The sequence below is a fragment of the Mirounga angustirostris genome, unplaced genomic scaffold (genome assembly GCF_029215605.1).
Source record: "Mirounga angustirostris isolate CCGP_5_RB_7025 unplaced genomic scaffold, mMirAng1.0.hap1 SCAF_3, whole genome shotgun sequence".
NCBI classification, from domain to species: domain Eukaryota; kingdom Metazoa; phylum Chordata; class Mammalia; order Carnivora; family Phocidae; genus Mirounga; species Mirounga angustirostris.
Window position 1 is genome coordinate 55,193,581 of NW_026991711.1, and position 144,179 is coordinate 55,337,759.

Here is a 144,179-nt window from a genome sequence, read left to right on the forward strand (position 1 = left end):
TGCTATTTGTACTCTGAGAATGAAGGCTGAAGTCGCTGTGCATTTAGCCAGAAACCGTGAAGACCACCAGGAGGCTGCTTCTGGCCACTCTGACCTCCATGGAGGAAGGAAGGGGCCTCCGTAACTGTTGTTGACTCAGGGGCAAGGCACACACCTTGGATCACCCTGTTGTACGACGATGATTCCTTGTGCGGGGGTTGGTCATCAAAATCAGGGCTTCTCAATCCAGTGAGCTTTCCTGTCTGGAGCCCCACCCCACTTGAGAACCAGGTTGAAATAGACCCTCCCCTTTGCTGTTGGACTGCATCAGATCCCTCCAGGGTGTGGCACAGAAAAATGGCTGGCAAGCAGCTGAGGAATTTATCCTTGGAATGTGCTCGGTGCATTTCTGGAAGATGCTCACAGGCAGAGGTACAGCTGTGACCAAGTCCTGGAGGCTTTGGAAGGTCAGCCTGGAGAATTCCAGAGGGATTAAAATCTAAACAACTTGAAAGTTTCTCCTCCCTCCTCCCTTTCTTCTTCCTTCTCTTCCCTCCCTTCTTCAACAACTAAACCTTACTGTGCACATCCTGTGTTTGAGTCTAAGGCTTTCATATATATATATATATATATATATATATATATATATATATATCTTAATTTTCTAAATTCCTGATATATATATATGTATACACACATCTCATTTTATCCTCACCACACACCCTATGCAGCAAGTACTTTTATTATTTCATTTAGTGCCCATTTTCCTATCAGAACACTGAGGCACAGAGGTTCAAGTTGCCCATATTCATGTGTGGAAGAGATCCAGGGTACACCCTTTGGCGGTCGGGCTGTGGGCACAGAGGCAAGGACAGGCAAAAGCTGGCCCACACCCTGGACCACAGACCCTGGGGTAGGCCTGGCAGCTCTGAATGGTAGGGCTCAAGCAACAGTTGTGGGATCAAGAAAGAGACCCTAGGCCTGCGTTCTCCGGCAGGGAGCTGAGCCCTGGCTGCCTGGAATCAGGAGTGTCCCCCGGCAGCCCATTACCGATATGCAAGGGCTACCTCAGCGCGCCTCACCCAGACTTGGCGGGGTCGCCCTGGGCCGGAGTCGCAGTCGGGGTCCGGGGAGGGCGCGCGCTCTTCCCCGCGGCTGTCTCGAGTGGAAGGGCCGGCGGGCCCGGGCGCGCAAGCACCGGAGCCCGCGGATCAGCAGCCGCCACCTGGGGGCGCCCCTGAGCGCCAGCGCCACCGTCTCCGCCCGAGCCACTAACCCCAAGTACGCAGAATTGGGGCTTAGGAGCGCGCGAGGGAAGGGAAGCCGGCACCCAGCGCCGCAGAAACCGCCGCGTCCCTGGCCCCGAGGGCCACGGGAATTTTCTGTAGTAAGCTCACATCCCAGTAAGGAAGTCAAAATAAATAAATACGTAAAAAGCTTAAAAAATGTTTTTCTTGGGCGCCTGGGTGGCTCAGTTGGTTAAGCGACTGCCTTCCGCTCAGGTCATGATCCCAGGGTCCTGGGATCGAGCCCCGCATCGGGCTCCCTGCTCCGCGGGAAGCCTGCTTCTCCCTCTGACCTTCTCCTCTCTCATGCTGTTTCTCTCTCGCTCGCTCTCTAATAAATAAATTAATAAAATCTTAAACAACAAAAAAAATGTTTTTCTCCTCCTTCCCCTGCTTGGGGTTGTCGGTTGTAGTCAACAAAATGCCAGCCACACGTAATGAAATTTGCAGACGAAAACGTAAAAATACAGGCTATAGATGAGGCTGTCTGCATGTTATGCCATGCTGTAATCATGAAAGTTCTTTAATTCGAAAAAGAGCACATATGTTTTAGCTTTTTGTTGTTTTGTTTTTATTCACACACAGAAAGGTTCACATAGCAGGCTGTTAGTTTTAAAATACTGAGAGCTCCAAACCCTGTCTCCACCCATAGGAGTCCTCCACAGATCATCAAGACCTCCCCTCCCCACTGTCCCCTGCAAGGAGGGGACCTGCTCTGGTGTGTGTTGGGGGAGGAGGGCCCCATTTCAAACCTTGGGCCAGGGCTCATTTATCTTAGATTTAGCACGGGTGCATGTTAACAACTTTTGCAGGTTTTACACCTATAATCGATCGGGTCCCTGGCAGTGGAAATGCAAGCTGAGTGAGTACGTGTGCAGAATTAATAGGAAAAGAGGCGCACTGGAGTTGGGTTTTGAGCACTTGGTCAACCCCCACCCCCCACCCCAAGGCCTAACATGCCTTTAGTTCCTATCTTTCCCCTCCAGTTCCGCAGCTGTCACTCGGTTCCCAGGCTGCTGTCACGTCTATGCCAATATTCTTCATGTCAGAGGGCAGTTGTAAATCTCTTTTCCTCCACCCTTTTCTGTCTCACCCCCAGTCTGTGTTCATTCTTTAACAATTCTTTTTCAAAAAACAATCTTAAGGGGGCACCTGAGTGGCTCAGTGGGTTAAGCGTCTGCCTTTGGCTCAGGTCATGGTCTCAAAGCCCTGGGATCGAGCCCTGCATTGGGTCCTCTGCTTGGTAGCGAGTCTGCTTCTCCCTCTCCCTCTGCCTCTGTGATCTCTCTCTCTCTCCTTCTCTCTCAAATAAATAAAATCTTAAAAAAAAATCTTAAAGTCATGAATACCCTTCTATTTGCTCTGCCAATCCAACTCATAGGAGATAGCTACCATTAACAATTTGCTATACTTATCTTTTCAAACCTTTTTTTTTTCTTTGCATGTGTGTGATTTTTTAACTAAATGTGGGATTATATTTATATTGTTCAGCAGCTTTCTTTCTTTCTTTTTTTTTAGAGAGGGAGAGAGAGAGTGGGTGGGGAGGGGCAGAGGGAGAGAGAGAATCCTTAAGCAGGCTCCATGCCCAGGGTGGAGCCCAACAGGGGGCTCCATCTCACAACCCTGAGATCATGGCCTGAGCTGAAATCCAGAGTCTGACGCTTAATTGACTGAGCCACCCACCTGCCCAGGCACTTGCTTTCTTAATTCAACAATATGTGATCAATCTTCTTCCATGTCACTGCTTACATATCTACTTCATTCTCCCTTGCCCCAATTTTATCGAGGTGTAATGAATATGTTGCATGTGTATATGTATACTACACATGTTTAAACTGTACAGTTTGACCCGTTCTGACATATGTGTACAGTTATGAGACCACGCCCACAACAGAGATGAAACATTTAACAATAGGTAACAAGATAACGTTTGGTAAAACCAGGATATTTCCATCACTTTCAGAACCTTCCTCATGCCTCTAGATAATCCATAGGTTGCATAGAATCAGAATTGATAAAACATTTCATTCTTTTTAATGGTTACCAAATTCGGACCAGTATGGTAGATTCAAAATCCTGCCCGTTCTTTGCTACTCCTTCCATTGAGAGGCGGAGTCCATTTGCCTTCTAGACTCTGGCGTGCGCCTGACACAGAGTGCCGCAAAAGTGATCTGTGACTTCTGAGGTGAGGTCGGAAGCCTCTGGGAACAGTCTCTCCAAGCCCCAAGCCGCTGTAAGAAGTCCAAATACTCTTCATGCTGGAGATGGCCCTTGGAGAGACATGTGAGGATGTAGAGACGTGTAGCCAGTCCCCAGCGGTCCAGCCAGTGGCCATTCGAGTCACCCCAGCTATGGCTCCAGACATGGTGAACAGAGATAGGTCTTTTCTGATGTGCCCTGTAGACATTTCTGATGCAAGCAATTATGAAAGATAACAAAATGGTGGGTTTTTTTAGGGCACGATTTTTTTGGTTTGGTCTGCTAGGTAGCAATAGGTAACAGGAAAAAACTATTCCTTTATCGAAAAATATTTAGGTTGTGTCCATTTTTCCTCCATTACCAACTACCCTCTATATGTACTTTTTTTTCTCATATGTAAAAATTTCTCTAGGATAGATTCTCAGAGATAGAATTGCTAGATCAAAGAGCTATCTTGGGGCACCTGGGTGGCTCAATCGGGTTAAGTGTCCAATTCTTGGTTTCAGCTCAGGTCATGATCTCATGGGTCATGGGATCGAGCCTTGTGTTGGGCTCCATGTTCAGTGGGGAGTCTGCTTGGAGGTTCTCTCCCTCTGCCCCTGCCCCCACTCACAGGCAGCCGCGCTCGCGCGCATGCACTCTCTCTCAAATAAATAAATTAATAAAAAAAAAGAGCTCTCTTCTTTCTCTCTCTCTCCATTTCTCTAGCCTCTGTTTTGATAGGGGTTGGCAAATTTCCCTCTAGAAAGAGCATATAAAAGTGGCCTTTTCCCCTCACGCTCCCAAATGCCTTTGTCAACTTTCTTCACCATCTTGTATTTCATTTGCTTATATCTCTAAATGAAAGAGAATAACTCCTATGCTGTCTTACTCATAGGATTTCGGTCAAGAGATCAAAAGTGAAATCTGAATAACACAAAATGTCATCTATTGTGATGTGGGACCTTGATCATTTGGGTATGAAATTCCTCTGAATTTGTCCTTTTCCCAAGATAGCCGATGCAATCCTGTCTTCTTATTTTCTCTTGTACACACGTGTGTGCACGCACACACACGCACTATGAATACATATGTGTATCTTATATGTATATATGTATATATACATTCACTATTATCAATTTGAATGATTTATGGGAACGATTAGCCATTCTTGAATCAAATACATTGTAAGAATTATAAAACTGTAATTGTATTTGTCATGGCCTCTAGTGCTTCTGGGAATAAGCTAATAATCACCAGCTGAAAGCAGGAAATAACTTGACTTGTAATACAGAGTATAAAAGTTCATCCATTTTAGGAATTTTGTACTTTTTTTCGAGGGGGGACTAGACAATATTTGTCCATACAGAAAAGAGCACTATCGTCTGAAGTGGAAGAATTCAGTATATTGTATACCACATTTCTAGTATAGTTTGAGCGACCGCTGCATTGTTTACAAGTGTATATTTCTATGCTAGTGCTGGGCAAAATTAAAACACCCCATGCAAACTGCTGCTACTCTGTTTCCTTGCTCTTGTCTCCCTCCCACCCTTGCAGGGCCAGCTGGAGACTGCTGGGTCTTCCAGGCACTGCTTCCTCAGCTCTCTCAGTTCTTTGATTCAAGAATAGATCAAGCATTATCGTGTTGCATATCTATTTTCCTCTCCCCTCATTTGATCTCACAGCAGCTGATTAAACATTCAGCCTTGACCCAAATCTTTTCCATGGGTACCGTGACCTGCATTGCATCCCTTTATGTCGGTTTGAAGCCTCAGAAATTCCGCAGGTGAAATTAGAAACTGGCACCCACATTCAGAGGGTAATGAGAGACCGAAGACGGTGGCAGGCCACTCCAGGTCAGTAGGTGGCTGTCTCAATAAGCAAGGGAACTTACATGGGCCACCTGGGTGGCTCAGTTGTTAAGCGTCTGCCTTCAGCTCAGGTCCTGATCCCAGGGTCCTGGGATCGAGCGTTGCATCGGGCTCCCTGCTCGGCGGGAAGCCTGCTCTCCTTCCCCCACTCTCCCTGCTTGTGTTCCCTCTCTCACTGTGTCTCTCTCTGTCAAATAAATAAATAAAATAAAATAAAAAAAGAGAATGACTTTAAAAAAAAAAAAAAGAAAGGGAACTTACATATGAGGCTTGTCTTAGGCAGCCGGGAGACGAGTAGATCTCTGCACCTGCCTGATAGAATCTTAAAGTTTATATAGAGACCTTCACTGGGTTCAGTCATGTATTCAGTCCAAGTGGTCTCAAAAACATATTGCTCTCTCAAGGCTGCATCCTTGAAAACAGCTCCCACTGTGGGAGTGGTGGGCAGAAGTTACAGTCCAAGGACAGGGGAAGAGGTGAGGAGCCTTTGATGACCTAAGTCCAGCTCTCAGGTGAACTGGTGGTCATGTCTTCTTGATGATATCCTCCAACACTTTAGCATCACGAATCACCAGTTACTAAAAATATTTTAAGGAATTAAACATAATATTTAGAAGAAAGTAGAGTGATCATGGATTTAGGAAAATCTGCAATAGAAACACATTTGGGAGAAAAATATGCTTATATTTGGATGAATATAAAAGGATGATGTTTGGTGAAGAATTGACATCACAAAACTCAACAGAATTAATTTTATTTCTGAGATTTTTGGAACTAGAGATCAGTCTGGCAAGAAGAGAGTGTGTGTTAGGTACTTTGATGAGTAGATCCACATGTCTCTATGTATCTACAAGATGATTTTCTCTAGGAAATGGTGGTGGAGTGGTTTGATGGGGAAACAATGCTCTGAAGCTGGGTTGAATGATTAAAAAAAAAGAAAAGAGGGGCACCTGGGTGGCTCAGTTGGTTAAGCGTCTGCCTTCGGCTCAGGTCATGATCCCAGGGTCCTGGGATCAAGCCCCGCATCGGGCTCCCTGCTCAGCAGAGAGCTTGCTTCTCCCTTTCCCTCTGCCTGACACTCTGCCTACTAGTGCTCTCTATCTCTCTGTCAAATAAATAAATAAATAAATCCTTTAAAACAAAAAGAAAAGAAAAGAAAAGAAAAAAAAAACATAATTAGTAATCCCAATCACCTACATTTAGGTAATTTTAGACTTCAGAAAAGTTGCAAATGTAGTACAGAGTTCAGGTGTGCCCTTCATTCAGCTTCCCCCAATGTTACCATCTTACAAAATCATGTACAATAATCAAAACTGGGAAATTAACATTGGTACAATAGTGTAATCTAAACTGCAGACTTTATTCAAATATCTTTATTTTATTCTATAGTTTTCCCTTTTTCTGTTCCAGGATCTAATCTTGATTCCTACACTGCATCCAGCTGTCATGCCTCCCTCATCTCCTAATGTAACAGTTCCGTGGTTTTTCCGTGTCCTTTATGATTTTAACACTTTTGAAAAATACCGGTCACTTGCTTTACAGGATGTCCCTCAATTTGGGTTTGTCTGATGTTTTCTCATAATTAGAATGTAGTTTTGCATTTTTGGCAGGAATACCACAGAAGTGATACTGTGTCCTTCTCCTCAACTTATCATGTCAGGAGTTTCATGATGATGACGTTGACCTTTGTGGCTTGGTGAAGGTGATACTTGCCAGGTTTCTCCACTGTAAAATATCCGAGCCCCTCATTGCTATTAATAAATACCTTGGGGAGATCATTTGATACAGTGCAAATTTGTTTCTCCTCAAACTTTCACCCACTAATTTTAGAACCCATTCTTAGATTTTGTCTGTCAATTATTTCTATTTTCCTCATTCTATATTTATTGACAGGAATTCCTCTGTAGAATTATCCCTTCTCCCTCATTTACTTATCCAATCATTTATTTATGTCAGTATGGACTCACAGATATTTATTTATTCTATAAATTATAGAACTTTTATTTTACAAATTATCCAATACTATATTTGTTTTTAATTATTTGTCAAAACTACAACATGATTTAAAAGACAGAATAGTGTTTTTTTAAAGATTTATTTATTTGAGAGAGAGAGAGAGTGCATGAGAGCAGCGGGGAGGGGTAGAGGGAGAGGAGAGAGAGAATCCCAAGCCGACTCCAGGATGAGCATGGAGCCCTACCCCGGACCCTGAGATCATGACTGCAGCCGAATTCAAGAGTCCAGGGCTTTCCTGGGCTTAACCGACTGAGCCACCCAGGCACCCTTGGATTGAATAGTATTTCAATTACATGTCTGTGCCATGAATTCATCCAATTCTTCAGTGTTGGACATAGATTTTATTTATTTATTTGAGAGAGAGAGAGAGAGAGAACAAGCAGAGAGTGGCGGGCAGAGGGAGAGGGACAAGCAGGCTCCACCGAGCAGAGAGCCCGACATAGGGCTCGATCCCAGGACCCCGGGATCATGACCTGAGCAGAGGGCAGCTGCCTAAGGACTGAGCCACCCAGGCCCCCCGAGTTATTTGATACTATTAAAGATTTTTCATATACAGAAACCTTTGAGTTTTTATGTGTTTTCATAACTTGGTTTTCTAACAGCAGAATTATTTGGATGTTGGAAAAGTTTATACTGGTGGTTGTGATCTAGGCGGTGGAAACTGTCAGCATGTCCACACGGAAATCACACGGTCCACATACTCCACCCAGACCAGTCAGCTGTGAACTGAGGCTGGAGATCCTGGAGTTCAGGAGGACCTCTGCCGGCAGGGTCAGGTAACTCAATTGTCAATAACCTGAAGAACACGTAACAATAAAGTTATTGAAGTTGAGAAAGAGACTTCCGGTAGGGGCATTTCTATTTCCGTCAGGGCCTATATTCTTTGCCCGCTTCTTCTATATCCCAACCGGAAATATTTGTACCCCGTTTAGAGCCACGTCTATCCTTGCCTCGGTCCCGCCCACACACAGGGGAAGCATTTCCGGGGTCAGGTTATTCCGCTCCGCCCCGCCGCCGGTGCCTTGCTGGAAGCCCGGGCTCCCCCGGAAGTGACCCGGGCCTCTCTGTCGGGGTCCCCACCACCCCGCTGCTGCTGAGGCCCACAGGGGCAGCGGCAATGGCAGAGGCGGCGCTCCTGCTGCCGCCTGAGGCGGCGGCAGAGCGCGACGCTCGGGAAAAGCTGGCTCTCTGGGATCGGAGACCCGACACGACGGCGCCGCTGACCGACAGGCAGATGGACTCGGTGCTGGAGCTGAAGGCGGCGGCAGAGAACCTGCCCGTTCCGGCCGAGGTGAGGTGACCTGCTGGAACCGGGCAGGGGCGGCAAGGAGGCGGGGCTGGGATTCTTCTCCGGCGCGCCCGCAGACCCCGGCCTTGCAGACTGTAGCCCGGGGGCTCTCCTCCCTCCTCCCGTTTCGCGGTGGCTGCTCGGGTGGGAGAGGCCCCCTCACCTTCCCGGGCTGTCAGGCCTCGCGCTGCCGGCGATCGCCGACTCTGCTCTTGGGCGGGGGCGGCTGCGGGGGCGTCCAGTGGCTGGTGTTGGCTGGCACCCAGCCCTCCACCTGCGGCGTGGGACGGTTGGCTGGGAGCCTTGCCCTGCGCGTCTTGCCCCGGTGTCCCTGCTATCAGCCGAGGCGTATTCCTGCTGCCCACCATCTCCCAGGAGAGGGCACCGAACCCGAAGAGCTTTGCTTCAGGACAACCTCCTTCCTATTGGTATTCGTTTACCACCTTAATGAGTAACCCAGCTTCCTTTTTCCACGGGGCACTTGGAGAGACACAACTTGATCCTGAGGGACGGTTTCATTCATCGCACGTTGAGCAATAAGCTCTCCACCAAGTACAGGTTATGGGAGATCGATTTATCTGACCTGTAACAGAGCCATAAAAATGAATTTTCTTTGAAAGCTGGGTCAGTACATTAGGGAACGCTCGTTTTCGGTGTTAGTGTCAACGTTTTTCATCTTAATTAAAATATTATGTATATTACCGCTTGTGTGATTCAGTTCAAGCAGTTACAATACCAAGAAGTACATATTATGAATTGTCAGATGTTTGGCAGGCTTTTTTCTGGTTTTGAGAGCCAGGTTTAGGATTACTATTTTATTAATAATGATGGTTATTTTTTATGTTGGAAGCACTCCTTGTACACGATTTGGAATTGTGTCCAAAGGCACATTGTTTTTAGAGACAAAGTTTTTTTTTTTTCTACCCTCAAATATTAGAGGTTGAGAACTTTGACTTGAAAGTTCACTTTTTTTTTTTTAAAGATTTTGTTTATTTATTTGAGAGAGAGAATGAGAGACAGCATGAGAGGGAGGAGGGTCAGAGGGAGAAGCAGACTCCCCGCCGAGCAGGGAGCCCGATGCGGGACTCGATCCCGGGACTCCAGGATCATGACCTGAGCCGAAGGCAGTCGCTTAACCGACTGAGCCACCCAGGCGCCCTGGAAGTTCACTTTCACTGTTATGTGCTCCACCGTAAAGTACAGGTGTTCTTCATTGTGTTTCTCTGTCCACCTGTAGGATGCTCTGCTGAAATAAAGGAGGAAACGGGGAAATTTCTTTGGCTTGGCTATCAAAGTCTTTTATTCTCTGCATAATAGAAGTTGTTTGCTTTATAAACGTTCCAGTCTATTTATAATTGATTTGGCCTGTTACCGAAGCGGGATGCTTGGACATTACAGCGCCTGTGGGGAACATATCCACAAGAATAGTAACCCAACTTGCTTTTATTATCTTAGCTTATAAACTGTTACTGAGCATGAAGGAAAGGGGTTTGGAGGAAGTAAATGGAATCTTTCATTTTCACCCCATTTTTTTTTTCATATTTATGCAGTATAATGCCCACATTCACCTCATGCAGTCGTTTAACATATATTATGTGCCTACTCTGGGCTAGGAATTGAGGATAGAAGGATAAGAAAATCAAGATCCCTAGTCTCATGGAGCTGACATAATTGTGATCAAGAACTTGTAAAAAAGAACAAGGTGAGTTCAGACAGTGATCCATGATATAAGGAAAACAAGATAGTGTGACACAAAGGGACAAGGAAGGAAGCCTAAGAAAGTGACAGTCTAATGTGAAAACTCATGATGGAAAACAAGATGCCAGCCTTGCAAAGGCTAGAGAAATAACCTTCCAGATGGAGGAAAAAACAATGCAAAGTCATGGGTAGGAGATGAGCTTGACAAGTTCAGGGGTTCAGTGAGTGTGTTCTGGTACATGTAGCTTAGATCTTGGATTCCTACGAGAATGAAATGACCTTTATTTACCTGTCTGGGATCTTTCAGGGGAGTCATTGCTCTTTAGCTATCTACAGTCTTCATTTACCTTTACTAAAGTATTTATATGTCTGGTGGGAACATTGGAATTGAATTCTTTATCTGTTACCACTCTTAACACTGGTGCTGAAAAAGAATGCCTCAGTTTTTGTCTAGTGTATCTGTAAAGGATTTTCTGTAGTGTTTCACAATTTTCGCAAGATTAATTACTTCCTGAACAACTGGAACCGAGCAGGTTAGTCGAATAGCAAAAGGCCAGCTAACACTTCAGTAAATATCATAAAGCTGTAATAACTTCTGTAGAAAATAGCTTTCTCTTTTATGAAGGGGAACTGGTCTTATCTTGGAAAGAAGGTATATCCTTTTTTTTTTTTTTTTTTTTTGGTGTTAGATAAAAGAATTTGCAGTAGAGTATTAGGTAGACTGGTTTCTTGTAGCCAGGGCAAATTTTTTAGTAGTGAGGGCCTTTTTCTTTCTGCTGAACTTAGTAGTTCTTGATCAATGCTATAATAATTGATCCTGAAATTTACCTGAAATGTACTGTGACAGTATTTTCCTTAAGGCTGTGTGTTCTTAATATATTTAACTTCTTTGAGCCTGTTTTCTTCTTTATAAAATGGGGTTCATAATAGTACCTTATTCGTCTGATGGGGAGTTGTGAGAATTCAGTGAAATCGTGTATGTAAAGTGCACATAGCAAGTGACCTGGTAGTATTATATTATATGCTTTTTTCCCCCAAATGATTTTTTTTGGGGGGGGAAGGGGGGTACGCAGGGCCAGTAAATCTGGTTTGGGGCATATTCAGTTTGAAATAGCCAAGTTAGCAGTCGAATAACCCAGTGAGAATGAAGGAAAGTGCCTATTAACCTAGGCGAATCCATACCTGGGAGTATTTAGAACTAAGGAAGCTTAGAAGCTTACTTCCTGATAATTTTTTCTGCGGACGGTTTTGACCGGTAAAGAAAGGTTACGAGATAAGACTGTTTTAAATCCTTGAGGGTTGGGGCGCCTGAGTGGCTCAGTCGTTAAGCATCTGCCTTCGGCTCAGGTCATGATCCCAGGGTCCTGGGATCGAGCCCCGCATCGGGCTCCCTGCTTTGAGGGGGCCTGCTTCTCCCTCTCCCACTCCTCCTGCTTGTGTTCCTTCTCTGGCTGTGTTTCTGTCTGTCAAATAAATAAATAAAATCTTAAAAAAAAAAAAAATAAATCCTTGAGGGTTTTGCGAGTGGACCCCAGTGCGATTCTTGAGGGTGGGGTACACGAAGGGCTCCACGGTGGGTAGCAGGGACCCGGCTGGAAGTTTACCTTCTGGAGAGCAGGAGAGTGGGGAAGCCTCCAGGCCGCCTGGGGAGGCCTAGGGAGCTGGAGGACCTCGGCATGCCCTTGTCCTAGCAGCCAGCTCTCCAAACTGGGGCGCTCCTGCACCCTGGCCCCCGGCACACCAGCTGTGGAGAGTGTGGACACAGTGCGTCAGGCAGGGGACTCACCTGCTCTGGACGGGGACTGAAGCCCAGGCCCACTGGTCCGGCCCCAGCAGGGCTTCCAGGCCACAGACGCTGACCTCGGGCCATTGCGGCGGCTGGAGAACCAGGAGCAAGGCCCAGCTTGGAGGGCCCTGGCCAGGGCTGCTTACTTCTCCAGAAGAGGCGTCCTCCCGTTGTCTTACCTCGAACGTTCTCTCTTCTTGTCCTCCCCTCCCCCCAAATGATTAATAACTTGAGAGAATAGGTTAGAATTTTGTGATCCTGAGCTGATACAGGTGTCACTCAGACCAAAGGTAAGAAAAGAGGTTAAGTGCCTTGAGGAAGGTTCTGTGATTCCATCTATACCTCTTCAATGATTTGCTCCAATGAGAGAAAGTAACATCAGGTTTCCTTTAGGGAATGAATTGTTTAGATTATGAAAGTGATATTCTCTAACCCAGAACTGTGCAAGAAATAAAGTTTGGGAAAGAAAGGTGTATTTGTTTTTTTCCTGGGCCTGCTTAACTCGTCAGGTAAGGTTGATAGTTTATTGTAATTATTATTTAAGATGTTAACATACCATTTGCATAAACTACAGTAGCTCTCTAGGACTGCCAATTAGGAACCTAGATCTGTGCTCTTCTCTCTCTGGTGGTAAATGTCTGCTCCATCTGGAAGCCAGCACAGTGTGGGTGAGCCAGAGGACTCAGGAGTGAATGAGTGAATGAGAGCCAGTTTATTTATTTATTTTTTTAAAGTCATTTCTACACCCAATGTGGGACTCGAACTCATGACTCCCAGATGAAGAGTTGCGTGCTCTACTGACTGAGCCAGCAGTGAATGAGAGGTCAGAACAGGAAAGTTTGTGACACCACCGCACCTCTTCTTGATTTTCCTTTCTATTCCAGGTGCTTTGAGAAAAGAAGACAGCTGAGCAAATGTACCTAATGGGGGCATTTTCTCATACTCTTTTAAAAAGCAACTTGTTTTGTTTCTATAAAAAATTACTTCTTAGAAGTGGTCTGCATGACTTCTCTCTTGCTTGGTTTGAGAGTAAATGGTTTTGTATTAGTGAGAACAAGGGAACAGGACAGGAAGCCTCCTTCTATTTCTGGTATTTAAAAGTCCTTACGCAGGGCGCCTGGGTGGCTCAGTCGGCTCAGGTCATGATCTCAGGGTTCTGGGATCGAGTCCTACATGGGGCTCCCTGCTCAGTGGGGAACCCGCTTCTCCCTCTTCCTTCCACTCCCCCTGCTTGTGCTCGCTTGCTCTCTGTCAAATAAATAAATAAAATCTTTAAAAATAAGATAAAAGTCCTTATGCTTGAAAAGTAGTTAGTATTTATACGTAAAGTAATCAAATAGAATGCTTTCTCATATATTCAGATTATGTTTACTCACAACATGACTATAGACCATATCTGGAATATCTGCATTACCTTGTTAAGTATCTAGAGTTTTCATATGATTTGGTTTTCTAAAGTAAATTAGAAGATAAATATTTTTTGGTTCAAGATGACAGACTGACCACATGTGTATGACACCCTTGGTCCTTTTGACATGATAGTAATATTTGTGTGGCACCCCAGAAAGAAAGACAGTCTCAGTAAACTTGTAGTTTTGGTAAATTTATGGAAGTCAGGAAGTATGTACAACCGTTTTAAAAATCTAAAGACTTAATTACAGAATAAGGTATAAATATTATTAATTTTGAAGATCTAAAAAAAGAGATGGTATAAATGACAGGATTTGAGATTAAATGTAGAAGAAAATATTAGGGAGACTCATTCCTTCATTTTACTTAGTGGGGACCTCAGATTGATGAATTGAGTGAAGACTGCTGTAAATCTGTGTTTTAGAGTTATGGGGTAACCACCAAAAATATTGAAAATGGTTAAATTGGCTAAAAGTGGGAGTTGGGGGAAGGATTTTACTCTTCCATTATAATTCTTTTGATGATTTAGAATAAAATTATGTTCATGTGTTTTGAATAATTTCTAAAGGAAGATTGATAAAAATTGCAAATTCTCTCTTTCATTCCTTCTTAAGTTCTTCATTCTGCCCTCAAATTCCTTAGAAGAATTTCTCAATTATAAACACTGGTATTGGGATGCCTGGGTGGCTCAGTCTGTTAAGCGTCTGCCTTTGGCTCTGGTCGTGATCCCAGGGTCCTGGGATCGAGTCCCACATCGGGCTCCTTGCTCAGCAGGGAGCCTGCTTCTCCCTCTGTCTGCTGTTCCCGCTGCTTGTGCTCTCTGACAAATAAATAAATCTTTTAAACAAACAAACAAAACACTGGTATTGCCTTAGAGAAGAACAACTGGAAAGATGGAGGAGAAGAAGGAAGACTTGGTTTTTACTTAAATAATCATTCTGTACTCCTGGACTTCTAAAATAATGGGCCTGTTATAGTTTAATGACAGACAGTTATGAATTTAAAGTGAGAGAGTCGGGGCACCTGGATGGCTCAGTCGTTAAGCATCTGCCTTCGGCTCAGGTCATGATCCCAGGGTCCTGGGATCGAGCCTGCATCGGGCTCCCTGCTCAGTGGGAGGCCTGCTTCTCCCTCTCCTTCTCCCCCTGCTTGTGTTCCCTCTCTCGCTGACTCTCTCTGTCAAATAAATAAATTCTTTAAAAAAAAAAAATAAATAAATAAAGTAAGAGAGTGAAATCCATACTCTTTTGAGAGACAATTGAAAATGATGCATATTAAATGAAAAAGGCAAACTGTGTATAGCATACTATTAAAAGGTACACTTCCCTTGTCTGTATATAGGCTATTACAGGAAAGAATCACGAGAAACTCGTAACTAATAGCTTCTGAGGAAGGAACTGCATGGTTGGAGAATGGGTCCAGGGGAAGGGGACTTTTACTGAATGTCCTTTAAATTTTGTGCCATGTGAATTTATTATCTTTTCAAGTAACTATGTTTAAAAGACTGCTATGTATATTATAAATGATTCTGGAACAAGAGGAATTTTACTTTTTATCTGTAATTTGTGATATATTGTCAAGTGGTGTCAGAATTATGTGGTTTAAGACCTCATAAACTCTGATAGAATATGGTTATTGCATTTTCACTTCGCAAAACCATGTATGTGGTATTACAACCAGAGTTTTGACATTGATTTATATGACTTTTAAAGATACATTTAAGATCTTTTTTCTCAAAGGGATTGAATTAAGGATAGATATAGGTCTTGGTGGTATTGAAGGACTGAATTTTGCTAGGTCCTCTATGCGTTTTCAATATTTCAAATGATTGCCCTAGTGTTTACAATATATTTCTTTAATTAGTCACAGTCTGTTTTTAAATATTATACTACTTCATGTGTGAATAAGGATCTCACATTAGTATGCTCCCAATTCTTCCTCTCTCTCTTTTGTGCTATTGTTATGTATTTTACTTTTACATATGTTTTAAACCTATGATACATTGATACTATGTTTGCTTTTTACCTTTATCTTTCTGAGTGATTAAAAATTTTAAAAATAGTCATATTTACCTTTAATTTAACCATTTCTGGAGCGCTTTAGTTTTTTTTGTTGTTGTTGTTGTTTTAAGATTGAGGTTCCCATCTGGAACTTATGTTCTATCTGCTTTTGAAGAATTGCCTTTAACATTTCTTGTAGTACAAGTCTGCTAGAAATGCATTCTCTCAGCTTTGTTTAAACAGTCTCTCTTTCCCTTTCATTAAAAAAAAAAAAATTCTAGATCAAGAACTCTGGATTGACAGTTTTTTCCTTTTATCACTTAAAAGATTTGCATAATTTCTGATGAGAAGTCTGCTGTAATTCTTATCTTCATTCTTCTGCATGTAAAGTCTTTTCTCCTTCGTCTGCCAAGATTTTCTTTTTAACTTTGTTTTTCAGGAGTTTGAGTATCATGTGTCTAGATGTGCATTTGTGTGTGTGTGTGTTTATGTGTATATTCTGTTTGGGATTTGCTGAGCTCAGAACTGTAGTTTGGTGTCTTTTATTATTTTTGGAAAATTCTCAACTAAAATATTTTTTCTACCCTATTCTCTCTCCTTTTGGTATTCAAAGTATGCATATACTAGATGATTTGATACCATCCCATTCTTCCTGGATAGTGTGTTCAGTTTGTATTTTCTCACTCTGTTTCCCTGTGTGTGTTTACTGTTGGGTTATTATATTGACTATCTTCCAATTTCATGGATTCTTTAGCTGTGTTGAGTGTACTGATGAATCCATTGCAGCAGCCCTTTTCCAGCTTTCTTTTACCTTAGCCTAGTATCCCTGTGCTTTCTGGTATGTTCTTCAAATCTGAGCCTGATCCACATCTCCCTTCCCTTTTCCCTTTTAGGTATTGTGTAAACATTGATGATAGAATTATGTTTGAATTTTTTGTTTTTTAAGATTTTATTTATTTGTCAGAGAGAGAGAGCACGAGCGCACAAGCAGGGGGAGTGGCAGGCAGAGCAGGCAGAGGGAGAAGCAGGCTCCCCACTGAGCAAGGAGCTTGATGTGGGGCTCAATCCCAGGACCCTGAGATCACGACCCGAGCCAACGGCAGACACCCAACTGACTGAGCCACCCAGGTGTCCCATATGTTTGAATTTTGTCACAGTCTGTTCATATAGAACCAAATTTTATTCCTAGTGAGATATAATTTTATAAAAATAGCTTATGAACTGTTCTGTTCCCAAGAAGCACTCTAGATTCTGATTTATAGATTTACTTACTCTGTTGCTCATAAATAGGAATAATAAGAATAATATGGTAAATAGTAGTAGCTCAGATTTATTGAGTGTTTACTATCTGGCAGGCATTATGCTAAATACACACAGTATTGTCTCTGGGGGGTTACCTCCCCCTCTCCAAGGAGGACGCTTTTGTTGGTAATTGGGCTGGTTGCACAGAGCAGGAACAGTGTGACTGCACGGCCTCTCCGCCTCCAGACTCAAAACTGGAATTGAAATGAAACAAAGGCCCTTTTACTTTCTGAACCCTTGGTGGCAGCACGCAGTTGCTGGTGATACTTCAGACTCAAGATAGTTTCTCACCGGATTTGAGAAACTTCGTTTTTTACTGTGTCCTTTTATTACTGAGGTATTATGTCACCATTCGGGAAGAGTTTACATGAATAAGTGGTACCCTTAATAAGATGTATTTACACATACCCATGACCTCCTGGCTCTTGAGTCAGACTCATTTGTGGGGAGAAGGCAGACGAGGACCTTCTTGAGCATTTTGGTTGTTTTTTTTTTTTTTTTTTTGGTCTGCAGCTTCTCAGCAGTTTAGAAGCCTGTTTTGCCACACCTGTGTTTTCTTTTTTTCACAATGGCTTCATGATACAGATACTGGAATTCTTTTTTTCTTTCTTTTTTTTTAAAGATTTTATTTGAGAGAGAGAGCGTGAGCTGGGTGGGGGGAGGGCACAGAGGGAGAGGGAGAAGCAGACTCCACCACTGAGCAGGGAGCCCCATGTGGGGCTCAATCCCAGGATCCTGAGATCATGACCTGAGCCAGAGGCAGACACTTAACCGACTGAGCCACTCAGGCGCCCCAGATACTGTAATTCTTATTTTATAGAAAAGAAATTGGGGATTAGAAGTAGTAAGTAATTTGCCCATGGTCACACAGTGTATATGTGAGCAGGAGCAGGGTTCAAACCAGGCTGCGTTATAAGGTGCTTTACCTTACCAGAAGGGATGGCTCCACTTGAGCTCAGGTACAAAGGGTTGTATTTCTAAATTAGTGATGGTGCATTGTGCATCTAGCTTTTTTTTTTTTTTTTTAGCTTTGAAGATCAAATACTATCTTCAGATGAAAGTTTTATATCTAGGAAAACAGATGGGAGCAATTTCCTAAGGCCCTGGGTCAAGGTTTTGTATAGGTGGGCTTTAAATGTTACGCCCTGAGGAATAAAAACTGGAACTGAAATGAAGCAGGCCCTTTTACCTTACCCTGCATCCACACTCCATTTATTGTAGGTTTAAAAGTAGCATGTCTGTGTGACTATAGGTAAATTAACACCTGGACTATCTTTAGTAGTGGAGAACTAGAAACTATTGTAGGTCTGATGGCCTCAAAGTGAGGCCTTGTAGGTGGGGCTCTTCTGAAACTGATGGGAAACTCTGAAATTCTTTCTACTCAGTTGTAATTTCAAAATTTGTCACCAAGAAGGTGTGTGTGAAGTGTGCCAATGGTAGAAATGGCATAAGGAGATAATTGATAGTTATTGATAATTGATAACTATTGATAGTTAATTCTTGGGTGTCATTTATTTTCTGTTGGTGCTCATTAATCAGGCCAAGCTCTTTTGTTAGATCCTGGGAAAGGCAAGCTACTTTCCACAGCATACAGGTTTTTGCCTTTGGTGCCAGTGCACAAGAGGTTCAAGTAAGAAAATGTGTATTGATTAGCACAGATTCACGGCCAGTATTAGAAATGTAACTCAAAAATCTTACTTTACTAGTGGTGTGATATCACTATCACATTTATATTTTGAGACTAGCATTTAATAGAAAGAGCCTAGTTGTATTATTATATGGCATTTATTAACCTCAAATGATTTAATAGAAAACATTTCTTTCTCTTTCAAAACAGTGAGATGGAATAACTTGTTTAGAGAGTTTTCAAGTTATTTAAATATATTTGTGGCTCTTTTTTTTTGAAGCTTCCAATTGAAGACTTATGTAGCATAACATCCCAGTCGCTGCCCATTGCGCAGACTTCAGTAGTACCCGAATCTACAGAAGACATTCTCCTGAAGGGTTTCACTTCCTTAGAAATGGAAGAAGAAAGAATTGAAACTGCGCAGCAGGTGAATGGCAGTGTTGTTGCTAAGGGCGTTTGATTATTCTAAATATCTCAAGACAGGGCTAATAAAAATGCTCTAATTAAAAGTTCTGAACATTTGAAACTGTAGTTAACATCAGATCTTTCTAGAACAGTCTTGATTTTGTGTTAGCTATGGCTGTTTTGTTAAGTGTTGTAAATTAACCTGTTGCCCAATTATACTTGAAATACAGATAAAGATACGATATTCCAAGTGTGGATGTTGATAGCTAGTCGTTAGGGTTTTAATATTCCATGCACTTTTGACTTCCCCCGGTGTATACGTTAATGTGTCCCCCCTGCATGCGTGTGTGTGTGCACATACTCGCACATGTGCGCACACACCCCTCTGCTTGTTGCTATGTAATTTCTTTTTTAAGAACCTAAGTGTTCTCTTTAGGTGAATCCTTATAGTTATTTTTCAGTAGTTTACATGTGTAATCTTCCCTTGATTTTTATTTATTCCTAATTATAAACCTAAATGTATAGCAGTTCCTTCTGCCACTTCCCGTCTCTTCTTTCTGCCCTGTAAAAATCAAAGCCTAGGGATTTACCAAGTAAAACAAAAAGCAAGCATGCTGAATTGCATATGTAGTAAGTCAAGAGGCGGTGCTGCAGAGTGCAAAAGAGCTCCACCTCTTGAGATAGGCCACCCTGGATCTGAAAGTCACTTCCATCACTTACCATCCTTGTGAGTTTAGGCAAATTACTTACATCTTAGGCTTTTAGTTTTCTAATCTGTAAAACAAGGATGATTGTATACCCATCTCATGGGTTTTTTCTGAAAATTAGATAATGCATACCCTGTATGGCAGGCACACAGTGTCCGGTAAATGATGGCTAAGGGACTTGGCAAGCCTTGTATCTTGAGAGAATAAAGCATACCCTTGACTTCAAATCCCACTTGAGAATTATAGAAGATAATCTTACGCTGTGTCAATGACTTATTTGGACTATTTGGAAAAAAAAAAGTCATCTGGGCTAAATTTGTACCTATGTACCTCTCTTTAAATTTTTAAAAAAGCTAGTATATTGAGTTATAATTTATACACAATAAAATATACTCGTTTTAAGTATTTTGCTTGATGAGTTTTGACAAGTTTAACTACCACTATGATCAAGATATAAAACATTTCCATTATCCTTCATGCTGCTTTGTCAGTCTTCTCCACCGCTTTTTGGTAATATTTTTCATGACTTATGATGTAGGTGGCAGGGCCATAACTCAAACCCAGGTTTAGCTGATACAAAAATTCATGTTCTTAATCCACTCTGTTATATTATTTCAGTTTATATTTTTTCATTTCTTATTAGATAACATTAATATTAACATTTACCCAAAAACCCTAAGTTACCTATTCAAATTGAGCAAAGTAGCAAGTGGGCATTAGCCTCTTAGGAAGAAATATATATTTTTTACATATTGTATCTTTAATACTCCTCCTTGTTTGACTCTGGATATGACCAATGTTTTTAATATCCTTTGCTTTTCCTAGCATGTAGATATTGATTATGGAATTAAATTGTTATCGCCTGGTTAAAAGTAATTACTAATGTCTGATCCCCAAACAATAAGACTTAGTGTTTACCCTTTTTACTTGCTGTTTAGCATGTAGCCACTTTTCATTTTGTCTGTTTTAGTTTTGTTGACAATATAATACTCTTTATTTTTCCAGTTTTTCTCATGGTTTGCAAAGCTGCAAACTCAGATGGATCAGGATGAAGAAACTAAGTACAGGTATGTGGTTCTTGAGTTTGTTGGCTACCTTGATTTTTAAATCATACTCATCTGCAGCATTTTGTAATCTGTGTCTTCAAACAAAATTAAGGTACAAAGAAAGTTCCAACAGGAACATTTTCTTTAAAAAGAGCTAGAGAGAAATTGTGTGATTTTAAAAAAATAGTTATAATAGGTGAGGAGGTACAGACATGGTTTTTAGATAATTCTAGAAAGGTTTGGGTTCAAGTGGGAATTTTACAGGAACTGTAAGAGATATTTGTTGCTTTTCTTTAGAAGTAGAGACCCAAGAGATTTTAGGGATGCCCACCTAGACTGGGTGTAATTATGTTGTTCTGTTTGTTTATAGTGTTAGCATGGAAGAAATGATGGTGCATAGTTTCTAGCTGATTTGGGGACTGTGGGTTGAATAACTGCATTTATTTAACATTTATTAGGTGTTATTGCTAGGCAGTGTGTTAGGCTCTTTGATACATAATTCCACTTAATCTTTATAGCAGCTATGTGAGGAAAGGTATTATTTTTCCCATTTTACAAATGTGCAAACTGAGGCCTGAAAGTATTAAGTGACTTGCCTAATGTCATAGAGAGTTGGGCAGAGCTGGGACTTACACTCAGGTCTTCTAATTCCAAGTCCAGAATTCTTTCCATGACATTACACCATCATGGGATTTTTGGCATACGAGACCTAAGGGATTGGCCTGTTCCATACCTTGGGTGGCCCCAGTGTCCTAGGTTTTGCAAGTTGGGCGGGTGATTTCTTGCCTTACGTGTGAAAAGCCAGCTTGTGGCTTCAAGGCTGACTCCTTTTGTTGCTTATAGTTGCAGTGATTTCCTTCCAAATTACTCAAAAAGGTGTTAACGTAGTTTTTGAATATAATAAGCTTTAGTGAATGGTCAGACTTCTCTTCTGAAATTCAAGCATTTGGGGAAAAATGAGACTTTGTTGTTTATTGACTCTGCTTATTGGGGGAAAATAGTATTGCCAATCCCCTTTTGGTTCTGTTTTCTAGACAGATGAGGGATTACTTGTCTGGGTTTCAGGAGCAGTGTGATGCTATATTGAATGATGTCAACAGTGCTCTGCAGCATCTGGAATCATTGCAGAAACAGTATCTTTTTGTGTCCAATAAGACAGGAACCCTACATGAAGCCTGTGAACAGCTCCTAAAAGAACAGGTAATATGGAGTATGGGAAAGGGTTAGTGATTGTATTTAATATTTTATTTTTAAGTAGATGAATAGAATTTAATTGTAATTTCTCTACTTTCTCCAAGTATATATTGAACTCTGCTCTGTATGAGGCCTTGTGCTAAGCATGCAAATTGTTATATTGTCAGACTTTTTTATTTTAAATAAGCTTACACGAGTGAACTAGGCAAGGCAAGCTTTCCTATGTTTTGAGCTGTTACATCTCAGCCCAATTTCAGAGTGAAGAGCATACATTAGTTTGCTCTGTGCATGCTTTACTATTCACACTTCAGACAAGCACAGTGATTGTAGTAATGGTGGGGTTTATGAAAAGATGAACTGATCTAGATGGCAGTTAAATTTATGGTTTAAAGATAGAACATTTAAGTTACTTTATCTGAGTTTTCTCTGTGTATTTTGAGTTCTTTTAAAAGGCAGTTATTTATTGTTTTATAAAAGATCATATGTAAGTTTCTGTACTAATCATTGCTTATTAGTCCATAATTGCAGAAATCTTTGAGCATTAGTCTGAAATCTTATGTCTAACATAAACCTATCCGTCTGGTATAAATCTATTCATGTCATTTTGAGACTGGAGTGTTGATTCTTACGTTCTTACGCTAATTTTTTTTTCTTTTAAAAAACGCAAGTCGGAACTTGTTGATCTGGCTGAAAACATTCAACAAAAGCTTTCCTATTTTAATGAGTTGGAAACTATTAACACAGTAAGCATGGTTTTTTACTTTTTGTAAAGTTAATGACCTTATTTTATATTTCCCTTTCTGAATATAATTTTTAAATTTATAAATTGGCCTGAGTGATACTTGAACTTAATAGTTTGCTTGCTGATAGATATTCCTCTTTGTACCTGATGGAGATATCATTACCAGTTCAGATTTTTTCAAGTATGATTTAAGTAGTAGTTCTTAAGTTATATTATTGTTATTAAAATCTCTTTGTCAGTTACCACTTATAGTATCTTATTTGTAAGCTGTGAAGATTGTAAGAAGAAATATTAAATTTTAAATCTTGCTGTGGTTGTGCTATTATTAGTAATCAAAACATTTTTTGAATTAATCTCATGTTTAATTTGAAGTATAGTCCTTATAATGCATGCCTGTATCACAAAGTAATAGTCTTAATTAAAACTGCTGTGTAAATTATATTCCTCTGTCTTTCTGGCTCATAAATCATAATTACTACATATAAATTATTAAAATCGTTAAATTAATCATAATTATTATGGTTTACTACAGAGTTAGAAAACTAGGAGCTAGTTAACAATGGAATACAAGGAAATTGTTCATTGCCAAGCTATCAATTGTTTATTGCCAAGATAAATAATTGGCTGGTTTTTTTACATTTTAACATACATTACTTATATTTTTGTATATTTATATTATATTAAAGATGTATGTTATATAGTTTTATATATTCTAATGTGTAGTTTTATATATTAAGTGCTGAACGCTTATGTTATGTATTACTCATATTTATACTTACATTATTATTGTATATATTTTTATAAATGCTTACTTATATTTTACTTATATATGTTTTACTTTTGTAATATGACTGCTAAACATAGGTATGACTGCTAGTTAATCCTTTAACCTTTAGAAAATCACCAGTGTTTGAAAGTAGGAAATTTGTATATGTTATAAAGTACTAGAAAATGGGAAATCTAGGTAGTTGATGTGTTATTTTAGTATAACATTGTACAGTGGGGTAATATAAATATTTGTTAATTTATGAAGAGCCCCCTTAAAGCTCATTAGGAATAAACTGAATTAAATCAGTATTGTTTTTTTTTGTCCTTTCTTTATTATTACACGTGGGCTATATTTGAGGATATTTTGGTGATTCTTACAATGTAAAGATATTAGTATGACTGTGTTATAGCTTAATGGGAAATATGCTAAATCTAATACATAATTTTCAACTTTGCCTGTATATTTTTTGTGAATTAAGATTTTTTTTTTCCCTTAAAGAAATTGAATTCTCCTACGTTGTCTGTTAATAGTGAAGGATTCATACCTATGCTGGCCAAGTTAGATGATTGTATAACATATATCTCATCACATGTAAGTCATGGTATTTCTGTATGTTTGTAAGATATAGTAACATCCCGATTTTATCATTTCTTATGCTTTAAAGTAATTATTTCTTCTGAAGGGAAAAATATGTCTGTAATATAGTTGAAGAAAGACTGTAGTAAATTCTTAATCATTGTCAGTAGTGATGTAAAAAAGTACTTTCAGCTGCTGAGGCAACCCCTGGAGTCGAAAGAGGTCCTGGCTGACACAGTTTTATGCCGCCTAAAAGGATGAGTGATTTTTAGGCTGTTGACTTCCTAATGTTTTAGATATTTCTTTGACAAACAAAAAGTGTTACTTGGGAGGAAATAAAGGAACAGGCCCTTTGATTTAATCACCCTCTTTCTATCCCCCAAGGATTTATAGCTGTACAGGTTCCCCCCACTATCTGAAAGTAGAATGTTCCCATGAAACCTTTTGTAAGCCAAAATGGCATAGAGCGAAGAAGCAGTTACCATTTCAGAAAAGTGAAAATCCTCTTTGGATTTCTTTTGGTTAGTGAGAACAGGTACGATTATAAGTCTTTTGTAAAAGCCAAATGGCGTGAAGTAAGCTTTTGGTTGGGCGGGTGCGAGGGAGGGGCAGCCTGTATTCATCTTTGCCGAGCTTACGATCTGTATAAGACCATATAAAGGACAGGTTTGTTTTCATAGTTTACTCTGCCTATGTTTGTTTTCCCTTTGTAAATCTTTCCCTCTCCTTTACAGCCAAATTTTAAAGATTATCCTGTATATTTGCTGAAATTTAAGCAGTGTCTTTCTAAAGCTTTGCACCTTATGAAGACATACACTGTGAACACACTACAAAACCTCACAAATCAGTTACTAAAAAGGGTGAGTTAACTGGTGAAGTGTTTTTTCTTTTCTTTTTTTATTCATTTATCTTCCATAATCTAAGTGTGAGATGACTACTTAGTAACTCTAAAAACTTTTTTTACCTTTTGTTAAATAAGATTATGCATCAGTTTTATTTATAATAGAAAAAAAAATGGCTGTATTATATCTGTCCATCAGAATCTTATTTTCAAAGACTATTTAATAGTGTGAGAAGTACTCAGTACTATATGGTAAGTACTAAGATTCAAACTGTTTGTCACTTAAAACATTTTCTTATCTAATTCATGAAAATATTGGAAGGAAATACACCAAAATGATAAAAGTGGTTCTGTGTTAGTGGTGGGATTACATATGATGGATACTTTGAATTTTTTTCTTTATGTATGATAGATAATTTTCTGTGTTTAGCAAATGTATTTTTATTGAGTGCCTTCTCAATGCTTGGCATTGTACTGGGAACCGTACAGTAGCGATAAGGAGCCAGTAAGGTCCCTGGGCTCATGGGGCTTATGTTCAGGAGAAGTAATCATCGAAGAAAGAAACAAAAAAACTGATCAGTTACAGATGGAGCAAGCAAGCTAGGTGGAAATTGAGCAGAGTGTTATGTTAGAAAAGTAAGAATACAGCTAGCTAAGATAGTCATTGAACACATTTCTTTCATAAAATAAAATCATAAAGATTATACATTTTATTTTGTGAGCTCACTTTCTAAAGAACATGGAATATCTTCTTAAATTTTCAGTTTGGTTCAAAGCCACTGATTTTGGGGTTGCAGTTTAGTGTTCACATTGCTCTTAGCTGATATGAAGGCCAGACTATATAATTTTTCTATTTTGTAAAATTTTTATTTTATTTTATTTTTTTATTTTTTATTTTTTTTAAAGATTTTATTTATTTATTTGAGAGAGAGAGAGAAACAGCATGAGAGGGGAGAGGGTCAGAGGGAGAAGCAGGCTCCCCGCTGAGCCGGGAGCCAGACGCGGGACTCGATCCCAGGACTCTGGGATCATGACCTGAGCCGAAGGCCGTTGCTTAACCAACTGAGCCACCCAGGCGCCCTGTAAAATTTTTAATAAGTTTAGGAAATTAATACCTAATCAGTACTAGCACCTACTGTGTACTAGCAGCTAGTGCTTTAGTATTGAGCTGCATAAAAACTTTATGAGTATATATATATATTTTTTAAGATTTTATTTATTTATTTGACAGAGAAAGCACAAGCAGGGGGAGCGGGAGAGGAAGAAGCAGGCTCCTCGCTGAGTAGAGAGCCTGATGCAGGACTCAGTCCCAGGACTTGGGATTATGACCTGAGCCGAAGGCAGACGCTTAAGCAACTGAGTCACCCAGTAGCTCTTTATGAATATATGTTATCACCATTTAATGGATGCACTGAATCTCAGAGAGGTCCGGTAATTTGGCCAATATCCTACTGTCAGTAAGTGACTGAGTATGAATCTGAATTGAAGTCTGTTTACTACCAAAATTCATGTAACGTAGGGTACATTTTAATTAGAAGGAGGAAGGAGATGACAGCTCCACATAAGTATTTCTCATTTGTAGCAATAAAACTAATATGTAATCTCTCTTTGAGATTTTTCTCTCTAAGCTTTTGGTTGGTATATAGGCCAAGTAGTAGCTGTTTGAAATAGTTGGTGTCACATTTTCTGAATAATTATTTGTTTGCTAATTATCTCCCTTCCCTCTCCTCCCCCATGTCTCTTTAGGATCCTGCATCTGTACCTAATGCAGACAATGCCTTCACATTATTTTATGTGAAATTTCGAGCTGCTGCTCCCAAAGTCAGAGTAAGTCTATTGACATAAATAGGATATTACTCTGAAGTTTATTTAGCCAGCCCTTTTGAAGTTCTGCTGTATGTTAGGCCCTTTGCTTATACCAGGAAATGAACACTAATGAAAGGTAGGCACTGTCCTTCCACATTACAGCAGTGTACCTTTGTGATGTCTTAAGAGCCCAGAGCAGGAAACACCTAGCTCTTCCTATAATACTCAGGGAAGGATTCTAGATGGAAGTGACAATTGAGCTTAAAAAGCTCAGATGTATAGTGAACTTGAGGGGATTGATGAGGGTATTTTCTACAAAGAGAACAGCATATATAGGGATGGTTGTAGAGACATATTTTGGGAGAACTTGTAACTTGTTATGATCAAAACACAGTACATTGATAGCATGCAGTTGGGAAAAAAGACAGGAAAGACTGCAGGGATCATTTCAGAGGGGTATCACATGTCGTGCTAATTGAGGAAAAGTAGACAGCTAGTGAAGTATTTTATTGTATTTATTTATTTTAAAGCTTTAGTTAGAGCGAGCAAGTGGGGGGAGGGGTAGAGGGAGAGAGAATCTCCAGCAGATTCCCTGCTGAGTGCGGAGCTTGACATGGGGCTCAAATTAATGAAGTATTTTAAACAGGAGAATGATTTGGTCAGATTTACCATTTCTTTCGATTAAGGATGCACTATGAAGAATGGAATATGGTGAAAAGAGATTTGAGACAGGGAGGCCTGATTAACAAGGAAGATTTTGCAGTAGTCCATGGGAAATAGGGGTTGATAAGGTGTTGGTAGTGTATTCTTGAGGTGGGGAACATGTGCCTTGTTTATTCTCCTTAGCACAGTGCCTGGTACATAAAGGAATGCACTAAATATTTATCTTGATTTGAGTGATTGGAAATGGAGGGTGCAGAAAGTAGATATATGTGTTAATATATATACGTTTAATATATCCAAGATACAGTTGACTGGACCTGGTACACGTATCTTTTTACTACTCATTGTGAAGTTACTGGAAAGAGTAGTTTACTTTTGCTGCCTCTGACTCTCTTGCTGTTGCCCTCTTGAGAGTCAGTTGAAGGATTTTTTTTTTTTTAAGTTAACATACAGTGCAATGTTGGTTTCTGGAGTAGAATTCAGTGATTCATCACTTACATACAGCACAGTGCTCATCACAACAAGTGCCCTCTTTAATACCCATCACCCATCTAGCTCTTCCCCATCCACCTCCCTCTATCAACCCTCAGTTTGTTCACTGTCGTTAAAAATCTCTTATGGTGTGTTTCCCTCTCTCTTTTTTTTCTTTTTCCCCTTCCCATATGTTCATCTGTTTTCTTTCTTAAATTCCACATATGAGTGAGATTATACGGTATTTGTCTCTCTCTGACTTATTTCACTTAGCATTATTTCACTCTAGCTCCATCCATGTCATTGCAAGTGGCAAAATTTCATTTCTTTTGATGGCTGAGTAATATTCCATTGTATATATGTACCACATCTTGATCTGTTCATCAGTCGGTGAACATTTGGGCTCTCTCCATAGTTTGGCTATTGTTGATAATGCTGCTATAAACATCAGGGCGCATGGTACCCCTTTGGATCTGTATTTTTGTATCCTTTAGGTAAATGCCTAGTAGTGCAATTGCTGGACTGGAGGGTACTTCTATTTTTAATTTTTTGAGGAACCTTCATACTGTTCTCCAGAGTGGCTGTACCAGTTTGCATTCCCACCAACAGTGTAAGAGGGTTCCCCTTCCTCCGCATCCTCGCCAACACCTGTTGTTTCTTGTGTTGCTAATTTTAGCCATTCTGACAGGTGTGAAGTGATATCTCATTGTGGTTTTGGTTTGTATTTCCTTGATGATGAGTGATGTTGAACATCTTCTCCTGTGTCTGTTAGCAGTCTGGATGTCTTCTTTGGAAAAGTGCCTGTTCATGTCTTCTGCCCAGTTCTTAACTGGATTATTTGGTGTTTTTTGGGTGTTGAGTTTGGTAAGTTCTTTATAGATTTTAGGACTAACCCTTTATCAGATATGTGGTTTGCAAATATCTTCTCCCATTCTGCAGGCTGCCTTTTAGTTTTGTCAATTGTTTCCTTTGCTGTGCAGAAGCTTTTTATCTTGATGAAGTCCCATTAGTTCATTTTTGCTTTTGTTTCCCTTACCAGAGACATGTCTAGTAGGAAGTTGCTATGGCCGAGGTCAAAGAGGTTGCTGCCTGTGTTCTCTAGGATTTTGATGGTTTCCTATCTCACATTTAGGTCTTTCATCCATTTTGAATTTATTTTTGTATATGGTGTAAGAAAGTGGTCCAGTTTCATTCTTCTGCATGTTGCTCTCCAGTTTTCCTAGCACCATTTGTTGAGGAGACTGTCTTTTTTCCATTGGATATTTCCTGTTTTGTCGAAGATTAGTTGACCATATAGTTGTGTATCCAGTTCTGGGTTCTCTTTTCTGTTCCATTGATCTGTGTCTGTTTTTGTGCCAGTCCCATACTGTCTTGATGACTACAGCATTGTAAGATAGCTTGAAATCCGGAATCGTGATGCCTCCAGTTTTGTTTTTCAGAATTGCTTTGGCTATTTGGGGTCTTTTGTGGTTTCATACAAATTTTAGGATTGTTTGTTCTAGCTTTGTGAAAAATGCTAGTGGAATTTTGATAGGGATTGCATTAAATGTGTAGATTCCTTTGGGTAATAAAGACATCTTAACAATGTTTTTTCTTCTAATCCATGAGAATGGAATGCTTTTCCATTTCTTTGTGACCTCTTCAGTTTCTTTTGTAGGTGTTCTATAGTTTTTAGAGTACAGATATTTTATGTCTTTAGTTAGGTTTATTCCTAGGTATTTTATTGTTTTTGGTCCAGTTGCAAATTGGATTGATTCCTTGATTTCTTTTTCTGCTGTTTCATTTTTGGTGTATAGAAATGCAACAGATTTCTGCACATTGATTTTATATCCTGCAACTTTGCTGAATTCATGTACACTAGCAATTTTTTGGTGGAGTCTTTCGGGTTTTCTATGTAGAGTATCATGTTGTCCTCAGATAGTGAAAGTTTAACTTCTTCCTTGCTGATTTGGATGCCTTTTATTTCTTTTTGTTGTCTGATTGCTGAGACTAAGACTTTCAGTACTATGTTAAATAGTAATGGTGAGAGTGGACATCCTTTTCTTTCTTGTTCCTGACCGTAGGGGAAAGGCTCTCAGTTTTTCCCCACTGAGGATGATATTAGCTGTGGGTCTTTCATATATGGCCTTTATGATGTTGAGGTATGTTCCATCTATCCCTACTTTGTTGAGGTTTTTATCAGGAAAGGATGCTGTATTTTGTAAAATGCTTTTTCTGCATCTATTGACAGGATCATATGGTTCTTATCGTTTGTTTCATTAATGTGTATCACATTGATTCATTTGTGAATATTGAACCAGGAATAAATCCCACTTAATCATGGTAAATAGTTCTTTTAATGTACTGTTGAATTCGATTTGCTAGTACTTATTGAAATTTTTTGCATCCATGTTCATCAGGGATATTAGGATCATCAGGGATAGTCTCCTTTTTAGTGGGATATTTGTCTGGTTTTAGAATCACACTAATGGTGGCTTTGTAGAATGAGTTTGGAAATTTTCCTTCCATTTCTATTTTTTGGAACAGTTTGAGAAGAATAGGTATTAGCTCTTCTTTAAATGCTTGGTAGAATTCCCCTGGGAAGCCATCTGGCCCAGGACTTTTGTTCGTTGGGAGAGTTTTGATTACAGATTCAATTTCTTTGCTGGTTATGGGTCTGTTCTAATTTTCTATTTCTTCCTGTTTCAGTTTTGGTAATTTGTAAGTTTCTAGGTATTTGTCCATTTCTTCCAGGTTGCCCAGTTTGTTGGCATGTAATTTTTCATAGTATTCTCTTATAATTGTATTTCTGTGGTGTTGGTTGTGATCTCTTTCATTCATGATTTTATCTATATGGGTCCTTTCTCTCTCTCTCTCTTTTTTTTTTTTTGATAAGTCTGGCTAGGGATTTATCAATTTTCTTAATTAAGAACCAGCTCTTAGTTTCGTTCATCCATTCTACTTTTTTTGTTTGTTTGTTTGTTTCTATAGAATTGTTTATTTCTGCTCCAATCTTATTATTACCCTTCTTCTGCTGGCTTTAGGCTTTTTTTGCTGTTCCTTTTCTAGCTCCTTTAGGTGTAAGGTTAGGTTGTGTAATTGAGACTTTTCTTGCCTCTTGAGATAGGCCTGTATTGCAATATACTTCCTGCTTAGTACTGCCTTTGCTGCATCTCAAAGGTTTTGGACTGTCATGTTTTCATTTTCATTTGCTTCCATGTACTTTTTTATTTCTTCTTTAATTTCCCAAGTAAGGCATTCATTCTTTAGTAAGATGTTCTTTTTTTTTTTTTTTTTTTTTTTTTTAAAGATTTTATTTATTTATTTGAGAGAGAGAGAATGAGAGAGACAGAGCATGAGAGGGGGGAGGGTCAGAGGGAGAAGCAGACTCCCTGCCGAGCAGGGAGCCCGATGCGGGACTCGATCCTGGGACTCCAGGATCATGACCTGAGCTGAAGGCAGTCGCTTAACCAACTGAGCCACCCAGGTGCCCAAGATGTTCTTTAACCTCCATGTATTTGAGGTCTTTCCAGATTTTTCCTTGTGGTTGACTTCAAGTTTCATAACGTTGCGGTCTGAAAATATGCATGGTATGATCTCGATCTTTTTGTACTTGTTGAGGGCTAATTTGTGACCCGGTATGTAATTTGTTTTGGAGAATGTTCCATGTGTACTTGAAAAGAATGTGTATTCTGCTGCTTTAGGATGAAATGTTCTGAAAATATCTGTTAAGTCCATCTAGTCCAGTGTGTCAGTTAAAGCCCTTGTTGCTTGTTGATCTTCTGCTTCGATGATCTGTCCATTGCTGCAAGTGGGGTGTTAAAGTCCCCTACTATTATTGTATTATTACCAAAGAGTTTCTTTATATTTATTAATTGATTTATATATTTGGGTGCTCCCAAGTTGGGGGCATAAATATTTACAATTGTTAGATAGTCTTGCTGGATATACCTTTTAATTATGATATAATGCCCTTCTTCATCTCTTGTTATGTGTTAAAATCTAGTTTGTTTGATGTAAGTATGGCTATTCTGGCTTTCTTTCGATGTCCATTAGCATGATAGATGGGTCTCCATCCCCCACTTTCAAACTGCAGGTGTCTTTAGGTCTAAAATGAGTCTCTTGGAGGCAGCAAATAGATAGGTCTTGTTTTTTACCCGTTCTGATACCCTGTGTCTTTTGATTGGAGCATTTAGTCCATTTACATTCAGAGTGATTATATTTTTTATTTTTCATTTATTTTTAAAGATTTTATTTGAGAGAGAGCGAAAACAAGAGGTGGGGAGGGAAGAGGGAGAGAGAGAGAGGCAGACTCCCTGCTGAGCGGGAAGCCCAACACCGGCCTTGATTCCAGGACCTGGAGATCATGACCCGAGCTAAAGGCAGATGCTCAGCCAACTGAGCCACCCAGGCACCCCTAAATTCACAGTGATTATTGAAAGATATGAATTTAGTGCCATTGTGTTACTTGTAGAGTTGGTATTTCTGGTGATATTCTCTGGTCCTTTCTAGAATTTGTCGCTTTTGTTTTTTTTTCCTCCATTCAAAGAGTCCCCCTTAAACTTTCTTTTTTTTTTTTAAAGATTTTATTTATTTATTTGAGAGAGAGGAAGCACATGAGAGGGGGGAGGGTCAATGGGAGAAGCAGACGCCCTGTGGAGCAGGGAGCCCGATGCGGGACTCAATCCAGGGACTTCAGGATCATGACCTGAGCCGAAGGCAGTCGTTTAACCAACTGAGCCACCCAGGTGCCCCCCCGCCCCCTTAAACTTTCTTACGGGGCTGGTTTAGTTGTCATGAACTCCTTTAGTTTTTGTTTGCCTGGGAAACTCTCTCTCTCCTGTTGTGAATGACAGTCTTGCTGGATAAAGAATTCTTGGCTGCATATTTTTCCCATTCAGCACATTGAATATTTCTTGCCACTCTCTTCCAGCCTGCTAAGTTTCTGTGGACAGATCTGCTGTGAACTTTATCTGTCATCCTTTGTAGGTTAAGGACTTTTTTTTCCCCCTTGCTGCTTTCGGGATTCTTTCCTTGTCTGTGTATTTTGTGAATTTGACTATAATATGCCTTGGCAATGGCCAGCTTTTGTTGAATTTAATGGGAGTTCTCTGTGCTGCTTGGATTTTGATGTCTGTGTCCTTCCCAAGATTAGGGAAGTTTTCAGCTGTAATTTGTTTAAATAAACCTCCTACTCCTTTTTATCCCTCTTCATCTTCTGTGACTCCTATGATATGAATGTTAATATGTTTTAATAAATCGCTGAATTTCCTAAGTCTACCTTCTTTTCAGCTTCATTATTTTTCATAATTTTATCTTTTCTATCACTGATTCACTCCTCTGATTCGCCCGTTCTTGTTTTTATGGCCTCCATTTGGGTTTGTATCTTGGTTATAGCATTTTTAATTTTGGCCTGACTAGATTTTAGTTCTCTTATCTCTGCAGTAAGGGATCTCTAGTGTCTTCTGTGCTTTTTTCAAGGCCAGCTAGTATTCTTATAATTGTAGTTTCAAATTCTAGTTCGGACATCTTACTTATATCTGTATTGATTAAATCCCTGGCCATGAGTTCTATTTCCTGTTCTTTTGGGGTGAATTTCTCCCATCTTGTCATTTGTCTAGAAAAGAAAAGAAGAAAGAAAAAAAAATAAAAAATGCCCAAAACAAAGAGAAAAAAACCAAACAAACTAGATCCTTGGTGTGTTTTGGTCTGCTTGTTAAAAGAATCTGTATCCCCAAATAAAAAATAATAATAAAAAACAAAGAATAAAAGTAAAAAGGTAGATTCTGTTTCCCCAAGAGCTGAAGCTTTGCAGCACTCTATGATCAGTAGACTTGGTAGGAGTGAATTGTTTGTGCTTGTCTTCTGGGGGAGGGGCCTGCTGCCCTGATTCTCAGGCCTACTTGTTTCAGTGGAAATGTGCCTCCAGGGTGCAGGAGGGTGGGCCTGGTGTATGCTGCTTGGACCTCCACTAGGTGGTGCTGTTTTGCTCCCTGAAGGCATTCAGCACTGACCAGCAGGATGAATACGGTGGTGCCCTGGTCTTAGCTGAAAGTTTGTGCCCCTGCTCTTCATTGAGCCCTCACAGAAGAGCAGTCAGTCACCACTCTTTGTACTCAGTTCCTGTCTGAACACTGTTCACCGTGCCTGTGTCTGAGCTTTTTTATCTTGGGCATGTTCAAAACTCCACAAAATTTTAGGAATTCCCCTGGTACAGACCTGTTCTCTTCCTCCCAGGGAGAGTCTTGTTCCACTTTTGCCATTTGCTGGCAGGTTCCAGGAAAGTGGTCACATGACCACGCAGCCATTCGCAATTTATGGCAAAACAGAGTAGAAAGCTGGTACTGAGACCTGCTGCTCTCAGCTGGTTTCCACACTCCTATGCCTGGGAACAGTGGCACCACCCCTTCTTGTGACCCAGGGGATCCTCAGACCAAGATGTTACTCCTGGGATTCTGCCACACTTCCCCACCTGGGCACCTTGAAGCCAGGCACATCCCCCATGGTAGAGGACTTCTAAAAGTTCAGATTTTGTGCTCCGCTGCTTCTGAATACTTTACAGTAGGCTCAGTAGGCAGGCCTCCTTCCCCGCCTCCTTACCAACAGTAATATCTCCCCCAAGTCAACTCTCTGCACCTCCTACCTTCCAAAAGGTGGTTGCTTTTTACTTGTAGATCTGCAGTTTTTGTTCTCTCAGACCTCCAGTTGATTTCTTGGGTGTTCAGAATGACTTGGTAGCTATCCAGCTGTGTTTTGAGGGTCGAGACAAGCTTAGGGTCTCCCTACTCCTCTGCCATCTTAACTCCTCCCTCAGTTTTTTGTTTTTTGAAATAAGAAAAACTTGGTCTTATTTATAGAAGATACAGGAGAAGAGTGGTTCATTGATGGTATAAGGTTTAGATTGTGCCTGATCGGTTGCTTTTGCTTTGTAGTCAAATACCAATGGTAAAAATTTGATTAGAAATGGTATAGATAAGTGTGATATAGCTCAGTGTGGTAAGTGAATATAAAATGATTATATAATTATCAGTGGCTTTCCTACATGCCATTTACCAATGGTAGCCAGTTAATATATGTGATGGAGTCCTATTTATATTAGTGACAGATAGCATAAAATACTTACCTAGAAACAACTTTAATGGAAATACAACGATGAAGAAAATGACAAAACTAGACAGAAAATTATGAGATTGAGTAAATGATAAGCCTCTCTTGTCCCTGGTTAAGGAGACTTAATTTTTTATTTTTTTTAAAGGTTTTATTTATTTATTTGTCAGAAAGAGAGAGCACAAGCAGGGGGAGTGGCAGGCTGAGGGAGAAGCAGGCTCCCTGCTGAACAAGGAGCCCAATACGGGGCTCGATCCCAGGACCCTGGGGTCATGACCTGAGCTGAAGGCAGACGCTTAACTGACAGCGCCACCCATTAATTTTTTAAATGTCAATTCCTTTTAATATTATTTATGGGTCAAATATAATCTTAACAAAAATTCCAATGGAATTTCTTTTTGGATGATGCTAAAATTAATCTGGTATACTAAATAAGCAAGACTAATTACACAAGTAAATTTGAAAAATACATTGATACTGATCAAGAATTTATTGGTGGATCATTGGAATGAGAAATTCTAGAACTTAGTATATAAAGAAATCAATCTTAAAGAGGAAGGGTTAGAGTTTTCTATATAGTATTGGGAAGATTTGCTAAGTATTTTGGGGGAAAAAAGTAAGCTCCTCACTTTATAGCATTACCAAAATACATTCTAAATGAACTAAAGAGTTAAATGTAAAAATAAGCAGGAAAAAAAAAACCTAGCAGAAATTATTGGGGAAAAAATTACAGAGTAAAAGATTCAGGATATAAACATTACATTTTCTGAATTTTAAACAGCCAAAGAAAAGCAGAAACTAGCATGTTTGCAACAGATAAGTAAGAAGGTTAATATTTTTTAATATGCTAAGAGTGCTTCTAACTCAGTAAGAAAGATGAATATCTGATATATAAATGACCAGATTACGCAAAGAAAATGCAAATGGTTCATTAAATATGAGTGCATCTGTAGCCTCAGTGGAGAATACATGTAGTGTAAGGTTAGATGGCATTTTTTTTTTGTTAAGACAATGGCAGATTAAGGTGTATCAGTCAGTGCTTTTGAGAATTTGATGAGGCAGACAATACTGCTGATAGAGCTGTAAATCAATTCCTTCCTCAAAAAACATTTTAGGAGAATGGAGCAAAAGCCCCTTTAGGTATTTTGACCCCAGTGTTGGGGGTCCCCAGCTGGGAAGTAGGTACTGTTATTACACCTGCTTTATGTGGTAGGAAGTGGAAACTCAGAAGTGAGCCCGCTCTCCTGGGCTCAGACAGCTCCTGGGGAGCTGGCACCCAGACCGTCTAAGTTTCATTCCAGGCCCAGAGCTCCTAACCACTAGACTTTTCTTTTCAGGAAACAGTCTAGAAGTCTAACACAATATTTGATTTATGGTACATTTGCCTAAGGGGATATTATGTGGCCATTTAAAATAATGTTTTTTTAAATAATAACAATTATTATTATTATGCATCGAGTGTTTACTAGGTGCCAGGCACTATGCTAAGGCATTCCATATGTTTTCATTTGATGTTGAGTAGGATGATGTTTTGAAATGTAATTTTTTGAAAGCAGATTATCATGTTGAATGTATAATTCCAGGGTTTTTGGTTTTTTTTTTTAATATAGTAACTATAGTGTGTGTATACAAAACCTGAAAGAATATTCTAAAATATTAGTTGTGGTTATTTTGTGGTATTTATAAGTGATTTTTATGTTTCAGCTTTTTTGTATTTATAGATTTTCTAACATTAGCATGCATGTATTTGTTAAAATCAGAAAGTAATTAAAAGTATATCTAAAACAGATGTATTTTTAATATATTTTTATTTTGCAGACTCTTATCGAACAAATAGAACAGCGATCTGAAAAAATACCTGAGTGAGTTCCTAGAAGTTCTTTAAATTACCTTCTTCATGATGTGCCATTTTTCCAAATCTGTTATGTTTCTGATATTTTCTGAGCAATTACCTTCCATAATATGCAAGCTTTTTCTTGTAGCACATAACTTACTTTGGGGAAAGGTTGTAGACCTGACTTTTGAGTTTGCAAGGGATCTCTTTTTCCCATAGCAGGATTAGCTTTTAATTTCAAAGATGTAAGATCTTTCTCTACTCTTGGGAGATAAATCTTTTTTTAAAAGAATAAAAATTATAGTTTTTGAACCACAGTTCATTATGTTTTATTTTATCTCTTTTCATACATAAATATTTCTAGTATTTAATGTGGGCAAATGAGAGGTGACCTTATTGCTTTAGAGGTTCTGAAACCTGGGATTTAAGATCGGATTTAATTTACATATCTGAAATCAGAAGTTTATACTCCAATCTCATTTGCTTTTCATCAGATACCAACAACTGCTAAATGACATCCATCAGTGTTACCTTGACCAGCGGGAACTCCTTTTGGGCCCTAGCATCACTTGTACTGTAACAGAGTTAACAAGCCAGAATAATAGAGATCATTGTGCCTTGGTAAGCGTCTGCTAGTTTTGATTGATAGTTAAACCTTCCTCTGAAATATTTTGATGTTCGAAGCTGTATTTAGGTAAATAAGTTTTGGATCCTATATCAACAAGCTTAAAGAATTTTTCTTTCAGTTATGAGAAATCTGGGTTATAATTAGCATTCAGCTTGTTAAAGTATTCTCATTTTGATCTGTTTTTTGAAGAATGAAGACTCATAAACAAGTATTACTCCTTGAAAGATGAAGCTTCAGAGTTTGTGGATTTATACTGACAATTTAGTTTAATTTTTGCTGTAGAAGTGCCTTTTGTTTAGCGATTTTAATTCATATTATAGAAAAATACATAAATATTCTTTTATTAAATACCCCCTCTTCAACTAGAAGAGTAATTTATTTTCATTGTCAAAAGTTTAGAAAAGAAAATAAAAATGAGCCGTATTCACATTATGCAGTAAACCATTGAAAACCAGCCACTTTCTGTTCTTGAATGAGTTATTTTGTGAATATATGTGCATAACCTCAGTGCAAATAAAATATTTGTTTTACTCATAAATGCTGGGATCATTGTGTGTCTTTAACTGTAGGTAATGTGTGTTTATTTCCTGCAGATTCGCAGTGGCTGTGCCTTTATGGTCCACGTATGCCAGGATGAGCACCAGCTTTACAATGAATTTTTCACAAAACCAACATCAAAATTAGAGTGGGTGGTACACAAACTCGTAACTCTTGTTTTTAAGATTTAATTTGCTAATGACCATCATGACTTACTATATTATAGGAGTATTTTAAAGTCAGCTGCAGAGTGTTTTAACTTTTGTGAGTGTGTGAACAGAATATTATTGGATGGAACAGTGGTTATTTTAAAATAAATGTGCAATTTAAAGGCCAACATGCTTTTACATTATTTATAATATATCTGTGGAGACAATATGGTATGATAATAAGAAGCCTATATCCCTTTATCTCCACTAAGAATTCCTTCTAGTTAAAAAATTCTGTGGTTCTAACCAATGAAAGACACTTAAAAATACAGACACTATTTAATACCTTTTCCTTATTTTTCTCAAAGTGTCTTTCTGCTCCTGTGTTAGTCACTTTTGGTTTCTTCATATTGATGATTTGACTCTTACAAAGTTTCTAAGATTATGACTTTTGTAATGAGGAAGAGACAGATGTATCTTATAGTTTTGATACTTCTGATGAAATGCTATGTATAGAAGAGTACTGTTGACGGTTTGAAGAATATAGACAACTTAAGTTTTTCCTTTCAAATGTTTAAAATTGTCAAAAATACTTTTATGTCCAAGTACTTTGAATTTTGTTAATCTAAATCCAAGTATTCAAGAATTTTCAATTCATCTTTCCTAGGGAAAACGTTACATTTGACTCACAAATGATGTAGAATATAAAAGGGTAATTAAATCAAAATGTTTGTTATTGTGGACATATATAAAGTATTGCTGAAATAAAGTTGTAATGAATTGACATTAGGCTGGGGATAGCTACTTTGGAGTGGCTGCTGAAGACTGCTTATGGATTTTGAGCTTTTTAAAGCAAAGAAAAATCTACAGTATTATTTTCACCCTTTGAGTTCTCATTATATAATGTTCCCATGCACTATTTTCCAGTAGATTTTTATTTTTATTGGCTAGAAGAAATCAGTGATACCTTTTAAACTATGAGAAAATCCCGAAAAGACTACTACTTATAGCCATGTTTTATTCTTTCGTTTTAGTGAACTTTTGGAGAAACTGTGTGTGTCATTGTATGACGTCTTCAGGCCTTTGATCATTCATGTTATTCACTTAGAGACTCTATCGGAACTTTGTGGGATTCTTAAAAATGAGGTGCTTGAAGATCATGTACAGAACAATGGTAAATGATAGTTAGAAATGATAATTTCAAAAGTCTTTTTAATTATATTTGTGGCTCAGTGAATTTGAAAACCTCCTATCCTCCACCCCACTCACTTATATAAATTTATTATTTTTATAGCTTGAGTTGATGCCTTGTCCCTTTTAAAATCAAGATGCACCCTATTTTTTGACTAAAGGTACAAATTAAATGGGGAAAGAATTTTAAAATCTGGGTAAAATTATTAATAAAATAATTATAGTTAATTTTTCTTTTTGGCATCTGAAATCCAGAGAGAACTGTCAGTTTTGGATTAGACATTTCTTTTTTTTTCTTTTTTTTTTTTTTAAGGTTTTATTTATTTGACAGAGAGAGACACAGCGAGAGAGGGAACACAAGCAGGGGGAGTGGGAGAGGGAGAAGCAGGCTTCCCGCGGAGCAGGGAGCCCAACGCGGGGCTCGATCCCAGGATCCTGGGATCATGACCTGAGCCGAAGGCAGACGCTTAACGACTGAGCCACCCAGGCGCCCCATGGATTAGATGTTTCTTTTTTTTTAAATTTTATTTATTTATTTGACACAGAGAGAGACAGCGAGAGAGGGAACACAAGCAGGGGGAGTGGGAGAGGGAGAAGCAGGCCTCCCGCGGAGCAGGGAACCTGATGCGGGGCTCGATCCCAGGACCCTGAGATCATGACCTGAGCCAAAGGCAGACGCTTAATGACTGAGCCACCCAGGTGCCCCGGATTAGACATTTCTTAATAACATTCTTAACCAAAATACCTAGAGTCATTGGCTATATTACATACTCTTGATTTAAAAACAGAAATTATTTTAGTGTACATACATAATAATGACTTATCTTTTTTGAAATTACAAATAAAAGCAATTCTCTGGAAAAACTCTAACCATCTGATACAGTCTTTAATATTTGATTTGATTGTCATAGAAAACATGACTTAAATAACTTAAAAAAAAAAAAGCCTTCAAGTAATTATTTTATTGGCAGAAATTACTGTTTTCACTTTGACTTTCCTTAGGAGACACTATAGGTTTGTTATGCTTCCAAAGTTTCTTCTGCTGCATTTAGTTCATTCTAAGATGTGTATTTTCTTACACATTAATGCTTCTTAATTAAATTAACTTGAATATTTATGTTATTATGTAGTGTCTACAACTCCCCAGCCCTTGGAAAGCTGTTACGGAATTAATGGTTTGTCTTAACACTGAAAGCGTCTTAGGAATGCAGAAATTCTATATAAACTCACATTTCATTTTAGTTTTTTACTCTTTTTTTTTTTTCTTTTTTGTGGAAACCTTAACAAGTCATTTAATATCTGTGGGACTCAATTTATTTGTAAAATTGGAATGATGACCCAACTAATAAGCTGCCCTAGCTGTCTCTCAGGATTGGTCTGACGCTGAATGAGATAACTTTTAAAAAGCACAAAACACTTTAAAATTCAGACTTTAGTATTTATATTAATAATAGAAATAATATCACAGAGTCTCAGAAAGAAGGTATAAGGGCAAATTTATTTCCCAATTTTAAATTTGAGAAAATTGAAAGACATTTATTAAATTTTTCTGAGGTCATTGAGTCATACTGAAATAGAATGCAACCACAGTCCCTGAGGCAAAAATGCTTCCTACTACTGGACACTTGAGTAATATTTTTGCTTGTTTAAAGAAAGTATTTTTCTAAATATAAAGGAATGGATGATTACACTTTTTTATCAGCTGAACAACTGGGAGCATTTGCAGCTGGAGTAAAGCAGATGTTAGAAGATGTACAAGAGCGCCTCGTCTACAGAACCCACATCTACATTCAGACAGACATCACGGGGTACAAACCTGCTCCTGGAGATCTGGCATATCCTGATAAGTTGGTGATGATGGAGGTAGGGTTCCCTTATTTGATCTTGATCTCTCCCTCAGGCCCATATACCTTTTGGATGTTTGGTACTAGTGAAAACAGGATTTTTCTTTTTAATTCCCATTCAAGATGTAAAATCAAGATAAACTTGCCATAAAGTCACAGGAAATAAAAAAATTTTTTTTTAAGGAAATAAAATTTTCAAAAATTGAACAAAATGATCTGTTATGTTGTTTTTCCTTCAAGTTATATTTTATAAATAGTTCCCCTCCCCTTTTCTAGGAAATATGAGTTCTCAATTTATTTTAAAAAGATTTATTTACTTTAGAGAGAGAGAGAGTGTGTGCTCATGCACAAGTATGGCGAGGGGCAGAGGGAGAGGGAAAGGGAGAATCTCAAGCAGACTCCCTCCTGAGCATGGAGCCCAACATGGGGCTTGATCCCACGACCCTGTGATCACAACCTGAGCTGAAATCCAGAGTAGGACACTTAACCGACTAAGCCACCCAGGTGCCCTGTGTTCTCAGTTTTTAAATTGAATTTGTGCTTCCTGTGATTTCTCTTTTTTTTTTTTTAAATAAATGGCAAAAAGAGGGTTGATAACATAGGAGCCACCATAGTTGATTGTTGCATAACCACATGTCATGCTGTCTCATAAAAACCCTGAAGGCCATCTCCTCAAAATTCTACAGTACCTAAGGCCAGTTTATGGTTTGAAGAGTTAGATTTACCTCGCTGATCATTTATCTCACTGATTGAGTTACATATGAATCTTTATTTTCTTTGAGTCCTGGACAGAGTTTAAATAATGCTGAGGATATTAGTGCTAAACCAAAATTAGAATGTAGAACTTTTTTTTCTTTTTAAGTATGCTCCATGCCCAGTGTGGAGCTCAACATGGGTCTTGAATTCATAACCCTGAGATCAAGACCTGAGCTCATATCAAGAATCAACTTAACCAACTAAACTACCCAGGCACCCCAGAACCTAGAACTTTTTTAAAGAAGTTTCAAATATAAGCAAAAGGTAGAGAGAATAATATAATGAGCTCTTACATATCATTACCCCAGCTTCCACATGGCCAGTCTTATTTCACTTAGAGCTCCATTACTCCTTTCCACACCATTAGTTATTTTGGAGCAAAGTCTAAACATTTCATCAGTAAATACTTCAGTAGGTAGCTTTAAAAGGTAAGGCACATTTTATTTTTTGCAGTGAAGTCTTTTTTCCAGTTTTATTGAGAAGTAATTGACATATATCAGTAAGTTTAAGGCATAGAGCATGATGATTTGATTTACATACATTGTAAAATGATTACCCCAATAGGTTTAGTTAACAGCCATCATCTTATATAGATAATGATACAAAGAAAAGAAATTTCTCTTTGTGATGAGCTGTTAGATCTACCTCTGAACAACTTTCCCCTCTATATACAGTATTTATTGTTAACTATAGTCATCATATATATCACATTCCTAGTATTTATTTCGTAACTGAAAGTTTGTACTTTTGTTTTTTTTTTATTTTTTAGATTCACATATAAGTGAGATCATACAGTATTTGTCTTTCTCTGGCTTATGTCACTTAGCATAATGTCTTCAGGGTCCATCCATGTTGTTGCAAATGGTAGGATTTCCTTGTTTTGTTTTTTTTTTAATATGGACAAATAATATTCCACTGTCTGTATACACAACTTCTTTATCCATTCATTCATTTGTGGACACTTAGGTTGTTTCTGTGTCTTAGCTATTGTGAGTGAACGTGGGGGTGCAGATATCCTTTTTAGTTAGTGTTTTCATTTCCTTTGGATATATTCCCAGAAGTGGAATTGCTGGATCATATGGTAGTTCTATTTTTAATTTTTTGAAGATCCTCCATACTGTTTTCCAGAGTGGCTGCATCAATTTACAGTCCTGCCAATAGAGCACAAGGGTTCCCTTTTCTCCACATCCTTGCCAACACTTGTTAACCTTTTTTTAAAAAAAGATTTTATTTATTCATTTGTCAGAGCATTCAAGTGCACACGCACACGAGTGGAGGAGGGGCAGAAGGAGAAGCAGGCTTCCTGCTGAGCAGAGAGCCCGATGTGGGGGGGGTTCTATCCCAGGACCCTGGGATCATGACCTGAGCTGAGGGCAGATGCTTAACTGATTGAGCCACCCAGCATCCCAACACTTGTTATCTCTTGTCTTTTTAATAGTAGCCATTTAACAGGCATGAGATGGTATCTCATTCTGGTTTGAATTTGCATTTCCCTGATGGTTATTGATGTTGAGCATCTTTTCATTATCTGTTGGCCATTTGTATATCCTCTTTGGAAAAAATGTTGATTTAGGTCCTTGATCCATTTTTAATTGGGTTATTTGGTTTTTATGCTACTGAGTTGTATGAGTTTTTTATACATTTTGGATATTAACTCCTTATCAGATATGTGGCTTGTAAATATTTTTCCCCATTCTGTAAGTCATGTTTTCACTTTGTTGATGGTTTCTTTCTTTTTTTTTTTTTTTAAAGATTTTATTTATTTATTTGACAGAGAGCGAGAGCAGGAACACAGCAGGGGGAGTGGGAGAGGGAGAAGCAGGCTTCCTGCTGCGCAGGGAGCCCAATGCGGGGCTCAATCCCAGGACCCTGGGATCATGACCTGAGCCTAAGGCAGACGCTAAATGACTGAGCCACCTAGGCACCCCCGTTGATGGTTTCTTTTGCTGTGCAGAAGCTTTTTAGTTTGATGGTAGTCCTACTTGTTTATTTTGGTGAGGGCACTTTTCATTTTAACATAACCGTGATAACTATCACACCTAAAAACGTTATTATAGTTCCTATCTTGGTATCATTGAATATTCAGTTGAATCTGGAATTTTTTCAGATTTACTATGTGTTAGTGTTTTGTCCCAGTTACTTTATCTTTTTGTGTGTAAGTTTCATTGCTGAACCATTTGAAAGTAAATTATAGATATTGTGATACTTCACTTCTGAATACTTCAACTCTTACTCTCCTAAGAATAAAAACATTCTTCACATAATCACATGCTATTTTTACATATATAAAAATTAACATTAATTCAACATATTATTTATATGCAGTACATATTCAAATTTCTCCAGTTGTCCTTCAGCTGTCTTTAAAACAGGATCAAAAAATTTAAAAAGTAGGATCCAGTCAAGGTTAATGTTTCTCCCCACCTGTTTTTTGTTTTGTTTTGTTTTTTGTTTTTATGACATTGGTTTTTTTGAAGAGACCAAGCCAGTTTTATTGTAGAATGTGCCACATTCTGGATTTGTCTGATTGTTTTCCTCATACTTGGATTCAGATTAAACTTTTTTGTCTTTTTTTTTTTTTTTTTTTTTGCAACAATACTACACAGCTGATGTGTACTTACCTCATCACATCAAAGGCACATAATGTCAGGATGTTCCACAATTGGTTAAGGTAGTAATTGGTAATTTTCTTCATTATAAAAGTATATTCCCCTCTTTGTAATTAGTGAGTACTGATGAAATGATACTTTGGGATTATGTGAGTTCCCCAGCATCTTTTTACCCAGTGGAATTGCTGCATTGTATAGTAACTCTGTTTAATCATTTGAAGAATGGCCAGATTGTTTTCCAAAGTGGCTGTACCAGTTCACATTCTCACCAGCAGTGTATGAGGGTTCTGATTTCTCCACCTACTTGCCATTACTGCAACCATTAATGATCTGTGCCTGAATCAGTTATTATGTTGGGAGTAGCAAATTTCCTATCTGCCATTTCTTCTGCATTTATTAGTTGGCATTCTGCTGCAAAGAATTAATTTCTCTTTCTCCCTCCCTTTTTTCCTACCCTCGACCCTTGTAGACTAGTGGAATTTTTAAAAAAGTCATTATCTATTGCCATTACTCTTTTTGAAGCTCAGAATTGTCCCAGATTTGACTAATGGAAGATGGCTTCTTTGTCCTTTAGATGGCTTTAGATGGCTTCATTGTCATTTTGACATGTCCCTGTAATCTTTGAGGACTTATTTCTTTTTTCTTGAGCAGTTTTATTGAGTTATAGTTTATAAACCCCACAATTCACCCATTTAGAGTTTATAATTTAGTGGGTTTTAATATATTCATGGATAGGTGCAACCGTCACCACAGTTGGTTTTAGATCACTTTCACCATCTCAGAAAGCAGCCTTGTACCTTTTAGCCGTCACCCTCCGACCCCAGTCTGAGGCAGACATTAATTTCTGTCTATAGATTGCCCTGTTTTAAACATTTCGTATGAATAGAATTATATAACATATGGTCTTTTGTGACGTCTTTCACTTAGCATGTTTTCACAGTTCATCCAAGTTATAGCATGTATTAGACTTCATTCCTTTTTATGCCTGGATAATATGCCATTGTATGGATAGATCACATTTTGTTTATTCATTCGTCTGCTGATGGACACTTGGGTTGCTTTCACCTGTTGGGTGTTATAAATACTACTGCTACAAACATTCATGTACACATTTTTGTGTGGACATGTGTTTTCATTTCTCTTGTGTATATACCTAGGAGTGGAATTGCTGCATTGTATAGTAACTCTGTGTTTAATCATTTGAGGAATGGCCAGATTGTTTTCCAAAGTGGCTGTACCAGTTCACATTCTCACCAGCAGTGTATGAGGGTTCTGATTTCTCCACCTACTTGCCAACTCTTGTTAGTATTTGACTTTTTGCTTTCAGGCATCTAGTGGGTATGAAGTAATATCTCATTGTGATTTTGATTTGCATATTGTCCTTGCATCATTTGTTATCCCAGCATTCTGTCCAGTTGTCCCAGCATCATTTGTTGAAAGGCTATTCTTTCCTACTGGATGGTCTTGGCACCCTGTTGAAGTCAGTTGCTCATAGATTTTTGGGTTGCTCCCTTCCTTCCTTCCTTCCTTCCTTCCTTCCTTCCTTCCTTCCTTCCTTCCTTCCTTCCTTCCTTCCTATTTATTTATATGAGAGAGAGAACATGAGTGGGAGGAGGAGCAGAGGGAGAGAGAACATCCTTAAGCAGACTCCCCACTGAGCACAGAACCTGACTCGGGGCTCAATCCCAGGACCCCAAGATCATGACCTGAGCTGAAATCAAGAGTCAGATGCTCAACTGACTGAGCCAGCCAGGAGCCCCTGGGTTTATTTCTGAACTCTCAGTTTTATTACACTGATCTTTATGTCTGTTTTTATGTTACTATCAGACTGATTTGATTATTGTTTTGTAATAAATTTTGCAATCAGGAAGTTTGAATTCTAATTTCTTCTTTTTTTTTAAGATTGTTTTGACTATTCTTGGTCCCTTGAAATTCCATATGAATTTTAGAATCAGCTTGTCAATTTCTACAAAGAAGTCAGCTGGGATTTGTTGGGGATTGTATTATATCTGTCGATCAATTTGGGGAGCATTGCCATCTTAACAATATTAAGTCTTCCAATTCATGAACATGGATATTTTGAAATTATTTAAATCTTCAGTTTCTTTCAGTGATATTTTGTAGTTTTCAGAGAATAAATTTTATACTTAATTTGTTAAATTTATTCCTAAGTATTTTATTCTTTTTGAAGCTAATGTAAAAGGAACTATTTTCTTAATTGTTTTTTGATTGTTCATTGCAAGTGCATAGAAATATATTTGATTGTTATATACTGATCTTGTATTATGTAACCTTGTTGGACTAACTTATTCTAATAGATTTTAGTGGAGTCCTTAGGATTTTCTGTGTATGTATGTGTAAATATATATGTATGTATGTACATAAGATCACGTTGTCTGCAAATAGAGATAGTTTTAATTTCCAACTTAAATGCCTTTTATGTATCTCTCTTGCCCAATTGCCCTAGCTAGAACCTCCAATACAGTGTTGAATAGAAATGATGAGAGCTTAATTATTCCTGATATTAAGGGGAAAGCATCTAGCCTTTTCCATTTTATATAATGTTAGCTGTGAGTTATTCAAATAATGCCCTTTATCAGGTTGAGGAAGTTCCCATCTATTCCTAGTTTGTTGAGTGCTTTTATCATGAAATGATGTTTGTTTTTGTTAGATGCTTTTTCTGCATCTATTGGGATGATCTAGTAATTTTATTCTATTGATACATTACATTAATCAGTTTTTCAAATTAAACCAACCTTACATTCCTGAGATAAATCTCATTTGTTGTGGTGTATCAATCTTTTTATATGTTTCTAGATTCAGTTTGCTAGTATTTTGTTAAAGACTTGTATCCATATTCATAAGAGATACTGGTAGATGTCTTTCGTCTTGATATCTGGTTTTGATATCAGGGTAATACTGGCTTTATGAAGTAAGTTGGGAAGTATTCCCTCTTTATATTTTGGGAGAGTTGTGAAGAATATTAGTTAATTCTTTAAATGTTTGATGGAATTCAGTGGTGAAGCAGTCTGGGTCTTGACATTTCTTTGTGGGTGGTTTTTTATTATTCAGTCTTTTCACTTGTTATAGGCCTATTCATATTGTCTCTTTCTTCTTGAGTCAGTTTCAGTAGTTTATATTTTTCTAGGAATTTTTCCATTTCATCTAAGTTATCTAACTGGTTGGTATATTGTTCATTGTTGTTACATTTGTGTTTTTTATTTCTATAAGGTTGGTATTACTGTTCCCTCTTTTTATGTGATTCTAGTAATTCGAGTCTTTTTCTCTTTTTATCTTGGTTAAACTAGATTTCTTTGCTTTCTTGCACAAGATGATCCACGTACTTACCCTTTACATTCTTTGCCCTAGATCTGGAGTCACCTGTTTCTCCAAGAAGTTTTGATTCCCTTAACAGGGAGGAGAGTGGTATTTAGAAACCAACATCTGAGTGTTAGGTGTTTTCATTGCTAGCAATGGATGTCGTTACTTCTAACCCCTAAAGGGCGGAGGTAGAAAAAATATAATTTTAAATATCATGAATTTATACTGAAACCTCTAATTCAGATCCATTTCTATAGGGTTCTTCCTTATTTTCCCCCATTCCATATTTGTATGTCTCTTCTCTCACAAAAGAAACCCTGGCTTCCAGTACCTTCTGTTTATTTATTCTTTTGCTCCAGGTTGCAACATACTTAAAAATAGTTTCAAAATTAACACCATAACTAACAGCAAACTTCCTAAATTCAAGATCTTTTGTACTTCTTTTTGTCCTTAGATCATATCCTACTAAGATATACAGATTACTGTCAAACCTCGACCTTTGATTCTAACTACAGATCTGAAGATTTTAAACTAAGAGCTAATCCCTTTAGACTGGGGATTTTTCCCATGTAAGTTTGCCATCTGTATGGCATGGGGAAAGTGTAGAGTCAGACCTAGGTTCAAGTCCTGACTCTGTCCGTCAGTAGCTGTTACCTAGTTTCTATGAATATGTGTTATTATTGGTAAAGTAAGTGTAACAGTACTGACCATTGGGGGTTGCTGTGAGAGTAGAGATAATGGCTAGAAAGCACTTGACTTTCTAGTCATATAGTAGACAGTGGCTGTTACTGTTTAGCCCCTGAAATATTTAAAAACAATATTTGACTTTTTACAACTGTCTTTAATTAATTTAAGTAATGAGTGAAATATATTACCAGTTAAAAAATTGTTTTTTAATTTTAGTTTTTTCCCACCTTTATTGAGATATAGTTGACATATAACGTTGTATAAGTTTAAGGTATACAATATAGTGATTCGATATACATATATGTTGTGAAATGTTTATCACAATATATTCATTAACATCCATCATTTCATATGGTTGCATTTTTTGTGTGTGTTATGGTAAGACCTTAAAAAAAATCTACTCTCTTAGCAACTTTCAAATATACAAACAGTATTGTGGGTTTTTAAAATTTTTTTAATTTTATTTTTTAAAGACTTTATTTATTTTGAGAGTGTGTGTGAGCAGGGAAAGGGGCAGAGGGAGAGGGAGAGAGAGAATCCTCAAGCAGACTCCCTGCTGAGTGTGGAGCCCGACGCCGGGCTCGATCCCCTGACCCTGAGATCGTGACCTGAGTCCAAATCAAGAGTTGGATGCCTAACTGACTGAGTCACCCAGGCGCCCCATATAGTACAGTATTATTAACTATCATTACCATTCCTATATATTAGATCCCCAGGACTTATCTCCTACTGGAAGTTTGTACTCTTTGACCACCTTCCTCCCTTTTCCCACAACCACCAATCTGTTCTCAGTTTCTATTTAATATTTTTTAAAAAACAAGACATTTGGCTTGTTAGTAAAGGTGAGTTTTGATGTGTCTGTCTGCTTTTTTTTAATTTAAATTTAATATGAAGAGTGTTGTCCTTTTACTTTCCCTTACCTATAAGAATGTGACTATTTTTAACTTATTAAACAAATTACTTGATCTAGTTTGTTTGGAAAATATCTAAAGTATTTAAAAGTACATTTTAAGAGCAGTTATCAGTAGCCTGATTATTTTATTTGAAAAGTTCCAGGGGCGCCTGGGTGGCTCAGTTGGTTAAGCGACTGCCTTCGGCTCAGGTCATGATCCTGGAGTCCCGGGATCGAGTCCCGCATCGGGCTCCCTGCTCAGCAGGGAGTCTGCTTCTCCCTCTGACCCTCCTCCCTCTCATGCTCTCTGTCTCTCATTCTCTCTCTCTCAAATAAATAAATAAAATCTTTAAAAAAAAAAAAAAAGAAAAGTTCCAAAGGAAATTTTGATACTAGTGAATTTGAAAATATCCCCTGAAATAATATTGCTAAGACATTACACGTTTCTAATGTATTTTCAAAAATGTAGTCTAATTTTTGCAAGGTTTGCAGACTATCCTTGCTTAATTATCATTGGCTTCCAGCAGGAGTGCTGACTTAAATTTGTCTATGAAAAATAGGTCTGAAGTCCATTTCTTCATAAATGTATCCTGTATTCATCAACATACCTTTTGATATCAAGTGGGAATCTTTTTTGTTAAGTTATAAATATGGCTCAGATAGTATCCTGTTTCTGTAGATAGACTGCTTCTCCTGGATGTCACACATCCTGATTTTCTTTTCTTTTTTTTTTTAAATAGATTTTATTTTTTAGAACAGTTTTAGATTTGTAGAAAAACTGAAAAGGTCTTCCAGAGTTCCCATGTAACCCACATCCAGTTTTCTCTGTTATTTAACCTCTTATATTAGTATGGTACACTTGTTGTGGTTAATGAGCCAGTAATGAAACATTGGTATTAACTAAGGGCCATAGTTGATTCACATTTCCTTAGTTTTTATAAAATGTCTTTTTCTATTCCAGGATCCCATTATCCATTTATAGTTACTACATTGCATTTGTTTTTCATATCTTCTTAGGTTCTGCTTGGCTCTGACAGTTTCTCGCACTTTCCTTGTTTTTGCTGATTTTAATTTAACATTTTTGAGGAGAATTGGTTAAGAGTTTTATAGGGTGCCTCCGAATAGGAATTTGTCTGATGTTTTTCTCAAGATTAGACTGGTGTTATGTATTTTTGGTGGAAAACCCAAAGTACCATTTTTATCACATCATATCTAGGGTAGATACTATCAATATGACTTACCACTGTTGATACTGACCTTGATCACCTAGCTGAGGTAGCATTGTCAGGTTTCTTCACTGGAAAGTTGCTCTTTTCCCCAAGCTATGCTGCTTCCTTGAGACAAAGTATTTACATACATTATTTGGAATTTTTCTGTGAGTGGATCGTTTTCCTTCTATATATATATGTATGTATGTATGTATGTATTTATTCACTTACTGATATCAGTATGAACTCATGGATATTTATTTCATACTTTGGGTTATTGTCCACTGCTATTTATTTGTTGTTCAAATAGTTCCAACTTTGACCATTGGGAGCTCTTTCAGTTGGTTCCTGGGTCCCTTTGAACATATCCCTCGCTTGTAGATGTGTTTATGTTTTATGAGCACTTCCTTATCTCTTGGCTCTATAAGATGGTCTAGGCTCATTTTGTCTATTTCCAGTCTTAGTCCTAGAATCAGCCATTTCTCCAAGGAGTCCTGGCTTCTTTTATTGGAGAATGGTATTAGAAAATAAGGTCTAGGTGCTTAAGTGTGCTCATAGCTATAGAGTGTTCTTGCTTTTGGGTCCTCTCAGCTGACAGAGCAAATAAATATATGTATGTATAACCTATTCCTGTTGCTACACATCCTCACCAGCATTTTAACTTAACCTATTTTAATGCCTGAACTGATAAATGTGTTGTAATAAGTGTGTTTGTTTTAAAGCTAACAAGCTTGAAATATACCAGGCTATTTAGTTTACTGCCCTTACCTATTGTAAGAATGTTCTCCTCAACTTTCATCCCTTCTCCTGACTTCTATTTATATTTACATTTTGGGTAGTTATATTAATTATTTGTATAGCACTTTTTTTTTTTTTAAATAATACATAAAATCAACCTTGTAGGAATCAGATACGTGGTATGTAGGGCATATAGTTTTGGGGCTGTTTGTTTATTGCCCAGCTTTCATTATTCTGCAGGCTTATAGTAGGAATATTGCTGATAATTCCAGGGAACAGATAGATAATCCATTTGCAGGAGTTACCTTGGCTTTAAAAGTGGATATGATGAAGACTAGATTTATTTCTCAGTCCAATCTGGGGAATTGTGTTCTCCTTCCTTCTTCCCTTTCTTTCTTTGTCTTCTTTATGAATATTAGTTTTATATTATAGACAGAATACCTGTTTTAATAGTTCTGATAGGATGTTAGGTGATGAAGTTTACTAGAAGTCGCTCTCCCAGTGTAATTTAGTGATATATTTAATATGTTTATTTAGTCATCACATGGCCAGTATCCTGATACTTTCTTGTGTGGACCTTTTGGTTTAAGGATACCACTTTCAGTAAATATGCTTGCTTTGTTTTTCTTTTGGTGAGGGGTAGGGGCATCAGGTGATCCTGCTGTGACATTTGTGTGCTATTTAGGGGTTGACTATACTTTCTGGTTTCTGCATACAGAGTGAGAGGACTGGCCTGAGTGATAATGGAGTCTGTCTCCCAAACAGTTCTCTGGCCATTCCTTTTGGCAGTAGTTACGTGTGTGTTAGTCCTTCATTTTTGTGTATTTCCACCTTTATAAAACTATAAGTGTAAATTAGTGAGATTTTCATTACTAACTTAGTAATTAGTGACCTGTATGTATTTGATGTTATTCTTTAGGCAGCGAAGAAGGGTTTCAAAAATAGCTTACTGTAGCTATTCTCACGTAAAGAGAAAACCAGTTGTTTATATTGGCCGGTTACTTGTGAAAAGCCTTTCTGACATTCAGAATGTATCCTATTCAGTCTTAAATTTTGTTTCTAAACGTAAAGTTGAAAATTCGCTTCCTGTAGGAGCCTTGTGTATTATATGACCCTGCAGCAGATACCTGGTAATAGTTCTGAAATTAATGGTTCACAAAAGGCTATGTATGTATTTATGGGAGTAGGGACACTCTTTTTTTTTTTTTTTAAGATTTTATTTATTTATTTGATAGATAGCGAGAGCAGGAACACAAGCAGGGGGCAGTGGGAGTGGGAGAGGGAGAAGCAGGCTTCCCGCCAAGCAGGGAGCCCAGTGTGGGGCTCGATCCCAGAACCCCAGGATCATGACCTAGCTGAAGGCAGACGCCTAACAACTGAGCCACCCAGGTGTCCAGGAGTAGGGACACTCTATACTAATTTAACTTTTTCATTTCCATGGGTTGTTTTGCTGTGGTTCTCTTAATTGGTCCATTTATTAACTAGTTTTTTTTTTTAACTTTATGGAAAGAATATGTTCATATAGCAAACACAGCTGAAAACTACACTTTCATCTTTTTTCTGATTTCTTTATATAGCAAATTGCACAGAGTTTAAAAGATGAACAGAAGAAGGTACCTTCAGAAGCTTCGTTTTCAGATGTTCGGTTAGAGGAAACAGAGTCTAATAATCTAAGAAAATCCGGTATGCTATGATGTTCAACCCCAGCTTTTATTCATTTGTTTAAACTTTTATTGAGGACTCGTCATGTTCTGGGCATGAGAAACACCTTGTGCCTTTGAGGAGCCCACACTTGGGTGGGGGGGAGATTGATAAGCCACAGATACAATTGAGTGGTGACATGCTAAAGGTATGGACAGTGCACTCTTGGACCATGGTAGAAGGGCATCAGAATTATGAAGGGAGATGAGCTTTGAGTGCAGGAAGGTGGGTTCAGTGAGGGTTGGGGTGTCTGAAAGCTATATGGTTTATAAAAGTAAAAATGAGAGAGCCAGATGAAGTAAGGTTGTTTAAGATAGAAGAGCAGGGAGGAGGGCAGGCAGGAATGGAAGACCACGGTTGCTTTGGGGAAGTCAAGTGGTTTGGTATGTTTGGGCATAGGTTATTTGGAGGGAAGAGCAGATAAAACAGGCCAGATAGGTGTCAGTGATAGTCTCATGGACTTTGAACTTCTTGCTAATATAGTGTATTGGCATCATTGTACCACCAGATTTGCATTTTGTAAATATATGGAGTGCCTGAGACTGGGGTAAGATACTGATAAAAATGTTTGGGATAGCTTGGACTAGGGTGCACATTATGCAAGGAGCAAAATTGTCCAAAAGAATCCTGGATATTTATGTGTTATGTAGACAACAAGCTAGATGGGAAGCAGGATATCCCTTCCCCTCTCCTCCTAGCTGTAAGGGAGACACTGAAGCTCAGCTCCTCATGGAGCTGGGACTGACTGGGAGTTGGGGTAGTGAGAATGGGAGGCTTTAAAGAGCCCCAGGTGTCCCTAAATCCCCAGGTTTAGGGCACCATCAGGTATTGTGTGTTATTCTATGAACAATTGATACCTCAAAGCCAGACTGCCAAGCAACCTGAGTATTCCCTGTCTGGCAAAGCCATTTTATCACACTTGCCCCCTAGGGGGTTAAAATTTCCTCCTTTGAAATAGAACCTGTGCCATGTCTTCGTATACCTTTTGTTTCTCGTATACACCTTGGTCCTAATAAACCTCTTCAAGAGTTATTGGAGAGACTAGAGTACATTTCTGTCTTATTGACCCTGGTCTTATACATTTTCCCTTTCCCCAGTAAAGTCTATTCTTTCACCCATGTTTGGCCTTAATATAAATAAGGTATTGTTGGCAGAACTGTAGAGACTAGTTAGGAGATTGTTTTCCATTTGAAAGATAAAGGTTTGAGCCAGGGGACTGACGGGGATGGAGAGAAGTGAATAGATGAGGCATCTGGTTAAAAGCTTGAATCGATAGAATTTGATGACACACTAGATGTGGGGGCTAAGAAAGACTTAGGGTCCATGTGGAACAACTGAGAGGATCTGTGTGTATCCATCTAGAGCTATGCTGTTCAATATGGTAGCCGCCTGCCATTGAACATGTGAAATGTGGCTCATCTGAATATGCTTTAGCATATAAAGTACACACCAAATTTCAAAGACTTAATCTGAAATAAAGAATGAAAAAAACCTTATTAGTAATTTGTCTTGATTACATGTTAAAATGGTGATATTTGAGATATATTGAGTTAAATACATTAAAACTCATTCCATTTGTTTCTTCTTTCTTTTTTAATGTGGCATTATAATGTGTTACATTTATGGCTCATGTTGTATTTCTGTTGGACAGTGCCGCTCTAGAACTATAAAGAGGACTGATTTAGACATAAAGATTGTAGAGTAATTGACACTTGGGGCTTGTGTAGGATCACCCCAGGACAGAGAGTAGAGTGACAATAGCAGAAATCTGGGGAGAGAACCTCAGCAGATGCTGACATTAAAGAGCAAATGGAGGTAGAGGAGTGTCCTGGGCCAACAATGAGAGAGGTCAGAAGCAAGCAAGGGGATAGGGTGTGATTAAAGTCCGAGGTGGAGGGGTTGGCAGTATAGTTTTGGGTAAAGGTTGAGAAATAGGAAATCACAAAGCTATTGTGGTCGGAGAGTGGGATGCTAAGATCTAATAATTAAGAGGTGAAATAGTTTGGAGTACTAAGAAAGTGTAGAAAGTAATAAAGTAGTTCTGAAAGAAGGTCATGAGAAAATCTGTGTGGTAGGGAGCGAAGGTCTTTGAAATTGACAACCATGTGGTTGTCCATATGGTTATTGATGCTACTTAGAGTGGTGATAGAATTTGGGATGGAAAACAAGACTGAGTCAAGTGGCAAGGGGAGCAAAAAAAGAGTGTAATCACTTTTCTTGATTCTTGGTTTCTTGGTATGTTGGAAGTGAAAATAGAAGCCTCCAAAGTGAGGACTTTAAACAACATGGTGTTCATGTAGTAGAACTCGGTGCCAGGGCAAATTAGTGGAGGGACCATTGTGTGAAGAGGTTGGTTATCAGTATCTTCAAAAGCAGAGGCCCTGTTCCATACATAGAGCAGGTAAGGGGAGGGCAGGGCTCATGGAGGATGCTGGAGGAAGACTGCAGGAGGGAGGAGCCCTGCTCTTCAAGAGAGGCAGCCAGTAGGCACTCGCCTCTTGATGGATTGTCATGTAAGTAAACTTTCCCTCTGTCAACTGTTTTAACTGTTAACTATTTTTAACAGGAAAGTGGAAAAAAAAAAATAAGCCAACTTCTGGTTTTACTTAAATAGATTTGTTTCACTAAGCTTTTATTTGGGGGTACCTTTTGGCTCTTTATATTGAAGGAGGGATCCTGCGGATATCATAATCTTAGTACAACCATAGATACTTCATCTCCTAAATATTCTTTGATATAATTTGTCTAGTTTATTCTTTCTAAGGAACTTCATATAAAGTAGATATTTTAGTTTAAAGTAAGGCTTTATAGAAGAGCTTTTAAAATTACACAAATATTACATGCTTTTGAAAAGCAAAAAATTAAGCTTACAGAATTATAAATTAAAAGCACTAACCCACAACATTCTCCTCTCTCTTTTTCCCCATAAATCTATACCACAACCTCCAGACCTCCTCCTAAGCAGAGGCCGTTCTCTTTTTTTTTTTTTTTAAGAATTATGCTTTGCTTGGCTATACTTCTGTTTTTTTATTATTGAAAAGCTTTCAAATATACAGAAAGGTAGAAAGAACGATGCAATGAACAGTGAACACCACTACCCAGCATCTGGATTCAAGACTTAACATTTTATCACATTATATATATATATACATTATATATACATATATTCTTTTGCTAATAATTTTATTTTTTTAAAGTTTATTTATTTATTTAAGTAATCTTTACACCCAATACGGGGCTCGAACTCACAACCCCAAGATCAAGAGCCAGCCAGGCGCCCCCATCTTTGCTAATCATTGTAAATTATTGACATCATTGCCAGTTTACTCTTGAGTATTTCATCATCTCTCCAAAAAGTAAGGACATCTCTTATATAACCCTAAAACTTTATTGCACTAAAACATTTAATAGTTTTCTAATGTCCTCTAATACCCAATCCATATTTCATTATCCCCTCTTGTTCTAAAGTATTATTTTAGGTCTGCTGTTGTGGCTCATTTGAACTCTGGTCCGTTGAGCCGAAGTGATTGTGCTTCCCTTACAAAGATGTCTCTGCTCAACCAAGCTCCCCACCTGCTCCTCCTCACCCTCACCACAGTGTCTGCTCTGTCTCGGAGAAAGGGGGGACAATTCTCCCCACTTGGGAATTGGATAGACTAAGTAGGCCTACAAGTAATACAGCTAAGAGCATAGAAGGAAGGCTGGCAAGCAAACCAGCTTTGATTAATTTTCCTGTTTAACATTGCTTTATTTTCTTGTCACTTCCTCACTTCCATTGGCTCCCACTTGCTTCCACATGACTACGTACAGATCTATCTCCTTTTTGTGTATACTGTCCATTCATTCCATAAAGATTATTTTGTTTGTTTTAAAGATTTTCATTTATTTATTTATGATTTTTATTTATTTGAGAGGGAAAGAACGAGCAATGGGGAGAGGCAGAAGGAGAGAGCAGGAGAAGCAGACTCCCCTCTTAGCAGGAAGCCCAGTGCGGGGCTCCATCCCAGGACTGGGAGATCATGACCTGAGCTGAAGGCAGATGCTTGACCGACGGAGCCACCCAGGCACCCCAGATTTTATTTATTTGAGAGAGAGAGAGAGAGTGAGCATGAGGGGGGATGCAGAGGGAGAGGCAGGAGCAGACTCCCTGCTGAGCAGGGAACCCAATGCGGGGCTCAATCCCAGGACCCTGGGACCATGACCAGAGCTGATGGCAGACACTTAACCTACTGAGCCACCCAGGCGCCCCCATTCCATAAAGATTAATCACAATTTTGGAGTAGCTATTTGAGTTAAGCATATATATATGAGGCTGGAATGTACATATGTATTTATGTGTAGTCTCACTTATTGTGTTAAATATCAGCTGTCATGATTCCTATGGGTTCCTGTGGCACTGTTGACTAAAGGGGAAAAAACCTGGAAAAAATGGATGCCTCCAGCTAGTGATAACAAGAACAAACAGTTTATGTTTACCATGCAAATAAGACAAACCTCCATGTGTGTGAAATGTGTCTTTTTTTCCATTTGGGTTTTTAGGTTCAACAGAATCCCTCAATCCTAGAGCGCAGACCACAATTTCTCCCGCAGATCTTCACGGAATGTGGTATCCTACAGTTCGAAGAACTCTTGTGTGTCTTTCCAAATTGTACAGATGTATAGATGTACGTGTATCATTTGTTATATCTTTACTGTAAATTGCTCTTTCATGGGAAATTTTATTTTTTTTAAAGATTTTATGTATTTGACAGACACAGTGAGAGAGGGAACACAAGCAGGGGGAGTGGGAGAGGGAGAAGCAGACTCCACACCGAGCAGGGAGCCCGATGCAGGGCTCCATCCCAGGACCCTGGGATCATGACCTGAGCCGAAGGCAGACGCTTAATGACTCAGGCACCAGGTGCCTCTCATGTGAAATTTTTTAATTTTAAGTTTAAGATCTTGATGTAGTATTTTGTTTGGTATTAAACTAGAATCATATGATTTTTAGATACAGAGGTAAGTTTAAGATCAATCTAATTTAGGGATTCTTTTTTTTTAAAGATTTTATTTATTTATTAGAGGGAGAGAGAGAGCAAGAGAGAGAGAAAGCACAAGCTGGGGGGAGGGGCAGAGGGAGAAGCAGATTCTCCACTGAGCAGGGAGCCCGATGAGGGGCTCTATCCCAGGACCCTGGGATTATGACCCAAGCTGAAGGCAGACGCTTAACCGACTGAGCCACCCAGGCGCCCCTAATATAGGGATTCTTACCCTGTGCGTTCTGTAGAACCTTAGAATTCACTACCGGCCTTTGGGGAGTCTATGAACACCTTGAAATTGTGAGTAAAATTGTGTTTGTATGTTTATATTTGTGTCTTTCTGAGGGGAAGGATTATAGCTTTTATTGCTTCTCAGAGGGATCTATGACCACATAAAAGTTTAAAACTGCTGGTTAATTCATCTATTTTAGTTTATAGGTAAGGAAAAAGACATGCAGAAAGGTTAAGTGATAACGTCCAGTGTCACATGGCTATAATACATGTTTAGTATTAAATTTATTATTAAATGCATATACTTTAGTTTTTTTTTTTTTTTTTTAGAGAAAGGGTGCGTTTGTGCGAGTGATGGGAGGGGCAGAGGGAGAGAAAGAAGGAGAGGAAGAGAATCTCAAGCTGAGTCCCTGCTGAGCCCGACAGGGGGCTTGATCTCACGACCCTGAGATCATGACCTAAGGAGAAACCAAGAGTCGGATGCTTAACCAGCTAAGCCACCCAGGCATCCCATTAATTTAGTTTTGTACTCCATTTAAATCAACATTCTTTTTTTTTTTTTTAAGGATTTATTTGAGAGTCAAAGTGTGGGGCAGGGAGGCAGAGAGAGGGGCAGAGGGAGAGAGAGAATTTCAAGCAAGACTCCCCGCTGAGCTCAGAGCCCAGCATGGGGCTCCATCTCACAACTCTGAAATCACGACCTGAGCTGAAATCAAGAGTCAGTTGCTTAAGTGACTGAACCACCCAGGTACCCCTAAGTCAACATTCTTAATAAGTAGTATTAAGATTACATGTGTGGGGCGCCTGGGTGGCTCAGTCGTTAAGCGTCTGCCTTCGGCTCAGGTCATGATCCCGGGGTCCTGGGATCGAGCCCCGCATCAGGCTCCCTGCTCTGCAGGAAGCCTGCTTCTCCCTCTCCCACTCCCCCTGCTTGTGTTCCCTCTCTCGCTGTGTCTCTCTCTCTGTCAAATAAAAAAAAAAAAAAAGATTACATGTGTTTCTTAGACTGAGAAACCACGGACTAATTTTATTTATTTGCTGAAATTAGCAGTACCTCTTTTTTTTTGAAGCACTACCTTAAACATTATGCATTGATTTTAGGTCAGAGTTATTGTAAGCATTCCAGAATGTTTAATGATATGATTACCAATCTTGAAAGATTGGAGTTGTCTATACTTACTTACTGTTAGGAGTTTGCTGCTGAAATAGTAAGATATGATTTTTTTTAAGTTTTATTTATTTAAGTATGGGGCTTGAACTTACAACCCCAAGATCAAGAGTTATATGCTCCTCCAACTGAGCCAGCCAGGCACCCCTAAAACTCAGTGGTTTTAATTTAAAATTTGATTGTTACAACTCAAATAGCATATAAAGAGAAAAGTGACTAAATATAACAGCAATGTAATTAATTGTCCAGATGCTACTGTTTCTTAAGAATAGAGTTCAAAGGGGGTATGTACCCGCCCCCCCCCATAGAGATGGTTCCATATCTCAGAGGCCTAGGGGCTGAACAAGGTTGTACAGTTGTTTGATTGGTCCAGTACAGTGCACAGTACTTAGTCTCTATTTTAAGCTACATAGTATTGGAGTTTGTGCTTAGAGAGATTTTGAAATTCAACCAGAAAATACCTTTTGGCCTGTTCTGGGACTTTTAGGATGAGGCCACATCACCTCTACAGTTAGATGTCTTAGCCCTTTTGCCCAGCTAATGAGCTGTCTTCCAGAGGGAGGTTTGGACATTGGCATCTCCTCTTCCCCAGGTTCCCTAGTAGGTGTACTGAATGATGGTATGAGGCTGGGATTCAGAAACTCCCTAGAGGGGGCGCCTGTGTGGCTCAGTCAGTTAAGCATCTGCCTTTGGCTCGGGTCATGATTCCAGGGTCCTGGGATCGAGCCCCGTATCGGGCTCCCTGCTCAGCGGGGAGCCTGCTTCTCCCTCTCCCTCTGATCCTTCTCCCTGCTTGTGCTCTCTCTCTGTGTCTCAAATAAATAAATAAAATCTTAAAAAAAAAATTAAAAAAAAAAAAAGAGAAACTCCCTAGAGTAGAGCCAGGATCCCAAGGGGACACATGGGGGCATATTCCACATAGAACCTGTTATCATCACAGACCCTAGTGAGGCCTTTTAGGTGCTTAACAGGGATTTGAGCCAAACAGTAGGGTAGACCTGAGGACGCAACTCTGCCTGTTTTTTTTTTTTTTTTTTTTAATGTTCTGGGACTGCTTGTTCCTTTTTTTTTTTTTTTAACCTAGCTTATGTCTGAATCCTTTCCCTCTCTATTTTAACCAGCTAAGGTGAGGAAAGCCAAGTCTAGTGAAAAATGCATTAAGACTGAGCAGGAGGAAGAGAGGGTCTTAGTCTAAGCTGCACATCTTCAGTCTTCTTCAGGCAGGGGCAGTGACCTAGCAAGAGGCATCCCTAATCTTTTCTTACTACAGAAGCCTCATGGGAGACAAATGAGAGGGAAGCAGTACAAAAAGAAGTAACATCAAGTAGAGATCAGGACCCGGGACTGTGGCCTCATAATAAATATTTTGCTCATATTCCTCCATATCAATTCCGTCTCAGGTGGAATGGAGGCGGGGAGGGGAAGCAAGGGACTGGCAGGCGACACTGCCCAGACCAACATGCCACACCTCTAGCAAGATATAGAAATGGCAGAATTAAATTAAGAATCATACTTCACATGCTATTTGTAACCCAATTATTTTGTTTTTACCTAATTACATTTTACAAAAATTTTACCACGTCCTTCAGCCATCCTGTATTTCATGCACAGTATCCTATAATTTATATTTACTAGTATTTTATTTGTCGACTCCCCCATCATTGAACATTTTTTTTTTTTGCTATTTTAAATAATGTAGTAAGAGCCATGTGCATGAATTTTATAATATAATACTGATTAATTGTTTGGGATACATTTTTAGAAGTGAGTTTACTGGGACGCCTGGGTAGCTCAGTTGGTTAAGCGTCTGCCTTCGGCTCAGGTCATGATCCCAGGGTCCTGGGATCGAATCCTGCATTGGGCTCCCTACTCAGCGGGGAGCCTGCTTCTCCCTCTCCCTCTGCTGTTGCTCTTTCTCTCTCTCTCTGTGTCAAATAAACAAATAAAATCTTAAAAAAACAAAACAAAAAAAAGAAGTGGGTTTACTGAGTTTTTGTCTTAAAGTTGGTTTTATTGATTTAAAAAACAGCCTACAACATGAGGCCATATTGGAGTCAGAGCTCCGTGGGGTCAGAACCACATCTGCCTTGTCTACCCACCCCTGTGCATTCAGCATTTGAGAGATGCAAATTACAAAACTATGTGTTGGTCTAGACAGGTTGCATGGGAATAGGAAACTCCAGGAGAAGTATTGCCAGTAATATAAGTTCATCCAGTGGATGAGGGCAAGCAAGCATTCATTGTTCCTTGTACCCCGTTTACAATTTCTTTTTCCTGTGTTGTGAAGCACTTCAGGGTAATGTTTTTCTTTTATTTCACCAGAGGGCAGTGTTCCAAGGATTATCACAGGAAGCCTTGTCTGCCTGCATTCACTCGTTACTTGGAGCATCAGAGTCTATCAGCAAAAACAAGGTTTGATGAAGTGTTAGGTGAATAATAGTGTGGAATACAGCATTTATTTTTAGGCAAAGAAATTTAAAGCTGTTTTGGCAGTAGGATTTGTTTAATATGATTTAATTGAGGCCCTTTAAGAGACGCTAGAACAGTTGACCCTTGAACAACACAGGAATTGGGCTCAGTTCCCCAATCCTTATAGAACTTTTGATTCCTCGAACACTTTACTAATAGCCTTTGTTGACTGGAAGCTTTACCGATAACATAAACAGTCAATTAACACCTGTATTATCTGTTATACGTATTATGTACTATATTCTTACAATAAAGTAAGCTAGAGAAAAGAAAATGTTATTAAGAAAATCATAGGGAAGGGGCGCCTGGGTGGCTCGGTCGGTTAAGCGGCTGCCTTCGGCTCAGGTCATGATCCTGGGGTCCTGGGATTGAGCCCCACGTCCGGCTCCCTGCTCAGTGGGGAGCCTGCTTCTCCCTCTCCCTCTGCCTGCCGCTCTGCCTACTTGTGCTCTCTATCTCTCTGTCAAATAAATAAATAAAAATCTTTAAAAAAAAAAAGGAAATCATAGGGAAGAGAAAATACATTTATAATACTGTACTGTAAAAAATTAACATATAAGTGGACCAGTACAGTTCAAACCATGTTGTTCAAGGCTCAGTTGTATTTTATTATAGTGCTAAATAAAGACTACACTGTATAAAGGAGTGCCAGCTTTGCTAAAAAGTGCTGAAAGTGGTACTTTGGTTATAAATTCTATAGGGTAGAGGTTTCTTATTATAGCCTTAGTAACTGGGAAGGTAGTAGACTCCTGTTTCCCTGAAAGACCAAAGCAGTGTTTATAAGGGAACATAGCAATTTATAATCATCCCTTCAGTGATGGTTTTAAATAGTTGAATGGCCTCACTTGGAGGAAATCAAGTCAATCTGGAAGACAGACAATTGTGGCCCATGGGTTGCGTGGCTAGAAGTAGTTGCCATGACTTTGTGACTTACAGTTTTTAATCAAGAAGGGATCTGGGGCTGAAGGCTGCTCTCAGGGTCCTCGAGAATTTTTTATAGCATGGTCAAAAGTGTTGCTTTGTTTAACTTTCCATTAAAATACGTGTTGCCGAAAGGGAGGAAGCTGTGGGGGCTATTTCCAGGGAAACTTTTTTTGCTGTTCGTAGTATTCAAACCTTGTGAACCTTTCTGGACTTCCAGATTTACAAACTTCTTACTTCAAGGCTTTAGATAAATTAGGGTAAGACAAAACAAAACAAAACAAAAACAAATGACAAAAAAAACTTCCTGCAAAAGAATTTGGGATTCTGTTGCTAGGAAAGCTGTATCTCTGATTGCAACCACTGCATTCTCCCAGTCATGGAATGGAAGGTTGCAATGAAATTTTCGTATGCTGGAAAGAGGATGGAAAGTTATTTGTAGACAGGCAGATTTAATTTTTAAAAAATATTTCTAAGCCTGAGCTCTCACATTTCTTATAATACATGAAATCAGGAAGCATGTCTAATGTTAGGCAAATGATTAAGTAAATTGTGGCATACTCATAGAGTAGACTATTACACAGGCATTAGTTTGAAGCAAAAACATTTAACTTAAATATGTTAAGGCAAAAAAAAAAAAGGATACAAACCAGATGTGCATTATGACTTTATGTAATGAAAACACACAATAAAACAAGAACATTGAAAGCTTTTGGGTGAATATGGATATTTTCCCTTCTTTTCTCTATAATCTTCTTTATTTTCCAGATTTTCGAGAGTAAGCCTGTATTTCTTAGTGGATAAGGAGGAGAAAATGGTCTAATTTAAAAATAAGTTTATATGCTTATGTCTTCTTGTACCACCTCCTTTTTTTTAAAGGGAGGAGTGAAGGGCGCTTTGATTATTTTGTCCTTACCCTGTGAGGCTATTCTATTTTACGTAACTCTGCTTCCTACATATTACAAGGGGTTTAAGTTTGTGTGAGGAAGTCCTCGATTTTGCAAGCATTAGCTCATTTATTTTTGTTGCTGAGTTTGTGTACTTTTGCCTTTCAAGAAAAAAGTGATTAATGAAAATGACTGCTTAATGTCTTAGCTTCTTTAAGCAAGAAGATTATTGCCATACTTAATTGAAGACCTAATATATTAGTAAACTAACAGTTATGGTACTGTTTGCTTGATTATAACAGCTTTAGTAAAGTAAATCTATATTATACTATTTTTGCCCCTTGGAGTTGTTAGTTTTTTAAAAAATAGAGCAAGTATTCAAAATGTGTAGTGCTTTCTACTTATTTAATGCTCTGTGTTCCAGAGTGCAAAGTGAGTTTCCATCAAATAAATCATACTTATATATTGATTATATGTTTATTTAGAAGGAGGGAGGAGAGAGAGAGAGAGACAGACAGACACCGGAGAGGAGTTACTTTGTTTAATAACCCCTTTAAAATTTTTTTTTTTTTTTAAAGATTTTATTTATTTATTTGAGACAGAGAGCATGAGAGGGAGGAGGGTCAGAGGGAGAAGCAGACTCCCCGCCGAGCAGGGAGCCCGATGCGGGACTCGATCCAGGGACTCCAGGATCATGACCTGAGCCGAAGGCAGCCGCTCAACCGACTGAGCCACCCAGGCGCCCTAAAATTTTTTTTTTAATTTGACAGAGAGACACAGCAAGGGAACACAGCAGGGGGAGTGGGGGAGGGAGAGGCAGGCTTCCTGCTGAGCAGGGAGCCCCATGCAGAGCTCGATCCCAGGACCCTGGGACCATGACCTGAGCCGAAGACAGATGCTTAATGACTGAGCCACCCAGGCGCCCCTAAAATTGTTGTTGTTTACTGAAGGGCAATTTTATTCTTCTCCTAATATAGGGTAACTGTTGTAAGAAATATTTTCAAAGTAAGATTGGGTCATGATTAAGCAGCAAGAATGAGTGGATGCAGCCTTGCTCTTGTTAATATACAGACTTTTTTTGGAAGTGAAAGTTATGATTATTCACTGTTTTAGGATTGGAACAGAGCTTTGAGAACTAAGCTTGACTCATAAGACTCTTCTAGATGGGTCCTGCCAGGGCAGATGCAAGTATAGTGACTCTCAGGGTATAGACAGTCAGTGCTCTCTTGGTGGCAGGATAGTCCAAAATGGTAACCCCAAATCATTTTTGCATTTGGAAGCTCCTTTTGTATAAATATGAATATTTCTGATATTCTGGATATTGAAACCACTTTGGCCAGAGTCATGTTACTTGAAGAGAAACTGGAAAGCCACGAGAAGTCAGAGTTGTGCTCATGCTTTGACCTTTTCTTTATTTCCCGCTCCATGCTGAGGTTAGGTCACTTTATCTCTTCTGTTTTTAAACCAAGTTAAAGTAGATTTGATTTCTTTTTCTAAATGTGTTACTTTATAGCCTTTGTCTGATTTACTTTCTTGGATTGATGAAGGAGAGTGGGTGACAATGTTAGAGTTTGCAGCAAGATTTTTTCAGATAATTCTAACATGGGTAATATGGGGAGAGTTCATTGTACCACAAAGGAATATTGATACATATGGTTAGGTTAAGGGCCATAAACCTAGGTAGATTAATGTTGATTAATAACACTGTGTGTTTTATATGTTTTTATTTAATCTGTGATAATACCCATTTTTCTGTCTTATAATTTAGACTCAGATTGATGGACAACTTTTCTTAATTAAGCACCTTTTGATTCTTCGTGAACAAATTGCTCCATTTCATACTGAATTCACCATTAAGGAAATTTCCCTGGACCTCAAGAAAACTAGAGGTACTTCATTGTTCTGGCTGGCACATTTGGGTGTGTTTAACCTGTCCAAATGTGTCAGCAAAGGTTATAGGTTTATTTTATGTTCATCTGCAATTTTTTTTGTATGCTGTGCTTGCTAAGCATGTTACTTGTTCATACTAAGCTGAGCTGTCAACATCCTAATTACATCTTACTTGCTGTATTTCCTTTATGAAGTGAACTGTTTCTGAGCATTTCAATTTGTAATATAGCATTACTTCTCTTAGACTCTGCCACATGTTACCATAACCAGTTAAAAAATGAAAAATCAGTGTAACAGCTACTTACAGTGTCAGCCAATTGGGCTGATTTTAAACATCGAGTAGAGTTTGTCAGTTCATGAAAATTCAGGAAGCCAGCTGGGTAAAATGGTAAAATGAGAGTATTTATCTAAGAGTGAAAGATTTGGGTTCTGTTCCTGGACCATCATTTCCTGGCTCTTGTGTGATCTTGGATGGGTGTTTTAGCTTTCCTATCCCACGTGAAATGAGCAGAATCAACTTGTCATGATAACTTCACCAGGTTATTGAGATCATTAAGCATGAAAATGTATGTTAAAGTGCTTTGTAAGCTTTAGGTGCTTAAATAAGCCTAATTGATATTATTAAATCAGCTGGTTGTTACGTAAGCATGTGGATAGGGTCTTTGAGTTGTTAATAGACACTGAATCATCTTGTGAAAGATGATTCATCCGTCCTAATGATTTGCCTCTGACTAAATTAATAAGAGATGATTTCTAAAAGATCAAAATAGTTATTTTCTAAGATGTTGATCTTAAGCACTTAAGGATATACTATGAATATCCCTAGTTTCCCTTACTTACAAATTTATCTAAACTTTATCTTTTCTTAACCATTTCCAAGAGAATTAAGCTCTAATGCCTTAAGCCTTTGTTTATAAAATGGAACTTCTCTCTTAAGTATTGGGGGAATTGAGAAAATAGTCACTCAAATTATTTCCTGTACTCTGGTTCAGAGGAACTCCAAATACAGGATTCCCAAGGGTAGCCGGTTGTTAGTTCCCTAGTGGCTGTGCTTGTAAAATAGTAGGCTTGACTTAACTCACCTGAGAACCAAAGTGGTCTCATCATGAGTCATATTAGAACAGTTTACTCTCTCTTTTCCTAATGCTCTCTCCTTTCCACCATAGAGAATACCTTTTGGTTCTGTTGGAATTTGAATAGTGACCCTGTGTGTTACTCATATATTTTGTGATTTATTTTTATTTTTTATTTTTTAAAATATTTTATTTATTTATCTTAGAGGGTGGGGGAAAAGCAGAGGGGGAGGGAGAGGGACAAGCAGACTCCTTGCTGAGTGTGGAGCCCGAGAATGAGGGCCTCAGTCTTGATCTCAGGACCCAGAGATCGCAACCTGAGCTGTAACCAAGAGTCAGATGCTCAACTGACTGTGCCACCCAGGCGCCCCTGTGATTTTTTTTTTTTTTTTAAACAGCAGCCAGATTTCCTTGCTTTTGCCTTTATAGAATGCGTAATGTTTTTTAGAGCTTATTCTCATCAGAGGCTTCTATCCCCCAGCCAGTCTAGTTAATTTCCTTCTGTCCTTTCAGTGTGAGGTATGGGAGTAGTGCTCTAACCTTGGAGAGTGCCAGGGGCTGATAGTCCTTAACTTTAAGTGATGGGACAAAGTAAGGCTGATCTACTTCATTTTTTTCCAATTCATAATTTGTTGCTGCTTACTTAGTTCTCATATAGATCCACTGAAGTGTGAGAAAATAAAATGCCCTAAAATTTTGGCAAATCCTGGTTTAAAGTCTGTTTTCTCTAAAACATTATAAAGCCCATATAATCCTACTGTATGCTGTCACAGACAGTCTTTTAGGTTATCTTGTAGAAAAGACAGCAGAAACAAAGCTTTACTTTCAGTCCTGAATCTGGTAGATCTCTTTCAGTAAGATCAGGGTCAAGGCAGTAAGTACCGTTGTGGTACGTGTACTTACAAAAACCAGGGCTGGAAGCATTTCATGCTTTGCTTCTGCAGTGTGGCAAAGCAAAGAAATGGTCTTTTCTTTTTTTTAAAGATTTTATTTATTTATTTGAGAGAGAGAGAATGAGAGACAGAGAGCATGAGAGGGAGGAGGGTCAGAGGGAGAAGCAGACTCCCTGCCGAGCAGGGAGCCCGATGCGGGACTTGATCCCGGGACTCCAGGATCATGACCTGAGCCGAAGGCAGTCGCTTAACCAACTGAGCCACCCAGGCGCCCAGAAATGGTCTTTTCTGACTATCACTTAAAAGTACTTGCTCTCTTTACTTTTAAACCTCTAACCTCTCATGACTAACATTATATCTTAATTGCATTTGAACATCAATGAGACCTCAGTTAGTACTTTGCATGGATTCTAGTTAGTCTGGAGGTTAAGGGATAAATATGTCCTTTTGGTGTTTTCTTTCTGGCTGACACATTAGTTTATTCATTCTGCTTCAAATGAATAAGTTTCTGTGCCAGCCAGGATCTTAACAAATGAAGCTGGGTAAGTATCTGATTTTTTTTTTTTTTTTTTTTTCTGAAAAATCTATTTAGCAGCATAAAAGTAAAGCAGTGAAATTTTAAGGTATCCGTTACCATTTATCTTTTTTTTTTCTGTAAATGGATAACTGAGATTAATAGTCATTTCTCAAGTTTGACTTCTAGAAAATAACTGTGTATGGGTACTGCAGCCATGGTTGGCCCTAATCTCACCCTCTCCCATTCACGGCGGTGAGTTGGTGGAAATGAAACCGCTCTTGCTTTGTGGTAACAGATAACTGGTGTATGTTAACACACTGAAACAGTAACTCGTCTTTTCTTTTAAAACTATACCTGTTCACTGGATGAGTAATTTTGTTTCACAGATGCAGCATTTAAAATCCTGAACCCTATGACTGTTCCAAGATTTTTTAGGCTGAATAGCAACAATGCCTTGATAGAGTTCTTGTTGGAGGTGAGAAGGAGTCTGTTTCATTGGTGGTGGGAGATAAATGGCATTCTTTACATATCTGGTAATTTCTAGGCACATAAAAACAGGAGGAAATTGTCATCTTCTTTTTAAGGGTACGCCTGAGATAAGAGAACATTATCTTGACTCTAAAAAAGATGTAGACCGTCATCTGAAATCGGCCTGTGAGCAGTTTATTCAGCAGCAAACCAAGCTGTTTGTAGAGCAGCTGGAGGAGTTCCTGACAAAGGTATAGACCTTGGTGCATATTTGGTAAAGTAATTTTCAATTCTTCCTTCAATTTCCTTTTGAATTACCCTCTTGTGAAAACTCTGGCAGGAGCTAGTAAATAGTAAGCCCAGATCTTAATGATTCCGTCTAGGAAATCACCTTGTTTCCTATTATGGAAGCTTTCTGGTTTGGACTTTTAGATATGCTTGCACAGTTTTCAGTTTTTAAGAGAAAAAGTGCAAGTATTGTCTCCTCACTAACATCCATCCAGCTGGCTAATGCCAGCAATGAAAAAATCAGATCATGGCTATTTTGACTTTCCTGTTTCAGCCTAATTTTTTTTTTTTTTTAAATACTTAGGTACCGTTACTAAGGACTTTACTTCATAAAAATGTTTAAAAAGTCTTGAAATTTAAAAAAAACAGTCTTGAGATGAGCTTTCATTTATTAAGCCTCTACTGCCTGTCCGGACTTGTATTAGAGTACATTATAAAAAGGATAAAAATATGACAGCCTTTTCTCTCAACTTTACTTACCTAAGTCCTAACTGGGGAGACAGGTTGTATCTCTGAAATGACCAGGGGACAGCTAAGCAAATTGTCTGTTAGTAATTTTTTGCTGGGGCCATCAATATGCCTGAAGCCTATGATACTTGTTCAAAAGATAGAAGATACTTGTTTTTAAAAATAGTAATAAATACCAAAAACAAATATAGAAATGTTAAAGTAGTTAAACTGCCCTTTTATCATTGGCATATAGTACTTGTTTATGGGGTTTTAGTCCATTCAGACAAGTATTTGGAGTGTGTGTGTGTGTGTTTTTCTTCCCCTGCCACATAAATTTAAAAGGGGGGAGTGGTGGTAGAAAGGTTTCCTGCTGGGTTTTGATTTTTAAAAAATGGCACAAGTTATCGATACTTTGTAATTTACAGGTAAGTCCAGTACAGTTTTTACTGAAATTGTCCTTACAGGAAATCTGTAGATTGTGGTATGTATTTTTGGGAAAGCATCCACATTAGTGCTGGTGGGAAATATTGTAGATGAGTATTCTGCAATAGCAGAGCTGCAGAATGAATCATCTGACATAAGCAAGTTGATTATAATGAAATCTAGGATTAAAGGTTTTTTCTGGAAAAGCACAGTCAAGAAGTCAAGAGAATGAAAATTCACTGATGTAGCTGTCCAAATTGATGGTAGTGTAAGTTTGGTAAATCTGGTATAACTCTCTAATTATGCATTTTGGAAGGTTTTGGACACTATGAACATTTTTTAAAAATTAGAGATTTATGTAGAAAACATGTATTCCAGGGCGCCTGGGTGGCTCAGTCGGTTGGGCATCTGCCTTCGGCTCAGGGCATGATTCCAGGGTCCTGGGATCAAGCCCCGCATCAGGCTCCCTGCTCAGCGGGGAGGCCTGCTTCTCCCTCTGCCTCTGCCTGCCGCTCCCCCTGCTTGTGCTCTCTCCCTCTCTGTCAAATAAATAAATAAAATCTTTAAAAAAAACAAAAAACAGAACATGTATTCCAAGTCTGAATTATATAGTGGTTCTCCATGGAATGCTACACATCTACAGCGGGGACTCCTGTATAGCTGTTCACGCATCTCTCTCTATACCACTCCTCCCTGAGGGATCGGAGAGGGAAAGACCCTGCCTCTTGACATCATTGAGAAGTCAGTCCTGTCCCCCCTGCTTAGTCTGTGTTGTCTTTGCTCAGATCATTCACTGTTGCCTTGTTTTCTTTTTTCAAACTTGGTCCCTAAGTGCTCTTCAGAGTCCAGTCAAAATATTTAGTAGATAGTACAGCTTAGACGACTGAGCATCCCTTTCACATTATCTTATTCCAAATTCAGTCCCTTCCCCCATCCTGTTGGAGTAGAGTGAGTCACAGACAAAGACGCGCACACATCCACAGGGCATACAGCGTAAGCACTAGAGTTCACACAGATATATGTGATTGTTTAAGACATTGCTTGTTAGAATTTGTGGACCAAGCCATTTTTCACTTTTTATCTGGTGGATGTTACTAGTATTCTGAATAGCAGAGACAGAATAAATGATTTTAAAACTTTAAAATGATTTTCTTTAAAGGTAAATCTGCAAGTGCAGAATCTTGTGCTTCTTTTATTATAGTTGGCATCTTACAAGGCAGCCCGTGATTGTACCTTGATAAATGATTACAAGAGAAGTGGCATCCATAGGTGCAGAAAGGGAACAGTTTTTCATCTTGGATTTGGATGTAGGCTTGTAGGTCTCAGTATTTTAACATTTGGATATAAGCCTCATCAACAAATGTTCTCAGCTGAGAACAATTTGGGCTCATTTTTAAAATATATGTGGGTTTGCATAATAAAACAAACTGTATGAATGTAGAGAACATTCTTGGGCTGTCTGAAGACTTGTTTTTGAGCCTAAAGACTCGGGGTGTGATTTTAGTCCCTTTTTACCTGCTGTAAATTGGCCTTTTGGTTATGTAGCTCCTTCCTGGATTCTCCTTGTTGAGATGCCTTGTTTTCATTAATTCTCATTACATCCCTGGCACCTAGAGTAAGTAAAACATCTTCATTTCAAGTTGGAGACACTAAAGTTATACAGAGTGACCCAATATACACAAGACAATCATTTCTACAAACTTAATCTGACTAGTGTAAACATCTTCCCTGATTTTTTGTTACAATTAATGAAGTTTCTTCAGAAAAATAAAATAAATTCTAGAAGAATATATATGCTCTATTGTCCTGTTTCCTGCTCCTTGAAAAATAACCTTTTTTCTAAGTATTTGACCCTAGGGAGTATAATACTGTTCTAAGTGTTGGGGATAGAAGTTCATACGAAAATAATTTGGATCAAATATCTTCTGTTAAACTCAAAAACTGTTGATACTTTCTTTTCTTTCTTTTTTTAAAGATTTTATTTATTAATTTGACAGAGAGAGCACAAGCAGGGGGAGTGGGAGAGGGAGAAGCAGACTCCCTGCCGAGCAGGAAGCCCAATGCGGGACTTGATCCCAGGACTCTGGGATCATGAGCTGAGCCAAAGGCAGATGCTTAACTGACTGAGCCACCCAGGCACCCGAAAAACTGTTGATACTTCCTATTGTTTTAGAATTTCATTATATTGACCGTTGCTTGAAACAAACCCTGAAGTAGGGGTTGGACTGGTCATGGGTATGGTAGAAAGAGCATAGAATTTTGACTCAGGAAAGCTGAGCTCTAGCCCCCCTTTGCCACCTCCTGAGTAAAATGGTAGCAAGGTAGATTCTCCAAGCCTTGCTTTTCTAATCTCTACAGCAGAGATAGCTACTGTATCCCTCTTCCCAACTTAAGGTTATTATGAGGCCCAAAAGAAGATCATACATGTAATAGTACTTTAAATGCTGCAGAAATGTTATAGGAAAATACGACAAATTTGAAGTGCAGGTTTTGCTTTAACAACAAATCTGAATGAAAGCATTTTAAAGGAAGTACATTTCAAGTTTATAACTAAGCTAAAAGTGTTTCCCCCAGTTTATGCTGAAAAACTCAAGACTTGTATTTAGCAATATTCATTTTTTCCCAAGCAATTTACTGAAGTATTGCAAGTTTATTTGGGTTGGGGGTGGGGGAGGAGTGGAGGGAGAGGGAGAGAGAGAATCTCAAGCAGGCTCAGGGCTCTATCTCACAACCCTGACATGACCTGAACCGAAAATCAAGAGTTGGATGCTTAACCAGCTGAGCCACCCAGGTGCCCTACAAGTTTATTCTTAATATTCCCTCTGAAGTGTTACTAATTTCCTCAGCAACACTATAAATTTAAATTTTTTCTTGATTGTAGTGCATGTAAGAGAATTTGACCTCTAAATTTAATTTTTATTCTCAAGGACTTTAATGGGAAATCAGGATAGAAAATATGTAAACATTATGAAGTGTACAGCAATGTCATCATGAGACAGTGGGTCTACTATGCTCATCTTGTAGAGTTTTTGAAAAAGATAGGGCTAATTGGGGAAAACTTTTGAAGAAAATGCTCCTTGCAGTTTGACTTAAGTATGTTACGTAGAGAGTAAATAGAGATGGATATGTAAGTTTGTCTTTGTTCTTAATATAAAAATAATTAATACAGCCTAAGCCTACAGCATATATATCATTATGATATTGGTTAAATTCTGGAACAATCAGTGGAATAATAGGCAACCATTACTAATAAAACATAACTGTTGGACACAGAAAAATGTCCAGAAAATTTGGGTTAGGTGGGGAAAAAAGATGTCAGAGCACTGTGTTCCTATTTTTGTAAACGTAGACACATTAGTATGTTTATATATTTATGTTGGAAAAGATTTTGGATAATACATACTAAATGAACATGTTTTTCTTTTAGCATTGCCTAATCTATAATCGTATGAATGATTTGTTTTTAAAAGCTGCATCTCACAATACAAAGTAAAGCTATCGAGAGGGATAGACAATAGAAAAGGGGTGATTTTATACACATGGCAGCATGAGCAAAGGCCTAGGGTAGTCCAGGAATGTGAGCTTACTTAACATTGTATTCTGTCTGTGCCCGTCTTCTGCCTAAATATTTTTGTGGCCTTCTTTAATCGGAAAGTGTTGGGTTTCAAATTTTTCTAATGAGACTATCTAGTGAGGCCAAGGTCACAGTTGGGACCTTTGGCACCTAACAGTCCATTTAAAAAATGTTTTATGCAGCTTCTGTCCTTCACCTTCCCCAGCGACACCTTAGTTACCAACTACCCCACCATGATTTGCCATCTTGAGAACATCTTAAGAACAGACTTGTCCAAGCAGCCAAATGTACTTTTTTATGTTTGCTTCTCTGTACTGATGGCTGAGGAATGAAAGGGAGATGAATGAAAGGTGGGCATCTGAGTCTACCTGTAGCAGTGGTTGGTCGTGTGCCTTTTGATGCTGTTTGAAAATCTTGTTTTCATAACCTTCTCTCTGCCTGAAATATAATAAAGAAAAGGAATCTCTAGGTATGTAAAGGAGCTTTGTCCTGCTGGGGTGACATTTTTCTAACAGCATACAATAATAATTTAATGTTGACATAACAGTCCACTTAAAAAGGGACCTGTTTTGTCTCCATATTTTTCCTAGGTCCTCAGTTTTGTCTTCCTTCTCTAAAATGTTTCAGGCAGAATATCTCAGGACATTGGTGGTGTTTTTTTGTAAGACAGCAGATGCCTTGAAATCACAAAAGTAGTTTTGCTAAAATATGTTATTAGTTGGAAGGATTATGAGTTACAACGCATTTTTTTAGGATTGCACATTTGACTATCATTATGTTTTAATAGGTTCAGATGGTGGTGTGTCCTTGGAGAGACGTGAAATGAAAAGAAACGTGTTTCTTTTTGTCTTGTCTAACAGGTTTCAGCATTGAAGACGATGGCCAGTCAGGGAGGACCCAAGTATACTCTTTCACAGCAGCCTTGGGCACAGCCAGGTATTCACATTTTACTATCAGGGATTTCTTTTTTTAGGATGTTGATTAATTTGCATTTATATAGTCTCTGACAGCTTGGAGTTGGTTTCCTACTTCTGTGGTTTGTGTTGATGCAAGGTGCAGTTTGGAGCTGACAGGTCTTAATGGGCCAGCACTACTTGCATTTCAAAAAGCATTCCAAGGAAACAAGAATTAAAAAGAAAAAATACAGAGTTAAAAATAAACGGGGCTTAGATGGAAACAGTTTGTTTCTGTACACCTGCTTTTCATTGTATTAGAGCTTTGATGAAAGTACTGTTTTTGGTAGTCTGCAATTAGGGAGGGAACGCTACTGTTCTCAAGTATTAAATGAAGAATGTTGGGCATTATTTTGTTTCACGTTTTATGTAAGTTACATCCTCAGTTTGTTAACATTTTTAGAGTGTTCAAGAAAATTATAAAAATTGTGGTGTAAGTGGGGAGTTGGCAGACATGCTTGAGATATTCCCAGTTTTACTCTTTCTTAAATATAAATTTTTTTGTGCCAGAGGGTTTTTTTCTTTTTTTTATCTTTAGCATTAGACCTCGGACATTTAGAATCACAACTTTGTGGGTTACTTTTGGTTCATTTTGTGGCTTTTTAAGTTGCCATTAAGCCAGAATAAATCATTTTGGAGGATTAGTATTTCTGGCTGGTCCCTGGCCCACATCAGGAAAGAGATCTTTTGGAACCTAAAAGGGCAAAATGGTAAAAGAATCATGTTTTAATTATGGAGAAGCTGTATCCAAGTTGGTAGGGCAGCTTTTAGCTGAAAGGGAGATCCAAATTCACCTTTAGCGTCCATAAAAAATTGACATTCTGCTAGCACCTAATCTAACGTTAGGTTTTTAATATGATTGGTTTTCCATATTGAAAGAATGATATATTTGTCAGGTATTTTTTCTTTTGGGGAAAAGAATTGAGGGCATTCTAAAAATTTTCAGTTACTCTTTTTTTTTTTTTTAAGATTTTATTTATTTATTTGAGACAGAGAGAATGAGAGACAGAGAGCATGAGAGGGAGGAGGGTCAGAGGGAGAAGCAGACTCCCCGCCGAGCAGGGAGCCCTATGCGGGACTCGATGCCGGGACTCCAGGATCATGACCTGAGCCGAAGGCAGTCGCCTAACCAACTGAGCCACCCAGGCGCCCTTCAGTTACTCTTAATAATGGCTCAGGTTAATTTGAAGTTTAACTAGAACTGAGAAGCTAAAAGAGTAGCTGTGCATCTCATAGGATTTGTAAGTGTACAGAATTATCAGTTGTATTTGAATGGAAGATAGGATTTTATTTCACAAATTTGTCATATGAACTTTGATGATACCAGTATAAGTTTGCATTGATTTGCTTTATTGCATATGAACTTTTTGACTGCTTTCGGTCTTTTGTTTACCTGTGTTGGAGACAGTAAATATTTTACTGTCTGCATTATTTTAAACCTTTGTATCATGTGAGATTGAAATCTTCATCATCTTACCAAAGGACAGAGATCCTACTTGATGCATTAGTACATTCTGTCAGAAGACAGAAAATCAGTTTCTTTTATTGATCACACTGGAAATTCTTTTTAAAATTTATTTTATTTATTTATTTTTAGAGAGCATGAAAGCGTGGGGGTGGGGAGGGGCCGGAGGAGAGGGAGAGAGAGAATCTTGGGCAGGCTCCACACGGAGCCCGATGCAGGGCTTGATCTCAGGGCCCCGAGTCACCCAGGTGCCACAACGCTGGAAATTCTAATCACAGTTGGCTGTGGTGGTAGCCGCCTGTTCTGACCCCTCACAGTCAGGAGGAGTCTTGTCACTCCATAACTCAGCACAATTCTAGAAGGAATTCTGACCGCCTGTGGATTAATTGGGACTTTGGGTCAAGGTTTCAGTGTTTTATAGGGCTTATTTAGAAATAGAAGCTGATTTTATTTTGAATGTTTATGTAAATGAAGCTCTTGGGTGCAATAAATCTTTCTTAAAATAGGTAGAAACCAATAAACAGGCATAGGCGTATTTAATACAACTAAGCCCAGGGGCTTGATGCATAATTAACGTATTTTTCTTTCCTCTTTGGAAAGATCCTCCTTCACTCAAAACGGGCTGTCATTTTCTCAAGTGGAATCTGAGTGGAGCTTGCAGTGTTAGGTGTGCTGTGCTCTGCAGCATTAGTAAAGCAGGAGTGGATGAAAGGAAGCGGACAACAGGACAGATTGCAGTGGGGCTTGCTGCTTTGTCATTAACCCATTCTCTGTCTTTTAAGGGAGGAGGTCTTGGCAGATAGAGCAGTGGCACTCCATCCAGTTCACTTAGCTGTTGTATCATCTGTCCCATGTAGCTGCGCAGAGCTGTGGAGTTGCTTTTTCTTCATCTGTAGTACAAGAAGCCTACACTGAAATGCCGGGGATGTTTGGGCCTTTGGCTGGGAGCATCAAGAACAATCTAGGGACTTGTCTAGGGCCCTAGAAACCCGAGGTGACTGGTTCATGCAGTCTTGATTAGGTTCCTGGGGATCATTTCATGATAAACTCAGAGGAGATTGAGTTGTAAATTAGGGTGCCAATTTGTTAATTTACTCTGAGAAATATACCTTTATAAAGAGCCCTCAGAGGGCTCTGTTCACGGGCTTCACACCCACCATTTGGTTATCAAGGGCTCTGAAAACTGACTTAGGGATTCTTGAAGTGTGTTGGTGAGGATAGAACCAGAGCCCATGGAATTAAGTGCCCTAAAGGAGCTTTCATCTATTTTATAAAAAATAAGCAATTCCTGGATTGTTTTCTTCTTGAGAGCGTTGATACTTTCTTACCCTGCTCTACCACAACCCTTCTCAATTTAAAGAAAAATGTTTTTAATATATAGTACAAAATTTGGGCTGTGACAAAGTATAAAATGAAAAGTAATTCTATTTTTCATCTCCAAACCAGCCCTCTCAAAGGTAGCAACTATTAATAGTCTCTCTCCCCCAGTTGTTATATATGTACTAGCATATGTGGACTTTAAAAATACTGTACAAATAAGATTATACCATATTCCTTGCCTTCTTTCTTTTTTTTTTTTAAACTTATTCTGTGTCTTAGAGCCCTCTCTGTACTGGCGTATCCAGCTCTGTGCATTCTCTTCAGTGGTGCATGGAATGCGTCACTCTAGCATAATTTCTTTAATGATTCTGTTAATAGTTAAAAGTATTTTTAGGTTTTTTCCCTCATCCAGTCTTTAATAAATGTCCCTGTAGACGCGTATCTTGGTATTTTATTAGTATATCCATCAGGTAAATTTCTAGCAGTGGCGGTGTTAAGTGATAGAGTATATGTGTATTTTCAGTTTTGCTAGACATTGCCCAGTTTACGCTCCCCACGGCAGGGGATGAGAAGGCCTGTTTCTGCACACCCTTACCAAATGTGGATATTCACAGTCTTAGTCACTTTTACCAATCTGAAAATTTCTCAGTTGTTTTAATATACATTTCTTAAATTATGAGTGAAGTTGAATGTCTTTGAAGTTATTAATCAGTCTTTTTCTTCATACCTTTCTAGGTAGTTTCTCTCTTTTAAATGACCTCATAAAGATTACTACTCTTCTTTTCCATTTGTACTTCTTTTCAGACACTACACTTAGGCTACGTAATTGTTTCAGTTACAGTTTTCTGGAATTCTGTAGCCTTTCTGATAATACAGTATAAGATTATAACAGATGGGGGCACCTGGGTGGCTCAGTCAGTTGAGTGTCTGATCTTGGTTTCCCCTAGGTCATGATCTCAGCTCAGGTCATGATCTCAGGGTCCTGGGATAGAGCCCTGCGTTGGGCTTCATACTCAGGTGCAGAGTCTGCTTGTCCTTCTCCTTCCCCTTCTGTTCTTCCCCTCACGTGCGCACTCTCTCTCTCTCAAATAAATAAAATCTTAAAAAAAAAGAAGAATGTAACAGATGGATTTTTAGTTACTGTTAAATATGTGTGGATGTTTTGAGAATGATTTCACAAGCCAAGAGAGCATCTCTTGCTGTGAGTCAGTTCTGTAAATGAGTAAGCTCATTCATAATGAAGTAATTCTTACTAGTGTCTCTCTGCAAATAATTTTTTATTTTATCTTAACTATCTCTGAATTCCAAAGGCACCATAATATAGCCCCTATGAATGTCCTGAAGAGTGTTGGAGGAGTTCTTTTACTGCCTTTGCCTTTGGGAGTAGAATTTTGTATGTAGTAGATAATGAATGTTTATAGGGCTTGTGATTAAACTTGGTAAACAGGAAAAGTGAAAGAAAATTTGGGGGGAAATGGAGTCCTTTCTTCTGCCGTTTTTTTCTCTCCATTTATTCCCCTCTGAATAAAAATGGAAGTGTTTCTTCTCTTTTTCTTTGTAACACTAATGAGGTTAATTCTTTCCAGCAAAGGTCAGTGACCTTGTAGCAAGTGCCTACAAGACAATAAAAGCGAAGCTGCCTCTGACATTGAGAAGCATGTCATTGTACCTATCCAATAAAGACACAGAGTTCATCTTGTTTAAACCTGTTAGGGTGAGTATCGTGATATGTTATTTGAATGTTGTCCAGTCTCTTCAGGTTTTCTTGCCTTGTCTACCATTTTCCTCTTCCTGTAGACATTTAAAAATGTAGGTATACTGTTCTAGTAAAGTTGATTAATAATCACTGTAATTCTTGGGAGGCTTACAAAACCAGCACCGGCCTGATTATATCCACCCCTGCCTTTGTCTTAAGTTCTTTATGTTACCTTTGGCAGCAAGGTAATTTTGACCTTAAAGTACAAATTAGTAAATAAATAAGTCATCAGATCCTAACATTGAATGTGGCCCAATACTTGAGAAAGCGGCATTTCAGGAATTATGCTTCATTTTACTGGTGAGTAGTGGAAATAAATGGCTTGCAGTGGCTGCCAAGGGATTAAATGTCAGAGCAAATTTAGCGCTCATAACTTCCAGCTCTTGTTGAGCTCACATCTTTACCGAAGGCATTGGTTGATTTTTAAAGTACGTTTTATGTGTCTGGGAACTTTATTATCTTTTGTGTAAGAAATTGCTCCTGAAGGCCTTACTATTCTCTGGGGGGATGGGGCTTACTAGAGTTTAGCTTTTCCAGGAAGTATTATCTGATAAGGCTTAGTTGGATTGTACTAGCATGTGAATTATTAAGTGTAAATTATATGTCTTTGGTAATCCAGTGAAAGATACATTTCCTCCACTTGTTTGGCAAACATCATTAAGATTTAACATTCTGAAACCAAGACCAGGTGAAACCAGGTGTTTAACATTCTGAAACACCAAGAAACAGACTCTTAACTATAGAGAATAAACTGATGGTTATCAGAGGGGCAGTGGGTGGGGGATGGGTGAGATTGGTGATAGGATTAAGGAGTGCACTTTTTGTGTTGAGCACAGGGTCATGTATGGAAGTACTAAATAACTATACTGTACACCTGAAACTAATATAACACTGTATGTTAACTAACTGGAATTTAAATGAAAACTTAAAAAAAGATTTAACAGTCTTAATGTTTCACGTTTAAGATGACCACATATGTTTCTAGTGACTCATTTAATGGGATTGCCTCTTCTTCTTTCTAAGAATAATATTCAGCAAGTCTTCCAGAAGTTCCATGTTTTGTTAAAGGAAGAGTTTAGCCCTGAAGATGTCCAGATCATTGCTTGTCCTTCTATGGAACAGGTAATCCATCATTTGAAGATCCCTGTACTTTTATTCCTCTTCGTTATTTTACTTGAGTAGGTAATGTCTTTGAGTAACCATGTTTTTAATTTTAATTTTAAAAATTGTACATAATTTTATTCTGATGAGCAATAATTCAAACTTTGAATTGCTGTCTCAAATTTTTAGAGATGACTTTATAATTTTTAATTGCTTTTTTAAATCCTTTCTGATATTGAAAATTGCTGTGTTTAACATGAACTATTTGTGAAAAGTTCAAGTAATGGTGTTTACGATGCTGAGTAATTTTACTTGCGGTATGCATGATAAGAGGCCCACATTTCACATGAAAAAAAGTTACTTTAGGGATTTGATATTACAAGTGTTTCTGTTTTCTCTCTTCTTCCTAAGTTTGAAAAACTAAATACAGAGCTAGGTCTGTATTTATCATTCATGTATTCAGTTCAGCCAGCAAGTTTTTATTGAGCACATATTATGTATTAGGAGTAGGCTGGTGCTATGGTGGGTATTTTATTTCTGGTTTTAAGTTTGGTATAGCTTAGGAGTTTTATATATGTAAGGACTGGAGGGTGTGGGAGAGAGTAGTGAGGTATGGGAGCCTGATCAGAGAGGGTGGAGAGTTGGGGAAGGGACTGGAGGCATTGAGTATGGGTGAGTCTTCTGGGAGTTTTACCACATTGGGAGAGAAAAGGTGTAGCTGGAAGGGAAATGGGGTCTTTTTTTTTTTTTATTGAGATAGAACTCATATGCCATAGAATTCACCCTTTTAAAGTGGACAGTTCATTGGTTTTTAGTATGTTCACTAAGTTGTGCAACATCACCACCATCTAATTCCAGAACATTTTCATGTCCCCCCAAAAGAAACCTCATAGCCATTAGCAGATTCCCCATTCCTCCATCTTCTATAATTTACCTTTTGTCTCTATGGATTTGTCCATTCTGGATATATCATTAAATGGAATAATACAGGGGTACCTGGGTGGCTCAGTCAGTTAAGTGCCTTCAGCTCAGCTCATGATCCCAGGGTACTGGGATCGAGCCCCGCATAGGGCTCTCTGCTCTGTGGGAAGCCTACTTCTCTCTCTCTCTTCCACTTCCTGCTCTCTCTGTCAAATAAATAAAATCTTTAAAAAAATAAAATAAAATAAATGGAATCATACAATACATGGCCTTTTATGACTGGCTTCTTTCTCTTATCAGAATGTTTTTAAGGCTCTTCCATGTTGTAGCATGTATCAGAACTTTATTCTTTTTTATGGCTTTATATATTCCTTTGTATGGATAGATGGGTCATATATATATATTTTTTAAATGAGTTCATTTTCTTTTTTTTTTTTTAAAGATTTTATTTATTCATTTGAGACAGAGAGATACAGAGAGAGAGAGAGCATGAGCAGGGGAGAGGCAGAGGGCGAGGGAGAAGCAGGCTCCCCACCAAGCCAGGAGCCAGGAGCCAGGAGCCAGACATGGGGCTTGATCCCAGAACGCTGGGATCATGACCTGAGCCGAAGGCAGATGCTTAACAATCTGAGCCACCCAAGTGCCCCTAGATGGGTCCATATTTTAAAAAGATGTGTCTGTGGTTCCAGGATTGTAGTTAAAATACTTTTTTTTTAATAAGTCACTTGAAGTAATTATATTCTATGTGATTATACCACTAACTTGATAATACAGTTAGGTTTGTTTCAATGTTTAGAAATTTTTTTTCCCCATCATTTTGATTTAATTTTGTTTTTTTATTATATAAAGTATTAACCTGGTTCTCAAGTCAGAATTCTAGAACAAGGTAGAATTGGAGGTGTCTTGCTTCCCTTTCAGTCCCCTCCAGCCTTTTCCTTCCTTTGTCCTATAAATAACTTACTTTTATTTGTTATTGGGTTATCTTTCCTTTTTTTTTTTTTTTCCTTTTAAAGATAGAGGAAAATGCATGTTTTTATATTCATGAAGAGGATCCAGAGAGAGAGCAAAATTGATGCTGGAAAGATGTCCTAGAGTAGCAAAGGGGGGATGGAATCTCAGGAACAGTTGGAGGGTGCAGCCTTCGTTAGGTGCATGGGGGTGGGGGTGCTCAGTCGCAAAAGGAAAGAAAGCCCAGTGTTTGGGCACACATGTGGGGAGGCGGTGGACACGATAGGACGATGGAAGCTCTCATCTGATTGCTTCATGCTTGTGAGTGAAACAGGAAGACGGTTAGCACTAAAAGGGAGGGGGCACTAAAGATTTGGGGAGCAAGGCTCAGTTGAGTTCAGTGGTTATTAATCCAAGAGAGCATGGTTGTCTATTTTTTCTCCAGTTATATATAGTCAGTTGTAAGAGTGTAGATGTGGAGTAGCCAGGTGAGCTTGCCAAGAACATGCAGGGTTCCCGGGCTCCTGCTGGACTCCTGCTAGCAAGATACATGTTTTAGTGTGTGTGTGTGTGTGTGTGTATGTTTGTAACTTAAAATTTGACAGTAATCACTCACATTATGTACAACTGAAATTGCTTTGCTCTGCCTCTCTTCCCTATTCATTTGATGAACCACTGCATTGTTCTCATGATGTACCAGTGGGTTGCAACCTAGTTTGAAAAACACTGATTGAGACCATCATTCTGTGCAACTTGGTGTTGTCTGTTTCATCATGATTAGACTGAGGTTTTGTATTTTTGGCAGGAAAAACAGAGGTGATGGTGTGTTCCTTTCCCTGGGAGTACAAATTTATAGAAGAGTGTAGGGGGCCATTATTATTTTGATTACCAAAACAGTTCGTACTGTGTAGAAGGGTTCACTGCCAGGTTCATTTAACAGCATGTCTTCTAGGGCTCGGGTGCCAGATTGGCCGTGTGGAGACTGCAGTTCCCTTCCCTGTCCCATGGTGGGTTTCTCCGCTTCTCCTGGGGGCCGGCTCTGTGTCCCGCCCTCCTCTACAGAGTGGGCAGGGTGCTCTAGGGCTCAGTCAGAGTTAGCGTGTGAGCTGAAATTCACTCCTCACGCCTGTTCTTTTGCCTTTAAAGTGGTCATTCAAGGAATTCGTCTTACACACAGTTCTTCCCACAACACACTCTGCACAGAGAAGGGTGAAATTGATGATTTAGATCTATTTCTATCCCTTGTCAGGGTTGGTATGTAGGGGTTTTTTCCCCCCTCCTGTCATTTTCATTGGATTCTAAATAAGTTGAGGGCCTCGATTCAGTGATAGAGAGTGACCCCCTCCCAGACCTGCCACAAAGCCCGCCGCCCAGCGGCCGCTTCGCGAATCACACCAGCATTGCAGGTCCAGCTGTGTCCATTTGGCTTCTTAAAAATCTTAGACTTTTTCTGTCATTCTGTGTTTGAGGATTGGTATTCCACTGCAGAACTAACATAGCCTTTCACTTTGCTTTTCAGCTGAACCTCCTGCTGTCCGTTTCTAAATAACCAGGCCGGCCGGGCTGTGCACGTCAGTGTCTGTGCGGTCCGAGCGGGCTGGGAAGTCTGGCAACCTGAAGGACGCCGAGGAACCGGATGTGGGGGTGTCCCCGAGAACCACACAGGCGTGCTGCTCAGTGCTGACTGCAGAATGAAATACAAGCCAAGGGTTTGGAAGATTGGTGTTTCCCTTTTAAAAACATCAAAATGCCAAAGATTAATCTGGGAGCGTGAGAACTGCCTTCTTGAAAAGGTCACGAGAAAAGTGAGTTTTTTAGAGGTAGCTATGGTGGGCACACAGGGAAATGGTTCTTAGCAAAAGATGTGCAATTTGAAACTAGGTTACAATAAGTAGTGTGAAGAAGAACTTTACAGAAGGACTGTTAATTAGAAAGCTTCTACGAGGAGGGTTTGTTAAAGCGTGAAACACTGCAACACTTTGAGCCACAGAGATTCCACGGCGGCTCTTTTTTACTTCCAGAAATCTTATTTCTGCACTCTATTTAATGTAATGTTTCTCCTATCACTTTGAAGTTTTGTTTGGAGTAGATTGGGTGCATCTGAGAACAGATTCTGCTTTCCTGGGAATTTGGGGTGTTCTCTTTCTGTGTGTTTGATGTGAGGTAGTTTCAAGGTGCAAGAAGCCTGTGTAAGGTCCCAGCGTCTGTACTCCTTGAATTGCTTAGGTGCAGAACATTCAAACACAGGGGCTGGAGCCTCCTCATAATAGATGTGTGCAGTATCTTTGATGAGAATCTTCATGGTACAATAGTCCGTGTTTGCGAACGGGAAGCACCAATTAAGATGTCTTAAATCTGGCCCGTAAGGGAGAGGAGGCAGCCTGCTCAATAGTGTATCTCACGCAGGAAGGTTAGGGTTACCAGCTTTCTGTGCACTGCCTTCGGTTTTAGTAGTTCTTTGAACAGTGGACACTTTCATGTCCCGTGTATTCGTTCTTTGGCTGTGCTGTGTACCAACGTCGTGGGGCTCTAGCCCTGTCACGGCAGGATACATTTAACTAACAAAGACGAGGAGGATGAAGATGGCCCACCCCTTAAAACCTACCATATGATATCAGGGAATCATCAGATAAATGATGCACATCTGTGAGTTTGCCCACAAAAAACTATCTCCTGAGTGGATTGGTTTCGCCTCACATAAGCTGCTTTTTGGTTCAGAAGGAATTTTGAGCTACTCAAACACTATCCAGAGATGGAACACTGAAGAGGGTTCTGGAATGTAGCCAGCGGACCTCATTCTACAGGACTCGTCCCCTTGCAGGAGCCTCTTGCAGTGTGTAGATAGGTTATATATCCTGATGTCTGTCACTTTAAACAGGTCACTTGTTTCTCAACTCCATTCAAATTGGTGGTGAATGTGGCTTGAGAGAGCTTAATAGTCTGTTTTGGGAAGGTAGAAGGGAAAGAGGGTCCATATTCATTCTTTGACATGAAATGAATGAATCAGGAAGATTGTATTTACTTCCACTTACTATTTTAAATACATAAACTGTTTAATGAAATAAACTGTAAAATATCCTGTTTTCTGTATTATATGTACATTTGATTTTTTTAATAGCCTTTCCAAAGAAATGAGGGCATGATTATTGTATAGTACTGTGACTGATTTAATTGGATGTACAGAGCAGGCTGCATTCTTAAGGATAAAAATATGTGATGGCACTCATCCCTGTGTTTTGAATCTTTTCTTTCTGAAACACTCAAACATCTTACAAAGTGCTGAGTAGGTGATAGTGATCCAACTTGTTGGCTAAATGAATATTTGTTTAAAATCTGTACAGTTTCAAGTGTTTACTTATACAAAACATGTACATACTTTCAAATAATTTAAAATGCTTTATATTGTTTGGCTAGAAATTGCTGTTTTTAATAAATGTGAATTTTTTTAAAAATAAAGATTTTTGCTTCCTACTTTGTCCTCACGTGTCTGTTGTGTGTATGGATTCTTTTTAAAAAATAATTTTTTAATTGAAATTTTTATTGAGCTAGCTTGTGATTCACATGCGGTTGTCAGAATACAGGGAGACCCTCTGTACCTTTCCCCCGATTTCTCCCAGTGGTAACATCCGGTGAAAGTAGAATACGTTATCACAAGCAGAATATGGACATTGGTACACTCCACCAGTCTGTTCACTTGTACCGTGTGGATTTTTTGGTAAGATAATTATTGTGGGAAGACATTTTTGAAGCCTTTTTTTTTTTTTTTAAAGATTTTATTTATTTATTTGAGAGAGAGAATGAGAGAGAGCGAGCGTGAGAAGGGGGAGGGTCAGAGGGAGAAGCAGGCTCCTCGCCGAGCAGGGAGCCCGATGCGGGACTTGATCCCGGGACCCCGGGATCATGACCTGAGCCGAAGGCAGTCGCTCGACCGACTGAGCCACCCAGGCGCCCTTTTTGAAGCCTCTTAATGCTTCGTTAGTTGAAAGGTAATTTAATTTTTCTTTGTTTGCAAAACTGCCAGTTTCCTGAGTACTGTCAGCACAGAGTTGTGTTGAAATTTAATGTTACGGAAGTAGCAATAAAAACGACTTTGTATTTTCACCCTGGTTTAACAATCCCCTATCTTTAAATTTTCTTCTGCTGTTTATTACCTTGCAAGAAAGAACAGTCAACCTTCGTTTTTAAAAGGGGGCCGTTTGGTAGAGAAACCTCAGTGCATTGGTAAGAGAATGTTGCTTCTCAGCAAGGAGGAACTTCATTGCTTCCTCTCTGGAGCACTGCTCTCCCCGTGGCCGCTCGTCCCCCAGCTTGTCCGTCCTCTGATGGCCCGTGGGGCCCCCGCGCATCTGTGCGTCTGGCCTCGGCTCCTCACTGCTCACCCTCCGCGTCGGTCCGGGTCCGTGAGTGCACGTGCCAGGCTTCGTCACTGTCTCGCTTGGGCAGGAAAGGGCTTTGTCACCGGGGTGGGGGTGGGGGGACAGGCCAGAGGCTAGAGAAACAGAGGGATAAGCGCAGGAAGTATCACCGATGTAGGTATTTCTTGAACGCAGAAGGCGTTGGTGCGGACTCCGCTGTGGCAGGTCCTGGACTGAGCGTCACCACAACCGCGTTCATCTCGGGCAGCCTCGGGAGGACGGTCTCTGCGCTAGTTACCGATTTACGGCCTCGCAGCTCCAAATCCACCTTTTTGGGCCCTCCTTGGAGACTCTGCAGCTGGACCCAGAGAACATTTCTCCTTTGCCAGCGGGTGCAGACTTAGGCTTTGTAGGGTGCTGGAGGTTCACTGCACGGCGCGGGGGAAAGGGGCCTCCTGTTGCTGGTATGTCTCTCTTTCCTTCTACGTGGCCGCTGTGGCAGCGTGGGGGGCTCTGTAGTGAGTTCTCCTGCCATCCAAGTAGGAAGTTGGCGGCTCCCCAGCACGCCAATGAAATCCCGCCCCCCCCCCCCCCCCGCCCCCAGTCAGCGGGCCACGGTTCCATCCTTGGCCTTGGTGTTGGTGGGGGCTCTTGGAGGTTCTTCGTTCCCTCCTGGGTACTCCCAGCCCGCGCCCTCACCCCCACTCTTCACTCCGTGACCCTTCCCTCTCACCCAGGGGGCTCTGCTGTGCTGTGCTCCTCCACAAAGCCACAGTTGCTTTGTTTTGCTCTCGCTCGCTTCTCTGCGCCCCAGCCTAATCTCCCCAGGGGCACCTTGAGCACAGGGCGGAAGCTCGGTGTGTATTTGTTGCATGGCCTAATTAGTTACTGAATTCATTAGTGATTTTGTGGGCACTGCACGAGGCTCCATTTGCCTTGGGGCAGTCACCAATTGTTGCCCGTCAGGGAACCCTTGTGTGTAACTGAACAGGTTGGTATTCATAAACAGCCCAACTTCGTTCGTTTTCATTTCCAGGAGAAGCACCTTTTCCTGCCAAGTCATTGAAGATAGAATGGTGGTCAGTCAGAATTTGTCCCCTCAGGAAGGCGAGGACCTGGGAAGGGCCCAGGACGGAGGCAGACACTGTTACAGGTTGAATTACGTGCCCCCACCCCCCACATTCCTGTGTTGGCGTCCTAACCCCCAGGGCCTGGAAGTGTGACCTTATTTGGAAACCGGTTGTTGCTGATTTAGTCAAGATGAGGCCATACCCCCTCCAATGTGACTGGTGTCCATATAAAAAGGGGGACTGTGACTCAGAGACACACACGCAGGGAGAAGGCCTGGCGAGGTCTGCCTCAAGCCCAGGACCCACCAGAAGCGGCCGGGGCCCGGAACACACGCTCCCCTCGCGCCTCCAGAGGGAAGCCCTGGATCTCGGACCTCCAGGCTCCGGAAGCCTGACGGTAAGTTTCTGCTGTGGACGGCACCCAGTGTGGGGCCTCCAGCAAACGTACGAAGTGGGGGGGGGGTCTAGATTTGTGCAGTTCCTGGCCATCTGGTTGGCGGCTTTATTTCCTTCCCGGTCTGTGAGGTGATCGGCTTTCCCTTGTGAGAACAGTCCCTGATTCCTGTGTGATTCTGTCCAGTCTCTGGAGACCCTGGCACAGGGCCGCGGGTCCCAGGGGGCCTGGAACCCCGTGCCTCTATGTGAAATCTCTGGGCCTTTAAATGTCGGCAACAGAAGATTTTCAAACGGGGCTGACCAAACAGAACACCTCTGCGCAGCCGCCTGTTGACAGGCTCTGCGTGAGTGGAAGAACGATTTCGGGCCCGTGCAAGGAGGCCTCCCGGGAGGGGAGTGGGCCGATGGTCTGAGAGTCCGCTCAGGAAGCTCGGCGCGCAGTGCTTTATCGACGCTACTTTAACTCCCAGTGTGTAACCGTGGGAGGCGAGCTCCAGGATGGCCCTCCTGTGCCGGGGGAGGACACGGGCTCACCACGGTGCCCGGGTTTGCGCAGCGAGCACGCCGTGGTGCCAGGACCCCGAGCCAGGGCCGGCTGGTCCTTCAGTCCTAGACGAGACATGAGCGCTGGCTCTGAGCCACCCGCGAGCTTGGGGGGAACTTGTTTGTTGCTGGGACCAACCTGGAAGCTTCTGCTTCTCCTGGCGGGTAAGCAAAAAGGGCTTCTAGGCCCTCGGCACGAGTGCGGACCAAACAGGGCCTACTGAGACTCTGACGTGGGCTTGGGAGGGGGAGGCTGCTCTGGCGGTCGTCTGTGTCATTTAGGGCTCATCGCCTTGCGCCACAGGGACTGTTGTTCCAGCTGAGGGTACCGTCGGCCAGCAATGTGGCAAATAGTGGGCGTGACCACATCCGCCCCCCACTGCCCACCTCTGCCCACCTCCAGTGCTGCCTCAGCTGCTGGGCTGTCATGGCTCGGGGCCATGATGACGTCGGTGAAAGTTGCTGGCAGGCCCTGTGAGATCAGCAAGGGGGCAGGGCCGCGAAGGGGGTCTCTGGTGTCATTGTCGTGGCAGGGAATGGCCAGTTGCCAGGCTGGCTGGGAGGAAGGGGTTTCCTATCCTGGCTTGGTTTAGGCTGCAGTGGAGGTCATCCCGGAAAGTGGCCATGTCCCGGGATGTAGAAGAGGCACACTGTAGGGGGCTGCCCACCTCCTGAGTCCCCCTTTCCTAGAAACTCCCACCCATCCCTGTGCACGGGCATCAAGACATAACCCCACCCTCCCTACCACGTGGGGCTGGACCAAGAGTGGCCTCCTGATCAGGGACCTCTGGGGGCTTTTGAGAGAGATCGGGAGGCAGAGCCCCGTGAAGTGAGGTGCATAGACAACATGTCTTCAGGACAAGAAGACTGTCACAGAGATGAGGACGGAAGTCCTCTGGCTTCTGGGGGCTTCCCATGCTCTGATCCTTTTCTCAGACCCACTGCACCTTCCGTCCAGATGACTCATTCCCATTTTGCTTTACCTACTTGAATGAGTGACTGTTACCAGTGAGCAGAAGTGTCCCAGCTAGTGGAGGGGGTTTGAATGTGTGTCCCTTCAGGCTCCTGACCAGCTCCTGGGTTAGGGGACCTGCAGCAATCTGGCGTTGGTTCGCTGTCTGGGTCTCCTTCGGCCTTGGCAGGGGTGGCAGAAGGGTGTCTGTGACGATGTTAGGGTTAGTGAGAACCTCTGGGGATATCTAGACCCATTTGGCTGACAAGGAAACTGAGGCATAAAGCTACTTGCCCAGGGTCGCATAGCCAACAACGGGCAGAGGTACGCTTTGAGACCGGCTGTGTCCTGAATCAACCCAAGTACAGGAAGGCTGCAAAAGGACTGCATTCAAGTGACCGGTGGGGGCAGGCAGGACAGGGGTTGACGGGTATTGCCTACCGAGACAACCTGCTCCGTGCTGTCGGGTGAGGGTTTTTCTGTGCCCAGCCACAGATTCTTTTTTCAAACCAAGGAGCTGTGATAAGTCCCAAACGACAAATCAACTCTCAAGAGACATACATAGGGCTCTGGGGTTTTCCTTGGCGCTCCTGATAACTCTGCCGAGACAGTTCATGGTGGCTGGAGAAGGCCCTGGCACAATGTGGTGACTGCCCTACCCTTGGAAGTAAGAGTTCTCCTTGTGCTCCAGGTTGTCGGTTCGCAAGATCCTGGCAGCCTCTATGAAGTTTTCCAAATCAGGGATGGTCAGGAAATTCAGGATTCTACTCATTTTCCCCAGGAGGACCTGCATCTTCTGAGCTGTTGAACCAAATTCTACCTCCAGGATGGTCTTCTGCTTCATTTCACTCAGCACCTCCGGGGTTAGGAACTGTGGGAATTCACAGAAGGCTGGGTGAGGACAAATGCTGTCCAGACACCGTGCTTTCCACCCCAGGATTAGGCCCCTTGGACCAGGACCAGGTCTCCCCTGGAAACTCACTCCAGGGCAAATCTGTGCTCCTAGTCTTGTCACCAGCAATGCTTCCCTCATTTGGCCCGGGCCTGCGACCACACAGCTACAGAGACGTGGGCTGAGGCCACCCTCCAGCCTGACCCCAAACCAATGACCCCAACCAGCTCCTGGGCCCTTGTGTGGCCTGCCTTGCCAAGGCTGTGTCTTTCTAGGGGTGTCTGGCTCCTCCCCATGAATTCCCACCATGGGAGCAGGGTTGGGGAGACTGGAGCTCTACCACAGCCGGGAAACTGTCCACAGCGTCTGCCTGTCTGTCCCACTTCCAGCTCGGCCTCCCCTGGAGTGTGTCTGGGTTTTGCTGGGATGAGGCACTGCCCCAGGGAAGCCACCTCTAGGCCGACTTCTGCCTTGGTTTGTAGCCTACAGAGGCTGAGCAAAAGGTCTCCTGGAGGGAGAAATAATGAAGGATCATACCAGGATGTTCTATTTCGGTGAGGTATCCAGCTTATGAAATGCTCTCACCCAAGGATCTTATTTAAGCCTTACAACAAGGTGGTGTCCATTTCACAGACAATAATGGGCACAGAAAGTGCATGAGGTCGGCCTCGTGTCTCAGAGGAAGAGGAGGGCTAGTATGTTCTTCCTAGGGTGCCCTGGCTGCCCGGCCTCGGTGGACCTGCTGACTAGTCGGTCACATGTGTGCTATTTGCTTCGTTTGCCACCCCCCCTCCCCCTTGCACTGGCCCAGCTCCTGGGGCTGCCAGGCCTCCTGGGGTTTCTGCCTGTACCAGCCCTCACCTGCCCTTCCTGGCCACTGGCTTCCTTTCCTGGCCCCCTCCATCAGTGGGACCCCACTGTCACCCAAAGCCCAGGGGCCCAGGTCCTTGTACCCTCTCTACCCCCAGCTGCTCCCTTAGCTCGTCACTGCTGTGCGGGGGGTGACCAGCGGATGGTACCGTGTACGTACATGGCTCCTCTCTACTGGGTTGGCTGCTCTGGGAAACCCGGGGTAGGTAAGGAGGTTGGGACGTGATTATTCGGGATATAAAATGGCAGGCCTTGCCAGGCCAGGGGACCAGCTGTCCAGATCTGCTTGGAACTTTCCCAGTTTGAGCACTCAGAGTCCTGTGTCCCGGAAAACACCTCCGTCCTGGGCAAGCTAAACCTAGCACGTTCCCTACTCTCCTTTCCAGAATTTCATATGGTGTAATTTTGCCTGAGTCTGCTGTTTGGTTGCTTCCTCCATCAACCTACTTCTCTGCTCACCTCCCAGGAAACATGTCTGTCTGTCTGTCTGTCTCCCCAAGTGGCAGTCCTACTTTCAGAGACCTCGAATGTCTCTCTGGTGGGACTGTAAACAGAGCCTTCCGAGGAGCCAAAGCAGGAACAGGGTCTTGTGTGGGTCTCAGCGGGGGACCAAGGACTCCCTATTCCTCTCCTGAACTCTGGGCCTAGGGAAGGGTCTCAGGAGCCCACCTTCTTGCCCACTCACAGAACTCCCAGGTGCAGACTCCCCATTTGTAGGGGGTTGAAGAGAGGGTTTTTGCAGATGTAATTAAGTGAAGGATCTCAGGATGAGGTCATCCTGGACTTAGGGTGGGCCCTAAATCCGCTGTCTGGTGTCCTTATAAGAGAAAGGAGGGGGACACTGGACACACGGAGACACAGAGAAGACAGCTGCGTGAAGGTAGAAGGTCGGAGCGACGCTGCCACGAGCCAACGGACGCCTAGGGACCCCAGAAGCTGGGAGAGGCAAGGAAGGATTCTCCCCAGAGCCCTTTGGAGGGAGTGTGGCCCTGCTGACACCTGGAGTTCAGACTTCAAGCCTCCAGAGATGCGAGAGTTTCTGTTTAAGCCAGCCAGGTTGCGGTCATTAGTCATGGCAGCCCTAGGATGTGAACACATCTTTGCTACTTTCTTGCCCAGCCCAGGCAGAGCCCCCTGAACTTCCAGGTGCTCCTTTACTCGGAGATGAGTGTGTTGGGAGAGGAGAGAAGAGGACACCAACGGCAGGCCTGGGGACACAGATTTCCCCCTGGTTTCTGTCCCTGCCTACTGACAAGGCTGATGTGAGCATCAGGTGAGAAAACGTATGTTGACGTCTTTGCTTTTTTGGCCTGGCTTGCGGCTGGGCTCTTTGAAGCTGTTTCCTCAGCTCCACATCTCGAGGTGCTCGGGGTCTTGAGGTGCTCGGACGGTAAATGAATGCCTCTGTCAAGCGTCAGGTCAATGAAGGTGGCCGTGTCTCTCTCTGGGTAGCAGTGATGCAGAACATGGCCCAGAGAGAGGCCCGTGGCATGGCCCAGTGGGCACCTGCCTGGCAGAGGGAGTTGAGACCTTACCTTGTACTTGGTGCCCACGTTTAAGCAGATGTGTTTCTTTTGGTGGCTGAAGCAGAAAGCGATCTTATCCTGGCTCCTTATTTGTACCTTGATGTACCGGTTGATTTTCAAGGAGATGGACTGGAAAGGGGGCGCATGGACGTGGAGGCTCAGATCCCACCAGTTCCAGGCCTTCTGGTGTTTGCCTTTGGGGAAGTAGTAGCCCAGGTTTTGGCTCAGGCTCAACCTAGACCGAGAAAGGATCAGGCAAGCATGGGGCTTGGCCTGTGTGCAAAGGGCAGAGCCTTCCCTGGGGTGAATGCAGGCCTGCCGCCATCCCTGCCTCCTTCCCTTTCTCTTTCCTCCTGGCCTGGGTTCCCACCCCCGCTGACCTGCACAAACACCTGGGAAGCTTTTAAAGAACGTAGATCTCCAGGCCCCACACCAGACCGACAGAAGGGGAATCTGGAAGGTGGGGGTCAGCCCTTCCCCAGTCGGAGCATCATTCTTCCCCTTGGGTTTTTTTATTTTATTTTATTTTATTTTATTTATTTATTTGACAGAGAGAGACACAGCGAGAGAAGGAACACAAGCAGGGGGAGTGGGAGAGGGAGAAGCAGGCTTCCCGCAGAACAGGGAGCCTGATGTGGGGCTCGATCCCAGGACCCTGGGATCATGACCTGAGCCGAAGGCAGCCGCTTAAAGACTGAGCCACCCAGGCGCCCCTCCCCTTGGGTTTTGATGGGTTGAGATTCAGGGGTAAGATGGGGTATCTCTTGTATGCCTTATTTGAGAAATTTTTTTTAAGTGCTTTATTTTAGGCTAAGTCCAATGTCTTAAAACTTTTGGCCCTTAATTTTTTTAAAAGATTTATTTATTTATTTGAGAGCGAGAGAGCGCGCGCGCGTGCAAGCAGGAGGAGGGGCAAGGCAGAGGGAGAAGCAGACTCCCCGCCGAGCAGGGAGCCCGATGCGGGGCTCGATCCCAAGACCCTGGGATCATGACCTGAGCTGAAGGCAGATGCTTAACTGACTGAGCCACCCAGGTGCCTCTTTTGCCTGTAATTTTATGTATGACTCTGGGTAAGTCACTTATGTCCTCTAAGAAAATAAAAGTAGTTCCTAGATTTCCCTAAGTTCTTTTCTGGCCCTAAAAGTAAGTGCCATTATGGAGAAGAGGCCCCACAGAATGTAGCGATACTATTTGAGATAATTGGCTGAGTTTCTTGCCTCCACCGGCTACCTGGTGCTTCCTGCACCTTTCAGACATGTTTCTATACAAAAGGCCCTCAGGGCAGGGCAGATACCCCTGAGAACAAAGTTGTCAACAAGAAAATAGTGTTTTAAAAGCTCAAAGGAAAAAAATGAAAAACAAAACAAAACAAAACAAAAATTAAAGAAAAAACGAAAAACACAGAAAAATAATAAAACACAAAAAATATTTAAGAAAATATTCTTAAGGGGTGCTTGGGCGGCACAGTTGGTTAAGTGTCTGACTCTTGGTTTCAGGTGGTGGTCTCAGGGTTGTGGGATCAAGCCCCGCTGCTTAAGACTTGCTCTTCCTCTGTCCCAGCCAACCCTCCCCCACCACTCTCAAATAAACAAATCTTAAAAAAAAAAAAAGAAAGAAAGAAAATATTCTTAAAAACCAAGGCTGGCAGAATCAAAATATTTTTTTTGAATTAAAAGCATAAATCTGGTTTTGACAATCAAGAAGAAAGGAAGTATAAAGTTGATGCAAGATGGTAGGCATTTCCCACTCCATGACCACTTAGTAGGGAAGGGAAGGGGGAAATCTTGGGAAAAAAAAAAAAAAGGAATACTTACCCCCAAAAAGATGGAGAAAGATTTTGAAGTGGCCAGATTACCTTGATTTGGTAAGATGAAGTTTCCCACCATGGCCAGAAATGGGAACTGAAGAAGTAAGTTCAGCGATCACAAAATATTTAGAAGTTTGGTTTTTGCGCACAATACGTGTGTCTCCAAAGCCCTGACCACACCCTGCTCTCTGGGGCACCTGGGACAGAGGGGTACTGGGTTTTTCTCAGGTAATTCTCAACTTGACTCTCAGCAAGTGTAGAAAACATGGAGCCAAGAGAAGTGGTCACCGTGAGTCTCTGATTATTGCTCTTTCACCCTTGTGGAAGCAATGGCGACAAGGACAGAGTGCCTTCCCTGAGGTCAGGGACCTGCCTTGCTGCCACCATGATACCCATCTCTCCATGTGCAACAGGTGTGGGTCGGAGAAAGAAATTCACAAGCGAATGAGGGAGAGAGAGACCTAACCCAGTGAGGGAGGAGGGCTGTGCGGACTGCGGATCAACCCTTAACCACACTGCCTCTCCGTGGGGAAGGGTGTTTGGGACTCACGACCCAAACTTACCAGATTTCTCTGTTTTCATCATAGAAGGTGGCATGGCCAGAGTTGTTGATAAGGGCCTGGACACACCTTTCTTCACTGTCTTCCAGAATGATGTATGTGAACTCTCTCTGTTTTGTACTGAGGATGAGCATAGCCAGGTTTCCTGACGGGTAGCTAGAAGACAGTTAAGGCACACGCAGCTCCTTGGGGTCCCTGGGAAAGGCAGAGCCCTGCCGAGGATGCGGGCCTCAGGAACACCCACAGCCCAGCCCTGACCCACCCACTTTTGAGGCGCCGTATGTGTCAGTATGTGTCAATGTGAGCGTCCCTGGGCTTCAGTGGATACTGTATCTGGCCTGATCCATCAGGAAAGAGGATTTGGAAGACAGTCTCACTGGGGTAGAGAGTTAATTTAACATCATGGTGATGCACCTGGGAAGAAAAGACGAGCTTATTATAAAGAGTGCACAGGGGCTGATTGTCCCAATTCAGAGTATGGTGTCACGAGAGTGCTCGGGATGGGTTGACTCTCCGAATGCCCACACTGCCACTCCACCCATCACTACCACCACCTTGCTGAGGATTCGGGATAGGAAACCTCTCAGGGCCTCCTCAGTTTATTCATCTATATGCCCAGGAGCCAGAGAGGGATCACTCTGTGTGTGTGTACGTGCGCATGTATATTTTAAACTGTCATTGTCATTTCAATCCTCTAATGGTTATTGGTTGTTTTTCTTTCTTTTTTCTTTAGAAGATTTTATTTATCTGAGAGAGAGAGAGAACATGAATGGGGGAGGGGCAAAGGGACAAGCAGGCTCCCTGTTGAGGGGGGGACATGGGACTCGATCCCAGGACCCTGGGATCATACCTGAGCCAAAGTCAGACACTTAACCAACTGAGCCACCCAGGCGCCCAGGTTGTTGGTTGTTTTAGTTTTCTAGGGTTGCTGTAACAAAGTAACACCAATGGAGCACTTCAAAACTACAGAAATTTATTTTCTCATAGAGGTGGAGGCCAGAAATCTGAAATCAAGGTGTTGGTAGAGTCAGTTCTTTCTGGAGGCTCCGAGGAAGAATTTCTTATGTGCCTCTCTCCTGGGTTTTGGTGATGACCTGTGATCCTTGTTCCTTGGCCTGTCTATTCAGTGTCTACCTCCATCTTCATGTGCTGTCCTCCCTGGGTCTCTGTGTCTTCACATGGCCATCTTCTTGAAAGAATACCAGTCACACCGGATTAGGGGCCTGCCCTGCTTCAGCATAACCTCCTCTTAACTACATCCTTAAAGACCAATTTTCCAAAGAAGGGTCCGTTCTTAGGCACCAGGGCTTAGGACTTAAATATATCTTTTTAGGGGGATACAATTCAACCCATAACTTTGGCATTGTATTCAGGATTTTTAAAATCTCTTCTTGATTCAGTTTTAGTGAATTATATTTTTCTAGGACATTGTTCATTTTAGGTAAATTTTCAAATTTATTGTCCTAAAACTGTTGTCATATGGTGTTTTAAAAAAAACCAAAACCCTCTACTGCCTCTGTAGATATGACCTTGTCTTCATTTTTTTTTTTTTTTATTACGACTATCTTCTCTCTCTCTCTCTCTTTTTTTTCCTGGATAAACCTCACCTGAAGATTTGCTTTTTTAACGAGTCTTTTCAGAGAGTCAGCTTTTGGTTTGTTTATTCTATTTGTTTCCCATTGTATCAATTTTTAGTCTTATTATTATCATGTATATACTTCTACCTTCTGTAGATTTTCTATATGACTCTATTTTATTTTTCTAATTCCTCAAATTGAATATTGAGCTCATTGTTTTCATCTTTCTTCTTCTTAATCCTCCTCCTCTTTCTTAATATAAGCATTTAAAGCTATAGCATTGCTCTCAAAATATCATTTTAGCTGTTTCCCATGCATAGAGATGTTTACCTTTCATTCCATTCTAAATATTTTTGAATTTCCAATATGATCTCTTCTTTGACACACAAGTTATTTGCAAATGTGTTTTTAAATTTGCAAATGCACGAGTTGCTTTGGGTGATGTTATTATGACTAATTAAAACTCACTGGGGTAAGAGAGCATAGTCTATGTGATATCAGCTGTTGAGCCTTTGCTGAGACTTGTTTTGTGGCTCAGTATGTCATTGATTATTGGAGCTCTTTCACATGTGGCTATTTCCTTGTGAGGGACACACGTCCTTGGTCTTGTGTTCCCATCTGGGCATGAATACCCAAGCGCCTGGATTATCAGGATGAGCTGGTCTCCTTCTGGCCCTCCGCTCCCCAGCACACCGCCCCACCTCACCCACCCCCTGCTCACATGCTCGCTCTTCTGGTGTCTCGGTTTCTATCTCTTTCTGGTGTTGATTATGTCCCTCACTTTCTTACACACTCTGCTCTACATTTCTGATGCTTTTTACATGCCATCTACATTTCCCAGGTGTTTGCAGTAGGAAGGCTTTTTGGGTCATCTAGTGTCCCACATCGCTCTAAATGGGTCAGCAGTTCTCCAGCTATTATTTTTAACTGTGGAAGACCCCTTTGTTCAAGAAAGCTTACAGCAGAATGCTTAAATCTAAGACAATCAAAGAAAAAGATGCAGCCATCTGAGGAGCTGGGGCTGCGGGCTTCTCAGGGCATGCCTTGGAATGCCCAGGAATCTGGGCATCTGGGTAAAACCCACTTGAGGTGACAAAGGTCCGCAAACAGACTCCATCCCCACACCCAGCACTGTGCCGACCACTTTCTTCCACAGCACAAGGACCCTACAATGTAGGCACGGTCACTGGCCCCCCTGCAGATGAGGCTAAATGATGAACACCAAGTTGTCTAGTAGAGGAGAGTCAGAGGCCAGCCATCTGCCCCTCACCTGCAGGCTTGTCCGTGGAACACGCTGCCTCCAACCATTAAGCTCCTGGCTACTTCCCACATTCAGTCTGCACATCACTGCTTTTTTCTTCTTTAACCTAAAAAAGGGCTTTGTAAAGACATCCGGGGCTGGTTTGTTCCCGATGGCCTGGAAGGAGCTTCTAGCTATTACTCACGGGAGAGGATATTTGTATTTTAGGTCTTCTGTTCACACAGTCCATGAAAGCCCAACTTTCTCTGAGACGCTGTCTGCCGTCAAATTCAATTGTCATGGAATGACATTTTCCTGGCCATGAGGACCCCACAGGCAAAGCAAAATCTCTGACCTGGAGGTGGAGTTGTCACATTTTCCCTCACTGGGAATTATATAACAAATGGCTTATCTAAAAGCTGACATCTCATCACCATTCGTGTGGGGAAGCTGAAGATCTCTGAAGGCTTCCAACACCCTCACCATTCCACGTCTGGTACAATCTAGAGAGTCCCCTGGCTTTCCCTTGATTACTCCGTCTGCAGGAGTTCTGGCTGGTCCACTGACTTCGCTTCTTCATACAGGCCCAAGAGATGAAGGGATACTGAACTTTCCATTCCTTTCTGGAGGCTGAAAGAGTCATACCTTGGTTGACAGTGTTGGTTTCTGGTTCTCTCCTACTTTTGCCACAAGGTGAGGCCAGCCTCATCACTTTAGGATGTTTGGTTGCTTTTCCACTTAGTGCAAACTGTTTTCATTTTCCTCTGGACACACAGCAGAAATCCACTTCCGAGCTCTCTTGCATCTAGGAGGCGTCATGTGACTTCTCTTGGTTGATAGATTTAAGCCTAGACCACGACTTCACTTCCTGTCCATGCCACGGGACACAAAGGACTCCAAGATGGCAGAGACCCGTAATGAAAGAGCCCAGATTCCCAGGAGCCAGCCTCAAGGAGAGCCACTCAAGAGAGCTAGGAGACTCAAGTCAGATGTGACACGAGCAAGAAACATACATCTGGTTATTAAACCTCTTAGCTTTGGGAACTGTTTCGAGAGGAGGCTCTATGTCCATGTGACAGTCATTTTAAGATTTTTTAGGTCTCACTCTCTTCAACTGTAAAGTGTTGATAGCAATACCATACCCCATGAGATTGTTGGGAAAAGCTCAGCTTACATTACATGTAGAAGTGCTTTATCACTTGCATGGTTTTACACAAATGTGAGGTTACATTAGGCTTCTTGTGTTCTCCAATTTAGTAAATAGTTACGTAGCATTTACTCAGCTGCTCAGGCCAAAATTCTTAGACTCATCCTTTCATCTTCTCCTTCTCTCACATGTATTGAATTAAGAGAAAGCCTTTTTGATTCTTCCTTCAAAAAAATAGAGGTGGTGCTTTCCACCACCTCTGCTGCCCCGCCCTAGGTGAGAGGTGCTTTCCACCACCTCTGCTGCCCCGCCCTAGGTCATCTTTCACCTGAATTGATGCCCTGGCTCTCAGCTGAACTTCCTGTCTCCATTCTTGCCTCATTAAATCTATTCTCTGCACATAGCCAGAAAGGTTCTTCTAAAGCATAAATCAGATGATGTTCCTCCCCTGCTCCAGATCCTTGTGACTTCGTATCATCCTTTGGATAAAATCTAAAGTCTTACTAAGATTACCCACGAGGCTCTACCTGACCAGGGTATCTGAGCTCATTCCCTATCCATCTCTCACTTGCCCACAGCTGTCCTTGAGCTGTTTGCTCTGCCCCTCATTTCATTCATGCCTAGACTCAAAGGGCACTTCCCCATCTGCCCTATGGGTATGAGAGCAACTCTCCTCTCGGGCCAACAACTCACGAGCCCCTTATGCTGCTTTATCCATGGCTCCTAACAATACCTGACAGGGCACTCAACAGTTTGTTATACATTGGCTGTCTCCTTATCTGGAATATAAATTCCATGGGCACAGGGGCTTTGTTCACCCTTGTATCTCCAGCACCTAGAAGAGGCCCTGGGGCATAGTTGGTTCTTACTTCATGTATTCAGAAGGCATAAAGCCTATCTTCCTCATTCCCACTTCAGTGACTCTTTTTGAGCTTCAGACCTGATTGTTAGCTCACTCTGAATGACTCTAATACTTTGAGATGTTATCACTTATGTATAGTATCCAAATATTACAATATACATTTTTACAAACTTACCGTGTAAGTGTTTTTCTTTAAAAGGCTTTATTTTTTAGAGCAGGTCCCAGCAAAACTGAGCAGGAAGTACAGAGATTCCCATACATCTTTTTTCCCTACACCCATGCACAGACTCGCTCACTTCCTACACCTTGCACCACAGTGTCCATTATAGTCAATGAACCTACAATGGCACATCATTATTGCCCAGACTCCATAGGTTGCATTAGGGTCCCCTCTTGGTGTTTTATATTCTATGGGTTTGGAAAATGTATAATGGCATGTGTCTACCATTACTGTTTCATACAGAGTATTTTTACTGCCCTAAAATTCCTCCATGCTCTACCTATTCATCCCTCCTTTATATTGTTTTCATAGTTTTGTCTTATAGTTGGAATGACTCAAGGACTTACGTCATATAGTAGGAATCCTACAATATGTAGACTTCTCAGATTAGCCTCCTTGACTTAGTAATATGAATTTAAGTTTCCTCCATATCTTTCTATGGCTTGATAGCTCATTTCTTTTTAGCACTGAGTAATATTCCATTGTATGGATGTACCAGTTTATTTATCCATTCACCATGTGATCAATTTTTGATATAGATTTTAAATTTATTAGGGGATGGAACTATATATTGTATAGGAATCTCAATGAACCCTAGCAAAAGCCCCAGTTAATCTGCCCTTAACCCACACACTCAAGTGTGCCTCTCTATGTGGAACACATTTTTCTTGCTTGTATTCATGTTGTATATTCTGACAGCTCCCTGATGGTGTGTGTGTATGTCTCACCTGAGCAAAAACCCAGCACAAAAAACACCAACACACTGCCCTACCTACCTCAGTCTTGCTCTGTACCCAGTCTGTATCTATTTCTAATTTCTTCTTATGACGAACAACATGACGGGTTTTTTTGACTTCTGTCACAGACTCCTTGACTGGTGGTGGTTGATTCCATAAATGAAATGTAAAAGTAGATGTATCTGGGGCTGCTCCTGCAGTTCTGGGGTTGAGTAAGTCTGGTAGAGAAGAGAAAGAAAGTTTAGACCTATCTTTCTCAGGGCATCAAAGAGAGTGCGAGGGTTTGAGATATTGGCCATATTCCCCCAAGTAACAAAGGCTGCCCGGTAAGTAGAAAGAGCAAACCTTTGGAGAGAAATGTAGGCGGTGAATTTCCAGCTTTCTCATTTTCTGCATTCATTCATTCGACATATATTTATCAAGAGCCTACAATGTGCCAGCCCAGTGCTAGCTGCCAGACACCATGGTGAAGACCACCTAGGCCAGACTTGGGGATGCTGGGGGTGATCTACCAGCCATGTGCCAATAACCAGTGTGGCTGCTAACTCTGTTCGTTTAAAAAATAGGTGAAAGTGGGGAATCATTAAAAAAAAAAGGAAACATACTTTAAACATGTTATTTTAACTTAAAACATAAATGTGTATTAGCACACCATTTTAAAATGTAGGGCAAGATCTTTGTGGGTGGGTCTGACGATGGGCTGTCTGGTCACGTTCATAACTATAATTTTCAGTTTTGGTAGTTTCTAAATAGTCTGAATGCAGAATCATGGACTTAAAAAAAATCCTATCTATTCCCCAATCTTTAATGTTTGTTTTGTCTGCATTTATTTAAAGCAGTTTTTTTAGGGGAGGGGGGTGGGGGAATGGGTTAGCCCAGTGATGGGTATTAAGGAGGGCACGTATTGCATGGAGCACTGGGTGTTATACGAAAACGATGAGTCATGGAACACTACATCAAAAACTAATGATGTAATGTATGGTGATTAACATAACATAATAAAAATTAAAAGATAAATTTCTTTATAACTTGTTATATTAAAAAAATAAAGCCTTTTTTTTTCAAAAGCTATTTTCTTATTGAGTTTTTTTTAAAAACATTCAACTTAGTTTTCACAGCAACAAGTTTCCTTTTATCATCATTTCCATCCATTTTGATAATAGTTGAATTTTGGAACTAAATGAGGAGGGCAGCTGAGTAAAAATCCCTGCTCCCAGTGACTGCCCGCGGGCCTCAGACAAATAGCTGGAACAGAGGGGCCAGAACAGCTCGGTTCCCTTGGCAACTAACTGGGTCCAGGGGGAAATCAGTTAAGAGAGCTTACTCGGCCCACCACTGTTGGAGGAGGTCAATGGGAGCATGTGACCACTGGTTGACCTCTGACCTAGAGCCAGGTGATCAGAGGCTCCTCACCTGCTCCTCATCCTTGGAATGCACCTTCCGCCCCGCAGGCCCTTCCCACAGCTGGAGCCATTTTCAAGGACTCCGCCTTAAGAGAGCCGCGTGTAGTCGAGACCGTCTGGCCCACATGCTGGGACTGCACCCAGTGCAGGCCTCTAGGTAAACTTTCAAGACCTGGCGGGCGGATGTGGACATCTACTTGTCTCTCGGCTGCCCAAGATGAGCCTCGGAAGTAAGTTCTCTTGCTTATGGAGACGGCCACCTACTGGTCTGGAGAGGCCTTTCTGGAGTCTCTCCTTGCCCTCCAGGTTCTAATTTCACCCGGGGCCCTTGGCTGGGAGAGCTCGCAGGAAGGGACCCGAGCAGGCCTGGAGGCTGAGACAGCGGGGAGGGTAAGCTTCCAACAGGTGACGGGAATTCCCAGCATCAGCACGGTGCTGTCGAAGGCCACAGTGGGACCGGGTTAGAGGTGACCGGTGACTCCGGGGAGGCAGGCAGGGCATTCCCTTGTTCACTCATTTAGTAAAGATCTACTGTGTACCTGGGTGCCCAGAACTGTCCTCTGTATCGGGGATTGCTGTAGTCCCTGCTCTCCATTCTAGTAGAGGAGGTAGATGCTAAACAAGTGAACGGATATAGCTTACCATGCCGAATGGCTAGGAGTGCTTTGAAGGAAAGCTAAGCAGGGTGAGAAGGGTGGAAGATGTGTGTGTGTGTGCGTGTGTGTGCGTGCGTGTGTGTGCGTGTGCACTCTCATAAAGGGTAGCCAAGGAAACTATTTCTGAGAAGGTGACAGTAAAGCAGAGACCTGAATAAAGTGAGGGAGCAAGCCACAGGGATATTGGAGTGAAGAGTGCTCTGGGCAGAGGAACAGCAAGTACAAAGGCCCTGTGGTAGGGGATGCCTGGCCTATTCCATGAAGAACAAAAAAACCAGTGTGTCTGGAGGGGAAAAAGTGAGAACCTTCTAAGCCACATGAGGAAGGTGGGCATTTTCCGGGAGGCAATGGAGGGCCAATGAGGAGTATTAAAAAGATTATTTGGGAAACAATGCAAAGGAAGGACTGAGAGAGGAGAAGAAGGGAGTCAGGGAGACTAGGGAGAGCTCCTTCCAGGGGAGAGATGAAGGTGCCTGAGGTAGAGTCAGTGAGAAGGGGGGGCGGGCGGTGGGAGATGGGAAAAGGAGAATCTAGGACTATGGCATGTCTAAGGAACTAAAGAGGCCACCAACTAGAGCTCAGAGAGGAAGCTTTTCCTCAGGAATATGACGAGACAGAGGTGGCAGGGCAGGGTCATTTGGAGACCCGTGTAGGACTGTGAGGAGCACCGTCCTGCTCCAGGGCTTGCTTTTATGACTGATAACGATTTGTCAGAGGGAAAGAGCTGACGGGAGCGCAGCCACAGTTCCTGAGTGTCCATTAGAAATTAATAGAAGACATTTCTGAAGAGGTAAAGATAAAAGAGGACATTTATATGCTCATTTTGTTTCCCTGTCAGAAAGCTAAAATCATGGACACCCTGGTCTGTGCTGTACATCGAGCTCTGCCATTATGAGGGCGAGGCTTAGGCCACCTTTCTGAGCCTCGGTTTCCTTAAAATGGGATTATGCTGTCTACACAGACCTATGGAGTTACTGTGAATAATGCCCGCACGGTGCCGGCCACCGGGAGAGGGTCCATAGATCTGTAGCCTTCACGCGGGGAGCTTTGAATTGTGACGGCTCATGATTCAGGCTGTGTAGTGTTCTCTCACCTCTTTTCCCAGATGAGATGGTTCTGAACAGGAAGGGCTACCTAATTTGAGAGGCCCTGTTGCAAAATGAAAATGCAGGGGTCCTTGTTCTAAAATTATCAAGAATTTCAAGCCAGTGACAGCAGCAGGGCATTAAGCCAAGCACAGGGCCTCTCTAAGTATAGAGCCCCGAGTGACTGATCATAGGTCCCACACCCATGCAGCCAGCCTGGGCTCGGAAAGCGGAGTGTGCAGAGACATGGGTCTGTGTGCCTGGAATGGGGAATGGTCTGCGTATCGGAAGTAAATGAGTTTGTATCTCAAAAGAGGCTGGGAGATTTCTTTGGGACTGGTAACAACCAGGACGTGGAGGGGTTGCCTTTTATCTATTTGAAATGTTGCTTTTTTTGTATAAAAAAGGTCAAACCTTCGAGGCTTCAGTTGTCCAGAGGAGCAGGGAGTTCGCAAGGGTGGGGGTGTGGCACTATGGGAATCCGGCCATTATCAAATCTCATTTTCCAATTGGAAGTCATACCCTGGCCATGTGACAGCAGAGTATCCTGGTAGGCCTTAATTTCCCAAAGGAGAAAAAAATCATGCATGCCTACACCCATCAAACAAAACAAAACAAAACAAAACACTTATTGAGTGCCTACTGGGTGCTTTGCTTGAGGTGCCAAGGGATGAAAGACACAGGTGTCTACAGCCCAGAGGGAACAGAACTATGAGCAGTAGACAAATACAGCATCACAAGTGGAAGAGATGTTTGTTGTGTTTTGGCAGCTGAGCATCTGAACCCCCCTCCTTGTTTTGGGGGCACCCCACTGTGTGAGTATTGGTGGAAGGCAGGGCCTTCCCACTATGGAAACTGAAGGTAGCCATTCCTTCTTCTCCTTGCCTCCTAACTCCAGTGAGGACACGAGACCTAGGCTTAGAAGGCCCCCACTTTCTCTTCTCCAGACCCACTGGCCTTTTGTTGTTCATTGAACATGCCAAGGGGATGAGCACCAGGTTTGGCCTGAGAGGTCTTGGGCAGAATGTGGCTTGTGCCCACACAATGGCTAGATGATCTCAGGTAAGTCTCCTTGCCTCCCTGAGCCTTCGCTTCTTTATCCTGCTTCACATGGTTAGGAAGATCCGTTTGAATCAGAGAGAGTATGTTTGAGTAGCTAGTCCACACCAGTTACTCCCGAAGAGTGAGGTCAGGGGCATGAATCAGTACTGGGGGACTGGAACATGATCTTAGGAAGGAATCTGAGGCTCCGTGAGAAAAAGCACCAGGACTGGTTAGCTATGTCTGCCGTGGGTATTCTCGCCATTTCTATGTTAGTTGGATTTAGTCATCTGAAAGATATGTGGTGGCTTTGAGTTTCTGAATGAATTAGCCTCATGGCTTAGGCTCGTGGTCCAAGTTTTCCACAATTAGACTTAAAAACACTGGCAACCTCCATGATTGGCAAATCTTAACAGCTGGACCTCAGATGTCTTCCGTGTCTGGTAAAGGGGCTAATTCTTCCCCAAACTGTGTGTTAAGAATCTAGATAGCCCCTCAAATCTAGGTTAGATGCCTTCCTATGGGGCTCCATAGCCTCCTCTTCCTACTATAGCACTTAACCCTTGTGTATGTGCATCCCCTTGCTTTCTTATCTATCCTCACCCACACCCCCCCAAAAAGGATAAGGTGGCCCCAGGCTGTGTCCATCTTGCTTGATATTTTATCCCTGGCAGCTAGGACCTTGCTAACCCAGCAGGTGTGCAAGCTAGGCAAGGAGCATTTCTGCCTCCTTTAGGGTACATGGCAGAAGGTGAGAGGCAGCCAGATGCCCACAGGAGAGCCGATCACGGGATGGAAAATGGGAAAGCGGTCCTTACTTTCACGTTTCTTCATAATCCAGAGGATCGTTGTCTTGTATTTTTCAAAGTTTTTCTTCAACCTAAAAGGAATGTGAATTACCTTTAAAAGCTGGGACTAAATTCATGTGTACACGTCATGCTACACAGTGTATACAATGCTGGAGCCTGCTGGGTGTTTCTCATAGTTGAAAAATCAGGCCCATTGCTCTGCTTTTGGACTCTGTTTTTCTTCCAGTCAGTACTCAGGAATAAAGGGACAGCACATGGTATTCACTCAGTGCTTGCCTCCTGGACTCTAAGCTGACTCCCAAACCCTTCAAAATGAATTCAACAAGGGTCATCTCGGGAGCTAGACAGGGCTGGGAGGTCCAAATGCAAGCCTGGGTCTATGAGTTAAGCTTGCGCCGTTTGATCTTTCAATGGCTTGTACATATCCCAGTGAAGGTTACATTTGGAAATAGCTGGGAGGAATAGCATTGGACAGTCACTCGAGAACCCTTTGCATGTAGTGGAAACATTTCAAATAATCTTATTCAAAATGACTTATCATGAAAGCCACACTGAGGCACAGCTCTTCAAAATGATCAAGCCCTTACCCCCCCCCCCCCTTGAATGTCAATATACAAAGCAAGTCATCTTGGGACTTCAATGGCTTGGGCTGTTTTACTTCCAAATAAGGGTGGTCTCCAGCATGCTTCCTGGTTCTCAGATCACAGCTCCTTTGAAAGGGAATGTGCTGGAAGGAGTGAGCTTCCCAGGCTTAACTGGATCTGAGAAGAAGGCTTTTGACAGGACAGATTTTAAAGTTCTCAGTTCTGCATTAGACGTACAGGAGGCCTGAATGTGCACCTTGCTTGCTAAGGTTTCCGGTAGTTGGATAAAAGAAAATCAAGTTTCCACGCACCACAGACTGGATGTACAAACGGAGTTCAGGAGCATTTTGTGACCTGGGACCATGACAACTAGAAAGACTTGGTGCCAGCAAGTCTGCAATAACCTTATTGTTCCCCACTCCAGTTGGGGATTCTGGCCATGACCCCCAGTTCGGTGCAGCGCATGGTTTTTCCCACTCTGGGGAGCATGGAAGAGCATTAGCTAACCTATGATGAAGCTAGGAATTTCTTGTCAGATGGCTAGGACCTTGATCCCCCATTGTCCCCTCTCCTACAAGGCCAGGGCTCTGAGCCTTGCTCCCCAGACTTCTGTATAATCTCATGGTCCCTCCAAGACTTTTCTTGCCCTGGATTTCCAACCTCTGTCACTGTCAGCCTTTGATACTATCCCGAACCTCCCATGCTTGTAGATTTCCTTGCTCTTGACTTTTGGCAGCCAGATCATTCTGTTCACCTGCCCACTGAGCTTGCGCTTGCTCTTGTACCTGCTCTTTTGACTCAGACCCGCCTGGCCCTGGCCTTGCTCTTTTCTCTGTGATGGCCCAATTTAGACTTCCCCTGCTGTTACTGCTAGCCTGCCTGAACCCACTGACCAATAGCTTGATCTCTCCTGTCACTTACATAATTCCCAGTTTCCTTCTGGTTTCACTCTCCAGAATTCCGGTCATGGGGACGTCAATATCCTCTTCCTGTTCTTTGCGGGCCGCCATTTCTTTGAGCATGGTCCTAAACACTGCCTGATAGGAGCTGCCGAGAAGCTACAAAAGGAACAGAATGAAACACCCAGAAAAGGGGACTTAACGGCTTACCACTGAAGCACTTTTCTGACTCCCAAAGGTGCCAGGTGACATTTCACCATGCTATTAGAAAAACACAAACAGGGCGCCTGGGTGGCTCAGTTGGTTAAGCGACTGCCTTCGGCTCAGGTCATGATCCTGGAGTCCCGGGATCGAGTCCCGCATCGGGCTCCCTGCTCAGCAGGGAGTCTGCTTCTCCCTTTGACCCTCTTCCCTCTCGTGCTCTCTCTCATTCTCTCTTTCTCAAGTAAATAAATAAAATCTTTAAAAAAAAAAAAAAGAAAAACACAAACAGTGGGAACAGTAGTGTGGCTAGCAAGATTTGTTTTAAAGAATATTTCCATTATCCTCATACTCCTCACTCCCTAGTTCGCTCCAGGTTTGTTTGTTTAACAGCCGTATGCCAACAAATCTTTTCAGAGCATGAAACTACCCTTTTTCCAAATGTGGAGATGGTTATAGAGCATAAAGACGCTTCCACGATTTACGAGCACACCAGGCTTTCTGAGTTGCAGGAAAGGCCTGGCAGGAATGGTTGCTTATTTAGTGAAGGATGGCAGTCTTCAGGAAGGCGGGGTAGCACCTAATATGATATAAAAGTGGACAATTCTGTATTTAGAGATTCTTCCAAAGTAATCATGTTGCAAGCTGCCTTTTGATTTTGTAAGTTGGAGCATTCTATCCTAAGTCTGTGAAGCTAATAACCACGACTGACTCATAGATGGGTCCTCACGGAAGTTTCTTTTCTGGATCCCTTTTGACAGAAGGTGAAATTTGGCTTGCTGTCGAAGAAAACCATGGCACTTTCATGTTGCCCTGCTCACCTACAAGTTGAGGTTGTTATGGTGGTTGGTCAACACCTGATCATGTATAGCATGCCATTAACGTATTAGCCTCCTATAGTAAGTGGAAGGCTGACATATCCAAAGTTGCGTGTGGGCTGGGACAAATATAAGAATGTAGCTTGTGGTTGGCCAGATTTTCTAGGTTGGGGGACAAGCTGGGGTGCCCCTGTCTGGCTTGCCCAATTCCCAGCCTCTGCATACCCCTGTCCCATTGCTGGTGCTAATTAAACGAGCAGGCTATTACAGGAGGTGGCTCTGATGTGGTGGGGCTTAGGTGAGCAAACCAGAATCTTAGCCTATATGAGATGTCTCAACGTTATGCATCGAAAACTAAGGACAACCGATCACAAACAGCCAATTAGGTGTTAAGCGGTGGCCAATCAAAAATGTCCTTGCTCTGCTTCTGCCTCTTCTTTATAGAAGCCTCTCCCCAGCTCCAGCCAGTGGAGTGCTCCTGTCACATGGAGCCCTCCCAGTGCGCTGGGCGCAACCACACGGGCGAGGTCTCCCTTCTGCCTGTGACCGCAGCTCCGTCCGGCTGCCACGGAGAACCTCAGCTGACGGGTGTGCTGACGGGTTCTGAATAATTCAGGTTTCTAATTAAAACAATTCCTTGAGATTTCAGCTCTTGCTGAAAAATCTTCCTAAAATGCCTGAGCTTACTTTCCTGTCTTAGTAAGTCCAATGAGGTGAATTTGAGTTCCAGAAATTGTGTTTTCTCCCTTTAATGTGGTTTTTCAGTATTTGAAAACCAATTCTCATTAATATAATGTATACAGAAGCAAGTGTGGACAGCAAGAAATTTAGGGCTAAATATGAACTGAGACCAGAAAATTTCCCAATTAAATAATTAAAAAAGAACCCAAACTAGGTTTTTTTTTTTTCCACTTTTTCTATTGTAAATTTAGAAAAATATATCTGCTTAATTTTGAGTTCTGGGGACACAAGATTTCACTCTTGTGATTGTAGTTAGTACCTGGAATCCTGAAAAAGTTTCTTAGCCATAACGGAAAGGATGCATACTAATGTTTTCACCCACATCAACATGCACTGTAAGTCTTAGAAGTAAGTTGACACAGGAAGTTAGAGGCACCAGGCTGTACCAGCCAGTAAAATATTCATGCAGGAAAGACAACGTAGCAAACTGCAGAGGTAAAGCTTACTCAAACTATTATGACTTCCCATCTTCTGTCTGGTTACGGGCTCCAGCCAGGGAAAGGACGTCCCTTGATGCTCGGGGCTGGTTCTGCGCCCCTCTGCAGGTGGTGGCAGCAGGCAACAGATCTGGGGAGGGTCATCTGCCACTGGTTGCCGTGGTGTTTGCTTGCGTGGCAGAGGCTGATGTCTATGGTGTCTGTCTTGCCAGGCTGCCCCGTTCTTGGTTTCCTGGTCAGAGACAGCAGGTGTTTCTTGAGGCTTTTGTTGTCTGTGCCTGTTGGGGTTTCTGAGTTGCTGTCTTTCAACACTTCATCGCCAGGAATAGATGAAGCAGAACGAAAACTCAGGGAACTCACCGCCATGACATTCCTTGGGTCCTGCGTTTCCTAGCCAGTCTCACTTCTGTCCACCTTTCAGAAGCTTCTTCTGTTTGTTTTATAGATGACGTCTAGGGTTTTAAGCTGTGCTAAGTGGGAAAAGTACATCTCCATCTTTCTGGAATTGAACTTCATTTTTCTTGAAGGTTTCTACAAAGACTGATTTGCCTTGATATCTAGATAAATGAAATGTTTTGTTTTGTGCTCTGCCGCCTTTAAAAGTGATCTGGAGGGTGTTTATATTACCAGCAGGACTCTGAAAGTAGGGCCGTGGAATGCTACATTTGGTTTTCTTCTGACCCACTTTGATGTAATATGTGTCATTCATACCTACTTCTGTTTTAAGAAAAGCTCTCTTGGGCTGTGAGAACAATGGAGTGAAGCTAGGAATCCCTGCGCTCTAGAGGCAGTTCCTGCCTGGCCTCGGGCCACCCTGCTCCAACATCTGGAGGAAGGTGGTCTTGAGTTTTTTACTTACCTTGTCATCTATGTTCTCAGCTTCCAGTGAGTCAATGGGCTCATTTAATAAATCGTTCCAAAAGTTCTCTTTGGTAACAAAATCCAAGACTTTTGATTTTGGAAGGCACAGCAGAAGGAAAGGCATTTGGAAAAAGAACCATAACAAGGAACAGACAAAAACAAAACCAAAAGGAAACAGAGTTATGGCATTTATCCTTGCCTGTTTAAATAAAAAGGCATGCATCATTGTTAAGACTTGAAGTAAATTCACCAAATTACCCAAAATTCAACTTGGGGATATTAATAAAATAGGAATCAAAGGGTCAGTTTCAGTGGCTGACTTGAGAAAGTATGTGTTCCTGATGGATGGCAAAGGTTTACCTGACAAAGTGACATCTGAGTGGGTCCCGAATGAAGGAAATGAGCAAGCAGGCAGATAACTGGGAAAGAACATTCCTGGCAGGAGGCTAGGAGGTGCAAAGGCCCAGCGGTGACAGTGGGTGGGAGTGCGGTTGACATAATTGACAAACTGTAAGAGGCACAATATGTCTGGAGAGGAGTGAGCGTGGAGGGTAGCAGGAGCAGAAATGGGGTGGGGTACAGGATCAGCTCACAGAGGACCTTGCAGGCTGTGGGAAGGATTTTAGTTTTATTATGGGCGACATCTATTCCAAGTGTGATTTTTCTCTTGGAAATCCTGAGAAATATTCCTATCTCTTGCCAGTTTTGTAAAAAAATTGCCGATTTCTACACTTGCATATGGTTCATAATTGCGAATTAAAGCACGTGAGATGTATTCTCAAGCCAGTAAGCTCATAAAAAGTCCTCCAGAGAGCAAATGCCTTTGTTCTCAAGGTCAGCTACAGCCTGCTGACTCTGGGCTAGGAGAGGGGCTTAGAGCCTCCAGTGTTGATGGGCTGCAAATTGAATCAAGGAATTGATCATTACAACTTGGGCCCCATCTCCTGCTCCCGGGAAGCTGTGGCTCTTGAGGCGGGAGCTCAGAGGACTGGCTCTCACAGAGTCATTGGGCCCCTGGGGAAATGAGAGCAGCCCCTTTAAGCTGGCCCATCCAGACAGCCCTGAAAATCCACCAGGTCGGTGCAGGGCTGACTTAGTCTGGCTGATTTTGTGTCTCTAGGACACCTTTGGAGGTGGAGAAGCGACATTCTTCGTGATCTCTGTACACGTGAACTTCGCACTCCTTCCCAATTTTGGTTCAGTGATAGAAACTCTGTTGGGATAGAGAATGCTACTCGGCTGGATCTGCCTACCGACACCGGGCTCTGGGGCCTTTCCGCCTGCACACCCCCTACCCCAGCTTTGGTTCGTTTCTGACAGAAACCTGACATATCTGTGATAGACCCTGTGCTGAGAGGACTTTCTAGCAATTCATTCTGTTAGTTCTTGCACGCACCCTGGGGTCCTCAGGACTGGCAAGGCACCGGGGCCTTTCAGCTCGATTCCAAAAACACTGTTTGTCCCCAGACTGCCTGCCTGCCACGGAAACAGTGGAGAAAAGTTTTGAAAAGATGTTCAGGAAAACCTGATAAGAATCCACGGGAATTCCAGCAAGCTCTGAGGAGGACGGTCCTTTTGGGTGTCACTGGGGAGGAGAGGGGAAGGAACTGGGAGAACAGGTCGGGACAGACTGAGGGGCAGCACCTCCCACATAAGATTCTTTGAGTAAGTGCCTGCCCTACCTTGAGGACAAGAGTCTGGCTCTGGCCCTAAGAGCTCAGCAAATCCCCATCATTTGTGATTGCCCTATTTTAATACGGCTTTCTTGAATAGTAACTATGTAGTTAATTGGAGGGAACCCAAACTAGGTGTTTATCAAGGGAAGAAGGTGACAGGGCAGTCCTGAATACTGAATGGCACTGCTCAGAAGTGTTCGATTCAACATAATAATTAACCTTATTAACATCAATGGGCACTGTCTACATGTCAAGATAAGCACAGTAAATATGCAGTAACAGCCATAACTGGGGCTGAATGAGAAGGAAAAGCTTTCTGCCTAATTAACTTTTCCTTTGTGGATTTCTGTCAACTTCTACCTTTGTTCTAGTGAGATCATTATCTTCCCCTGAAGTGGCTCTACCCGAGGGCTGGTGCGGGCAGGGGAAGTGACAGGCCCTTGAGTGGTGTCACCCAACCCCTTATCTGTGTAATGGGAACAATAGACTTGTCTTCAGGGTGGCCCACCAGAGTGCTACCATAAGTAAATGCCAGGCATACAGGATTCCCTCAAGTAGGGTGTGTCTTCTCTGCATCTGATCAAGAACAAATCTTAATTTTTCTCCATCCAATCAGTGCCTCTCTTCTAATGGTTTTTCCTGACAGAACCATAGTTCCTGAATGTGGGAGAGATGTTTGAGCTGTGTGTATCTGCCCTGTAGGGCAGATCCCCACATTGTAGATGAGGAAAGGGAGGGGAGAAGCAGTAAAGGACTAGCCCCGGGGCCAGCTCCGCTGACAAATAGGCACATAGAGGAGACTGTCCAGTTTTCACCTCCTCGACCTCTCCTGTAGTAAATTCCTTTTTAGCCTCCACAGGTGGGTGGAGGGCTTGGCTCTGGTCTGGTGATTGTTATGGGCACAAATCTATAAGCTTTTCTCAAACCTTGCTACTCAAAATGTGGTCCATGTGATGATCAGCAGCAATAGCCGCTGCTGGGAGCTTGTGAGAAATACAGACCTACTGAACCAGAATCTGCATTTTAACAAGATCTCCAGGTGGTCATTCTTTTATTTATTTGACAGAGAGAGAGAGAGCACAAGCAGGGGGAGCTGAAGGCAAAGGGAGAAGCAGGCTCCTCATTGAGCAGGGAGCCCGATGCGGGACTTGATCCCAGGACCCTGAGCCAAAGGCAGATGCTTAACTGACTGAGCCACCCAGATGTCCCCCCCCCCCCCCCCCAGATGATGATTCTGTACATTAAAGTTTGAGCAGCATGGCTCTAAACTCTCCGTGGGAATGGAATAAGATGAAGAAAATTCCATCGGTCAGTACTCTTCTGGGGGTGGTGGGGCGGTGGGTGGGATGCTTTGTCTAGAATCTGAGAGTTCATTTGATAAGCCACCATGTTTGTAAGCCCCCACCATGCTGAAAGACAAGAGATTGCAGTCCCTAAATTGTTTTCTAACAGGATGGGCCTGGTTAACTGTGGGGCTTTTGTTTTATGGAGTGATAGGTGTAAGATGGGATTTTGCCACCATAAGGATTCTCTCCTTTCTCTTCATAGGATTCAATTAACCCCTCCTTAGTAAAGAATTAAAAGTCTTTAAAGGTACCATTTGTAGGGCTCCAATTTATTCCCTACCAAGGTGCTGCTGGATAAGTCTCTTTGGAGGGGCCCATGCATCCCAATCAAGCCCTGCTGTCTAGACCTCAGGTAGCCCAGCAATTGACTGGACCCTCTTTAAATGTGGGGGTCCCTAGACCAGAGCTCTTGAGTATAGAGATGGACTTCTGTCCCAGGTCATTCTGTCTCACTCCAGAGACCCTTTCTCTACTTCTTATTCTATCCCTCTTCTTCAGGAAAGGACATCGAAGCCCATCCAAGTTCAGGGGCTGTGTACCCAGCATGTCCCTAATTCCTCTCTAGGACTTGGTGCAAGCTGGACCAACAAGGGACCCACTCTCCTGGGGCACTATCCCCAGCCCAGGACACTCTGCAGGGAACAGGGATCTTTGGATATGTTATGTTGGGTGCTTACCATTTTCTTCCCCGTGAGAAAAATCAGGGATAACATACACTGAAAAAGAATAAGAACAATTATTAATAGGATGTGGTATGGTGAACTTATGAGGACTTTTTTTTTTTTTTTTTAAGATTTTATTTGTCAGAGAGAAAGAGCACAAGCGGGGTGGGGGGGGAAGGGGCAGAGGGAAAGGGAGAAGCATGTTCCTCACTGCGCAAGGAGCCCAATGTGGGACTACAACCCAGGACCCTGGTATCATGACCTGAGCTGAAGGCAGACACTTAATTGACTGAGCCACCCAGGCATTCCTTATCCAGACCTTTTGGTCCCTGAGGGAATCAATTTAAAAAGCACCTCCTAATAGCTGGGGGAGACAAGGTGGAGATCATGTGTTTTGGGATAAGTAGCTTCCATAAACTTCAGCAGTTTGAGGCCTGTTGCTTACGCTCAACAAATATTGATTTCCCTCCCTTTGTTCGTATTTCATCTTGCGCATTAGAATTTAAGTTCCGAATACAACATAGTGATTCAACAACTCTATATGTTCTGCTCTGCTCACCACAAGCGTGGCTACCATCTGTCAGAGGGTGTGATGGTTTTGTCCATCTTATATCCTGCCCGGTATGCAGTAGATGTACAATAAATGTCTGTAGGTATACAGTAAGTGTCATGGAATAAGCTGAGTATGGGTAACCTATTATCTTTCCTTCAATAATTCCAGTGGTAAATACTGTTTCCTCCCTCTTCAAAATTCAATTTTAATTCAAATTTGAAAGCATTTTGACCCTTTGGCTCAGTTTCTTCCCTGGGCCCTAAGCCTTGCGTCAAGCCCTGGAAATAACGCCTTAGCTGCAGGACTTAATTAAGATTGCTTTAGTCTAAAATGGTCAAAAGAGGTCTCTCTTTGGCTGGGGGCAGGCTAATTCTGTTTTTCTTACCTTCCCGTGGATGGATCTGTAACTTCTGCAAGTCATTTAAAATCATCATAAAATTATAAAATTTAAATACCTTCTGAACCCGACTTTAAAGAGGATAGCGTGGTTATTGACATTTCTTGTCCTGTTTTCATTTTTGATTTTCCAGGTGCTGTTAGAAGACAGAAGAAGGTGACCATTTAGCGATTTTAACCTCACCCTTTGCAGGGGGTTAATATCAGACATTTAGGGCCTAAGGTTCTTCCTTGGTGCCCCAAGCTGATCCGCAGAGGGGAGGAGCGGCTTGGAGGGCACTGAGGCCATGTCTGGATGCGTCCCCTGCCTCGCCTCCTGTCTAGTTTCGCTAACTTACCGCAGGACAGCAATAAAGCAGTGGTCGGGAGATGCAGCCCTCTGCGGCCCTCTCCTCGGGTCACCATGGGCCAGCTGGGCTCCTCAGGATCGACGGAATGGCTGGGGTTTGGGGGGTAGATTTTAGAGCTCCAAGTGGCTCCGAGGCCATGTGGAGACTTGAATGGGGCTATGCCCGTCCCTACAGGAAGCGGGTATCTCCGCTCTTCAATCAGTGGTTGCTGGCTGGGAAGCCAGAGGGCTGTAGCACAGATCCGCTAAGATAGGCAGCGGGAGGCTACTGTATTTTTTGAGAATTTTGTAAGTTCGTGGCTACCGTTATTTTATGTCTTCTGGAATTCTGTAGCCCCTGTTCCTTTTTTTTTTAAAGATTTTATTTATTTGACAGAGAGACACAGCGAGAGAGGGAGCACAAGCAGGGGGAGTGGGAGAGAGAGAAGCAGGCTTCCCACAGAGCAGGGAGGCCGATGCGGGGCTCGATCCCAGGACCCTGGGACCATGACCTGAGCCGAAGGCAGACGCTTAACGACTGAGCCATCCAGGCGCCCCACCATTTCATTTTCTTAACATGTTTCCCTTCAGGGCACACGCAGAGAGCCAGGTCTCATCTTTGTGTGGCAGGTGGTCAGATATTTGAAGGCAATCCTAGCTCAGAGCCATGGGTCCTCCAGGCTAACCATCGCCCTTCACTTCAACAGTTCTGGGCATGACGTAGTGCCCAGGTCCGCCTCCCGCCACTCTCTTCCCCCAGTCCGCTCCGAGCTCTCCTGGAGGGCGGCAGCCCCCACACTGAATGGGTGGCCCGGGGCTGGCCCTCCAATGCAGGCTAAAGCACGACTGCTTTCCCTTCACGTAAACGTTAGCTTTTCTGGCACTCACCTCGGTCATACCGCTGACTTACTGAACTTGTGGATGAGTAAAGTATCTACAACAAACAGGGCTTCCTCACCCTGTACTTTTCTATCCTATTATTTCTGTGGGCCCAAGAGCAGGATCTAATATAAGTTGATCTTATCTAGTATCTAGCTATTTCCCGTTCAATGTTTCCACCTGTCAAGCTCTTTTAAGATCTGATTATGTTATTCCCATCAACCAACAGCTTCAGGTAATCTGCAAATATAAATACTCCTCCTATGTCTGTGTCCAGGTCTATGATAAAATATTGTGCCGGTCAGAGCCCTATGGCTCCCGACTGGAAATGGGGTTGACTCTCATCTTTAAGCAGTGTCTCTGGGTGGTTATTCAACAGTTATCATTCTATCATCTTTCATGAGCACCCACCTGATATTTCTCTATCTTGTCCACAGGAACATCAGGAAAGCTTTGAAAATGAAACCCATTGTGGAATTTGGGTCTACTGGGTTATCACTGTTCCCTTATCAACCAACTTTGTCCAAAAAAGTGACCTAAACCCAGTGTTACTTGATTTGTTCTTATTGATCTTACGCTGGTTTCTTGTGGTCATTCTGCTCTCAATATTTGCCCTGGATTGGTCACAGACTCATTTCCCATTTCCCCAGAAACCATAAACGTGATTAAGATACTCTCACTCTATAGACACTCTGGTGGATATTTTATCCAGGGCAGGACACAGCAGTTACCATTCCCTTCTGATCTTTTCACCAGTCTTTGGTTTCTGCTATTTTTTGCCAAATTTTGTTGCATCCATTTCAATCTGGAGATCATTTTCCTTCACAGTGACGTCAAAATTAAATAGCAATTGAAGAACCTGACTTTCTCTGAATCATTCCTCTGCATTGCACTAAACAGTGGACCTGTCTACCTTAATCTTCTTTTTGCCCCAACCATATTTTAAAAGGGCCCCTCCTTTTGTGGCTGCCTGCGTGATGATGGTGATGGTGATGACAAGGATGATCTTCTGGTAAGAATAAGTTTATCCTGGGCTTCAGCTCTGCTGGCACTATTCCTGTTTTTTTTTTTTTTTTTAAGATTTTGTTTATTTAGAGAGCATACATGAGCAGGGGGAGGGGCAGAAGGAGAGGGAGAGAGAGAATTCCAAGGAGTCTGCCTCGGGGCTCAATCTTACGACCCCGGGATCACGACCTAAGCCGAAATCAAGAGTCGGATGCTTAACTGACTGAGCCACACAGGCGTCCCTCTCCTGGCACTATTCTTAAGGTTTGAGCCATTTTCCTACCTTTATCATAGGGAACTTTGTCATTTTTTCTTTAACCTCTGTGTGCGATCTTTCAAAATCTGAGTCCATGGCAGGAAACTGCACGAACGCTTGTTTGCACTTCTGGGAGTTCTCCAACACTCTTCTCCATCTGGCTAGGTGGCTCAAAGCAGACTGCGCTACTGAAGGCACTTCCTCCCTCTGTTTATCCGAGAGACAAATAGTGTCTCTTTGTGTATATATTTCTGTATGCAGCCCCCTTCCCAACCAGACTGTTGTCTTGGGAGTAGGATACACCCTCTCGTCACCATGTCTGATCTCGAATTAGATGAGGACTCAACAACAATTTTGCAAGTGTTTAATAAATATTTATAGGTGCTTACTATGTGCCAGGCACTAAGTCTTGAGGATTTTTACAATCATGGGTAGAATGCTCTGTGTTAGAACTCCTGCCGTTCTTTATGGCCCTGCTCTGTGCCTGGACAGGTAGACACCTGAGGCCATAAATAGTCTTTCTGGTCCTCCTTAGGAATACCTCCTTACATAGCTCATGAGGCATTTCTGGTGCCTTTAGCATTCCTTCCCTATCAGACCTGCCACTCTCTGTAGTAATAGGTTTCAAGGATTTATCTGGGTGTTTTCCCTCCAGATTCAGTTCAAAGTCTTATTTGTTGAGAAGGACCCTGCCATGTGAAATGCTGTTTCTGGCCCCCTGGGGTTGAACAATCCCATAATTTACAAATGCTCTAAAAGTAGGAAACTAGGACCCATGAAATTCATCCACACTTGAGGTTCTACGGTTCTCCGATGCTCCGGTGCCTATGAGTCCTCTGGAGATCGTGTTAAGCATACAGACAGGGATCCTGGTAAGGCTGGAAATCTGCATCCTTACAGGCAACCAGGAACAGGGATGCATGGCAATATCTCTGCCTGCTCTCACCTCTGCTGTTCCTACTGGCCCTCAACCCCCCACAGCCAGCATTTTGGATTGCTTTTGCCTTGATCGTCTGTGTTTCTCCACCAAGTGGATGGGTCGCTTCTGCCCTGGGCTGAAAGCAGATTCTCTTTTGCATCTGCCATGCTTGGGAATCCTCAGGGTTCTGTATTCCAGCTGCAGAAGGACTAGCTTTCCTCCATGGCACGGGCCCCATCCCCAACCCCCCACACATCGCTTCCCCCCTGTCACCTTCTCTCGCCTCTGGATGTGGTTTCGAGCCCTTCTGCCTTCCTGGAGCTCCATTCTTCCTGGGTTTTTCCTGCACCCTGTCACTTTCTCTTACAACTTCTTAACCCTCAGACGGAAGTGTCTTTGTCATCTATTTGCCCCATTCTGTTGCCCAGACACAATCATGTATATATTACAGGCAAGGTTTGCCCGACCAATGCTCTCCAAAGGACAGATTGCAAACCAAAGGCAGAAGGGGAAAGAAAAACCTCTGTGAATTTTAGAGAATCGATTGCTTTTCCTTGTGTTTCAATCTCTGCTCTACCCACCATCCCCTCACATAACTGCGGGAACCTGGGGTGTGTCACTGATGGAGGCTCAGAGGCTCCAACACCCAGCACACCTTTGGTCCAGGCCACCCCTGTCACAGTATTTGATCAGTAGGCATTTACTGTGGGCAGCTAGACTTTTACTAAGCACTGACCTGACCATATGTCGGCTGTAAGGATCTCAGTCCTAGAAAGACACTTAGCTGCAAAACACGCCCCTACAGGCCAAATATGCAGAGTGCTTAAAACCCCAATTAGATGCAGACATCACTAGTTCTGTAAATTAAGCCTAGGGACCGAAAGGATTGAGAATGAACAGGTCAAACGAAACTATGACCGCAGGAGGCTCCCTCTCTGGAGGTGGGTCCACAGTGGGATGAACCGGCTCTGGGGCCCCCCTTCCCTCACTCCAGCCTTCTTCTATCTCTTGTCTCCCCTCCCACATCCTTTCAAGCTTAGCACCGGCACTTTACAGGCTATTACCCAGTAAATGACTTTTAGAATCCTGCTTATGAATATTTAGGTAAATGCTCAGATTTCTCCCAGCTGTCATGCTTATTGACTTCGAAATGGTTCCAGTTCTCAGGGCCCCACCGGAGCGCACATGCTGACAAAAGTCCCACATGAACTGATTTCGCCTGTAAAAATCCTCCTCCTCTGGAGCTGCTTGGGCCGATGAGCTCCTGGCTTGTGCTGGCCTGCCCTCTGCCTCTCCACCCTCCCTCATAGGGTTTCTGGCGCCTAATTCCATTTAACCACATTTGAGCTACAAAATAGAGCAGGCACGGATGCGGGCAGGGAAGAGGTGAGCAGGGAATCTAGTTTACCGCTGCCATGACGACGACAGCTGTGAAATGAATCTGTGAACCCATGATGGATCAATCTCATGAAGGCGGGATTTAAATTATTAATAATGGCAAGCAATGCTGCTCCGTCTTCCATGCCAGGATCCTAGGGTGAGGGGACTTTGGGCTTAACTGGGCAGGGGATTAAGATTCTCAGTGCAGTCTTGCCAAACTCTCTCTTGAGTGTCTCCCAGTTGTGGCTATGGAAGTTGATGCTGCAGCTGGTTTTGGCCGGCTGGGCATCAGGGCCGGCTTTGACTGCCTGCTGAGGCACAGTGCCATTGCCACCGTCCACGTGATCATCCGGGTGCAGCCCATCACCCCAAGGAGCCCGTCTGTAATCTGGGAAGGTAATGGCCTGTGTCCCTGAGGGAAATAGGGCCTGAGTTCATGTAGAGCAGGAACAAGAAGACTAATGAAAAGAGAGGGAAAGATTGAAAAAGGTATTTGTTTCAGCACTTTGCCGATGTTTCTCCGAGGGGGGCTCTGGGATGGAAAGGGGTAGCGGGGCTAGTAGAGCCGCTTAACTTCTTACCTGAACTACCACTTCGAGTGGCACGGGAAGCAGGTGTATGTCATCAGCGTGACAGGCAATAGTCGAGCCAGGATATTTCACACCCATGGAATGCACTTCCCCCTGCCGCCCCCCCACGTGTTGGCCAGCAGGGTGCAGTCCCCCGTCCCCTGCTTACTCTTATAGATCCATTCTGTCTGCGTGCTTCGGTCTTGCCAGGCGGGAAGTTCTCCATCTTGCTGCACGTGCGAGGTAGAAGGCGTTATGTTATCGAATGGAGACTCATGGGGAAGTTCAGAGATGGAAGGCGGGACAGAGAAGAGGATATTCCCCTTAGAAGGGCTAGTCGCTGAGCTCCTGTCAGAGGGGAGCACAGAGGCAGGTCAGGCCCTGGGGGCGATGGCCTGCTGGGAAGATGGGGTGGCTACTCTCCGGCTCCTGCAGACTCTGCCCGTCCCAGATGGTGGATGTCACAGGTGAGAAGGGACCAGCTAGTAGATGATGGTAAACAGGCCCGTGCGCCAGTCCGGGCCGCAGAGCCTTATATGGCTGACCGCTGCTTCGTGTTCGGTAAAAGGCTCTGTGGATGCCTTCAAAGGCCAATGGGCCAGGCTTCCATAACTGACAGTCTAATGTTCCAGAACATTCTCCATCCTTCCTGGCACACAACACTGCCCATCCCGGTGGCCCTTCCTGCCTTGCCGCTGCCTCAGAGTGGGAAAAAGACCAAAGTAGATGCCGCAGCAGCTTGGAATCAAGCACCGAGGTCTGTCCCCTCTAGTCTGCCCACTACGAGTACCACCATTATCAAGAAAGGTTTCCACAGGGCCTGATGACGGAGCATGGGCCCTGAGGCAGAGGCCCTGCCATCTGGTACCTTAGGCTCAAAAGGGACCCCCCCAACACACGGACCCACACTGTGTTCTTCCTCAGAGACCTCTGGCTTTTAGCTGGGGACAAAAAACTGTCATTCAAAGGCATGAGAGCGGTCTTTGGGGTGTTTCAGCCCTGAACTCACCTCATGAAATCTGGCTGAAATGGCAAAGACAAGTGTAGGGAAAATGCCCAACTTATAAATGGGCAGTGACTATGGTTGGTAGAGAAAACACGGACTTCTTCGGTGTCAAACGACCCAAGCTTGAATCTTGGCTCCTGCACTAGAGAAGAGTAACTTTGGGTAACTTCTTTAACGTCTCTGGGCTTCAGTTTCTGCACCTTTTTGATAATCATACCTGTCACAGGTCCCTGCCGGGGGAGGGGGGGGCAAAGCGAGTGTGGGCCACTGCTGTTCTTACTGGCGAGGGAAGCAGTTCGGTGGCCCCTCAGAGACAGGCCTGTTCCCTGCCTGGGCCAGCGCCTGCCACCCCCCTCCCCCCACGCACAGAGGGACGGGGAGGCTGAGGTCTGAGACTTGAGGGCGAAGAGGCTGAGGGAGAGAAGAGGCCCAGCGTCTGTGGGAGTTACGGCAGATCTTGTTTCACTTCCAAGGGACCCATGGGAAGGCCTGGGTCTGTGCCAGCCTGTGGTGAGGGCATCGCACCACTGAAAAGGGGGAATGGGGTCAAGTGGGCAAGATAGCAGATCCTAGATCAGGTGACCACAGGGATCAAGAACAAGTGGACAAAGGTAAGCTCTTTAGGCAACTGTCAACTCCTGCCCCGTTCCAGGCCTCAAGGCCAGATCAGGAGACTCTCCTGGGCTTTATCCTTTTAAGGGGATAATGCAAGTCCTACTTCACTTACCAGGTGCTCCCTAGGACCCAAGGAGGTAATGCAAGTCCCCACGAAAGGACTTTGAGAAGTCAGAGCTGCCAAACACACAGAGGGATCATACTTAAGGTAATGGTGGGCCCATCTGGTCATTGCCATCTTCATGTACATTTACTCAGCATCCTCCCTGCCACACCTGCCCTGGGATGCGACATGGTGGGGTCTTCTGGGGGCACCTATGGAAGCAGGACTGGGGTTCTGGCCTACCTGGGCCAAATACCAGCTCCCTGCCCTGTCTGCAATAGAAGGGTGCAGGAGGATCCACTAGATCCTAGATCCTGGGGAGAGTGGACGGTTCTAGGCCTGCTTCTTCAGCTGTTTCAGAGTGGGGAGGGGCCTGTGTGTGCCGGGGGGGGGGGGGGTTATCTTCAGGGCATGCGTAGGAGTGGGAGAGGGAACCTTCCTGTTTATAAGGGACCCATGAAACACCTGACCTGACCTTTTCCGGCTCCCCGCCTTAACAAACAAATAGGAGTGTAACACTTCTTGCCTAAAGTGGTTTGTAGGTTCAGTCTCTCAGCAACCTGGTGTCAGGAAAACCCAGTCTCTGATCCCCACGAACTCCTCGTGACAGGAAAGCCACTCGGCTGGAATGTGGATAAAGGACTGGATGGGTGCATATGTTTGGGATAAAGCCGAACGGGAATCACGACTCTTGTTCTGGGCATGCTAAGTTTCCACGCGGTGGCTTGCGGGGAGCAGGACGGGGAGTGACAGCGACCCGTAGCACGTACTGAGCCCCTGCGCTCAGCGAGCCCCGTGCGATAATACTCATCGAGTCCGCACCACAGCCTCATGAGGCTGAAACTCCTCCTGTGCCCATTTCACAAATGAAGACCCCGGGGCACAAGGAGAGTGTGTGGCTACCCGTTGGCACACAGGGGGCTGAGATTCAGACCAGAGCGGTCTGGCTCTGAGCCCCTGTTCTCAGTCCCAGGCCTTCCCGTGCTCACGGCCACAGCGCTTCGATGCTGTGGCGTCTGTAACTGAGGTGAAGGGGCCTCCAAAGAGCCACTGCCTCTTATGCGTTGCCTTAGTGGGGGTGATGCTGTCCCATCCACGTTGCTGAGCCCCCAGGAATGTGAAGCGTGGAGCTCAGGGGCCGGTGGAGAGCAGCAACGGGGGCTGGCCTCGCCAGGCTGAGGGGCAGCTCTCACGTTGTAGCCTGTAGCTTCCCTGGGTGGCAGAGCAGGGATCTCATCCCAGCTTCGCACCATAACCAAACTGGCCTTGTGCTTTCTTTGTATCCAGTGCCAACCCACTTGACCAGTGGACACAAACGTCCTGCAGTCATCCTCGGGGGAGGGAGTGTAGGGGATGAGACCCAAGGACGAGGACTGTGAGACGGAAGTCTGGGGTACCGCCCCCACCTTGGTTTCTACGGAGCTGAGCACATAGGAGGCATTTACTCATTCATTCCATAGGTATGTTAGTGACCGTCTTGCATGCGCCAAGCCCTGTGGCAGTTTCATGACTGCCCACCGAAGGGTGACTGAGACCTTGGGAACATGCCTGAGGAAGGAAAATGGCGACTCTCTTTTGGGCTTTCATCCATCTGTTCACTGCGAGCATGGCCACAAGCCCCTTGCTATCTTTTCCTGGTTGAGACCTTCTCTGCAGACTCAGATGGCTCTTGCCTTTTCATCTCTGTAGTTCTGGGTGCCCAGGACTCAGATCTTGGGACCCGTCCCTCGCCCTGTGAGTGGCTGAGTGGCAGAGGGGGCAGTGGTGGGAGGTCCTTTACGTGTAACTCCCAGAGATACCCTCCCCTCTGCCTGGATTCCTCCTTCCTCAGGGGGCCTGAACCCTGCACCTCCACACCACCTGCCCCCACCATTCCTGTCTTTGGGACTGCAGAGGCTCCTGACACATCATCCCTAAGTCTGAATTTCCACCTGATTTATCCAAAAAGAAAACTATTACCTTGTGGTAGGATGAGGCAGGGTTTGATATGAAGAAGTAATCTTTAATTCTACTGGAAAAAGAACAGAAAGACAATATTGAAAAAAAAAAAGGCATCATTTTTTCAATTTAAGAGTGCGTTGTTAAGTATGTGATGCTGGGTTTGGGGTGGAGAGGCCCCGGTTTATAGAATTCTTCTATTTTTACTTTTCACTGGTGTTGTCTCTCTTAATGGTTTCCCTTGGAAATTACAAGGTTAAATTTTATAAAGTCATTGAGAACTCAAGAAGATAATTTTCATGAAATCAGGGATTTTGGAAATTCAAGTTTGCTTTGTTAATCTTTGAGTTATCATAGAGGCCTTGCTCTATCATGAGATGAGGGATATCTGTACAGAAGAGGTGATGGAGGTTCAGAGGATCTAAATATTTTAAAAATGAGTTTTAATTTCAAAGAAATTGTTTGCGTTGTCTAATCACCCATTTGCCTTAAATGATACATCAAGAATTTCACATACGATTGGGATAGAATAGGCCATCAATTCTAATAATAGAGACTGGCCCAGTGGAAGTAGTAAAGAAATGAGAACCAGAACTTGAAATTTGAAACTTAAATGTTCAACACTTATATTTATCCACAGTTTACCCATGACACAGAATATTATTGAGGAATATTAGTTGGCTGTTAAAATGATATCTACAAAGGTTAACCAATACGGGCAAATATTGAAGTCACAATTCTGTTACAAAAATAAAATACAAACTTGTACATACAGTATGTTTAAAACAGTAAAAACACAACAGAACAAAGCTACAAACCAAGGACCACTACCACTCAACATAGACAAAGTAAGAGTGGGAAGGACAGAATAAAAATCACTAAAGAGTGAATCAGCTTTATTTATATTTGGATGTTGGTAGATGGGGTGATGCTTTTCCACTTTCTGCTTTTCAAATTTCCCATTAAAAAATGAGCAAAAGTAGATTTTATTTTTTATGTCATTCTCTTAAAGTATGTACATAATTTATTAAAAAGCCCAAACAAAGAAGGACAGGAAGAAGGAAAGGAGAACAGAAAGAGAGGTGATTACAAGAGGGAGAAGGGACGCCTGTTGATTTCCCATGACCTTGGAGTAGTCACCTACCCTCTCTTGGACTCCAGGTTCTTCGTTTGTGACAATGGGATAAGTAATGGCTGGGAGAATTTAAGGAGACAAAGATCACGAAATATACAACACCCGCCCTATGCCCCTGGACTGCGCTCCTGACCGTCTGGGCAAGACACCTACAGAAATTGATGCTGTTTGTTCAGGAGCCAGAGTGGAGGCTGCGAGCGACCGGCCCCAGGGCTCGGCATCTCCCCCATCAGTTGCACCTGGTTGTGGAGCTCTCTCACCATCTGTGAAGTTCCCTGCCTGACAAATTGGCTGGCTCTCCCGTCCCTGCCTTATCGATATATTGCACACCTTTCTTCTTAAATACACGGAAAACTGCTAGGTGCCCTGTGGGAAAGGGTTATTGGGGTAGCAACTCTCAACTGGAAAAGGCAAAAGAATTATAATAGCATTTAGGCCAAACAGCATTTGGAGCTATGGAAGAGGGGGTAGCGAGGGTAAAGAAAATCAAATCCAGCAGATTATGCGTATCAAAATACTATGGAGCAAAACCATTATAAATCAAAATATCCTGTGACATCTCTGGCATTATTTGCCACAGAAGAGAATTCATCTTTAGGAAGGTCTTGGGTTCTTAAAAAAAAAAAAAATCCCAAAGGGGCCTCATTATGAGGTGGTTTCATGTTCTATGACATGTGATATAACATAGATGGTACCTCCTTCTAGCACCTCCTGCCCATGTGAGAGCAGAAGAGCATTTTCACACCTTACAATTGTATGGTGTGGGAGAGCTTTCAAAGCATTTCTAGATACATTTATTTTATGTAAATATTGCAACCACACTGTGAAGAAAGGTATTTTTATACAAAGGGAAACTGAAACTTTGAGAAAGTGGCATGCCCAAGGTCAAAGGCCCCACCATGTGCTGGATCTTCGGACTCTGACACCGCAGTGTGGACGCCCACATTTTACAAAAACTATTTGGAACCTCTCAGGGAGATCAGTCATATGGAGCTATGGGTTATTCAGTGGGGATTGGTGCTGCATTTGTATTCAAGTTGCTCATCTAATTTTATTGGATTTCCCCGCAAACCATGGGGAAAATCATTTCTTTAAAGAAGAGAAAGGGGGGAGTAGGTTGTAAGTGTGACCCTACCCTGATTTGTCCCGGGCAGTGGGAGTCTCTGATATTGACCTGCCTGCAGAGTATTTGGCTGGGGGCACAGATTCCTCCCATACCCCAGCTGGTCGCATCTTCTTTTTTTTGTTATGTACGTCCAATCCATAAATTGGGATGGAGTGTGTGGTGGTGGGGAGTGTAAACGACCCTTCACAAGTCAACGGTCGGGGAATCATAAAACACAAAACAACAACAATAATAATAGCTAACATTGGGAAGCCTTCAAATGCTTTACATGATTGAATCTCTCTCATCTTCACAAATATCCTATAAAGTATGTCTACTGTTATTCCTAATTTATAGTTAAGAAAGCCAGGATGCAGAAGGGTTAAGTGACTTGCCCAAGTTCGTGCCCTAAGAAGTGGGAGAGAATTGACCCTCAAACTCAGGCAGTTAAGGTCCTGAACGAGGAAGGAAACAGTGTTCTTAGCGACAGACTCACACCTACCCCCAAACGGACAAATAAATGGCCCTCCTGATCCTCCGTCCCCATCTGATTCTGTGGCAGACATCACTAGTCCCTCACAGCACTCTCTCCTGCTGAGCCCAAATGCGCCCTCAGAATCTTCCTCGACGTAGTGCTCCCCCACTAGTCTCCAGCAATTAATCCATCAACCCGAGCGAGAGAAGCCCATTTGTCATTTCTAGGGCCCACGTTCAATTAATTTCTAAAAGGTGTTTCTAAGAATAAATGCAGGTGCGTGCATGCGAGTGCGTACGTATGCGCCTGACTTTATGAAATGGATGAAATTGAACTTGACTCCATCTGCATGTCCTGAGCATTTCCTAGGGGTCAGGAAGGCACCCTTGTGCCAAGGGCTCGACAAATTTCTATCTTAAGGGTATTGGCAAAATATTCCACGTTAAGAAATCTTGATGCAAATTCTTTTGGAAAGTTCTGAGTCCTCTTGTAGACCCCTTCTTAATTTAGTGCTTAATTTAATGTTTTGTGCAGTGTGGCTTGGTACCCTGGGTTTTCACACACCAAGACATTCTTCCATATATGTGCCTTTTAAGGCATTTTAGCATTCCTCTACAGTTTTTTCAGTGCCTCTCCAAATTTTGCTAGCAGGGCATTTATTTTCAAAGCTTTTGTTTTATACACAGTTCCATTCACTTGACAGCATTGTATTTGTCCTACTGTAGTGGGTAATACATTTACAAAGGCCCAGTGCATTCAGGGGACATGTTAAGAATGCTTGTTTCATACTGTGCAAAAGAAATGGCCCGAATGTTATTATTCAGAATTAGAATTACACTTGGTATTTCAACTGCAGGGATATTAGGATTCTGAGAGGGAGCTTCATGGCAGAGGCACACACAAAAGAGAGTTTCCCAGCAATAGAGGTATTACCTCTCCAGTGCCCCAGTGAAACTTCTACGAGGGTAGGAGGAACCTAGGATGATGCATCTGACCTGAGGAAGAGGGACGTCAGTATTTGTGTCGGCTGCTGAGAACACCCAGCACTTAGGATGCAGGCGGTGTGTAATCAGATTGGAATTTAAAAATTCAAGCTGCCTGAGGGGCTCGCAGTTGGTAACAGAATCAGATCCAGAAAAATAAAGTAGTCCTCTTTCTAGGTCAACATTAAGATGATGCAGATGACCTGGATTTTTAACTTTCTGAACCTGGTTGGATATGGCCATGTAGTCATGACAGCAAGGGAAGGCACCACATGGGCCTCGGAGGAAGTGGGAATCAACCACCTCGAGCAACGGCACAAGGAGCCACTGCCAAATAATAAAACCCGACTTCAGGAAAAGGTGCCAATCGCAGGAGCGCTCTTGGAAAAATGTCAGCCCCAGCGTGAGAGACCTCACTCCAAAGTTAAATACTCACAAGGAGGGTAAGACGAGGCCTTCCAGGGGCCTAGTGGGCACTGTGAGAAGCATACTAGCAGTGTCTGTGGACCTAGCAACAGATTGCGGGATGGCTTCTAGGAAATAATTAGAGGTCACTGATAAAACTGAGCTCTAGGGATGTTTAGCAAAGTGCTGTTTGAAAAAGTAACCAAAAAAAAAAAAAAAAAAAATCAGAAGCAATGAATGATTGGTAATAATCAGGAATCGATTAAAAATATTACGGCTTGAAAATACAACACAGTGTGATGTAGCTATCAAAAGGATTTGTAGAAAATTTAGTAACATGAAATGTATTCATGTAAGTATGAATACTTACATGTGTTCATGTAAGTATGTAATGTAAGTATTATATGTCACCTGCTTTTTAAGGTATATTTATTTATAATTTTATATATATATGTAAATTATTATATATAAAGCATAATACCTTAGAAAGCAGGTGACACACACTTTATAAAGCCTGGGGAGGCTATGACCAAAGTGTAAAAGTGATTGTTCCCCTCTGGATGGTAGTGATGTTTGCTTTCTTCGTTTTTCTAACATATAGTTTCTCAAACATCAACAATAAACATGTATTGTGCAATAAGGAAAAGACACAAATTATAGGGTCTGTTTTGTTTGTTTTGTTTCTGAATAGGGGCTTTATGTTCACTAAGCCTCTCTGCTCCGTGGGCACAGGCCTGGGGGGCATGGCCACTGAGGCTGGGCGGAGAACTCCTCAGTCCTGAGCGAGTCGGTCAGCACCGTGGGCGGGGTTGACAGACTGAGCTATGGCTCTATCCCAAGTTTGACCTTTTTTCCTGGGCGTTGCAGTGAACTAGCATTGCTTTCTTTTAGGGGCCCCCCTCCCGATATCCCCTCCCTGATACACTTCTTCATACACATCCTCTTTGCTTTTTAGCTACTCTCCCACATCCAGATACTCACCATCTTCCAGATACTTTTCAAACAGATCCTCTTTTTCTTCCAGATGCTTTTTCTTCTGTAGATGCTTTCTCTGCTTCACATACTCTGGAGTCTCATACAGATATGTGTTCTCTTTCAGAAACGTTTCTTCCTCCAGGTACTCATCTTCCTCAGGATAGATTTCCTCTTCCAGATACTCATTGTCTTCCAGATACTCATTGTCTTCAGGAGATAGATATTCTCTCTCTGAATTCTCATCTTCCTCTTTATTTCCTTCCTCCAAATATAAGGTCTGTGTGGAATACTGGGAGGTTGTGGGAGGGGAAAGAGGGGATGTTCCTCCTGAGGACTGATTATTTTCGGCAGACATGTTGGGGCAGCATCAAGCAGATGAAACCCTTCAGCAAGCAGCATGCAGTCGCTTTACCATCCTGGTAACCAAGAAAGGAATAAAACCCCATTAGTCAGTAATTGCCTACTGCCTATTGATTTAAATCCATTTTTGTTCACTCATTTCGTTTCATAGTCTTTGGATGGCCCTTTGAGCGTGCAGATCGGCACATGGCGGCCCGTGAAAAGGCCCAAACAAGGGGGAACAGAGGTTTTACCCTCAAGGAGCTGGTAGGAGAGACCACACCCAAAGGCAACACCTTGCAATTACTGCACACTGTGAAGTGAAGGAGTGACTCTGTCTGGTGGTAGCGTCACCAGGGGAGACTTGCAGTGATCCGTGGAGAACCATTTACTGCCACAATAAACAAGACAGAGGATGTCTCGCAGGAGCTTGAAATCTGGTGAGGAAAACAGGCATGCAAGCAGGTTGCTCTACACAGAGGGCCAGGCGCAACGCGAGAGGTACCGGCGTGGGTGGTACACGCGCAGGGCCCGGGACCTCGCGCCGCGCTCAGCGAAGGGCCTCGTCGTTGCTGGTCTGCCAGGCGCATGCTCGAGGCCGCCCAGGCCCCGCCCCCTCTGCCAGAAGCGCTAACCCCGCCCCCCCTTCGTTCCCTCAACAAGCACTACCCGCCGTTCGTTCCCTCAACAAACACGGTGAGTATTTTCACCGCCGAGCTCCCATCAAGCTGGGAGCGCCTTAGCTCCCCAGGAAGTCTTCCGTGCTCCCTCTGTGCCTTCTATATTTTCGGGAAAGTAACTATGTTGCCATATGACATGGATTGCTTGCTCTGTCTTTCCAACAGAGTGTGAACGTTCTGAGGGCCGGAAGGATGGATTCTTGTTTAATAATATACTTGATTCCTTCTACTCTTCTCCATCGCCACTGACTACCCGCAGTGAGCCGTGTCATCGGCCGGCGGGATTCCTGCAGCTCTCTTTAGAGGGGCCTTCCCGTGAGCACAGCCCCTGGCATTCTCCATGCAGTGTTCGTGGGAACATGGAAATCAGATCATGATCTCCAGTGCTTAAACATCCCCCAGTGGCTTTCCCCTGTACTTGGAATAAACCGTAAACACCATTCCATGTGAGATCTGGCGCCTGCCAGGCTCTCTGACTTTATCTCTTGCCATCCCTCCCCTATTCTCCCACCCCGTGAGTCTCTCCTGTAGCACTTGCACTATTTCTGATTATGTTTTTCTGTTTACTTGTCCAATCTTTCTTTTCCACTGGACAATCAGTGCTTCAGTGACAGTGACTTTATGTGACCTGTTCGCCACTCTGTCTCCAGTGGTTAACTTGGTGCCTGATGCTTAATAAATATCCAATAAATCTATGATCAGTGACTGAGTGAAGGGCAGGAATAGATGGCTCTAGAGCCCTGTGTCCCAAAGTTTAAAAAGGATAATACTTATTCTGCACAAGGGGATAAGTTGAAGAGGCTGCTCATTGTGGAGGCAAACTGTCCAGAATCTTCCTATTTGCTCCAAGGACTTCATGGATCAATATCGTGGCCTGCCCTTTTTCAGATCTTAGACCAGGCAGCTCTGTTTTAGGGAACCGGCCAGATGAGATCATAGGATCTCTTGTCAGCATGTGTGCAACATGATGCCCAACATGAGAAGTGTGATGCGTGAACACATTCATAGTGGGCCAGTGGGCTTATCTGTCCACCTGCAGGGTTGCGAGAACCCTTGGATTATCTCATTCTGATACAATTAGCCTGGGGGAGTGTGGTGAACTGGGGGGATGCTGCCCCACTGTGGAGACTGTGGGCTACAGCCTCGAGCCACCAGGTCCTTCAGGAACTGCCTTGGCTGCAGAGCCACCTTCCAGAAGTTGCGCCCTTCTCCGGGCAGTGGGCATCTGGTGACTGAACAAGGTGGGGGCAGGGCGGGGACGGGGTATGAAAGTCCCGCAGACTCAGGCAGGTCAGCTTTGACCGGCAGGCCTGCTGAGCCTGTTCCACAAGACCGTTCCCTCCGCCAGTCCTTCCCGGCCTTTCTCGGGCGTCGGTCCCTAATATACATCTTATATTGCCTCTGGTTGCATCTCACGGTCTGCATCTTTGAGTCCATTTGCTGACGACCCACCCTGTGACAGGCAGCTTCATAAAGCATAGACTGACTGCAGGATTGGGGAAAGCGGAGGGGAAAGGCCTCAGAGATAGTTTGGTGTTTTAGAAGGTGAGAGGGTGGGGAGTAAGCAGAGCTCCTGGGGCAGGGGAAAGTGACCTGGCAGAGAGAGGACTGGGTAGGCAAAGTCAAGGCAGAGCCAGTGGGTGGAGCGCTTTAGAACCCATCATGAAGCATTTCGTACTGGGTGCTAACTGGGAAGGTGACAGGGTTCAAAAATGCGGAGCACAGGGCTCTTGCAGCCATTTACCAGAAACAGCAGAGACCCTTTCCTCTGCCACTCACAGCTCTGTGGTCTGTGTGTGTCTTTTCAGTAGGCTACCTGCTACCGCCAGTGGAGGACGGTGAGCTGTAAATCACACACGTGAGGAGGGAGGAGATTGCCTCTGAGGCAAAGGGTGAGCATGGGCAAGCGTCGGGGCTTACATCTATGTCTACGGGAGCCTCTTCTGCTTTAAAGGAGCCCATCCAGGCTTATTTTGACTTAAAATCTGAACGTGCCAGTTACTATAGCTTTCCACGTCTGACCCCCGCTCGCTCCTGAGCCCAGCTCCCTAGGCAGTGACAAAGCACGGGTAGGCGCCGGCCACTCCATCAAAGGCATGCTTACACTTCAGGGATCTCCTATCTTTCAAAATTTGTAGCTGCTTGAGATAAAAGGTCAGAATCACCCGGTCCCCTGGACGGCTCCGAATGCATTTACCAACGGCATACTGTCATTCAGGGTTAGGGACCTTTTCTTTCCATTTTCTCGCCAGGCCTTGTAAAAAGGCTCAGTCCGCTGTGTTCTCATTTCAAAGATCAGAAAAGAAACGGCACTCTTGACATTCTCCCTTTAATTCTGCTAGAAACTTATGAGAAAAGCCATTGGGCAGAAATAAATAAATATCGAGGCAACTTGATACCCCGTGTCTGAGGCAAACATCCAGGTTGTGACTTGTGATTCGGATCTCGACTCATTTTGACCCTGGTTTCTGACACATTGCGGCTTAATTTCTGTGGTCACAACATGAAACATCCACTTTATAATGGTCGGTTATAGGTCCTTAAATTTTAGACTGGCTTTACAAAAGGGCTGCGTCAATCAAAGCAGGCCGGCAGACGTATTTTATTCAGCTTAAGTAATAAAAAAAAAAAATTTAGAGTGAATATGTTAGAATTCACAGAATTCACAAAAAATCATGAGTTCCAGCTTCTCTTGGAAACAGGAATCTCGGGCAAGCCTGCACTGGCTTTCCCACGTGGAGGCGGTGCTGCTGAGGTGAGGCTGCCTTTCCCCAGTGGGGCTGCACGCTCCTTTTCTGCTTCCGTCCCCACCACTACCTGTAGTCTGCTTAGAATCTCAGGCAGGCTCATCATCACCTGGGTCCTGTTGTTTTGCTTAGAGTAGAGCTGTGGCTCCTTGTCTCTAGCAAAAGTTGGAAAACAAAAGATACACTAAAAGGACAGATATTTCTCACACTTTGCCTACTCATGCACCGGCTTTATCTTTCTGGCCCCATAGAGGCCTTCTCTCAAGGGGCCTTTGCTCGAGGCTGTTTGCTGCTGTGTTTACACAGCTCGGCACTGAACGCTGCCCCAACCATGGTGATTGGCACATAATAGGCACTTGGTAATACCTGTTCAGTGAATAAATGAAAGAGCAAAGCAAAGTATTAATAATATACTATGTGCTTTGCCAAGTATATTTGCTGATTATGTGCATATGCTTGTGTAATGAAGAGGGGTAGAACTTTATATCAGAGGTCACCATAGGAACACAATCTTGGAGATTTAGAGCTATGTAACCCCTTCCACAATGCACTGTAAATGACAGGCCAACTGATTTCCCTACAGTGATTTTTTTGGGGATCCCCGTTTTCATTCTGAGGGGTTGAGGTCAGGATCCCCAAACATTCTTAGTTTGAAATACATGAGGAAGACATATATGGCCGATCTCATGAAAAATAACAGCAACCTCTGGCTTCCAAGTGAGTGACCTAAAGAAAGGCTCCATGCTCTGGTTGTGGTTTTTTAGGTAAAGGGATTAGTAGGGTCTCCCCACTGGTTTCCAAGATGGGAGGGTGGTGCTGTTCCGGAGTTGTTCTTCGTCCCTCTCACTGGGGCCACGGCTCTACAGACTTGCTGTAGGGCTTCATGCTTTGGAAATCCCGTGCATGCAAAGGGACTTGCAGTTGTGTGGGAACAAAGTCCTTGGGGCAGGAAAACGGGCTGCTCCGTGAGGATGAGAATGTTTGCTTTGCCACAGCTCATGGGGTCCTGTGTGATGGCTCTGAGCAGAGAGGGGATGGAAAGAAATACTTGGACATGATTTGCCGGTTTGACCAGCACTGCTCTCCTCCCCTCACGCCTCCGCCTGGGTCCTCCTCTGCCCTCTGGACATCAGTACTACTCTGTTTCCAGGGGAGCAGCCCAAGGACCTCAGCTGACCCTTGGTCTCTCAGCACCAAATGGTAGTTCTTTGTCATCACCATCCTCCCCCTTTGCGTTCTTAAAAGAAAGGAAGGGTCTGGCTTCTCTGACAAGGAGGGCAATTGGAGGCCCAAGCACCCTCTGGTCCCTGCACAGGGGCCCTAGAGGGGCCTTGGTTCCAGTGTTTGGCTCCGTGCCCCAGCCAGGGCTCCCTTGCCAGACCTCCCCTCCCCCCAGGGTCCTGCGCATGCCCGCTGATGGACCCTTCCAGGTCCAGCCCTGCCAACCCCTCTGTGCTCCCCCAGTGGGGTGCGACTCTGTAGATCGGCCACTCCCTGGTGAATGACTCAACACTGCTGCCCCCAGAACCACTGCAGAGGATCAGCAGAGGAGGGGTCTATGTGGAAATGGAAAGGGAGAATTGAGGCAGGAATGAGCAGAAGGGCATGGTGGTCAGGATCTGGGGCCAGGTTTCCTGGGCTCAAATCCAGCTTGGCCACTTACATGCGACTTCGAGTGAGTTTCTGAACTCTCCTGGGACTTAATTTCTTTATCTGTAAAACGAGGAGAGTCAGAGTGCCATTCTCCTGTGAAGATTCAGTGAAGCAATACATGCATGCTTAAGTAGCGCCAGACCCAAATGTGAGCTATGTTGTTACTGCACACTTCTCCTAACCAGCACTGAAGGTAAGTGTGTGCGTGTGTGTGAGCGTGTGTGTGGTGTGCGTGCCTCGTTTAGTTTATGGCATGGGGAGGGAGAAAAGAGACTGCTTTCCGCTACCTGCTCCCTGGGAGCGACTGCAGGCTAGGGAGAGGTTGGGAGACTAGGGTCTGTCTGTCGTTCAGTCCAGGTCCTGGTGGCTGGGCCCTGGGGGAAAAGATGGCCACATGTCGGAAGCGCACTCCCTTATCCTTGGGGGGCTGGAACCCTCCTTGGAAGACTGCCTGGCCCGAGGGAATTTTAGGGTGATGTCTTTCTTGGCCAGGACACAACCTCCTGTGTAATGGGTCAGTCCGTTTTCCAACTCTCAGCCCTATCTGAGGAAGCTGTTATCTAGAAACGGGAGATAGCCTGGCTGAGCCAGTTCATTCAGCTTTCACGCAGCTGTGATTCAGTGGGGCTTGGACGGAATCGGGGCCTTTCTCACTCTGACTTCCACTCGGTCATCTGCCCTTTTTGTCCCTGGGGGAGCCACAACCAAGGGTTCTCACTCCTCTCCCCCCACTGACGGTTTTAGAAGCGTTTGGAGGTAGCGGTCAGACCTTTCTCCAGGGCCCTGGGCTCGGATCTCCAGCTACCTTCTCTGCATCTCTGCTTGGACGTCTACGAGACCTCTCAGACTCGCTGTGCCTGAACTGCGATCCTGCGCTTCCTCCTCGGGTTTGTCAGCTGCTGACAGCCCTTGGAGTCATGCCCTCTCTCCTCCTCACCTTGCAGCCCAGCCACCAAGAAGTCAGGCTGGCTCCTCCTTCAAAGGATCTCCCACTTCCCAGCACCCCACCCCGAGTCTGGCCACCACCCCATCTTGCCTTGACTGTTGCAGCCCTCTGCTAGTGGCTGATTCTCCACAGGTAGCCTGCTGTTAAAACCGAGGTCCCATCACCTCACCCCTCCGCGCAAAACCCTGCGATGGCTCGCATCTTGCATTGAAGGGCAAAGCCCTTTCAGGCCTGCAGGTCCTTCCCGCCTGGCCCCCATCACCTCTCCCATCTGCTTCCTCCTGCCCTCTCCCTCCTTCCACTCCTGCCACCCTGGTCTCAACGTTGTCCTCACATTGCCAGGCACTGTTCCACCCGAGGCCTTTGCTCTCCTGTCCCCTGGGCCCGTCCACAGGAACCCTGGCCCTTCTGATCTTCCCAAACTTGCTCTACTTTTTCCTTTTTCTTCCAGAGCATTTATCACTTTCTAACATACTAAGTACTTGATTCATTAATATGTGTATTGTCCGTCTCCTTTCACTGAAATGTAAATCTCCCGAGGGCAGGGACCTTTGTTTCAGTCACTGATTTGCCCAAGTGCCTAGAACTGTGCCCAGCCCGTAGTAGGAAATAATACACAGTTATTGAATGAGTGTGTGAAGCCTGATCCCTCCCTGTCCAGAGCCCAGGCCGGTGTGAGCACAGCCGTGTCCCCGCCGCCGTGTGGCATGCCTGAGAACACTTAATGGGCGGCTCTGTCCACGCCTTCGGAGCTCCCACTCCAAAGGGGTGATGGGTCCCTTTCCTCTCTCACTGGGGCTTCACATTTTCTCCAGCTTCTCCCCCCAATTTTTTTTTTTATTGGACTGCCAGTCATTTCTGAACTCTCCCAGCTTCCTAGTAGGGGTGTCTTCATGAAATCATTGGTACACATGTCAAACCGGAGAGCCTCAAGGACACCGGCCAAAACTGTCCTGCCATCTTCATCCATAGTCAGGAGAAGCTGGGGGAAGAGAGTTAACGTCTCCACGTGAGCCACGGTGCTGGGGCCCCTTAGTCTTCATAACAACTCCTGATGTCGGCACAATCATCTCCTCTTTATAGGTGAGGGAATGGGGCTCAGTGTTTAAGGGAAACAGAAGGGCTTACAATCTTTAGAGGGTCACAGTGACGAAAAATAGTTTACAGGAAGAAATCGTTTTATTTTTTCCTGAGCATCAAAAATGAACTGAAGTGGGGAGGAAGATCTTACTACATTGTTTGCTGGAGGAAAAAAAAAAAAAAAAAAAAAAGTGAGGAGGCCTTTTTAAGGAATAAGGCAGCTTTCTCTAGGCAGGTGGCAGGACCTAGCCTTTGAGGCTCCCCCGCCCCTGCCCCCCCAACTCCCCGAGGCTCCTCCCTTTGGCTTTCTGAGCCACTCCCCTTGACTCATGAGGCCCCTTCCCCTGTGTTCCCTGAGGGGTCTCCCCTCTTCCTGTCTCTCTGAAGCCCCTTTTCTCTCTACTTTCTGGGGGGTCCTCACTTCCCCTCCCTCAAGATCTCCCCACTTCTCTAAGGAATGGTGGGAGAAATCCAGTCCCATGTGACTTGCTCTCTAGGAATCTGTGCTACCTGTCATCTCTCCAAAGTGCTCCCAAACCCTTACAGGAAATGTTCTAGAACCGTGCCCAGCATCAATACCAAACTCACTGGGACATAATTTGCCACATCTGCCTTCTCTTCTCCTTTGGTCTAAATCAGGACAACGTTCTCCTGTTTCTAGATTTGGGGTAGTACTCTCATTCTCTAAGCTCCAACTATTTGTATAATCCTTTGAGTTGCAAAACCAGTAAATGGGCCTGATTGAATTTGTTCATCATGGCATCCTTGAGCGGCAAACAGGATTATTGCCATTTTACAGACCATAGGTTCAGAGCAAGCAAATGACTTGGTTAAGGTCAGACAGGTAAAAACTAGGATCTGGACACAGGTGTGCCATTGCAGAGTAGAGTTCTCTCCGCACGGGGACTATCCTGTGGGTTGAGAGACCGTGTTCTTTGGAGCCCAGCACTTCTTGGGGCACTGGCTTCAGTTCTCAGCACCCACCCCCTCCCAGGTTAAACAGTCATTTTCTGTGATAAAGTAAACAGGGTGAGATGAAGGGGGGGCGGGGAAAGTGGGGTTTGTGTCATTACTGAGCATTTCCTATGTGCCTAGAACAGAATAAGGTATTTTAATTTTTTTTTTTAATTTAAAGATTCACAAAAATCAGGTAAAGTGTTACTATCCTATTCTTTAACTTAGAAGACCAGGGCTCACATATTTAGGATTCCACACTAGGTCTGTCCAATTCCAAGTCAAAACCGTGCTGCAAAGAGGCGAGAAAGTTATGTCATCTTTCTAGTCTTGACAACTCAAATCTTTAGCGATTCCCTCAAGTGGAGAGCCCCTAATGGCAATTATTTAGAAGAACCAAAGAATATTATTTAGAGTTTCTATTTGCTAAAGGAAAATTCATTTAGATGGAAAGACATCACCGGTTATAAGTTTCCTGGACTAATCTTGAAGAGTCACATAGAATGCCTTTAAACTGATCTCCCTCGAATCTTCAAACTTATGAGAAATGAAGTGGGATTTTTGGGAACTGTCGTAACAGATGACATATTTATTTTCAGATAGTTCAGCTTAGGATCTCAGTAGGAGCTAATTTGGGGTGTGCCCTGTGGACTCTAGCGGTGTGCTGAGGTCTTGTGTTCTCAGCTCACAGGAGCGCACCTAGAGAGCTGCCTGATGGGGCCGTGGGCAGCGGATGGCAGGAGATAAAGCACGGTCTTGGTTGAGCTCCAAGCTGAATGTGTGATTTTGATTAGGCCCTGCTCCTCCCACTTGTGTCTAGGCTTCTTTTCTCATTTGTAATATCAGTGGATTGACCTAGAAGGGCTCTAGGTTCCTTCTGGCCCTACGTATCTAAAGACTTTCTTATTCAAAACCCTTAGGCCCAGTTGGGTTGTGGCATTCAGATTTGTTTCTGATTTAGGCTATCCTTATGGTGATTATGTCCTAATACATGTCAACCCTAGAGGGGTCAGGGGCAACACCCTGTAGTAAATCTTATTAGTATTTCTATAGCCAAACATGTACATTTCCACAATAAGTGGGATAAAGAGAAACTTTAAATGGCTCCACATCAGTTTAGGTTGGATTTTGCTGTGAACCGAGTTCTAGCAGTTCAGGTTTTGGGGCCAAATGGATTGGCCACAAACTTATCAAGAAGCCTCTCAGTTTTCAGACATTTTTTGGATTACAAAATTTATGGACATTTTAATCTTGCATTTATATTTCTTATTGGTGCTCACATCTGGGAATTATCTAGTGTGGTGTTCTTGATGGGAAATGCTATGCATTTAAAAATTACTATAGGAAAATAAAATCCACTCTGTGGCGCTCCATTGCTATTTCTGGGATTACAGGGTGTCTAACACGGAGGACAGTAAGAATTATTTGCAATCATGACCGTGCAGCCTGCAAGACCTGGGAACAATGTGGCAGTAGTTATGACCAATTATGTTCATGGCTCAGTACTTACGATGTCAGGGAATGAACCGAGTCCAAGCCAAGAGATTTTTCAATAATAACAGCTGAAAGAAAAACGTTTTCTGATTAGCTCTTAGTTACCCAGAAAATTAGCCAGAGAATACCTCATTCCCTAAGAAGATTAGGAAATGGGTATTTTCCCTATGCTAATATGGAATGGTTTACTTTTGTGGTACAGTGCATTTCTTCATTAACCTTCCTTGGTCAGTAGCTCTCCTTGAACGTTCACCATGGAAATCATACCTAAGCAGCCCTCACTTACAGAACCTCCCTTTCCATCTCTCCCCTCCTCCCCATCTCTAAATGGTTCGACCAGTCTGAGCACTGATGCTCCCTGGGCACTGCAGAGAGCTCACAGGGATGCTGCAGTAGATTTTTTTTTTTTTGAAGAAAACAGCAATACTGGAAATCTGTTGGGTATTGTATGAAAACCTAATTTTTGATTATGTTGTCTTCCTGTAATGATGGCATATTTTGCAAAGCTGGGTTTTTGGCAGTTGTTGAGATGAAAAGCAAGTACCATGCAAAAAATCAGTATGGAGTAGAAAATGAGGGTGGCCATGTGCAATCAGATTCCAAGATCGGAGAAGTCACGCAATGCCCAATGGGCACACACATTCTGTTAGAGAGTCATTGTGGCTATTCAAGAATGAAATAAAAGCATTATTTTTTTCTTTCAGTTTCTACATTAAGTTGTGACATAAATCTGTGACATAGAGATGCAACACAATATTTATTAAGTTATTTGGATATATCTAATAAGTGAAAACTGTACAGATTTCTTTTGGTGTGGGGGGGCGCCATGAAAAATTCACTGAGACCCTAAGGGTGTCATGAACTGAGAAAGTTTGGGAACTTCTTGTATAATTCACATACTTGCTCAGATGTAGAAATTTGGAGTCATCCTTGATTCCTCCTTTTTTCATCCTCCCAAATCTACTAACCAATCATTAAGTCTTCTCAGCACTATCTTCCAAAAAATGTCCTGAATCCATTCTTCTCTCTGCTAAAGCTGTGCTCATCCTTGTCTAGCCCACCATCTTCTACAACTACTTATGCGCTTTGGCTCTTGCTCCCCGATAATCCATTCCTCAGAGGCAATCTTTTATTTTTTATTTTTGTTAAGATTTATTTATTTATTTTAGAGAGTGTGTTGCATGTGCACGAGCAGGCACTCATGGGGGAGGGGCAGAGAGAGAGGGAGAGAGAGAATCCCAAGCAGACTCCCCGCTGAGTGCGGAGCCTGATGTGGGGCTTTATCTCATGACCCTGAGATCATGACCTGAGCTGAAGTCAAGAGTCGGACTTTTAACTGACTGAGTCACGCAGGCGACCCTCTTATCATGTTGTTTTATTTTCTTCATAACATTTGTATCATGTTCATTGATCTATATATTGGAGAATAGAAACTTTGCTCCCTTTTATTTGCCACTATATTCTTGCCACCTAGAATAATGCCTGGGACATAGGAGGAGGTTAATAAATATTTGTTGAAATGAATAAATGAATGATTATTTCACATAGTGGTAACTTTGGATCATTCACTGATGGCTCCTAATGGAGGAGATCCAGAATTTATGTCCAGAGGGAGGAAGTCAGTAATTTCATTTACTGATATATATGTATGTAAATATACATTTATATATGAAATATGTTTTACAAACCAGGTAATCTAATCAAGGGTTTCCTATATTCTTCGGAAAGAGACAACTGATTGTTATCCTATATGAACTCCATTTTTCTTAGCAATACTGATAGTTTATCATAAGTATATATGGAATTGGCTAGTTAATGAGCAACTCCATCATTTCATTTGTTATTTTTCATAACAGGCAAGCTCCTCCTACCCTTTTTCTTTCCTTTTTTTAATTAGGAAAATGAGATAAAGATGTATAAAGGAACATTTCTACAATGACAGCATTTTAAAAAAATTTTTGAGGGAGAGAGAGCGAGCAAGAGCACACAAGCCGGGGGGAGGGGCAGAGGGAGAGAGAGAAATAGGCTCCCTGCTGAGCAAGGAGCCCGATGCAGGACTCGATCCCAGGACTCCGGGCTCATGACCCGAGCCGAAGGCAGACGCTTAACTAACTAAACCACCCAGGCGCCCTCTATAATGACAGCATTAAACAAAATGGGAATGCCATGATCCAGCCTAAACCCACCGATGTGTTTTCTTAGACACCACCAAATCCAGAAGGGTGCACGGTGCAGAGCCAGCAGGATCAGGTGTGGAATTATTCAACATCTCTGGCAAACAGCAGTGGGGATTAAACAGAGATTTCTTTAATGAGATTAATTCTGAAATACTAAGAGCAGTTTGGCATATCCCCCGAGACACAAAGCACTTGTATCTATATAAGATCAAAGGAGCTTTCGCACAAAGCAATTTTATTTTTCAACATCAAAGCGATGCTTCGGAGGGGTTGCTTGAAGGAGGTACGCTGCAACAAAGGTGGGGAGTGCCAAAGCTTCTCTTTATAAAAGACAGTTTGCTTAGCCAGGAATTGTATCTGTGGTTTTCACTGCCCAGGACATGACAGAGTTCTTCGAATCACAGGATTATGGAGAAAGGGAGACCAGGGGTTAGGAATCAGGTTGACAAAACATCCCAGACAGGTGGTTACCCAATGATAACCTTGGATTTCCAGGGATGGGAGCTCAGTGCTTCCCGAGGCAGACTGTTGGACAGCTCTTATAAATAATAAGTAATAGCGATGATGCTGGTAATAATGATAAGAAAGATCAGAGCCACCATTTCTATGTGCAAGACAGTGTATTTAGCACGTAACAAATTACACAAGACTTCTGTTAAATCCTCCTCCCTTGGGCTTTCAACCAGCCTTTCCAGGTCTGCTCTCTGGAGCTACAACAGATTTGCTCTACAGCAAGCTGCAAATACTCGAAGGTAGCTCTTATGTACTGTACCTTTTGTTTTGTTGAGGGTTTTTGTTGTTGTTGTTGTTTGTTTTGTTTTGCTAAACTTAAGTTTATTTTTTGAACCTGATAACAAGTATTTATGTGGATCAGTATTAAATGTCATCTTGCTGACTCTGCCTCATCCTTCCAGGCTGCTCAAATATTTGTGAATCTGATTCTATCATTCAGTGTATTAACCAGACCTTATAAAATGTGCTACTGAAAATGATAAGTTTCCAAGGATCCCTTCTATCCCTTTTCCCTTTCTTCTTTTCCTCTTTCTTGACACAAACAATTATTGACTTTCTATGTGCCAGATACTGTCAGGCATCGGGCATAAGGCACATCTATAGACTTCAAGGTCTTGCTGAAGAAGGGAAACAAAAATAAATTAAAATACAGTATAGTATGATTATGTCATGAATGAAAACAGAGGAGGAGAATGTCAACGTAAGCTGGAGGAGTATCTATAAAGGGAGAGAATAGGGAGCTAGGAGAAGGCCAGCACTATGCCTGGCTTCTAGGGCGTGGGGCCCGTGAGGGAAACAGGCAGTCCCCAGTTAATTAAAAGCAACCCAAAGGATATTCTGGAGTTGGGAGGGCAGGAGGTAGGCTTTGGCCACCATAAAGACATGGAAAGAGAATTTTGTGTAGAGGGAGAAGGTGAGGGGAGCTTATTTATGAAAGGGGCTATGTTATTACTGCTCAGTGATCTGGCCCCTTCTCTCTTCCACCTGCCTGACCAGTGCGGCTCCTCCCTTCCCTCTGGTGGACCTCCCTACAAAATCAAGTTCAGCTGGCTTGGCTAGTGGGTTTAAGTTTTCACATGGTGGACTGGAGAAGCAGGGAGCATTCTAGATTTCAATGAGAGACCCAGGGAGAGACAATATGAGAGAGGAAGAGGGTCATTTGTGACCTGAAAATGCTGTTAGTCCCTGGAAAAGCTGGTAAGACCAAGAGCAAAGGGACTTTTTGTTATGATTGCTTGTGGGGTTCTGCCAAGCATAATTACCCAGTCATTTAGAATGTGAATATGAAGACCGGAATCTTCAGGAATCCAGGCAGAATGGCTTGTTTGCTCATGTTGCAGAGCCCAGGATGGTGCTGGGAGCCTGCAAGGTCCCAGGTGTTAGGAATTTTGCAGGACGGAGAACAGGTGACCTTGGTAGACCCATTATCCCACGCTGGCTCCATGGCCTGTTCAAAGAGGGATAGCTCTGAGGCAGTGAGCACTGCCCCCCCCCCCCCCCCCCCCGGAAAGAAACCTCAGCAGCCAAGAGGCTATGAGGTCTGGGGAATTAGTGGGTTCTGGTCCGTTGTTAGGTGCTGAATCTCTCCCCAGTGCCTCCTGGAATCCCTGCAACTCCGTAGAAAGTTGGTGGCACAGACGGATTTGGTTAGGGCTGAGGAGCTCCACCTGTTGTCAGTTCAGAAAACTATAGCCTGGGTGAAGAGTGCCAATAGTGTTTATTGCCTTGGAGATGGTGTTTGTGAACACGGTTTGGTGTAGCTCCCCAGGCGCAGAGCGCAAGGCTGTAGCCGCACACACAGACCTGAGCTCCAAAAGCAAGGCTTGAAGCTGGGAACCAACATAGAGCTGAAGTTTATCACAACCACTGGTGAAAAGAGGACTCGGGGGCTTCAGTGGATTTGGAGCTGAGAAGGAAGTTCAGGACCTGCAGTGTGCTGCTTAAGCATCCCTTTCTTCTAAGAAGGTAAAGGCATCAGTCAGAAAGGGCAAGATCTTTGGAGTTGGGAGGGATTAAGTACCAAAAATCAAACAAATTCTTTGTTATTAAGCCAGCACTCCCTAGTTTTGGTGGGACGGGAAGAACAGAGGCAGAGGTTTGTAGACGAAGAGATTGTGAGCCACACCACCTGGAGTGAAGAGGCCAGGTATGCCCTTAAGGTCCCAGGAGAAGGCTAGCAAGTGCTAGGTGAGGGCTCACGGCTGCCAAGGCCCAACTTAACCGTGTATTTCAGGCCAACTACAACAGCAGAGAAGGGGGGACAGGGCTTCACCCGTCTTACGGTGCAAGAGAAGCCTTCGACTTTGGTAGATAGTTGTGTGTTCCCTCCAAGAAGGTAACGAAGAGAGATTTGGTTTTAGAACAGTCTGGCTTATTCAGAGCATTCCCTGCAGGGCTCATGCATTTCCTGTCAATCTTCGATGTGCCTAGCGGGAGGCCCTGTTGACAGTGTTACATTACTGAACAGGAAGAGTCAACTCGGGAGGAGGCCAGGGCTTTGGCCAGTCATGGAGTGCCTCTAGGCCGAGTGCGCACCGCCAGCATCGCGGAGCTGGGACTGAGGGCTCAGGCTACTGACCTGGGCGTCCCCCTGGGCCATGCTTCTGTCTCCTCTTGGTTTTGTACTTCAGTATATTCATAGTCCCACTTTCTTTTCTGGAGGACGCGGTACACGTTTCCGCCAACTCTTCCAGAGTGGGATTTCTTTTTTGGGGTCCTAGCTGGCTTTTGAATTTCCTAAAGCACGTTAAAGTCTGTTCATCCTCCAAAACCCAACTCCAAATCACCTCCTCTGCGAAGACGCGCAAACTCCTCTGGAAGGAGTGTCCCCCCCCACCCCTCCAGTTCTCTCATGCCCTTTCCTTCCTGCACTACTGGCGTTTATGTGCAGGTCTGCCTCAGCCACAGGGGGCGGCAGCCTCGCACAACTCCTGGCACGTGGCAGGATTTCCACAGAAGTCCGTGGGCTGGACAGACGGCCCACAGGAAGAAAAAGCACACAGGAGCCTGGCGGCACATCCAG

At 42.6% G+C, this 144,179-nt stretch overlaps 2 protein-coding genes across 4 annotated transcripts; one reads left to right on the plus strand and one right to left on the minus strand.

The window, feature by feature from the left end:
• The first annotated feature begins 8,297 nt into the window (after nt 1-8,297).
• On the plus strand, nt 8,298-85,047 carry COG3 (component of oligomeric golgi complex 3). Of its 3 annotated transcripts, XM_045869470.3 has the most exons (23): nt 8,299-8,621; nt 18,722-18,868; nt 20,559-20,620; nt 21,634-21,799; nt 22,462-22,536; nt 23,803-23,895; nt 24,615-24,740; nt 26,468-26,548; nt 36,566-36,609; nt 37,076-37,202; nt 37,803-37,894; nt 38,930-39,069; nt 40,789-40,949; nt 52,719-52,824; nt 57,382-57,506; nt 61,582-61,671; nt 65,305-65,425; nt 68,296-68,384; nt 68,494-68,628; nt 73,973-74,048; nt 78,437-78,564; nt 79,630-79,728; nt 83,096-85,047. In XM_045869470.3, exons 1-23 carry the CDS (start codon nt 8,448-8,450, stop codon nt 83,123-83,125), a joined length of 2,487 nt encoding a protein of 828 aa, XP_045725426.1. In that variant the 5' UTR covers nt 8,299-8,447; the 3' UTR covers nt 83,126-85,047. The 3 variants fall into 3 exon arrangements, with proteins under 3 accessions (XP_064442163.1, XP_045725427.1, XP_045725426.1); XM_064586093.1 differs by lacking the exon at nt 61,582-61,671 and having other exon boundaries at nt 8,298-8,621; XM_045869471.3 differs by lacking the exon at nt 18,722-18,868 and having other exon boundaries at nt 8,298-8,621.
• A 4,500-nt stretch (nt 85,048-89,547) lies between these two features.
• On the minus strand, nt 89,548-109,989 carry ERICH6B (glutamate rich 6B). Its single transcript, XM_045868561.2, has 9 exons — nt 109,864-109,989; nt 106,830-106,966; nt 105,334-105,395; nt 101,700-101,714; nt 100,370-100,512; nt 94,876-94,961; nt 94,551-94,703; nt 92,190-92,415; nt 89,548-89,763 (listed from the first exon to the last, which is right to left on the minus strand). Exons 1-9 carry the CDS (start codon nt 109,987-109,989, stop codon nt 89,548-89,550), a joined length of 1,164 nt encoding a protein of 387 aa, XP_045724517.2.
• Nucleotides 109,990-144,179: the final 34,190 nt, after the last annotated feature.

Excerpts from the sequence above, each read along its gene's own strand:
- COG3 (XM_045869470.3), top strand. The coding sequence starts at position 8,448 with ATGGCAGAGGCGGCGCTCCTGCTGCCGCCTGAGGCGGCGGCAGAGCGC. Across the intron at positions 8,622-18,721 it reads ACCTGCCCGTTCCGGCCGAG|CTTCCAATTGAAGACTTATG; the intron begins GTGAGGTGACCT and ends TTTTTTTTGAAG. Across the intron at positions 39,070-40,788 it reads AGATCATGTACAGAACAATG|CTGAACAACTGGGAGCATTT; the intron begins GTAAATGATAGT and ends CTTTTTTATCAG.
- ERICH6B (XM_045868561.2), bottom strand. The coding sequence starts at position 109,989 with ATGCCTTTCCTTCTGCTGTGCCTTCCAAAATCAAAAGTCTTGGATTTT. Across the intron at positions 105,396-106,829 it reads AGAAGGAAACTGGGAATTAT|GTTGAAGAAAAACTTTGAAA; the intron begins GTAAGTGACAGG and ends CATTCCTTTTAG. Across the intron at positions 94,962-100,369 it reads GGGTACAGAGCAAGACTGAG|GTGCATCACCATGATGTTAA; the intron begins GTAGGTAGGGCA and ends TTTTCTTCCCAG.